The 115,467-nt window shown below is 35.5% G+C and overlaps 2 protein-coding genes and 1 non-coding gene across 4 annotated transcripts; 2 read left to right on the top strand and 1 right to left on the bottom strand.

Moving 5' to 3' along the window:
• Positions 1-2,270: 2,270 nt before the first annotated feature.
• mRpL1 (mitochondrial ribosomal protein L1) lies at positions 2,271-3,505 on the bottom strand. Its single transcript, XM_081738025.1, has one exon. The coding sequence runs from the start codon at positions 3,412-3,414 to the stop codon at positions 2,341-2,343; it is 1,074 nt and encodes a 357-aa protein (XP_081594151.1). The 5' UTR covers positions 3,415-3,505; the 3' UTR covers positions 2,271-2,340.
• Positions 3,506-21,094: 17,589 nt separating this feature from the next.
• Positions 21,095-97,077, top strand: mus301 (mutagen-sensitive 301). 2 transcript variants are annotated; one of them, XM_081738023.1, is made up of 16 exons: positions 21,095-21,296; positions 33,169-34,184; positions 43,563-43,741; positions 46,994-47,270; positions 51,211-51,416; positions 54,429-54,574; positions 59,341-59,468; positions 62,366-62,478; positions 72,033-72,173; positions 77,479-77,845; positions 84,555-84,712; positions 86,141-86,236; positions 89,046-89,219; positions 93,586-93,699; positions 94,375-94,509; positions 96,549-97,077. In XM_081738023.1, exons 2-16 carry the CDS (start codon positions 33,176-33,178, stop codon positions 96,618-96,620), a joined length of 3,315 nt encoding a protein of 1,104 aa, XP_081594149.1. In that variant the 5' UTR covers positions 21,095-21,296; positions 33,169-33,175; the 3' UTR covers positions 96,621-97,077. The 2 variants fall into 2 exon arrangements, with proteins under 2 accessions (XP_081594149.1, XP_081594150.1); XM_081738024.1 differs by lacking the exon at positions 33,169-34,184 and having other exon boundaries at positions 21,103-21,296.
• TRNAR-GCG (transfer RNA arginine (anticodon GCG)) lies at positions 39,547-39,620 on the top strand. Its single transcript has one exon. It is a non-coding gene; the product is annotated as a tRNA-Arg (tRNA).
• Positions 97,078-115,467: the final 18,390 nt, after the last annotated feature.

Below are 115,467 nucleotides of genomic sequence, written 5' to 3'. Positions count from 1 at the left end.
GTAAGAAAGCAAATTGGCAACTGGAAATGAAATTTAAAAAAAAAAAATCTATTTCGAACATTTAGGTCCTTTAATATTTTTTTTTTTTTTTTTTTTAAAAAAGAACAACGATTATTTAATAAAGCCGCTTCTTACTTCTGGTTCTTGAACTTTTAAGGCACTCCCAGTATTTGTCTGGCGCGTTTTGATGAAAACTGAAGTAGTCTTCACTTACCAAGGATTTGAGTTCTGAGTGTAATAGGGTTTTATCCGAATTTTATATTATATAAGAATTACCCACCTCTTTGGAAAATTGTCTATTTCCTTCTTTCTAGAAATCGAAATAAAAGCGAATGTTACTGGTCCAAAGTGTGTCCTACAAACCGCGGAAGAGGCTTTACGGATTCCCTTGAGCGACAATGTCTGACGACTATGCAACGAGACTAAGGGAGACGGTGATGAAGAGATGGATGAAAATGGAGGCATGGCGTAAGTCAAAGGATACTGAAGATACCCCTAGGAAAACCATGACACGGTGTTCGTCCACCACAAAGCCCACTTGCTGGGAGCTGCGATCAAACCAGGAACCCGCACCAAAAATGAGCTACTGCCACGACCCCACACGAAAATTTCTAGTTTCGTGGGTACATGCACAGTCATGAAAGAAAGTATTCTTCAGTTGACAAAATTTCTTTTCCTATAACTCGACAACAAATTAACCTATTGGGGTACCGATTTTGGCAAGTTAAGTTATAACTATTCTAAGGATAGCAACAAAAAGATACACATTAATTCATTTGTTCCCGGGTTATTGGCAAATGAAAATTTTGTCAACTGTCAAATACTTTCGTTCCCGTGTGTACAATAGAACATAAATGCTTAAGTTCTTTTTAAACTAGAAATATGGACTGAAGTACGTATACAAAATTTAATAAAACCCACTGGGTAGATTTTTTAAAATTAATCTTCGGTTTTTCACAATCCAGCTGAAAACACAGTACATTTCTCATATTACTTGTCGGAGAGCTTCATCGTTACGGCCTATGATTTAATATACTTAATTGGCTTAGAAATTCAGCTCAAAATTGCTTTCTTTTAAACTATTACGTGCTTAGAAATTACACTCTGGATTGCCTGAATCATGCAGGTGAAATTTAGGCACACCACTTGAAATGTTTGTTGAAAAATTGTACTCCTTCCATTAATTTAGTCCTTATTGTTTTCCAAAAAATTTGCAATGGGCGATGAAAAATTAGTATTTCACGATTACAGACATAATTATACCATAAAAACTACAACGCTAAAAACACAAACCAACCTGCGCCAGGCGACCAGTAAACCGCAGGAATGCTATGAGTCAGTGCATGGCGAAGGTAGGGGCCTACAGGCCCGCCAGAGACGGTGTGTATTCGCGTAAGCAAAGGTGTATTGAAAATACGTAGGTTCTCGCAGTGACGCAAGTTCTTATAGCACCTGTAATGGTTTTACACTAGTAAACATAATATACAGTTTTTGTAGATTGCACAGAAATACTCCACCGGCCGAAAATAGTATTTATTATACTCATTTATTTTAAGTGCCGTAAGACACCTGTAATGATTTTACATTAGTAACCCGACACTTGCAAACAGAAAATACACGTGTATAACTCAACTTTCAATTCTGCTGCCTGCAAAAATTTGTTTCTTGTAAACATGTCTTTCCGTGCAGAATATTGAATTTCACCTGTGTATTTTGCAAAATACGGTGAAACTACACATAACCTGCATCATAACATTAGATGTCAGTAAATCTGGGTTCACTCGAGCAGAGTTCTACCAAATGGAATAAAATACAATGTGAAACATATTTCGTGCAGGAATGAGAATGCGAATGTAAGTAATTTCTGTCAGTGCACAACATATTGCAATGAATTTTCAATGGCAATGAAAGTACCGTACGTGTAACTATATACTGAGGCCGAAGGCTGCAAAATACAACAGTGCAAATTCGATAGAAACAGACGGCGGGAATGTTCGGTTCGTACGTTAGTAAGGAACGTTTGCGACAGATGTAATACAAAATGTAAGAAATTTGTCACCATTTGGCAGAACCGTTTTACAAATCTATGAACCCTCAAACTAAGAAAGTAGCAAGTTAATTACTCTATGCCCACACCCTCATATTCTCAAACAAATCTCTTTGGTGAGCTTCATTAGCTGATGCATGTCAAGTGACTTAGTTATGTATAAGGAAGTTTAACGAGTATGTACTACATGATAGTATCATATTGATGAACTGAAATCTATATACAATCTGCTGCACTTGTTTATTCAGCAGCAACATTATAAAATATACATATACTATATAATTCACGTGAATTTACACATTTACTGCTGTCTTTTCTTTCTCTGCCTCATCGTCCTCACTATCGCCTTCTTCATCTTGAGACGATGGGGGAGCCATTGGTTGCTTTTCACTTTCATATTTTGTAAAGTCCACTTTCAGTTTTTCACGAGAAGGTTCTGCTGTAAGATAGCACAAAGTTATAAACGGACCTTGTCGCCGTGGTCGTACACTTAATACATCCTTAATTACTGCTGCAAAGTTCTCCTCTAAATGTTTTGTTTCCATACTTAATTTGCCAATTGGAGCTTTGATAGATCCAAAGTCCAGCTCGTACTCATCTTTCGCGCACTTGTACTCCACTCCGTTTGCGAACTTGCGCACTAGTGCAGCCATATCAGCACCAAGAGTACCTGCTTTCAGATTAGGAAGCTTCCCGCGCATTAATCCTCTTAAAGCTACAATATCTGGTAAAATATTCGGGTGCGCAACCACAATATCAAAATCTTGCGGTAACAGATTACCAGCAATGATTTCCTTCACTAAATCACTACCTCCTGCCACTGTGGCCCCTGCATCTAACGCCTCTCTTTGCTGTTCTTGCTCTTTACAAAATGCAAGTACAGTTCGAGTCTGTTCGTGCTCAAACGAGTATGGAACATCCACGTACCGCGTAAAATTATCCACGTATCTGTTTTTCTTTTGTGCACGCATGTCAAGTTCAATGTTCACATTCAAAAATTCGTCCACTGCATTGTAAACCGTAGGATGATGGGTTTCACGGTGACTTTGTACTGCTTCCTCAAAGCTATACACTGGCAGCCGGTGGTGCAACCCAATCCACACATTGTCTACTGGAAATGGTTTCGTGCTATCATCGGTGCGTCTCGATGGGGCAGAAAGTCTCTGTTGTTGGGCTAATCGTATCTTGTACGGTACAAATTCTTCAACTTTTACCTCTTTTTTCACTTTCTTTAGACGTGCTTTCTCACGAGTTCCTTTCCTAGCTGCGTAGTTTCTTACTAAGTTTAGTATATTGAAAGTAAATTTACAATATGTTAAACTCTGGTTTACATACAAAATCTTGTATGTACTTGCGGTACAAATCATGATTAATAAAAGTAAACAAAATCTCACACCACAAACAACAACTTCTGCACCATGCAAGCACCGTGCAGTATGAGTTTGTTTTGTTAACAGTGATGCCAAAACATGCACTCAGAAAGTAGTTGAATGATGCTCAGAATCTGGCTTAAAGGAAAAAATAAACATAAACCCATATGGTGGAATCAAATTTGCCAACAAAATATAAATATGGTACAAAAAGCTTACCATACTTTCATTAATAATAAAACTAGAGACAATTTTCTACATTATTGTGCACAAAAAGCTAAATCCAAAAAAATAATACAAAGTATCAGAAGACAAAGTTGGCAAGATTTTTGTAACCAACTTTCTGATAGGTCTATGTTGCATCATATCTGGAATTTCTGGAGAAAATACACAAAAAATATGTCGAATATGAATACTCCTTTATACCTTAGTCAATTACATTGGATAGATAATTTCCATCAAAACCTATCACCACATTTTGTTAACAATTCAAGGCTTTTATTACAGAAACAATTACTATGTAATAAAAATCCTGATTTAGATAAAAACTTTACAATAAGAGAATTAGAACTTGTAATCAAAAATATCACAAAAACTACATCACCTGGGTTAGATGGTCTTACATACCCTCACTTTAAAAATTTAACAGAAAAAGGTCTCAAAGTATTATTAGAATATTATAACAATATTTGGAACACCAGCGTCATACCCCTACAATCGAAAAAAGTATTAATCATCCCAATTCCAAAAGCAAAATAATCAATTGGTAAAGTAGATAATTATCGTCCAATTTCACTCCTCTCTTGTGCATTTCGAGGGGCTTATACTTAATCGCCTGAATTGGTATTTAGAATATAACCAAATTCTGCATAAAAATATAACAGGGTTTCGCAAAAATACTTCAACCTATGATGCATTGGCCCCAGTAATTCTAGATATTCATCATGCATTTTATTCCAGAAACTATCTTATAGCAGTTAGCATAGATTTACAAAAAGCTTATGATTCTGTAATTTTAGATATACTTATTAATACGCTATATGTGTTAAATATACCGAGTAAAATTATAAGGATAATACATAATATTTTAATTGATAGGAAAATATATATTAAAGTTGGTAATACTTATAATGAGGCACGTACTAAATCGATAGGGCTACTGCAAGGCAGTAAATTAAGCCCTATACTTTTCAATATATACATTAACGATCTAATTAAATTAAATAAGGGAACAATACAACTAGTATCGTTTGCAGATGACATACTTATCACAACAACGACTTCAAACCTGGAAATGGGTAAAGAAAGACTAGAAAACTTTCTTAATTCACTAATTTCTTGGACGCAGCTTAATGGTTTTGAAGTAAATTGGAAAAAATCCAAATTCATAATTTTTACCAGACGAAAATTGGTACCGACAATAACAATTAATATACAAAATCACAAACTATCGATCGAATCTCATATTAAATATTTAGGATTATTTTTAGACAAAAAATTAAATTGGAATCAACATCTAAGATATCTTACACAGGAATCAGAGAAATTTACAAAATTATTTCAATGTATAGCAGCTAAGAAATATGGTATCAATCCTTTCAGTTTATCAAATATTTTAAAACATACAGTAATGGCTAAGTTTACTTATGGAGGAATATTTTATTCTAACAATCTCAAACAATTCTATAATCGAGTAGAAAGCATACTCTATGATTTACAAAAAATCATTTTTTCACAACCAAGATTTTGCCCTAAACGAGCACTTTTAGAAGAAACCAATTCAATTCCATTAACGATATTAGTACAACGAGCGGCAGAAAGGTTTATTTTAACAAGATTTGGTCTCACTTCTTCATTAATAATTAATAAGTTACAACAAATAGAAGAGTTATTTAATAGTAATAAAAAGATACCATATCTCAATAATAAACCATGGATTTATATAGCATATACTGGACTTAAATACATACAACCATTTATCCATAAGGTACCCCTTCTTCCTTCCTTTACATGGCAATATACTGTCAACTTAGTAAATATAAATGTCACGATTCCGAATTTTATAGAAATCGAAAATTCGGAATTACGTAATGAAGTATATAAAAATATTTGGGAAGAAGAACTTTAAGAATTACGCACAGACAATGTTTTAATTTATATAGATGCATCTAAATACCCAGATTCTTCAGTGGGCGCTGCAATATTCATATCATCTAATAATCTTACTCTTAAATATAAATTACCATCATCTTTATCAATTTTTGAAGCAGAAGCTTTCGCTATTCGTCAGGCATTATTATATATTTCAAAACACAAAATATTGATATCATGTATATGTACTGATTCACTTAGTGTCCTTCAAACACTGCAAAATACATACTGGAATGCAAAACTTACTTGGACAATTTTAAATATAAAACATCTTTACAAAACACTTCAAAACAAGAATTACACTGTACAGTTTTACTTTATGCTTTCCCACATTGGCCTAAAATATGGCGATCTTATTGACAATGCAGCAAAGTCTGCAACTAGAATTGGAAAACCATATTATATAAAAATTCCTTATAGAAGTTACCATTATATTATAGATACACATTTTTCAACAATAGTAAATGAATGGCAACAAAATAATAAATTATTACCTGGAAATACTTATTGGGAAATCATCGAACATCATTCCCATAAACCCAGGGAATTCATAAAACATTGGGCAAGAAAGGAAATCATTGCATATTATAGAATACTTTTAGGTACAGCACTTACCCCAATTAAATTATTCCAAATTAGGAAAAAGGAGACTTATCACTGTTGGTGTGATAAGGGTATAGGCACTCTAGATCATTTATTATTCGAATGTACTTACTTACAAAACCAAAGATCTACATTTCTTCAAAAAATAAATTATCATATCGGAATGGGACCATTAAATACAAATATATTATAGCAACATATAATTGGAAAGCAATTCAAAGCATGATACAATTTATTCTTCTTAATGGTATAAATATATATATATATAAAAGTAAAGGAAAACAATAAATTAGTTAAATATAAGAAGGAATATTTAAGGAATATATATAAACACAAAAAAGGTATAGAACAATTTTGAAGATGAATACAAATAAATTGCTTGAAATATTCCTTCCATTGAAGAAGATAGTAACTTAAGTCGAAATGTTCAATAGAGATCACCTAACGAATTTAGCATTTGGAGCCTACTAAAACTACATTTAAGACGGAGGAGAGAAAAACACTGTTAATAGTGAGGAAGAAAGAAAGAAAGAAAGAATCTGGCTTAAATGAGTGAACTCTTAAAATTATGAGCGAAATAGCAAATTTGGTGCAGTTTTACTATACGGATCCACAGATTGTAAAATGTGCGGAAAATTTTGGGGAAGTCTTTAATTTGCCTATTTTATGTCGAGAACAGAACCCAACGAAACCCTGCGGGGCTTCTAACCCACTTCTATTCCTACTGCTACTACTACTACTTATACTATGGATCCGTATAGTAAAACTGCACGGCAAATTTTACAAGGTAAGCAAGACATTTGCTGTATATTAAGAATAATCCGTCAAATTGAGAAAGCATTTTTCTTTCGTTTTTCTTGCTTTAAACGATTCCCCAAGACGTTCTAGTTCTAAACCGTTATTACCCTGACGCCTGACCAAATAATTTCTTACAGATTCATAGTGTGCTTACAAACTGATGTGCCCTATGTTCATGCAATTATTTCTTCAAGAAACGCTTGTAGTGCCTTGCAAATTGTTTCTTAAGTTAAAGTCGTATTCAGGGGTGCAAATTTATTTTATGAAGACTTCACCTTACCAGAAGTAAAAGTGGATCTCATACGGTATGGGGATGCTTGACGTCACGCCGTCTCCCGTACCTATCTTTACCCATTGTATTTTTTTTTAGAAAGTGGGGGACGCCAAATATATTTGTGGAAGTGAGTGAACGACGTTCGCCCGCGTTCTTCCTTACTTTTACCCCTGCCCCTTACGGAATAAATACGTGTTTGGGCGTATGCCATAAAAACAACTACGTAAACAACACAGACCAAGTTTAGCTTGCTGGCTTCTAAAATGAGAGTTTTAACTGAGTCAGGGCAGGAACGCGCGGGAGTGCGTCCGCAGGAAGCAGACGCGCCAGGGACCGGATTTGTGCGCATAAACGAGGACAGTGCAGGAAAAAATGGATATCGCATAAAATTCCATATGTTAGGGCACGTATTATGTTTTCAGACTTGTGACTGTGCGCTTTAAACACAAACTATAAGTTTCCTACACGTGCAGAAATACTTCGCCGCTCAAAGTTAGTATGTACGCAGACACCTTTCATATGCACTCTTACATTTTATCCCTAGAGTATTCCTTATAATGGTTACACATTTGTAAATGTGAAATACTGGTTTCCTGCATTGTGAAAAATTTCTCCTATGGTGGAATAAATATCCTACACAGAGGGAATTGGGGCGCGGTGGCTCAGTGGTAGAGCGGGGGTCCCTGGTGGTAGTGGACTCCGGTGCTTGTGGTCCCTGGTTCGATCCCAGCCAGCGCCGTGTGGACTTTATGGTTGATCACCGCCGTGCTCGTGGGTTTTCTCGGGGTTCTCCCGTTTCCTCGCACTTTCTTTATTCCACCATTTCACTCATCTCTCATCATCGCCGTGTCCTTTAGCCTAACCGGCATAATCGTGTGACGTAAAACTTAAAGATTTCATTTCATTTTTTACACAGAGGGAGGGGATTTACATTAGGCCTTCCTAGGCCCTGACCTAGAGCTGAAGAAATCGTAGGGTCCGCACAAAACTCTTATGCAAAACTTACAGAATTAATTATTTTCCTAGTGGTTAGCACACTTAAAGAACGACTGGCAGGAATCGGATGATAAGAGAAAGCTTACAGCTCGTATGATAGCAGCTGTAGAAGCCAAGAGCTGTGAGGTAAACGACTGATAGTGTTTATTTTTACCCAAAACTGAACGAGGAAACACTACGAGACTTTTAAACGAATAAAGAAAATATATAATACAAGAAGAATATAATGGGAAAAGAAACATGGGAAGAGATTAACATGAGAGAAAGAGATCTTCAAAAGATGGCTGGAAAATCTTGAAGTACTGATATTTGAAAAGCAGGAGCAAGCTTAAGATCATTAGCAGACTCAGAAAATACTAAAGAAAACCACAGAAAATTTTAGGAGCGAAAGGACTTAAATCAGGGCCGTCACGTGGGTTGTAAGCGCCCGGGGCGAGAATTCCAAGGCGCCCTGCTCCCAGTGTGTTATGAGAAACAACCAGAGTTTATTCTGTACTTCTAGAGTTAAATATGGAATGTAAGTTCATACTGTAAGATACAAGAAGTTAGTATTATGTCATTTTTTTAAGTGAATGGCTTTTATAGTTAAACCATAAAAGTTAATGAAAACAAGTTTTGAATTATTGAAATCGTGTGCTATTCTTGTTTATTTTGAACTTGATACACATCAACATAGTAATAGCATATGATATACAAGTATAAAATTTCAAAATTAAAAAAAAAAAAAAACTCTTCTCATAGAGTTCCAGAAGATGTTTTGCATTACGGTAATTTTTAAGTTCAATACTCTATTTGAAGTCTCTCAAGGATCTTATCTAGGTCCTCTGTTGTTTCTTCTTGTTATTAATGACATTCCTCTTTGTATTAAAACTTTTCAAGTTCTTCATTTTGCCGACACTACTATCAAAGATCTAGGAGTAAAATTTTGATAGCAAATTAATCTTTGCTCAACACGTTCACGCAATAACGAGTAGTGCATATGGAAACCTAGGTTTAATTTATAGAATAGAGCAGGATTTCTACAAAGAATCAACATTTATAACTTAGTTATATTTTTTCCATGTGAGGTCAAAACTACAATACTCTTGTGCTGTTTGGACACCTAATGTCACTAAATACTTTGATGCAATAGAAATTATACAGTTTAATTTTTTTTAATCCTTGCATATAAGAGAACCGGTTTCTACCCAACCCTATGAAGACTTAATATCGAATTTTAGTTTTCAAACATTAGAAAAAAGGAGATGGATGTTTGTTCTGTTCAAATTACACAGGTCTGCAAAAATAAAGTAATGCTAAGCTGTTTCGGTTCAGTTAACTAATTCGTATGTGTTGTAGTGCGTTGAATCCAGGAATGACAACCACTTTGTCCTGGGACGTCTGGGTTTCGAACAAACGAGTGGTCATTGTTGAACACAAATATGCGATTTACATATACACCATTAACAGCGTAACACAAATTAATGTAGAGAAACACGCACACACGTAAAGACATAAAAGTAATACCGCCCTCAATCAGATTGCTTGTGAAATCGTCGTTTTTCAAAGGTCAAACTTCGTTTGGAGCTTGTCCTTTGGTAGGTGGCTGCCGGAAGATCCCTAAACAACATCCAGCAGTAGTTTGCCATTATCTTGACACTCCAGTTCCCCTGATACCCTCGTTCCATTTCTTTGATATCTTGATGGAAACGCTCCCCCTGCTCTTCACTCACTGCCCCAACTTTGTTAGAAAAGTAGGAGTTAAGAAAATGGACTTTTAAGCTCGTGGAGTAACCAATCTTTCGGAAAGAGTGCGACATTTTTTCCACTATTTCCTTGTACTGTGAATCCTTTCGGTTTCCCAAAAAATTTTTGATGACTACAGTAAAGGTAACCCAAGCCTCTTTTTGTGTTGGAGTCATTGAACTGATGAAGTCTTTGTCGGATATGAGTTTTCTAATATCAGGGCCAATAGAAACCTGCGTACTCGCGTACTCGTAGTATTAGAGCAACAGTGTAGCCATAACTACTTACCAACGTTTTACAAATCTAAGATGTAGTCTACTAAATTCGTTTCATGAACAGATTTATTGTTTTTGTTTTTTTCTTTGTAATCTCGATACTCTCATTCATGACACATTAGGATATGTGTCAGTGATTCCCATCCGGACCAATTTACATGTATTTTCGTGTTTCGGGGAGCACAATTACATTTAATCTGCCATTTTCATTTTTTATTTTCGTGTGATACATTTGCAATTTAGCGATTTCCAGCTACCTGTTTGACCACGTTACATTTAGATTGTGCAAAAACTTGACGTCCCAGGAAGAAATGGGGATCATTTTCGAATTCGATGCATCCAGAAGCGTAAAAATCAGCTAAATTTATGCAAACAGCGTTTTGGTTGCAGACCTGTGCTATTAAACAGTAAAATTGTCTGTCCAGAATTAGTTTCAGAAGTATTATTACGTGTTCCAATAGGTAAGACTAGAACAGCAAACGCTGGGACATTCTATTACAGGAAAACAAAAACCAACATTACGTAAGTCTCCTCTGTGGAGAATCTTTGCTTCATATAACGAAATGATAAGATTTCATGTAGTAGATGTATTTAGTATGTCCGAAAACAAGTTCAAAACAATTGTCAGCCAATAACTTTTGCATAATTAAATTACGTATATTCATGTATATTAGATAATTATGTACATGACACTGTAACTGGTCATTAAGCCTGTTGTGTTTCCCTTATCAAATAAGTAAATAAATAAATTTTACTTAGCCGTGGCCTGATATTATTATTAAAATATCTGAATTAACATTATTTTTCTTAATTTTATTTACCAACATACCGGTAATCCGAATTCCCTGAATGTTGTTGATTAGTCGTCCCAGCGCCCCCCTGGTCGCGGCGCCCGGGACGATCGCCCCGTTGCCTATTGTAATTAGAAAAAATTCAACATAAAGAAAATTAAAACCAGTTAACATATTCCGTTCGCGCATTGCACTTAATTTTTTTGAAAATTGCAAAAATCGCTCTTTCTTTGTAAATTTTTAAAGTTACTTTAAACTTTTAAGATGAAGGCACTCTACCACTTTTAACCTTTTTAAGGTTTAAAGAACCTAAATAAATTAAATTCTGATCAATAATATTATATTTTTCGTTCGCGCAAGGTATGAGAATAAACAGAAATTTATCAATATTTCTCAATTTTCATTGTGAAATTCTTCGTTCGTCTTGCTAGGAAAAATACAGCAGAACTCACTTGACATTGATTCAACTGATTTCAACTGGATTGAATCTATTGAAAAAACAATTACAAAAAAGACAAATTTGAAGGCCTAGCGGAAAGCTCGCAATCTTCAGCGAGCACTGAGTGGAGAAGAGGTTGCTAAATCGGGAGGTTCTCAGAAATTGATGATTACAAATATAATTCTACCTCTGAGGTATCGGAGTGTGTGGAAGATGAATGGCAGCTCGACTGGAAAGCTCCAATGGCAGAAGAGAATTCAACTTAGTGCAACATCGCTAAACAGTTATCTCTGATCGGGCAGCAGCTGTCATAGCATCAAGTGTTCTTCAATATGTTGGGATGATAACTGATACAGATTTTCCTATGTAGTTAATAAATGTGAAATAAGAAGAGAACAGAGTCGCTAGAACTAATTTAAAAAGTAAATTCAGACCTCCTGAGGAAAATTGGGGTCTCTTCTTTGATGGACGAAAAGATAATACTTTGGTCATAGAAATATTAAATGCCAAGCAATTTCATAATATTGTGCAAGAAGAACACTATTCTCATATCCAGGATCCTGCATCAACTTATATTGAACATGTATCTCTTTTCTCGAGTTCGTGAAATGATAGAACTCTAAACATAGTTTCTTGCTTGTTTGAACTAACATTGAAGAACTTGAAGTAGTAGGGTGTGATGGCACTGTAACTAACACTGGATGGAACAACAGTGTCATCCACTGGCTAGAAAAATCATATAGGATGTCCGCTAGGGTGGAGCACATGTCTCATGCATGTTATTGAGCTTCCTTTTCGCCACATTTTACTACATATTGATCATCATACTGCAGACCGTAAATGTTTTACTGGGCCAATAGGGTAGCACCTCTCTTGCTGTGAAAAGCTCCCTGTGGTGGATTATGAATCCAAAGCTTGTTCTATTCCTGATATAGACAGGATTTTTTTTTTTTTTTTTTTTTAGCAAAGACCAACAATATTTGTTGGACATTTTAAAAGGAATTACTTCGGGACATTGTCCAGAAGACTTGATCAACGGAATCCTGGTCCTTTGTCCCATTCCAGTTGGCTAACTGCTGCAAACCGTGTCCTTAGATTGTATGTAAGCTTGTTAGATTCAATTGAAAACTTAAAGGAAATAGATTCATTTTGAAATTATACATCCCTGTCTATTTTTCCATAAAAAAAAAAAAAAGAATCCATACCTTACTGACGGACCAAAACATGTCTTTGAAGTAATCCAGACAACAAGATATTTATCTGACAAATTACTTGAAGTTAGTAACTAAGTAATAGAACGAAATGTGTTTTTTGCACATCAGAGAATTTTCTGTTGGCAATGCCAGTTGATGACATAGAACATACTCGGAAGCTTGATTATAGAAGGATCTTAAAAGCAAAACAAACTGCCCCCAAAAAGAATACTGTTCGAAATTTTGTACCACCAAATATAAACTTTCAGGCTTCCTATTACTTTGAAATTATTAATATTAATTCTTGTGTGTTGCATCCTGCTCCAGTTCTGCGCAACCTTAGTGAAAATGATACAAAACTATTCATCAAGTCTGACACTACACCCATCAAGGAAATACAGAAGTTTTTCTCTCACATACACGTTGTAGAGAGGTGTGTCAAACTTGTGACAGAGGCCTCGAATTAAGTTTGTGAGCATGAAGCTAGAGATTAGTATATTCTAGCAACACGTAAGTCTAGTTCAATCATGCCTCATTTCTCTCCTCCCCCCCCCCCAAATAACTTTAAATGTGTTTAGATACAAAAAAGAAAGAGTAAATATATAGGATGTCAAAAATTCTACTGTGTGAAAAATATTTTTACATAGTATATTGTAAAATGAATGAATAGGGGGTTAATGGGGATGTCAGCAACGAGGCTATATGTCCCCGTCACAATATATTCTAAACTGTAAATAGCTGTAAACATAATGTAAATAGCACACCCAACAATTGGATTGTTGGTTGGGTAGGGTGTAGGTGGAACTTGACGTGCAGCCACCTTCAGATGATGAGTTTTGTATCGTTTTATTTTAGAAAATGAAATAAAATGTTTGAGTTTTACGTCCCACGATTATGCCGGTTAGGCTAAAGGAGACGGTGATGATGAGAAATGAATGAAATGGTGGAATGAAGAAAGTGGGAGGAAACGGGAGAACCCGAGAAAACCCGCGAGCACGGTGTTTGTCCACCACAAAGTCCACACGGCGCGAGCTGGGATCGAACCCGGGACCCCAAGCACCGGAGGTGAACGCTCCACCGCGCCCCCCGTTCTATTTTAGAAAAACGAGCAAAGAGTTGCACAGTGAAAATTCCCGAAAATTGTAAAATTTCAGCTTTTTCTCAGTACTTGCGCGAACGAAAAATGTAACATTATTGATCAGAATTTAACTTATTTAGGTTCTATACATCTTTAAAAAGCAGGGGCGGACTGGCAACCATAGGGCCCACCCTGCTAAACTGAAATGAGGGCCCACTGTATAAAAATGTAAAAAATATACTTGGCATTCTTCATATGTATTACATATAAAAGTCCATCTTCGAACCCATAAATAGTATCCCATATGTTCATGCAAAAGCAGAACATTAATTACAAAAATCTAAAGTAGGAACATTTTAATAGTAACTCATACAGTGTGTAATTGGCATTATCATTTTTTATTGTAAACACACACAATACCGGAATTGGTGCTTTCAGTTATTTATATAGTGCTATTGTTTTTTTATGTAATGAATTTAAACCATTTATTTAAACAAATGAGTGTCATGTTTTAGAAAACCCAAAATATATACATGTGCAATAAGTAAAAACTAATCTCAAGTCAACTTTGAAACACTAAATAATTAAAGCACTGACAGAAATAATGTGAGTTTCTTTCCTCATAAATCAGTTCTAATATCAAGTTGGTAAAATTTGCTACTGAATTGCATACTGTAACCTAATATTATATAATATTAATATGAATTCCAGAAATGTATCCTAATATTAATATCTTCATTATGCCCCAGTTACACTCACAATTTCAAATATCTACCTAATTCTTTGGAGCTAGATACAAGATCGTCAATCACTTTGTCGTAATCAAACGTATATGATCTTTCTATGTATAAAAAAATAAATTCTTCCAACACATCTTGTCCAAGCAATGAAGGCAACCGATTTTTGATCACTTTCATAATCGAGAAAATTAATGTTTAGGAATGCGATGATTCATCGTTGCACAGCCCCATTTACATATGATGGAAAAAGTTTTTCAGTGGAATAAGGGCATGTAGCCTCTTCAGGGCCGGCGGAGAATGAACAACAGATTTTTAAAAATTATAAACTAGCTAAATTTGACATGATTTTACCCATGTCTGCTGGAAATCCCAAAATAAAGACTGGTGTTTCAGAAAATGCCATCAGATTTTTTTAATTAATTTTGAGGCAATTTTTATTGCGTTTTCATGTAAAATAACATATCTGAAACTTTTTTTTTAAGTAACCAAACCTGCAACCACCCTACTTAACGAAGATCCGTATTTTGTCATAGCTGATCTGGGCTGCCCTCCCCCTTGATACGTAAAAAATACCACTTACTTCAGTCGAGAGTCTGCTCGCGAATGTGCCGCAATCTCTCTCTCTGTACCTGTCTTTTTGGCGGGAAGAAAATGTTGTAACCCACATACACAAACTCGTCTAAATATTGCTGTATAATCTCGAGGAAGTACACCCCGCTCTTAGCAGACAACTCCTCCCCTCCCAAGCGTGTCAGGTGAGACAACAGACATGGCGTCAGTGTTTGAAACTTGAAAAAGCTGTAACTTTGTGGCCTCAATGCAACACAAAGAATTCGATTGGAGGTAAATTTGCGATAGATTTCGAAACGCAAGATTTTCCTTGACATAAGTAAGTCATAATATCATATCTTCATGTCGCAGAAAGATTAAATATCGTCTATCGTCTAGTGCAGTCCGCCCATTCCTCGGCTGGCCCAACTTCTCTTTTTATATGAATACCTACTTTGCACATCACAAATAATTTTTACATTTTACTACACTTTTATTTTAAATTAACTTTAAATAACTAAAGGGAAGTTAACATTTACACGATATACACACGGATTTGACTGACAGCATAAGTGTGCAGCAGCTAGTGCTCTCAAACGGGTCAGGTCAGGCTTCATCGGGTCAGGGCTCGAGTCGAACCTCCTTGGATCACAGGTCGGGTCAGGGCTGCTCTAAAAACGGGTCGGTTCTGGTCAACTTTCTTATGCGCCGTTTCGGCTAAATCCTTCTCGGGTCGAGAGGGTTGGGTTGAGTTGAACGTCGACCCGACCCGACTCATGACCCGAATAGAAAGTTGACCCGAGCCGACCCGTGGCTAGAAAGTTGACCCGAGCCGACCTGTGGCTACAGTAGCCTGACCCTAGCGTAGGTGACCTGACCCGACCCGTGTCTCAAGCAGGCTTGACTCGACCCATGAAAGCCTGATCTGACCCGTTTGAAAGCACTATGTGGCAGCAAACAGTTCAGTTAATTTCGTGTTCGCCTGTTACAGTTGTGTAATTTCAAGTAAAAATAGCCATTAAAGATAAGCTACAATTGACTGAAATCATCCAAAGACGTGGTGTATACATTATAATTTTTAAACACCTTAAACAGAAAAACAAAAAAACAAAAAATACCTGGCAACTGTCTTGCAGTACTCGAATGAGTCACATCACGCTCATTTGTTTCTTGGGGCTTCACAGATTCAAATAGCCTACGTTGTTTTGGGTCAGATGCAGCTTTTTGTAAATCACATCTTCGTTTGTGTTCTCGCTTTTTAGCACCACTTTTATATTTTTTCTTTACAGTAGAATCACTCCTATCATCCATACTGACACAACCACATCTGTCTTCCACGACAAATGACACGTAACTGGTGTTCGAATAATTGAATTGCTGCTATCGGATTTGCTCTTCGATGTAATATACAAATAAAACACGAGCCGAGGGCAGCAACTTCATAGTAATTGTTTGAGATATGTATAAAACAATCGTTGATAGTGACGACTAATTTCTTTTCGCTTTACCGCACTGAAAAAGAAAACAAAAAAACAAAAAACAACGAAGCCTGATCCGATTTCTTTCTTCGAAGCTTGGTCTGAGGACAATGCAGTTCAAAAGCGTTCCGGCTCCACCTCCACTTTCCACAATAACAATATCTATGACACTATTGTTTCTTTAAAACATAGCCACTCGCCGGCTTGTAAAAGGACTGGAGTAGGCAATGGTATCCAAATCCAATAACAGCCTGAAATCTACTGTGTTTCTTATATTAAAAAAGTAGTAGTTAACGTGCTCGTTTTTAACAGCTGCTGTATCACAAACCCCGCAATGTTTTAGGGCCTGATTGTCTCATAGACAGAACTTTTTCAAGTCGATAAACGTGGAGAAGAATAAGGTCTGTTCATGAAAGTTTAACTTTACGTCTTTTTTTATGCAAAACACAAGTTTGCGGGAGTTACCCTGCATTTTTTGATGCTGGTAGGTTTAGTTGAGCACATCTTTTTAAAATTGGTGGAGGGGGCCCACCTGTTTGAGGGGCCCACCCTGCATTTGCAGGGTAGCAGGGTGGGCCAGTCCGCCCCTGTTAAAAAGGTTAAAAAGGGTAGAGCGGCTTTATGTTAAAAGTTCGAAATAACTTTAAAAATTTACAAAAATAAAACGCAATTTTTTGCAATTTTCAAAAACTTTAAGTGCAATGCGCGAACGGAAGATGTCAACTGAATTTAATTTTCTTTATGTCGAATTTTTTATTAGCTACAATAGGCAACTTTTTTTTTTTTTTTTTGCACTAAAGCATTTCGAAAAAAGAAACTGACTTTTTATCGAGCCATCCTAATGTATGTTCATCCAACTTCCTGTATGAAATGTTTGCATATGTGTTAATATTCCATTTACATATTTCACAATTTCTTATTTTATTCCCATTTTTTTTTTAAAGTGATACCATGACTAATGTGGTAATCGTCATCTATCATAGTAATTATTAGTTCTCAATCTACTTCTGGATTATAATTTTCCCAACTTCTCTTCACGATATTTGTTTATTATTTTTTTCACGTCACTCTCTTGTATTTTTTAATTTGCAGCGTAGGTGTCAGCTATCAGTTACTGCCCCTGCCTTTTAATCAGGAGTTCAGAGTTCAAATCTGGTGAACCGTCCTCCTAACTGAAGATTTCGCACTTTTTCGGTTTCTCGACGTAAATAGCTATAGAGATTTAAAAAATGTTATGACTAACTTCCGTTCTCATTCTTCTCTTGCCGCAGTGACTCAGTGGTAGAGCTTCACTTCTGTTGCATCGGGTCCTGAGTTCGATCCCAGCTCGCGCCTAGTGAACTTTGTGTTGGACAAACACCGTGTGCGGAGGGTTTCTCGGGGGTTTTCTGTTTCATCCCACTTTCTTCATTTCACCATTCATTCATTTCTCATCATCACCGTCTTCTTTAGCCTAACCGGCATAACCGTGGAAAGTAAAACTTAAAGATTTCATTTTCCTTCTTCTCTTGCAGTTATTAACTATTCTAGTCTAAATTGGCCATGACAGCATGAATTTCATATATTTTGTCAGTATTATTTTGCATTTTCTTTCTTGGTTTATCACAGCCTGTTTCTTTTCATGATGGGGAATGCCATCTCTCTTTGATTTTTTTTTTTTTAAGTTGGAATACTATCTATACTCTTATATTAATCAATTGACATATTCGGATCATATTCCTAAATGATCAATACAATACAACCCTCAAATCCGAACTAATTGGGGCTGAAGCCTGTTCGGATTTCGGGGGGGTTCGGATTACCCGGGAAATAATATTACCAGTGGCGGAGCCAGTGGTGGGCCAAGGGGGGCCAGGCCCCCTTGCTCAAATCCTTGGCCCCCCTAGTGCCCCCCACACAGAGTGATATTGCTATAGGTTGACAAACGGAGTCGCCACAAGTCGCCTAGTTGATAGTCGCCACAAATGAAACTACTACCGAAAGAGCAGAGTTGCCAAATGTAGAATACCGTATGTTGCAGTAGTCTGCGTTCCGAGTAAAAAGCTTCAGGCAGCTCTTTTGTTTGTAGTACAGCAAGAATCTGTATCGTACATGCGTTGACCTCACCATCTGAACGTTCATTTTAACCTCTGTCCCTTATCAGGTTATCTTCTTTGTTTTCAACAAAGAATCAGAAAAAAAGCAAAATTAGTCAGCATTCTCATTCACTTGAATGTTGAAAGTCATATAGATGCTTGCTTACAAATAGCATACACCACAGCAAAACATGACATTTGCGTTCAACGAAAGAAGTCTTCGTAAGCTACTTATTATAATTCATACACTAAGTAATTAATTTCCATTGATTATGGCGACAGAACAAATGCATCGCATCCATTAAATAATTTGGTATTATTATTATTATTTTCAAAGAATCTTAATATCGAGCCGTCTTGTTTAATATACAGTAAAAGGAGAGAACAAAAGTTTTTATCAGGTCCTATTTCTGCAATAGTCATTCTCTCTCTTGTTCGTGTCCAGTTCGCTTGAGAAAAATAAGATACTGAATACTACCTACACCTAGTACTTGCTACCGATAATGATTCTCCCTCTCGACTACCTTCTGTATTTGTCTCTAGTATGTCTTTTTTTCCCTAACGCTCTTAGCTGTTGGCAACTCTGTAGAAACCTTCTGCTATGACTTAACTAGCGATACTAGCGAATTCCAAGGAAAAGGAAGTCAGCGTTTGGTGGACCTATATTACTAACTAAAGCCTGGGGAAATGCAGTAAAAATCAGTGATTTTTAAAAATAAATTGTTCAGAACTATCTTTTTAAACGATTTTAACTGTAGCCTAATCCCAAACATACTACTACTAGAGAAATTCCGAAGCTTATCAATGCCAGTGCTACAATCACCTGATTACTAACCATCAGGTAAGATACCGAGATGATACAACTTGGTCGCGGCAGTAATGCTATTTTATGTAAAAGAGGTAGTTAGTACCGTGGCCAGGTTGTTTCATCCCGTTTTCTAATGTTTAGTAATCAGAGAGATATGAGGAGTTTGTGGGACTGGTCCACGGATATTTCATACAGTGAATTCAGTCAATGAATACCCAATTTTATCGCAGGTTTATATTTGTTCTTTGTCAAAATATGGATTTCTAAGAAAATTAAGCATTCAGCATTTCTGATAAAATTACATTGTAGGAATTATGCAGAACAGTAAATTAGTGGTGACGAATTTTTAACAGGATATTCTAACTATTAGCCCTCCTTCAAATCTAATCTGAAAACTAACAATATTAATTTAGTATCGACTACAGGATAATAGCAGAATTTTCTAAAGATAATGTACTAAGAGGCATTTTTCTGCCTTCTATTGATAAGGCAATCACTGAGACGGAAAAATGCTTTGGATCACGTAGCAGAATCATTAGATCAATCACCGCTCCACATCCAAAAAGTGAAAACTTCCTAAATTACAACATTGTCGAGCCTATGGACCAGTATTATGCAAGTGATTTGGAAATATTCAAATGTGAACACAAAATCCCCCCAAAACAAGTAAGTTGTATGAAGACGAGAGAAACCCAAAGTTGATTTCTTGATGAATTTAAATCGTTAGATCTTGATGAAGTTGTTGATAAGTTTGCTGCTGCCCATAAGAATAGAAAGATCCTCTTTTAAGTAGAGGCATGAACCTATAAGTTATTTTCTTTACCTGTAAAAGTGTATTTCTTCTGTTTCCACTTAAATCAACAAGCCACACTTGTTTTAAACGCCTTGATTAAATAACTACTTACTCATATTAGAAATCAATTGTATTAATGTACCCTAGTTGTTTGAGGTAGTAAATTCTTACATTTTCACACACACACACACACACACACACACACACATATATATATATATATATATATATATATATATATATATATATATATATATATATATATATATTAATGTGAATACAATTTTTCATTCATTGGAGATGGCCCTCTCAAAATTTTCTTGGGCCCTTCATTGGCCCCTCGTGGAAAATATTCTAGCTACGCTACTGAATATTACGTACTCATTTCGTCACTGAATTGGCGGTAAAACAACGACTGAGGTTAGACAGGGTGACCCAGTGGTCGAAAGGGCAGTGACCTTGCCTGGCGGGTGTACACTCATGTCCAAAATGATTGTCGCATATCTATAACTGTCTTCTTGTAAGAATATAATTAGATAATGATTTTGAATAAGCATTAAATCTAAAAATGTTAAAACCTTAAAAAAAACTAAATTTGTGTGATTAGATCTATTTTTTTTCATTTTCCAGCTGTAGTTATTTTTTTCTCTTGAGAACGTGTTCGGATTTGCCGGGTTTTCGGATTTCCGGGGTTCGGATTTGAGGGGTTGTACTGTATGTGTTTGTTATCTAGCGATTGCCAGTCAGCATATATACGCACGTGCTCAATATAATCACGCGCTCGCCAAATCCTTAGTACAACATACGTACATCGTTTCTAAACATGGTTCCTAGTAGTTTCACTTCTATTTTGATATTTCGCTTTAAAAATTTTGTAATTTTATTGCCGGATATTCTAAATCAAGATGGGAATTTATGCCTCACGAGATGGGATTTTTGTATGGCATCACTGCTTTTCGCTCTGTAGATGCTCTTCTGTTCTTTCCGCCGCTATAATTTAAAAAAAAAAAAAAAAAAAACAAAGTAAATAATTATATTTATTGAGAATGCGGACAAGACGATAATATTCAAAACCATAAATTCCTCTCCTAGGAGGATGTAGAGGAATATAAGGTAAGATAATTATTGAATTCAAATTTCCTTGAAGGTTTGAACAGAATGTAATCGTTCTTAGGGAATCATTACACATTCGCTGTCTAATGCATTATATGCATTTTCCCAAAGTATTTTATATGCTATTCCATTTTAGGGGAACATACATTCATGAAATATTGACTTCCCTTAGGAGGAAATGCACTTGTACTACCTTAGTATTCCTTAATGGAGGTGTTGGATTGACGAGTGCAGATAGACTTTAGGAGGGCTAAGAATAAAGGTAGCGTGCGGATATGACAAAAACTAGTGCATAAAACATGAATCAACTTTAAAACAGGCATATATTCCGAAGTTGGGCGTCCGCTTTCGTCAAGTTTTTTCTGTTATCTCCTTTCCACACTTTCTGCAATTTGTTATTAGGTTCATTAAACCGTGCTCTTCACAAACTTTTAAAAGATTTTGCTCGTTATCAATGTATTCCTTCACAAATGTTAAAACTGCTAGTTCATTGCCCTTGTACATTCGCCATGTTGGTAACATAAATGCTCGTTTCTTTCCCACAATGCAACTGTTCGGTTACCTTGCGCCAAGTAGTTCCCTCCGCTCGCCATATAGTCCCATGTTTATAACCGCTTATATATAAGAAATAAACAGATTTTTCGAGACTCTTATATATTATCAAGCACACAAACGATCAAATTATCCATATATTTCCTGTAAATTTTAAAAAATTCGCTGGAAACGGACGCCCAACTTTGGAATTTAACCCTTAAAACACGATACTGATAAAGTTGGGAAGGTTGTAGAACACATCCCCCCATAATGGTTAGTAGCTAGGTTTATTTGTTTCTGTACCAAAGTTTAATATTTATCTCAAATAGTATTGCCGAGCGAATGTAAGCGAGTGAAGGCGGGTTGGAGTCCAGCACGTTGTTTTCTGTCTTTATTACAGCTCAATGGGAAGGGGGACTTGTGTTCTGGAACCTTGCCGATACTGTTTATCCCCTTCAGTGCGTAATTTTCAGATGCGAACCGCTGTAAAAAGTAGTTTTTTTTTTTTTTTTGGTCATTATCACTAAAAGCGCCATCATCACTTTTCTCCGACTCCAATCCTGTTGACTCCAAATCTTTTTCAAAATCTTTTACATCAGAATCACTAATTAATAACTCTTCCTCGATGTCAGCATCGTTGAAATATCGTGTTGACGCCATTACTGTGCTGCCTGCTCTCAAATATAACACAGAATGAAAACTGTATTTGACGAAGCACAAACGCTATTTTAATTTCTTTCTTTTTTCGTCTTCTTTTAATTAAGCAACAATTGAAACCAGCTGAGCGCAAACTCGCTAAATATTGTCGGGATAACAGTACTCATACTATGGGTAAGTATATTCGTCATACGCAATACAAAATAGCCAAAGCAAAATGAAAGCGTATATACACGCCATCCGCACAGCAGGTGCATTTTTAAGACACGAGTTAACTCGCCACCCACACTGAAGGGGTTATGCAGGAATTATTATTTTAGGTCAATAAAATGCAAACAACGTATCACATTTTGAAATTTACAACCTCGTAACGCTAAGCACTACCTACAAAAATGATTCTATATAATCTACAAGTGGTAATAGAACACACAATAAATCCAGATCATGTTGAGTTCACTCTCCAATATAGATTGTAAGTACAGCCTGATCTGCATATGTTATGTGTTTATTACCACTTGTACATCAAATAGAATCATCTTTGTAGGTAGTGCAACACTAAGAAGGCAACAGTTACAGAGCCGAACTTCCCGTTTAGGGAAGGAGAAACACCATACTTTCAGGAATTATTAATTGACTGTGAACATAACATGATCTGGGTTTGTTGTGTGTTCTATTACCACTTGTAGATGATATAGGATCATTTTTATAGGCAGTGCAGCAGTAAGAAGTATCCTCGTCCACGGAAGATGAGAAGTAGCTGTTGTAAACTATAATAATAGGTACAACAAACGTTGTTTTTTGGAATCGATCCAGCGTCTCAAGAAAATATATCATCTGTACCCTTAAGAATCCACAAAACTGGAAGTGATTGAAAATTTGGGTTAAGTGCCGTATCGCCGGACCAATTTTAGGAAATTTACCGGGTCAGTTGGAGAATTTATTTAAGTTTGAGGAGGAATGAGTGAAAATGAAGTAAGTGAAATAGTAAAAGTGAAGAAAGTTGTTGTTTTTGTTGGTTGTTTTTGATTATGTAAGCGGCACTGTATGTGGAGGCGGAAGGACTATTTTGTGGAGAGGTACATTTCTTATGATATAGTAGCGCGAAAGGAATGGCGCTGAAGAAGAAGCAAGAGCATTTCGGGGCTATTTAGTGGAGTATTTAAGGAAAGGAAACTGTTGTATACGATTTACTTCTTGAAACTGGAAAAATTTACAAGCATCAGTTTTGAATGTAAGTGACTTCTAACTGTTCTCACTACCCTCGCTTACCCGTATTCCCACCGTCGCTGACGCGCTCCCTTCGAACTCACCCCTTCGCTCTGCTCGGATCCTCTGCTGCGCTTCTGCTCTGACTCGGTTAGATAGCATTCATATTTGTGGCCACCTAGCACAGGTTGGTTTGTGTTTTTGTCTATTAGTTTTTATGCCGCTAACGAAAGTAACGTCATCTAACGTAACTTAATGTAATCCAACAAAATGTAACCGAATGCAGTGCATTTTGTGCTTTTTTTCAGCTTTCAAAGTGGTCCGGCGATACGGCACTAATGCCGAAAATTTTTAGTACTTCCTTTTTGAATAATGATTTCCAGAGACAAACCGGTAATAGATATCAAGAAGCGATTTTCCGGAATACATTCAACGTCTGAAGTTTGGGTGCCATTTCCACCCGTAACACTACTAAACCGAAAGTGGTAGATATTTACTAATACGTGTATTTCCGGTTTCAATATTGATATCCATAGAACTCAAACAGTAAAAGATACCATGATTTTTTAAATTATATTCAGCGTTTAAAGAATAGATTTCATCTCCATATCCCTATATTCAAACCGGACCCATTCCTGGTTTCATCGTTAATCGCCCTAGAACGGAATCTTCAATAAAAAGCGATAGACTTTTTTAAAAATCCATCTTTAAACGATAGACTTTTTAAGACAATTTTCTATCGAAATACCACCACAATAGCCAAGTGCAACAATTTTTTAGGACGGAACAATAAAGGAACTCACGGAAAAGGAACAGTCTCAATAGAGACAATCCGCCTTATGCAGAATCGTTTTTACGTATGATTAGAATCACACTAAAGGCCTGACTACTGCTGGAAATATGTTAGTCGAACTCTTTAACATGGCACTAATCACGTGTCAGAACGACTTTGCATAAGGCCCAATATGTTTTAACTCAGCCTATCTGGTAGGCCCTTTTCAAGAACAAAAACATTCAACAGTCATTTGTCGTACGGGACAGGACATTTGGGCGCGGACGTTTCGGCGCTGCCATTTGGGCGCAAAGTCGTTTAGGCGCCAGACATTTGGGCGCGAGGTACATAGTAAAAATCACAATTTAGGACATATAAAGTAAGCTAGGCACTGAAAACTAAGCGCGAATCAAGATATATACTTTTCCTACACTTCTATCTTTATTTCACCTCATTTATCTGTATATTTTCTATCTCTATCTTATTTATTCATCTAAATTAAATAGTTTAATGCGTTTGTGGCATTTGTTGCCTAACCTCGTCATGGATTGATTTTTCGGTTGTTCACGGTTCTTGTACTTCTGATCTAATGATCTCATTTTTGTATTATATAAGAAAGCTAGGAAATGAAGGAATCAGACGAACTGTTAATAATTTTGTTAATGTTAATTAAAACATATTGATTTAATTTTTGTATTTTTTTAAAGTTAATAATTACATACTTATGAATATTAAAATTTGTTTTCTTTCGTATTACGTTTGCCAAACTCTTCTCTTCCTGAAGTCCAATAAAGAACTACCAATAAAAGATTTCCGCGCACTTGAGTTGAGGGAAGTAGCCCCGCGTAGCGTAGTCGCTAATGCTCTCGCCTTCGGTGCGAGCGGTCCCGGGTTCGGTTCCCGGTGGGGGCATTCTGTCGGAAAATTGTAATACGCTCTTTGTCACACACCAGCCACCCTGAATGATGTTTTCCTGGGTTTTTCTTATTCACACCAGGCAAATGCCGGGGTGGTACGTAATTTATAGGTCCAGGCCGCTTCCTTCCTCCGCATTCCCCGGGTAGTGTACTTCCTCAAACGTGACGGGCTAAATTGCCTTAGATGCCGAAAGCCCAGAAATATAAAAATTCTAATCGAGTTGAGGGAAAGATGTTAATACAGGGTGTCTAAGACATTGAGATTAGGAACTGCAGTATGCCGTATTTCGGGTATCACTTTTTTTTTAACATTCCAATATAAAAATCAAAACTTAACACACTTTTTTTTCGTCCTATTGTAAGCATGTAATCTGCATTGAAGAAAGTAGCGAAAGGAAAAAAAGAACGATTTCAAAGTGAAAAATAATTGTTAAGTGTACATATATTGATCATTTAGCCACTAGAAATGTGTTTGGCATTTACACTTATCGCATAACTACAGTAGAAGGCCTGCTTTAAGTTGTTTAATGGAATGGGCTCACTATGTATGTAATGCAAGCAATCATATCTAACTGGTCTACTTACCTATGGCTTGAAAAGTTATCAAATAAAAAGCACACTTAACTTTGACTGAAACTTAAATTTACAAAATTTAATTGTTAATTCAGTTTTTAGAATTTTGAAATTCCAGTATTTCTAGTATGTAAAACAACATCCAGTATAATTCAAGGACTTCCACTACAGTAGACACCTTGTGATATCGTAATTCGAACTTAGTATTCAGCGCCTAACATAATGACTTTTTAATTTGACTCGCGCCCAAATGGCGGCGCCCAAACGTCACGTACCGTTTGTCGTAGCCACAAGAACAGCGAATCAGTAGCTAACATCCCTCAGCCATTCAGAAGCCAGTTTCTGTCAGCTAATCACAAGCTCCCAGTCATAGCTCTGCCCTTAAGTAGTCACCATATATTTATACACTATATATATATATATCAAGCGCGCCCAGACGATAGCCAGTCGGGAGACTTTGAATTTAGCACAAAGAAACCGTCATAAAGTTAGTGGTCCCATTGGAAGAAGGAAAAGCTAAACGTTGCCATACGTAATGTCTTCCTTTCCCTCTCTTTCTCTTCTATCCATGTATCTAACAGTGTGTATGGAAAAGGTTGTGTCAAAGAAAAAAGATAATTGACAGAGATTTGGCAACAGTTTGAGTTCAGTTTATTGCTTGTCAGTTACTTTTCAAGGGAGAGAAATACCAAACCGGACAGTATGAAGAGAAACCGCACACAGGGCCGGCTTCCCTTTGTGAGCAAGTGGCTGTCTTTAGAGTGAGGTTACTATACATGCTCATATCTCCGGTCTCTTCATTCCCAGTGACTGGTGGAAACGGATAACGACCAGGCGAGGCCATGGACAATGATTACCGACTTGCATGCTTAAAAATTAACAGATGTCCCACTAACAATGCAAATTAACAGATATTAAGTTAGGGTTTGCAATATAACAGATAATTTATTAATCGGCTATTACAGACATGTTCTCATAGATTTTTGCCATCCCTTCTCAGTTTGGTTTTGCCATGTAAATCGCCTGTTGCATGCAGCAAGACTGACAAAGGGTTTTTTTTTTTTTTCCTGGTTCCCAGGTTTTTTACCCTGTATCAAAATCAGATAACTCTTCATTCGCGCTTTCCTATCTTTTGTTTTACCCTTGTTTCTTCCTATCTACACAACTGTAGATTTGCGTGTAAATGTCTTCCGGAAAGATAGATTCCGTGGTACACACTCACCCCGACAGATGGTTTAGTTTACTAGCTACGTGTCAGAAGCGGCATGTAGACAGATTGTTGATGCCTTACTCTCTGTCAGTGCGCGGGATTTCTTTAGGAGCGTCCTTATTTTTAACGTTTCTGTTCGGTCTCTTCATTATAATCTCTGAGGATGAATGCGATGTCTGCGTTCGAAACGTCGGATGTCAATACCTTCACTGGCTGATTGATAACCGGAGAAGAGTTACAATCAGGGTGGCTTGATTTAAATCACGATTTTAATCAAGATTTAAATCACTTGATTTTTTTAATAAAAATCGTTGATTTAAATCAAATTTCGAAATAAATTAATTTAAAGTGAAAATAAGTAAAATCCCGTTTCTGTTCTGTTATTTCGATTATGGAAGATAATAATCATAATACAATGAGACTCAAATGTATGTACAACACAGTATGAAAACGAGTATCATGCAGAGGATGATTAGGAAAATTCCCGTTTTGAACGGGTAACGGGAGAATCCTGCTTTCTTGTCTTCGTAACATAGGGTTTTTAAATCGTTAACTATTCCAACGGAGAAATCACCATCGACATTTAAGACAAAAATTCTTTTATGTCCACGTCTATTTGTTTGTTTCCAGATAATAGGGGCGTATTTAGAGGGGCCCGATCCCCTTTCCGAAACAAAAAATAAATAAATAAAACTTGAGGCGAAATTTATGTACTAAATACATAGAACGAAGTTCCTCGGGATCGTAATATGGCAAATTTTGGATGCGCTAAAATATCGAATAATACGTTTGATAAAGTGGATTCTTTCAAATATCTAGGATCAATATTAACAGATGAAAACGATATCTACGAAGAAATTAAATGTCGACTAAAAGCAGGGAATTCGTGTTATTATTCAGTTCAAAATCTCTTGTTGTCACGAATTCTGTCCAGGAATTTGAAGATTAAAATATATATGCTTGTTGTTCTAGGGTGTCTAGCAAGCAAGCATAATCAAATTCCCTGACTTTCCCTGACAAAATTATAATTTTCCCTGACTCTGTCATTCTTTTTTTCTTAGTAACTCATGAAAAGTAACTTATATTTAAATCATGAAAATGAAATATTTCAGTTTTACGTCCCACGATTATGTCGGTTAGGCTAAAGGAGACGGTGATGATGAGTAATGAATGAAATGAAGAAAGTGGGAGAACCCCGAGAAAACCCACGACCACGGTGTTTGCCCACCACAAAGTTCACACGGTGCAAGCTGGGATCGAACCAGGGAACCCAAGCACCGGAGGTTAACGCTCTACCAGTGAGCCACCGCGCCCCTAACTTATATTTAAAGTGAACTGTAAGTTTTCACCATTGTTTATATGCTTATACAATATTCTACAAACGTACAAACGAACCAATTCATTTACCTGTAATTTATGACTATTTTAGTGGCATTCCTTCACCCCTCACAGCCTGGGAAAGATTTTTCCCTGACACACAATGAAATTCCCTGACATTTTCCCTGACTGGTAGACACCCTGCTTCTATATGGTTGCGAAACATGGTCGCTTACTATCAGGGAAGAACGTAGACTGAAAGTATTTGAGAACAAGATCCTGAGCCGAATATTCAGACCCAAGAGGAGGGGAATGGGGGAAATTTCATAACGAGGAACTACATAATTTATACGGTTTACCAAACATTGCTAGGGTCATCAAGTCTAGGAGATTCAGGTGGGCAGGTCATGTAGCCAGGATGGAAGAAAATAAGAACACTTTCAAATTCTTAACTGGAAGACCAATCGGAAAACGACCATTAGGAAGATCTAGGCGCAGATGGGATGACAATATTAAGATGAATCTCGCAGAAATAGGAATACAAAATAGAAACTGGATCCAGTTGGCTAAGGATAGAAGTCAGTGGAGAGTTTCCGTGAACGCGGCAATGAACCTCCGGGTTCCATAGGCCATAGAGTTTAACAGTTAATTTTGGGCGAAATTTATGTACTTTAGATGTATTTCGTGCCGTTGCGCTGGGTAGTTTCGATGTTTTAAAAAATATACTTCTGCCAAATATCAGGAACTTTCGTGAAAAGAAAAGTGTCATGTTGATAAACGTTGCTGTACGTTTCTTTCTTAATGCTTAAGAAATATTGTTTCGGATTGAAATAGGTTAACGATTGAGGATTAATTCGAAATTAAACCAAAATACTTTCACTTAAATGGCATAATTGTCATTTAATATTAATTCCTAATGTTTTTTCTCCAGTTCGCGACTTGTATTATATGAGGAGAAAGATTTGATTTAAATCAAAAAAATCGATTTAAATAAAAAAAATCAACAAAAATGATTTTTATTAAAAAAATCATGATTTTTTTCCACCCTGGTTACAATATATATATATATATATATATATATATATATATATAGATAGATATAGATATATATATATATATATATATATATATAGATAGATATAGATATATATATATATAGATATATATATATATATATATCTTGATGGTAGAGCTCCCTCGTGGCTAAGCGGTTAGCCTACGCGCCTTTGGCGCGGGAGACCCGGGTTCGGTTCCCGGCGGGAGCTCATGTGGTTCGGATTCCACGTTAATTAGTAGGTCCATGTCCCATATAGCCTCGCTGCTGAAAGGGACGCTAAAATAAAATCAGCTCAACTCAGCTCTCTTGATGGTAGAAATTTACTACTACTTCCGGCTTAAATATCGATCTCTGTAGAGTAAAAGGCGGTGATGAGAGTTATTGTGTAGTGGTCTTTCCGAATCCATTGAACGTTGAAAGTAAAGCTTTTAATTCGATCTTTATTCCTATATGTCGACCAGAAATGATGGAAATATGCAATTACCAGTTGTGATGCTAATTACAGTAGTGCAAAAGGGTAATAAATATTTTAATGTGAAGTTAATACCGTAGAAATAGGTTTTTTCTTCAACTTCATTCCTCTATTGCAGCCGAAAGTAATAGATGTATAGTAGTACTTCCAATTTCAATATTGATTCCCATAAATCGAAAACGGTAATAGGTTTTGACAAACTTTTCTAAAAATTTTATTTATTTATTTTTATTTTATTTTATTTTACTTATTATTATTATTATTATTATTAGTAGTAGTAGTAGTAGTAGTAGTAGTAGTAGTAGTAGTGGTAGTAGTAGTAGTAGTATTAATAATAATATTTACATGGCTGCAGTACCCATGATATCATGTTTATTCAGGGTTGGGTGGTTTAAACCAAGTTGGATTAAACCAGCTGTTTTTTTTTTTTCAAAAAAAAAAAAAAACAACAACAACTGGTTTAAACTCAAAAAAAAAAAAAATAAATAAAAAAAAAAAAAGAACGAAAAATGTTTAAATCGTGTGAACTTCATGGTGACGTTTCCACATATCAAACCATCCGCATTACGTTTATCTACTTTTCAACTTTTAATCAAGGGGTCCCGTGTTCAATTCTCGGTCGAACCACAACCCATCTTTTAAGTGTAAACCAAGTAGCCATTCGAGGTGTCTCTTTAAGCGGAAGTCTTCTCCGTGATAACGTTGGTATTTCATAAGGATATTAAGCCTAAACATACGAAATGAAGCCAAATTATATATTTCTACTTGAATGAATGCCTGTTGTTTTATAAAGAACCCAATGTTGCTTAAACATATTGATAGAAATTGGCAAAATTTATCAATTGCTTACGTAACTTCCAACATCAGCTTGGATTTGACTTTGTTTTAATTTTATTGAATAATATCTGCATACCAAATTTGTAATGTAATTTGTCTTTTTGTCCTTCTGAAATGACTCTTGACAATTATGTTAACAAGTAAGCCTATGTAAAGATCAGTACAACGCATTTTTATCAAGAGTTCCTTCGTGAGTGAGTCGGCAATCACATTTGTAATCAATTAGCCATGGTTTCGTGTCCAAATGGACAATTTCTCTTGGATGTAAGTCGAGAAGCAGTTTGGATTCCGCTTTAAGCTTATGTGACCCCTTCCAGCAAGACCTTATTGTTGCATAATAACACCAAGGCGAAACAAACTAATTTCTGTCCATATCTAATATAAATACATAGAGTAAGTTATTTAAACCAAAAATAACCTGGTTTTTTGTTTTTTTTTTTTTTTTCAATAAAAACCGTGGTTTTTGCCAACCCTGTGTTTATTCCTCCACTGAGACTGGAAGTAGTAAGAAATAGTAGATCTTTTCCTTCAATGTTAATTCCTATATAGTAATAATCATGAAACATATTAATAATTTTCTTTTTATGTGGATTCAGTGTCAGATGAACAGGTTTCATCTCATTTATCCGTCTGGTGTAGCCGGAAATTTTAATATTGTTGATTCATCTGTTTCAGAATTGAATTCACGTAGTTTGGAAGTCTATCGTGGTTTCACAACTGTGAAACAAAACTCGCTTGTTTTAAACTGTTATTCGTTCTGAGTTCTTTACAATTGCCGTTCTTAAAGGAATTATTATTTTACAATTGAAATTCGCTTGTGCCATTTGCAATGAAAAGTTAAGAAGTCAATGAAAAATGATTGGAAGACGTGATGGAAGCAAAGAACATCTAAACCGTCTCGACTGTACCACAAAATGGTCTTGCAGTATAAAAGATGAGTGGGAAACTATAACTCCGACAATAGTCATAAAAGCAATAAAGACTGCTACCACTTGTTATGCTTTTAGAGAAGTTAACTTTCGGTTGACTGACGTCGTAAAACACTCAACAGTAATAGATATTCTAAGATATGATCAAATAGGTGTCCAACATACAGAGGTGAAATTAATACTGACAGCATAGGAACAACGTTGCTTCAAATCGGCTAAGTTCCAAGATAGACAGGTGGCCAACTTAAGGGAAAATTCAGGTTCCATAGGAAAGAGGTCACCATCAAACGGCCAACCTAACAAGTTTTACGTATAAGCATGAACTTTAAAAATAAGATTTAACTTCAGATATTCTCGCAACATATTATACCCCTTCTGTCATCATCATTAGTGTTGTGATTCAAGCATATTATTAATAAATGAGTCCTGGCAAAGTATTGTCTGTTCTTCTAGTCAGAATGCGCCTGTCTTGAAGTCAATAAAGATTTTTTTTTTTCAGTCATATTGCTTGGTTAGTTTGGAGTATAACGTCCTCTTCTGTAAGAAGCTATAGGGGACATGAACCAACAGATTAACGTTTGATCCAAACCACATTAGTTCCCATCGGAAATCGAATACAAGTTCTCCGCACTGAAAGGGAATATGCTAATCGTATGGGCAGGATGGAGCTCATGTTTTTAAGCAGGCGATTCGGGGCCGCTGTGGCTCAGTGGTAGAGCATTCACCTTGGTTCATGGTGTTCTTGTTTCTATCCCACCTCGCGTCAACTGGGTTTTGTGGTGGACAAACACCACGTGCGTGGGTTTTCTCGAGGTTCTCCCACTTTCTTCATTCCACCATTTAATTTATTGCTCATCATCACTGTCTCCTTTAGCTTAGCCGGCATAACTGTGGGACGTAAAACTCCAAAATTTTATTTCATTTTATGTCTTTTTCTTGAGTCTGTTTCCTGTCTTGCTACACAATAGTTTTGTCGTTTTCTTTCAGTTTCAGTTTTCGTGGCTGGGGTTCTTACTCAACAGCGAGGTTATGAAGCACGAATTCTTCTATTAACGTAACCATAACCTGTGCTTACGGGCTGCGGTGGATCAATGGTAGAGCGTTCACCTCTGCGTGGGGTCCTTGGTTCGATCCCCGCTCAAGCCAAGTTAACATTGTGGTGGACAAACACCGTGTGCGTGGGTTTCTCAGGATTCTCCCGTTTCCTTCCACTTCATTCCACCATTTCATTCATTTCTCATCATCACCTCTCCTTTAGCCTAGCCGATATGACCGTTGGACATAAAACTGAAAGATTTCATTTACATATAATTTGATCACTAATTTCTTCATCTTTAAACTTGCCTCCAATCCATGGTAAGCTTACTTTTTTGCTAATTTATATTTTCCAGGCTCAAGATGTGTCAGCTACCTCATGCTATGGAGGAAATTCGAAGAAAAGCCCGCGGATGGAAGAGGAACAGTGTGTTATGGAAACCCAGTGGCAATATATGGGGAAATGATGATACGAATTATGATCGTGATAAGTTGGGTAACAATAATCTAAAGGCGTCTACAACTCAGGAATCGTCAACTAGTGTTGTCACTTCAGTGCCAAACTCGAACTGCAATGTGGATCGTAGTGATGAAGATGATGCCGGAAATTTGAATCACGATGAATTCCAAAGCCCTATACGCAACAAATTACTTTCTCTTGATAATTCATACCTTGAGTCAATAGACTTGGAAGAAGTTGAACAAACTTTTTGGAACTCTTCCAATAATAAGAAACCAAGGACTGAAGGCGAATGTGGTGATAGCGTGAATGGCAATAGTGAAGAATTAAATTCTATTTCGGATAGTGGTTTAACTGAAGCGAAACTTCCAACACAAATAGTAAACCACAATAATGACAGTTCTAGTAAGAATTTAATAAGTTCAACTATTTCGCCAGACTTATTTAATTCATCTGAGAACGATACTTGTGGTTCGGAGACTTCACAAGTAGAAAACGCAGAATCTGTGAAGCGGACTAAAAATAGTGGAACAAGTGATTCAAGTGGTCGAACTATAGTAAGTTCCATTAATTTATCATCTTCAGTTAGTAAAAATGTAGAAAATAACTCAATACCTGTGAATGAGCTATGTAAAAGATCAGAAATAAATTCGCACTTAAGTGCAACAGATGATGCATTAGTTTCTTCGTGTGCTTCGTTAGGTGATTTTGCGATTGATAAAAGAATCAGAAAAGCTTTAATAAAAAATGGTGAAGAAGTTCATAAACTAGAACGAAACGATAAATTATCTATTTCTAGTGAAACAGTTACAAATGCTGGAAATAAGGATAGCAAATTGGGTGAATTTTTTGGATTACCTTCAGGCTTAAAGGAATTATTTAAAAAGTTCAAAGGGATCGAACAGTTGTATTGTAAGTATATTTTTTTTTTTCTGTAGAAATATCTGTCACTCCACCTTGTTTCCTCTTTTTGTGTGTATTTGGTTTTCGTAAGTTTGTTTTTCTGCACACAATTTTCTACTATCGTCGTGCATAACAGACTGTTTCAAGATCCGTATCTTGCAAAGTCCTCCCTCCTGGTCTAGTACCCCATAGCAGAACATGCCGCGATCTGCGATGTGATCGCAGAAAATTTGCCGTGCCTGCGCAGAAAAATTGCCAGATAAAAAAAAAGAAAAACAAAGAAAAGAAAAAAAGAAAGCCAACAGAAAAGCATTAAAACATGCCTGCTGTGTGTATATGTCTTAAATGCAGGGACGACTCGCATAAATATAGTTTGAACTGTTTTTTTTACGTCGCGTAAAGCGTATTTTTAACAATCACAAGTGTTTCTTCTGCAGAATTCTTGCAGAAAAATTTTGACTCATCGCAGACAGACAAAAATGTTCTGTCATCGGGGTCTGGTAGCTACGCTCGCGCAGCTTTTCTGCACGTGATCCCGTGTTCGATTCCCGGTGGAAGGATCTTGAATTTGAACCCATTATGATGGTTCGGATTTCATCTTAAACTCTAGGTCCACCAAGGTTTGAAAAGCTCAATCCACCTGAATCCATTTGGGTTTTTCGACTTTTTCGTGTTTAATCGTATTTTCGGGTTTAATAGTTGTTTTATCGGATTATCTCAAGTTTCTTTGGTTCAAAAACGTTAAACTCTGATTTATACATAAAGATAATATACTTGTCATCAGTCACAATTATTTCCTATTCACTGGTAGATAAAAGCTTCTTCAAGATTTTCTATTTTAGAGGTTGAAGTTTATGCTTATCTCGGAGCCGCAATGGCTCAGTGGTAGAACATTCACCTCTGGAGCATGGGGTCCTTGGTTCGATTCTAGCCTGCACCAAGTGAATTTTGTTGTGGACAAACACCGTGTGCGTGGGTTTTCTCGGGGTTGTTTCGTTTCCTTCCACTTTATTCATTCCACCAGTCATTCATTTCTCATCATCACCGACTCCTTTGGCCTAGCATGCATAACTGTGTTACGTAAAACTGAAAGGTGCCATTTCATTTCTATGCTTATCTGATGTTAAGCGTTTGTTTGTTTATTTATTGAAATTTGGCACCAAGGCTGAGACGCGCCTACAGTTCAAGGTGGAATCCGATCCAGCGTAAAGCGTTGAAATTTAACGCTCTCTCACCGGAAATCGGACCCAAGATCACGTGTACCAAAGGCGCACTAACGATTAGGCCAGCAAGAAAATGTGTTTAACGCTTGAGTATATAGGAAAATCAGTATGTTGTGTGTAGGAAGTAAAGGTTTATTCCACACTTTATCACCTTCCACTGAATTCAGTAACTTTCGATGGCAGAAGATCATATAATTAAGAACTAAAAGAAACAAGCTGTTTTCATTTTATAATATAGTGTATAAACCTTTTTAAGTTCGTCACAAGATTTCATTAAAAAAGTTGTCAAGTTACAGAAAATAAATGTAATTTGGAGCAACTAATATTTATTATCTGCATAGAATAAAGTTTCAGTCAACATGGGTCAAACAACACCTCTTTTTGAAGTTATATACCGCCAAAAATGCGAAAAATCACATTTCTAAACGTCCTGACTTGAAAACTGTGGGGTCTGTCGCAAGTGGATCAAGGAATTACATAGGAACTAGCTTCTGAAACATGAATACTTAGAGCGCATACTAGTTCCTGTATAGGTACTTGAACCGCTTGCAACAGACCCTCATAGTTTTCAAGCTAGGGTGTTTTAAAAAGTAATTTTTCATATTTTTGGCGGTTATAATTCTGAAAAGAGGTGGTTTTCGAGTTTTATTTGTTAGAACCTTTGTTTTCTTTCACTTGGTATAAGGAGTCATCTCTGGGAGTTTGGTAGTGTTATTTTTCTGTAGCCTGTATATTGCATATTAAAGCCCCTTCATGGTTACATGGTTAGTATACACAACTTCAGCGTGGGAGACCTAGACACGATTCCCGGTGAGAGCTTGTAGTTCTCTTTCCATGTTAAGAGGTTTCGCATATCCTAGGTACGAAAAGTGATTTAAGCTCAGAACCCACCAACCAAATAGGACATAGTAAAAATTATTTGTGCAATATAAAAATATCATACGTATTCTGTGATTTAAATGTTATAATTTTAACCTGCGAAACTATACGGCACATTATTTTATTCGTGTTTCCTTACTGTCCACCTGTGACAATTGATTCAGATAAACTCGTCAGTTCCAGAAAAAAACTGGAGCATCCAACCAGCCTAAACTGGTATTTGGTTTTGGGTTCACAAATCGATTCATCCTGCTAATAGAACGACCAAGGAGTGGGACTTTATGACTTAAAAAAAAAAAAAAAAAAAAAAAAAAAAAGCAACATGAATCCAATCGACATTTATTATAAATTTCGTGCAATTTTTCAAAGAGGGAAAGGTTTCGAACACGTGATGTGATTCTGCAGAATTTGAATTTTTAGTGCTCTTTTTATGAGATAACCTTTTTGACTCCAGCGCTAACATGAATATGTGTATACGCCTATTTTCCAGGCCAAAGGTCCACTCTTGTACCAAGAATGTTTAAAATCGGTCTAACAGTTTTGTATAATAATGTTGAATTTGAATTTTTAAGCCTACTTAGTGACATTCCTCGGTTGCCGAAATCATTCCAAGAAAATAACTATCCAATAAGGATTCGCAAGGCGTATAAATAAAAAAAAGTTAGTGGATGTTAATACTAATGGATATGATTGTTTTGCGAAATTCGACCCCTGAAAGACAAAAAAAGCAGGAGTTAAATATACCTTTTCTCTTTCATCAGATCTCCACAATTTGTGGGTCTAAGATCTTGAAATTGTGTAACTCTAGGTTGTGGGTAAAGACGACGGAATTTGGATTTTAGATTTATTTATTTATTTTTTTTTCTTAAATATTTTTGTACACAAAGTTGTACTATATTTAGAGGGTTGGAAACAAATATTCATTGATTTTTGTATATGCTTAAATTGTTTTTGAGTGGCCATTTTGTATAGGCAGTAAGCCTATTTTGGAGTTTACAAAGATTTGGTGTAAACGCTGTACTCCGTTATTTTTGAAGATATTAATTTCAAATGTAAACAATCTGAAAGAGTATTAAAATGTGCAACATTTTATGTCTAGCTGCAAATTTAAGCTTGCTGCACTATGAATGTCTTTAAAAAAATATTGAAAGTTGAAAGTTTGAAAAACGCAAATTGCAGTTTTTGAAGTTAGAAATTTTAGAGAAAAAAGTCAGACTTGCTTTTATATATATATATAAAGGTATAGGCTTTGTGGTATGGTACTTCCTAAATAGAAGTTCAGTACCTGAGAGTGTTACCCCTTTTAGTTATCGGTCTTCAAACAATACGATTTTTCAAAAATTGACTATATTCAACCTGAAATATCTCAAAAGGGACACACTTGAAAAATTCAAATTTTCACAAAACAAGCGTTATTTGTGTAGTATCAGATAGTTAAAATTTGAGCACTGAGACTTAAGCTAGTTTTTGAGTTGCGGTTTGATTTTGATGTGGCAAAATTACAACAAGTGGTAAATGTTTGTCTTCAACTCGTTAAATATAGTACAACTTTGTATAAAAAAGTTTTAAGAAAAAAAAATGTAAAGATTGTCAGCAACCTTTTAATCTGAAATTGAGTGATATCAAATGGATTAACCTATATCTATGTTGATTTAAATTGTATTTTTCTTTAAGTGAACTCATAAATTGATTTTGTTTTATTCTTTTTTTTTTTAAATCATAATTACACGTTTTAAGTAAACTGTGGTACGGAACAGGACGTTTCGGCGCCACCATTTGGGCGCGGACGTTTCGGCGCTGCCGTTTGGGCGCGAAGCCGTTTAGGCGCGAGGTACATAGTAAAAATCAAAATTTACGAAATATGAAGTAAGCTAGGCACTGAAAACTAAGTGCGAATCAAAATATATACATTTCCTACACTTCTATCTTTATCTAACTTCATTTATCTATCTATTTTCTATCTTATTTATTCATCTAAATTAAATAGTTTAATGCGTTTGTGGCATTTGTTGCCTAACCTCGTCATGGATTGATTTTTCGCTTGTTCACGATTCTTGTACTTCTGATCTAATGTTGATCTAATTTTTGAATTATATAAGAAAGCTAGGAAATGAAGGAATCAGACGAACTGTTAATAATTTTCTTAATGTTAATTAAAACATATTGATTTAATTTTTGTATTTTTTAAAAAAAGTTAATAATTACTAGAGACCGGATGTTAGGCAAAATGCCTATTCTTTATTATTAAAGATATGATCAAAAATAACGTTATAAAGTTTGTATGGGGTTTATACTTTCGATTTAAGCCAATTTTATTTTGCCTATTTTGCCTATTTTGACCTTTAGTGCCTAATATTGCCTATTCTGTGTATTTTCTTCAAAATAAGCCTACATTGGGAAAATATATAATTTATATAACATAAATAATACACACATATTAAGTGTTTGTAAACACAAGCACGTGGTACATTACGATATATATACATGGTCAACTTCAACGATGTGCACATACTTCGGGAGGTGATTAGTAATATCAAAAGAAGACAAAATGTTTTCTTGTATTTTGTCGAATTCCGTGTCTTCTACGACTGACAGAGTGCCAATTTGGTATTGAAAATTGAATCCTGACAATTGGAACGGAACCGTAAGATGTGCACATACTTTGAGAGGTGATTCGTAACATGAAAAGAAGACAAAAGTCCTCTTGGATGTCACGAATCACCTCCCGAAGTATGTGAACATCTTTATGTCTCGTTCCAATTGTCAAGATTTGATTTTGGATTCCAAGTTGGCCCCCCTGTTACTCATACACGACGCAGAATTCGACAACATGCAACAGGACTTTTTGTCTTCTTTTCATGTCATGAATCAGCTCCCAAAGTATGTGCACATCTTTCAGGTTCACCCAGTATGTATGAAATGCATAACAAGCTTCGTTTTTATATATACAATAAAAGGAGATATTAACAAACAAGTATGTTTTTATATTCTTTGAACATTATCTATGACTTGAATCTATTTTTTAATTATATTGAGTATTTATCTTCATTATTTTGAGTTACATTTTAGTGCCTATTTTTTAAATTTTTAGTGCCTATTTGCCTGCCTATTTTCCAGGTTTTTAGTGCCTAAACATCCGGTCTCTAATAATTACATACTTATGAATATTAAAATTTGCTTTCTTTCGTATTACGTTTGCCAAACTCTTCCTTAAGTCCAATAAAGAACTACCAATAAAAGATTTCCACGCACTCGAGTTGAGAAAAGTGGCCCCGCGTAGCGTAGTCGCTAACGCTCTCGCCTGCGGTGCGAGCGGTCCCGGGTTCGATTCCCGGTAGGGGCACTCGGTCGAAAAAGTGTAACACGCTCTTTCAGGCCGGCCACCTCGAATGAGGTTTTCCTCATTCACACCAGGCAAATGGTACCTAATTTATAGGTCCAGGCCGCTTCCTTCCTTTCCCAATCCTTTCTTCCTTTTTTCCCCGGATAGTGTGCCCCCTCAAACGTGACGGGCTAAATGGCCTAAGAAATCTAAAAATCTTAAATCCTAATCGAGTTGAGGAAAAGCTGTTAATACAGGGTGTGTAAGACATTGAGTTTAGGAACTGTAGTATGCTGTATTTCTGGTATCACTTTTTTTAAAATTAACATTCCAATATAAAAATCAAAACTTAACACACTTCTTTTGTCCCATTGTAAGCATTTAATCTGCATTAAAGGAAGTGGCGAAAGGAAAAAAAGAACGATTTCAAAGTGAAAAATAATAGTTAAGTGTACATATATTGGTCATTTAGCCACTTGAAATGTGTTTGACATTCATACTTATTGCATAGCTACAATAGAAGTCCTTCTTTAAGTTTTTTAATGGAATAGGCTCACTATGTACGTAATGCAGTCAATCTTATCTAGTCTGGTCTACTTACTTTTGGCTTCAAAAGTTATCAAATAAAAAGCATACTTAACTTTGGTTGAAACTTAAATTTACAAAATTTAATTGTTAATTCAGTTTTTAGAATTTTCAAATTTTAGTATTCCTAGTATGTAAAACAAAATCCAGTATAATTCAAGGACTTCCACTACAGTAGACATCTTGTGATATCTTGATTCGAACTTAGTACTCAGCGCCTAACATAATGACTTTTTAATTTAACTCGCGCCCAAACGTCTGGCGCCCAAATGGCTTCGCGTCAAAACGTACAGTGTCCAAGCGGCGGGGCCCAAACGGCGGCGCCCAAACGTCACGTACCGACTGTGGTATCCTGTATAAATTACATTACCTAAAACTAATTAGTGGTGAACCTGCACATGAAGTTTGGAGTGTGAAATGTTTTACTGACGTCTAACTAAATATATTACGACCCAAAATAGACGAAGGTCATACAATTGCTGACACCATTAAAATGAAGTGTTTTTTTTTTAAATTTCAAAAATATAGCAGGCTTTCCAATGCTCCTATATTTCCTATTTTTCCTATATTTTTGCGTCTCTTCCTATAAACTCCTATATTTCCCACGTTTTAACGAAACCACCTATATTTTTGTGGCATTGCTACTTCCACGTGTAAAAATAACATAAGGAAATAAGGTGTGGATGGTTGGAGAGCCTTTTGTCTCCACAGTAGGGTGGTTGCATGGAGACTCTTCTGTGTTTCGTCCTTTCCTCCTCATTGTCTAAAGATAACTACATCAAACAATATACAGTTAGCGCAAAAAGTATTTATACACCTACAAAATGGAACAAAAAATGAACTAGTTTCGTCATATTCATTGAAAAGTTCTATGGAGTGGTGATTTTAAAGACGTACAAATAATTTATTTAGATGTATCAATACTTTTTGCACTAACTGTAGGCAAATAATTGTAGAATATGTTACAGATAGTCAAATCTTACCTTAAAAGCGCCAGCTGCAGAATGTTTACATTTTAGATTTTATTTTACATTTCAGATAATTGTTCTAGAAAGGGTGCAGCGGTATTTCTGCGTCTTCTCCGTAGCGTTTTCAGTATCCCATTGTTATATCTGCATTTTCTATACTAAAAAACTCGTATAAAATTTTACAAGGAGATAATTACCCATTTACTTACATTTAGAGTGGAATGTATGTTCATAGAACAATTGGTGTAATTTTCATTTTTTTTTTTTTTTAATTTTATTTTATTTCTATCTATTGGATAATTGAAATGTTCCTTTTTCGCAGCTTCAAGAAACCTCCTATATTTTTTCGTCGTGATTTCCTATATCTCTTTCATTAGCATTGGAAAGCCTGATATAATTTTGGAGTCGCGGTTGTTTAGTGATAGAGCGCTCATTTTTGGTGTGAGGGGTCGCTAGTTCTATCCTAGATCATGAGAGTTTGTGGCGGACAACATCGTGTACGTGGATTTCCTCGGAGTTCTCCCGTTTTCTCCACATTCTCATTCCATCAATTCCTTTCAACGTAGGTTAGGAAAGGAGGGGGGCGGGAGATAAATACCAGGGACAAAGGAATCCTAAAGCAAGCATATTAAAAAAAAATTACAAGTAATTAAACATTACGAACACAAATAATAAATAATTAACGTTTTCACATGCTACGTCAAACAGGATGAAGAGAAGACTTCAAGTGAAACGTCAGCGATTTTGTGTGTGTGTGTAAGTGGGTGTGTAGGTATGTAGTTGTAGTATTTATGTCTGGTTTTGCCAATTTACAGTTATATGTGGGAGAAAGAACCTAAAGAAATCACAGTTTAAGGTTCTTCAATTATACCAGGAATATACTAATAATAAGAAGAACAAATGAAGAAAGTATTTGAATGGTGATTTGATCGAAACTGAAGTACTTCAGAGATTCCGCGGGTTTGGGGTTTGTTCACTATAAAGCTCACATTTATTTACTATAAGTCCATAGTCTGTAGTCGATCTTGAAATTTGAATATCAATGCCTTTACCATTGAGCCTCCTTCATTCGTTCTGGTTCAAAATACTTCATCTGAGTTTAAAGTTTAAAAAAGAGAAAAATTGAAAAACAGGATAACTAAGTGAGTAAATGGGTTTCCTTTCCGTTATTCCCAAGCATATCGTTTAGAATATAAAAAATTACAATGAAACATAACTTAAAAGTCAGTCTGAAGCCACCTAGGAATTTGGAAAGGTCCCTGGGCCAATACAAAAGCTATTTGGTTGATAAAAACGCTTTAAGTGGCATTTATTAGATATCGTGCTCATGCTAGGATACTTATATCGGTATGACTGAAAGGAGTATTAATACTAGATTGAAAGAACATTTAAGGAAATCACGAAAAGATAAAGAAACTATTTCTGAGTTGTCTAAACATGTACAAAATATTCAACATGAAGTGCAGGATATCAAGGTTTTACACCGCGCTATATTAACAATTGAAAAGAATTTTCTGAGCTTAGTATTTCATTGCGACAAAAATCCAAAGTTCAATATGACAAAAGGGGATTTAAACAAGAAATGAGATACTATTATTGCCAATTTCGTAAACAAAAATTGAACAGTTTATTCTTGTAACATACACCCTTATTACTCCGAGTTTTCTGCTTAATACAAACTTCGTTGTAAGTACATAACAGAAAAGTTCACAAAAATAACCATTTATAATATTAAAAATTTCATATTTTGTAGTACTGCGGAATTTCCTTATACGAGTTTTGTTCATTTATGGAAATCTACAAAGTAAAGAATCACTTATACGTGTGGAAATTGATTTGTAACAATGAACTTCGCGTGGACTCCATAATGGTTGTGCAAAAGAGGCTTAAAACCACATCAAAAGCTGTATCAAGGAGATAGTAACACTGGCATATATCTGTAAAATGAAGATATTTAGTTTAAAATAGGGATTTTGTTTAGGTGCACTTTACATATAATATAATTTTAAGCGAGGAGGAATAGTTTTGTAAAGCTCCCATATAATATTGAGTTTCATTTTATTTTATTTCATTAATACGTTACTACGTCAATGTACGCTATTTCGTGTAGAAATTAAAATGTCCACTGATACTGAAGCTATAGACATGTGAGGAGCTTACTGTATAACGTGTATTAAGTCTCCATGATCCTTGATAATTATATTCGTTTATGTATCCGAAATTTTAAAATATATTTAATTGAGTACTATTTTATCTTGAAATATGTATTCCATACGCTTTACCAGTCAATATAATTCATTCAGTTAATTGTCATTCGTTTTTAGATAGTAGCTCTATTTGAAGAGTTAGTGCAAAATCTTAAAAATAATGTCATATTCTTCAAAATTATTATGTCTGAATATTTTTTCAGCATGGCAGGAGAAATGTCTGAATCTACAGGCTGTTCATGAAAAGAAAAACCTGGTTTATTCCCTTCCTACAAGTGGAGGAAAGACGTTAGTCGCTGAAATCCTTATTCTGAAAGAGTTGTTATGTGAACATAAAAATGCAATGTTTGTATTGCCGTACGTGGCACTTGTCCAAGAAAAGGTAAGTTAATTAGTAACACTTCTATTTAAATATATATATATACACAGTGAAACCTCTCTAAAGCGGACAGCCGTGGGGAATCAAAAATTGTCCGCTATAGACAGGTGTCCGCCTTAAAGAGGTTTCAATATTTTCTTACGTAAATTAATAAATAGGGTAATATGCAATTAGAATTTTTTTCGCATGAAACATGTATTCACGAATATTACAAAATGTTACTGTACCAGCATCCTTCGCCATCCAATACTTTATGTTCTAGGCACAACATGCAAATAATATGTTGTAGTTCTCTGCACTTTACATTTATCACTACTTAGTAGGTTTTCAGTATGTTGTTTTAATTTGTAGGTTAATTGCACTCCATTAGTGTCTTTTTTGAGACAATATGCGTACCGGCAGGCAAAAAATAACGAAAATTTCTTCCGCTTGGTTAGAGATTCCAGCGGGACAGTAGAATAATGTGTCATCCCAAAAGGCGGGCATCTGCCAATTACTTTTGTATCTAAAACAGCTTGGGTGGGAGTGGGATGCAAGCAAAAAACATGAGAGTGTTGTTAAATAAAGAAGCTTCATCTGGGTTACTGAGCAGACAATGGAGGAGGCAAAATGTTGTCGCAATACTTCCTTGGTGATACATGTATGAATTACTAAAGATGTATTTTTACAGTACTTTTCAGCTTGTTTCTAGAGAAAGTGTCCGTAGTACGGAGATAAATAATACCTATAAAACACAGAAAAGACTGTCCGTGTCCGTACTAGAGAGTGTCTGCTTTAGAGAGGTTTGCCAATATGTTTTTTCCTATTGCAGTGTTTGGAGATTACAAAATATGTCCGTTACGGGAGGTGTCCGCTTTATAGAGGTGTCTGTTAGTAGAGGTTTCACTGTATATATATATATATATATATATATATATATATATATATATATATATATTTAAAAGTTTAAACTAATAGTGATTTGTAAGGTAAAGTTGGAAAATTAAAGTTTTGATTTACATCTTCATTGTTTTTGGTCTTACAGTTGATTTTTATTTAAATTTTTGCTTTCGGCATTATCAATATTATCGTTCTTTCCTTTCTCCACCCTTTTTATTTCCGGTTCCGTTCCTTCTCATTTCTTATCTATCAGTTACAAGACTGTTACATAGAGAAGATAACATACGAATCTATTGCTGTTATTTTTCAAGTCACTCCCCATATACACGTACACACTTGTCCCATCAGTGTTCGAGTGCCCGTCTCCCTGCGGCATAGAATTCTTTGGAATGATCTTTCAGCCATTTCAGCACACACGTTTTGATTTGGTCGTCACTGTGGTGGAATTTTTGTCCTCCCATGTGCTCCTTCAGGGGACCGAAAAGATGGAAGTCGCAAGGCGATAGACCAAGGTTGTACGAGGATGGTCTGGGATCTCTCAACCAAGTTTGGTGATAGCTGTGACCGTTATCGTGGCCGTATGAGGACGTGCATTGTCATGCAGGATAATGCCATCCTTTACCGTCTGTGACCGTTTTCTTCTTAAAGTAGTAATAGTAATATTTTAGCGGTTTTTAAAATTATTTCCTCCATTTTAGCGCTTTTAAAATTATTTTCTGGTTTTTACAAATCGGTTAAGTTTTCTGTTAAAGTTTACTATTTTTACACTTTTTCGTTACCCCACTAGTTTAGGTACGTATGGTCGGCCTACGAAATATGGGTGAACAATATATTTTTTTTCTTCAACTCGTTCTAAACATTACGGAATTATATGTGAACATAGCTATACTCAGTTACTGTATTAACACTACCATCCAGTGAGTTTATTGGTCCAGCTCGCAAGATTTAACATCAGATCCGAATTAAATTTCCACCGAATTACTGCGTAGGCAGGGGTAAAAGTGAGGGGGGACGCGGGAGGAGGTCGTTCCCCCACTTTCAAAAATATCTGTGGGTTCACTCCCTTCCTAAAAAATTACAATGGGTAAAGATAGGCGCGCTGAACGGCTTGAAGTCATCCGTCCCTCTATCTTTTCAGATCCACTTTTATCTCTGCATATAGGTAAATTCTTTCAAAAAAAGAAGCACCAGCTGCACCCATTGAGATGTTCCATATTCTAGCTCCAGAGGCTATCATTAGATCGTAATGAAATTTACGCGAGACCACGTGGAAAGTACGTTCTTTCAAACAAAACAAAACAAAACAAAAAAAAAATCATCAAAGTTAGTGCACCTATGTGAAAGTTATGATTGAATATACCCACAACATATATGTGTAGATATACACAGGGTGTCTCAAAAGTCCCCTGACATAGGGTAACTCTGTTATTAGCAGGGTTACAACAAAATGTAAAAGGAAAAAACATCTTCAAATATGATGTTTTCAATCTAAAGTGAAGGAATTTTTTAAATCGGACGAACTTTTTGGGCTGTATACTCTTTATGCGCCCAATGTTAAATGAAAATGCAATGTTGCCATTTACCTGGACCCACAACATACGTGAATAGAGTTACTATTTGAAATGGGGCCTGGCCATTGACATGTTAACGTAAAAGACGGTAACTTCATTCACTTATGTTGTGGGTCCAGGTAAATGGCAACGTTGCATTTTCATTTAACATTGGTCGCATAAAGAGTGTACAGCCTAAATGGCTCGTCCGATTTAAAATATTCCTTCACTTTAGATTGAAAACATCATATTTAGGGACAGTTTCCCCTCTTGCATTTTGTTGTAACTCTGATAATAAGTTGCCCTATGTCAGGGGACTTTTGAGACACCCTGTATAAATTAGTCGAATCGAGACGTCCTCCGTGTTTGAATTCGGTTAAATCTAAATGTTTAAATTTCGTAATCATTTGCTACCAGAAGATGAAACTTTGAAATATTGGAGATGATTACTCATAATATCTATCTTCAGGAAACATGGAGGTTAGAATTATAAATATAAACAAGTGTTCTTTACGTTCTTTAAGTACTTATATAACTCTGTACTTCAGTATTATAAGTTAATGCAGTAGAAATATTCCACATACGAAGAAAAGTAGTGTTTTCTCATTCTTACTGTGTCGTGAACTTTGCTACTTCGGGAAAAGTTCTGCACTACCAAACATTTTGAGAAATAATACTTGGCTGAGCAGATTACTTCCATAACTGATAGCCAAATATTGCTCATGATACACTTATTATTATTATTATTGGGAAGTTGTGTTTTTGTTTTCTTTGTTCTAACAGCGCTTTGATAGCAAATATTAAATATAATTCTTTCAATTTTCAGGTGCGTTCTTTCTCTCCATTTGCTTTGGAATTGAACTTCCTAATAGAGGAATATGCAAGTAGCAAAGGCGTTCTTCCTCCTCGTAAACGCAGGCGAAAGAGGTCATTGTATATTGCGACTATTGAAAAGGCCCTTGGACTAGTGAATAACCTGATAGAACTTGGACGATTAGGAGAGATTGGACTAGTTGTTGTGGATGAACTTCACACAATAGGAGACCAGAGTGGAAGGGGAGCTGTACTTGAAGGTTTTCTTAGCAAAATTCTGTATTCCAAAGGTACGCTAAGGCATTTACGTGTAGAGAATTGTACTTATACGAGTGGTATAGAGGAATTCTGGAAGTAACATGATTGTCACTCACTTTTCTTGTTTAAAATAATTATGGAAGTTAGGGGAAAATTGGATCACTTTTATTAAAGACGTTTTATTTTCAACTGAAATATGAATTTATTAATATTGAACTTATATCCATAAAAGCAAGCAAACCTTCAGCTAGTAGAATATGATGAAATGTATTCTCATTTCAAAAACCTAGACCAGGTATAACTCATTTTAACAAGTGGTGCAGTAATCCCTTTTACTTCCCTATGAGGGGGTAAATCGGATCAGTTATTGGATAACTAGAGTCACATAGTTCTAGAGTCCCACAACGACTTCCACAAATATATTTTTTCTACCAAAGGCATTTACATATCATTCGTGGTAATACTCTTTGTAAGTCTGGCACTGTATCAATCTCCATCCACGATAATATGATATGTTACAAGATTTACATGGTTTTCATTGTCTGCATTTGTACTTGCAGATGTGGGTTTTTATCCTTGTCCTTGGTTCCTCTCTCTTTTCTGTTCGCGTAATGTCAGACAAAGTGAATATACGAGTTTTTGTGGTTTTAACGTCTTTTTCCTCGAAAGTAGGAATCATGCTTCAATTTTTATTCAAGCCATTTCCTGAAGAGTTGGTAGGATAGTTTGGAGAAAGGTAACAAGTTAGAGTGAGAGAAGTGTCAGAATTGTTTCTTATTTCACGTACAAATTTGGCATCTACTGTAGCCAGTGGATTGAATAGGTAGTGGATGTGTGAAATGGATGGCCAGTCACCTGTAATCCTTTTACCCCATCTACTATTGTTATTAAGTCTCAGGGTTTATGAAGACGAAGCCCAATGTTACCGAACATCATGATGACTATGAAGAGATCAATATATTTCGCTGGGTTCGGATCTGAAATCATTCATGGACCTGTTAGACATTTCTATGTTAGTTGCTGGAAACTGTTGATCATAGACTTATACAGTTATAAATAGTATTTAGTTTCTCACAATTTACGTCAAAGATGTTAGGCATTTATGATGAATGCAATAAATTATGATAAATTCAGTGATCTGATTTACCTCGAATAAGTCTTTACAAACATCCTTTAATTGTGTAGTATTTATTTACTTAATGCTAGAATCGTCGTACAGTTTAAGGTGTATGCATAATTCAATGGAACTACGCGATTGAAATTCAAATATATAAAAAATACACTTTAATAAAATTTATTCTACAAGAATGAAAACTTACGTTTTCTGTATTTTTGTGGATCACAAAAGCGGTCTGGAACTGTTGTGGCGCCAAGCAAACAGCGAACTCTGGCAGTGAGTGTTTCTTCTGAGATGTGATAGTACATAACACACAGCGGTAATGCAATAACTTCAATTTTCGTGTCTTCAGGATGGGGTTATTTTTGACCGGCCAAATTTCCCCCTACCTCCCATACTAACCTCCTCTGTATATATTATTGTAAAACAAGTATATACTACCCGAAACTTAAACATGATAAGTCTAATCAACGTTTAAGCTGGGACCTTAAATTCTCTAGTAGTTTGTTTGGAAAATATAGCTTTTTTTCAATATTTTTGAATTATTTTTAGCAATTATTAATATTATTTTTATTATTATTATTATTATTATTATTATTATTATTATTATTATTATTGTACATATTACAAACCGTACACAGTCAGCACATAATCAGTAGTGCAACAGAAATTTCAAGCGCCCTCTTATCGGTCTTTGTCTGATTGGAAAAAGAGATGAAAAATAAAAAAATCAATAGACTTAAAAAAAAAAAATCTACATATTTTAAATACGCTATACGGATATTTCCTTCGACCCTAGGACTTGTGGATATAGACGAAACCACTTTTAATGCTTCCCGGGTTCCGGCACCATTAATAGAGATAGTTTTGCATGATAATGTTTTCCAGGGAAGAACACCTTTCTCGAGCACCGTTGAAAAGGCCGCGGTGGCTCAGTGGTAGAGCGTTCACCTCTAGTGCTTGGGGTCCCTGGTTCGATCGCAGCTCGCGCCAAGTGAACTTTGTGGTAGACAAACATCGTGTGCGTGGGTTTTCTCGGGGTTCTCCCGTTTCCTCACTTTCTTCATACCACCATTTCATTGATTATATCATCATCACCCTCTCCTTTAGCCTAACCGGAATAACCGTGGGACATAAAACTTAAGATTTCATTTCATTTAATCTCGAGCACCGTTTAAATCACATTTAAAAATAATGTGGTCTATGTAAATTTGCTGTTATTAATAATCGTTTTGCGTACTTGCAGATTTTTATTTGTTTGTTTGCTTGTTGACACAGCCTCTACGATTTAAATTAGTTCTCCTTCATATTATTGGTTCTACAGACACTGGATACCGTAATGTTAAAATAAAAATGAAATGAAATCTTTGAGTTTTACGTCCCACGGCTATGCCGGTTAGGCTAAAGGAGACGGCGTAATGTTAAAATAGTGTTTACGTGTGCAAAGATAGTCTTAATTTACAAGTAGTAGGCACGCCACTGTGCATCATTCTTAAAATTATGTATAAGTTAAATGATAAATTAAATGAAAAAATAAATTTCATGTATACATTACGTAAATAAACATATAAATAATCTATTCTAATATAATTAAAACCATCAATTGCATCACATTGGCAAGGAACGACATAACTTTCACTGCCATAGAAATGAGTAATTCTTGATTTTTTCCAAAACTACGCTTCAGAATTCACCCTCAAGCGTGACATTTCTTCAGTACTATGTTATTTATCAATTGATATATATATCTTACCTTTGGACAGCGTTATACATAAAGAAAACGTAAAGTTTATAAGTTAATCATAATTTTGTTCTTTGTCTCTTTAGCCATGTTGCTAGTATTGTATTGAAAAGCTTGATAAGGATATATTTCATACTTCACTGTCAGTTTATCTTAATAAGTGGCGTTAGTATCAATTTTTAGATTTTATTTTTTCAAAAACCACACATAGGCTTTCATACTGACACATGTATCATTTTCTTCAGTTCAATGATACGAGGATTAATCAGAAAGTAAGGTTACAAAGCCTGCAGTGAAACGTGTATATATTATTTCATACAACCAATACAGCCAACAGATAGTACATACATTAGGTTATTTTTCGACATAATATCCATATTGGTTGAGGTACTTATCGTATCATGGGATGAGTTTGAAGATCACCTTCTGATAAAAATTATGTCCTTGTGTGTTTAGTCACGTTGTCGCGAAATGTTTCACCTCCTCGTCTGAAGCGAAGCAACGACCTCCAAGGTGCTCCTTCAAGTGCGGGAACAGGTGAAAGTCGCTTGGAGCGAAGTTCGTAACGTGATCTTCCTGTTGTCTTGAATCAGCTTCTATACGCGAGCTGTATTCAAATCTGTTGATGCCGTGCTGAGTCGGTCACTGCGCTCGTCGTCGGTGACGTTTTGTCTACCAGCCGTAAACTTTCGTCACCATTCTGCGACATGCTAACGAGGTATTACAGTCTCTCCGTAAACCTTTACCAGCTGCCGGTGAATTTCAGCCGCACTTACACGTTTCGCCCACAGAAATTGAATAACTAAGCGGACTTCTTCTCGCGACCAGTTTCCTAAACGAGTCGCTATTTGTATTTACCTACAACTAATGCCGTAGGTGGCGGGTGACTGAAACTCTACACAGTTGCAAACTTCATGTATTAAAATTACCGCACACTCCTTATTCCTCTATAACAGTCGAAACTCCAGAAGTAGCGGTCTTGTAACCTTAGTTTCTGATTCTCCCTCGTATCTAACGATTAGCATGTGTTGCATCTTTGAACATTTTTTCTTTTCGTTAAAACCTCATAGTGTTGTAGAGTTCATTTAGTTTTAAAATTTTTTATGTATTGCAGAAAGTATTCAGATTATTGGAATGAGTGCAACAATAGGAAATTTAGATGAAATAAGCACATTTTTGAGAGCTGATATATTTGAGTGTAATTTCCGACCAGTGGAGCTAAAGGAGTATATCAAAATTGAGGATAACATTTTTAGTGTAAATACTGAGGCTAAGTGTGATAATGATTTGCTGGATTTCTCGAGAAAACTTATGCCGAATGTAAGTATTATATATATATATATATATATATATATATATATATATATATATATATATATATATATATATATATATATATTACTATGATTTTGTTTATTGTTTACTTTTAATATCTTTTATATTGTAAATGTCACCGCATTTGTACTAGTTCTGTGATAGTTATTACATTGATATAGAGAATTTCTGTGACTGTTCACTCTGTGGTACCGAAGAATTAAATTCGATTTCTTGCCATAATTCGTGTGATTTGGATATCATTAAGCTCTAGGCTTACATCTCAATATAGCCTTCATGCTAAAATAGGATGTAACACTCGAAAAGAAGGAACTGATTTCACTAATTCCAAATTAAATTGCTAAATTAAAGTTCTGTTATCAACCAAATACCTTTCTTTACATCATATGAAGGGTCATGATTAGTCACTCTGCTGTTAGTGGAAATAAAATCAAATGAAGTGTCTAATGTAACGTCCCACAATTTGCACTAAGGTTAAAGTGATGATGATACTAAATAAAATGGTGGAATAGGAAAAAAAAAAAAAAAAGAGAGAGAGAGAGAGAGAGAGAAAAGTGGACAATCCCGAGAAAACCCACCCACACGGTGTTTACAGAGTTCACATGACATGAGCTAGCTGTTAGTTGAGTAACGTAGGTCAGCACTTCTGTTTTCCTTCATTGCTGTTTCTTACAAGATGCATGCAAAAAATAGATATTTTTAAAAACAGAAAACTGGTAGAAGAAATTTATTGTAACTGGTATATAAATATATACTTTGGTTGTTTTTCGACGTAGTCACCATGAACCTCCAGACATTTCTAATAGTGTAGTACAAGGCGTTTAACAAGATGCCCGAATCGCTATATTCTTGAGTAAAATATGTTTAAAAACAAAGGGGGGAATGTTGTTGAGGGAATTAGTTTTTGTTGTCTTGAGCAGGAAGTGGTTTCAAATTGCATACATGCTTGTAAAATAACGTAGAAGATGCAATTATCATTATGATTGGGTTTTGAGTGGCATTGTATAGTAGATGTTACTTGGAATAAGTCACTAGCTGTATGTCTTTATAGATCTATGTGTCAAAAATAGTGTTCACTATCTATTACATTGTGTTTTAATTGCTGTAGCGTTCTCAATTTATGAAGATGTGGAATCTCTCTTATGTAGCTTATTATACCCTGTTGTTTGGCATAGCTGTTGCCAGTACAGAACGTGAGTTATGTTGCCATTGCTACTTATTATTATGCAACACTAACATTGGTGATATGGTTTATCTGGAGATATGATATGATCAGATTATACAACTACGTCGAAACATTACACACAATTTACAGTGTAGCGCAATGCATGAAATGTAACGCAGTTGACAACAGATGCCGAAAATATCCTTCATTTACATCCGATAACTCTAATTCAGTGTAGACTTTTGGAGGCTCGCTGACTCAGTAGTAATTCTCATTTCTGTTGTGAAGCGTCTCTCGCTTGATCTCAAACCTGTTTGAAATTATGATGTACAATATCTCTCTGTGTATTATCTTCGGGGTTCTTTCATTTTTTCTACTCTCTTCGTTCCATTTATTCCTCTCATCGTTTACTTGGGCGTATCGTTTGTCTTCTTTTAATCTGTAGGACATAACAATGGCACGCTTAATTTTTAGATTTAATCTTTTAAGACACGAACTTATTAGTAATTATTATTGGGCGTACATGTAGGGCGGATGTGTGTGATATGAATCGGACATTGAGCTTGGAGTATACGTCTTATATAGTCTTGTTCTTAAACTTCAAACAAGTAATCGAATTTGGTGCATCATACAGGGTGCGGCAGAACCGACTAAGCAGTTTCTATTGATTACCGCTAGAGCTGTGGTGGGGGTAGGCAGTTGCACGTGGTCTGCCTTTGTTCAGTCGTTGACCCCATTTCAGTAGCTAATATGGTCTGGACCGGTGCACATCGTGGTTTTTCCGTTCGCGCTTATTATGAAAACAACAGATCTGTGATCGCTACACAACGATCTTTGAAGAGTGAAGTCGAGTGGCCTGCGCGGTCACCAGATTTAGACATTGGTGACTACTTTCTTTGGGGATATCTGAAGGAAAAGGTTTTCAAAAGCCGCCCTCACACCCTACCAGAGTTAAAACAGCGGATTATTGACGAAGTGAATGCTATACCCCGCGATATGTGTGCAAGAGCTGCTCGAAACTTCAGGGATCGTCTACAACAATGTATTGATATTAACGGCCGCCATCTTGAGGATATTATTTTCAAAACTAAATGAATGTAAAATGGTATATTGTACTAATTTAGAAAATGAAAACATTTTTTCTCTCTCTCTCTATATATATATATATCCAGATTTACTTTTTATTGCTCCTTAAAACTGCTTAGTTGGTTCTGCCGCACCCTGTATTATCAAAGACCCTTTGCAATATACTGTCATTAGTAGTCAGAATTGCTTAATAGTAGTGCCTTTTAAGTGTTCCGATAAATAAGTTGATTTCTGTAAGGACAGCATGAGAAATTACTTAATGAAACACTATGTACAGGATTAGCATAAATGATTCATTCATTTTAAAAAGGTTATATTTTCAAAAGTATTACGCGTACACACATGAAAGATGTATGAAAAGAACCACAAACGCACCAAGTTTATACACCATCCACAAATGTCTACTACCAATATGTGGACCTTTGGTGTGACGACACACATCCAGACAATACTCGACGTCTTTTTTTCTTGCTTTCCTTCCATTTTCGAGAGGTACTAACTTCGTACTGCCACACCCGATCTGAAAGATAATGGACTCATGCTGCCACACAATACAAAATATCTTTCATGTGTGTACAACACTGATCTTAATACCTTAGAGTGAGTTCGTGTTTATGATTCGGCTTATTTATCTTGATAATAATACTCATAATACACTCATGGAATGCCTGTTACTAACATGAAATATTTATATAAAATATGGTTGTGTGTTTGTTTATTATAAGTGTTTCTTTCATTCTATGCAGTACACGCGTGAAATGTTAGCCGTGGACCAAGATTGTCTTGGAGCTCTTGTAACGGAAGTGGTTCCTAAACATTCTTGTCTTGTATTTTGTGCTACGAAGAAGAACTGTGAAAATGTCGCCATACTCATATGTAAAATGATGCCAAGGTATGAGATTTCATATTTTCTTATGTAAAAATAAATTCAACAAAAATCTTTGTTTAATGTGTCCCATTTGAATCAGAGGCAACTCGTGAGGGAAGTCACACTGGTAAAAGTTTAAGTTTTATCGCTTGATGGTAAGGAAATGTAGGTTTGCTAAGGTAATAATCGTTATATACAATTAGTACATTGAAAAAGTTTTTTTTTTTTTTTTTTTTTTTAAGAGAAAAATCATTTTTTTAACCGTGTTACTCTCATCACGAGCCGCCTCTGATTAGAAGAATACATTTTAGAAGCACATTAATTAGAAATTATATTAAACTAGAATAAAAATTATAATCCATTCCAATTAAGCTGATTAGCAATTAAAACAAGCTTGTTTTCTTCCATCCCAGCCTCTACTATTGCAGAAGGGGAAAACAACTCGCTAATCTTGACAAGAAAGAAAGTTTTTAAAATATACTATCGTGTAAAATCTAAATTTTTACTCCGATTCTCTTGAACCTGACGTTGAGAAGGCACTACTGTTTCTTTCTAGTAAAACGATTTCTACACATAACAAACTCAGTGATATAATCTACTAGGCCTTAGTGTTGCGACTTTGAGATTTTAAAAGAAAAAAGAATGTGTTATCCTTGTAGCGTAGCATCTTAGTCGGTGTGGTCACTTTCATTGACTGTACTGGGAGTACTATGCCTCGGATAAAATTCCGAATAATAATTGGTATTCCACATTTTAATATTATGTTTTATCCTTCATAAACTTGATGTATCAGCCTCAATAGATAAATATAGCCACAAGACTGTTTGCATGGAACACTTAATAAGTTCATATTTCTTCCAGGAGGATAAGAGAACATTGTTACTTGAAATATGTATTTGCAAATGTTGCAGTATTTCTTGTTCCGAATTAATGTTCAGTTACAGTCTCTTGTCAAATAGTGTAAACTTTGCTCTAAAATTCTATAATCTTGTTTAGTGTTCCTAATATTCACTGTTTAGTGGTTCTGTTAGTACAGACATTAAGGAAATGTCAATATAAGTGATTGTTTTATGATAGTTGAAATGCCCAGTCTTCGCACAGGAAGAATGTATTTTTGGAAAGTAGTTAAATCCTGTCTTCGTGCTTAGGATACGCATTTCAACGTGTAATAATGAAAACCCTTGAGAGATTCTATTTTGGACATAAATTTTGAACTCCCTTCTTCCTTAGCATCCATTTTTAAATCAAAGTGACATGATAAAAAGCCAGCTTGTTTCAGGTGCTGTGTTTCAAAAGTAATTTCAAGCGGGTCAGCTGTTTTCCAACCTCTAAAATCATGGATTCGACACTAATCTCGGTCATTTTGGACATTTTATTTTTCGTCCTTTCACACATCTAGGGCCAAAGTTGGAGTTCAGCATCGGTACAGTCACTATTCATCTCCGCGACCCCGAAAATTATGGATTTGATACTAATTTAAGCCGCTTTTAATTACACTTCTACCTTGCAACCCTCCTAGGGGTGGTAGGGATCCCTTACCCCTCACAGTATTTTTCTTGATTGTTAAATGTCACATGTGTACGAAGTTTGGTTGAAATTCTCCAGGTGGAACATTTGTACGCTCTTTCCTCCCCCTTAAAATGGTAATTTTCAAAACGTTGCGACACGGGTCCGCTTATTGTAAGTGGAAAATTTATACACTAAAAATATAAAATACTGAAGTCAATACGAATCCAAATATCTTCAACATCTTTAGAATTCGACTTTAGTTAATTAATTTTCGCGCTTCAAGCGTTCTGTTGTCTATTTTATATATGGAAAACAAATACGGATCATACATAGGGGCAAAGAGCACAGCTGTACAGAAGTTTGTTCAGTTTTAATTGCAGGGTGAAACACGAAATGATCATTGCTAAAGTATATTACAGCCATAGAAACTAAATTTGCCATACTATTCCGGTGTTATATACATCAAAATCGTAATAATAAATTAATATGAAATTTAATTAGAAGCTATTAGTTTTTAGATTTCAAAAGAATTACGCATGAGAGAATGGCACAGATTGAATTTTATGGCCACTCTGTGAACGTAAAAGTGGAACTAATCTGAGATGAATAAAATCAAAAGGACTCATTTTTGCTCCTCCAAATTCTTATAGAAAGTCCTAAATATTATATTAAAGTCAAAATTTCGCTGACGATTTTCAGCATTTTAAAGATTTAGGGACAATGTTTTGGTAGGAATAGCAATATGGAAATTGAATGCTGACAGTTGTCGGCAGAAATTTGATGTTTAATATGTGTTTTAGAACGCTCTATAATAATTTGGAGAAGCAAAACGGAGATCGTTGAGTTTTATTTGTAAGTTTGTTCTTCAAGCAGTTCTCATTACAATAGCTATTTTGAGATGTTTGATTTTGGGGATAGGTGAAGATGAAGGTGTTTTCAAATAAGAAATCTATTAATATTTATATATTGAACAAATTCCCATATACAGCATAACTTTTCCATTTTACACAGGGAAATGTTAACAAAAGAAAGAAAAAACAAGACAACAACAACAACATAAAACAGCGTCCAAAAAGAATGTAAAAGTAATAGTATTTCGTCAAAACTCGTTTAATTGATCTTTCAAACACCGGGTAGCTCGAAAAAATGTCCACATCAGTTGATAAAACAGTTTGGCATTCTGTAAAAAAGAGAACTCTGTATAAATGCCAACCTAGGGCGGGCAAGGTGGAATAGGTGGGTATTCCGGGTTATGCGGCAGGAACACGTAAGGATAGTTCCTGAAGTAATCTTTCCGATCTTAAGTTTCCATTAACTATTTTATGAAGAAATTTCAGGTCAGAGATGTTTCTGCTACTCCTGTAGTCTGGATATCAAGATGTCGCAAAAGTTCCTTCTAAGATAATATTCGAAATACGGGATCACGAAACTGGACTATAGAATTAAAGAAATTGAGAATAGAATCAAGTCTGGGGAGATATGTAGGTGCTGCCATGGTCCATATGGGAAAACAGTATTCGATCTTGGGTGCTATTAAAGTTTTATAAAAAGTTGCTAACGATGAAACTATGTGTTGTTCAGTAAATCGGTAAAGAAGCCCCAACATGCATATTGAATTCTTAAGTGTTGAGGAGATGTGGCCAGAGAATGTGATTTTTAGCCCAATATGTACCAGTTGTCCAGAAAGATACCAGTAATAATGAATGGAAAATATTTCGAGGGGAAGACTATAATGTAATGAAACGTCGATATATTTAATGAAATGAATCAAATAGAAATAATTAATTATAAGTGGCGAATAAATGTGCGTACTTGAAATAGATGATTAATAAAATGAATAATAAATAAATTTATGATATGAATTATAAGAATAAACTTAAATGAAATGAAATGAAAGTATATGAACCAGGGATTATGTGTATTGATACTTTGTGAAACTTTCCTCGAACTGATATCTCGACGGTGTAATTTGTACTTCTATCTGTGCGTGTATTTCATCGATGTTACCTAATTATATTTGTTCCATATATGTATTTATATTTAAGAATCTTCATTGCCATTATGTGTTTGACACGTTAAGATTGTGTCTTTTGGTTTGATAAATGCTTGTATTTACCAAAAGTCGGACAAACAAACAAGAAAACGAAACTTCCTTAGAAATTTATGCCAGGGCCAATTACATTGCATTTTTTATGAATAAGATGCTACATTCAAGGAAGGCTTATTCTTGTCTGACACTTTATCACAAATCTTCAATTCATGTTGAACCCAGGAAATTATGATCTTGATCTCTTGGCTAGCTATTGCATTTTCAATTTGAGTTATTTATTTACTTATTAGTTTAACGTACTTACTAGTTGATGGACCAAGGCTAAGGGAAAAAAACGTGGTAATGGCATGGATGATAATAGTGAAATGAAGAAAGTGGGAGGAAATGGGAGAACCTATAGAAAACCCACGCACACAATGTTTGTCTACCACAAAGCTCACTTGGCGGTAACTGGAATCGGGCCACGTACTCCATTCACCGGAAGTGAATGCTCTACCACTGATTTGAGTTAATTGCATCTTAGTAAACAGATAAGTGAACTGCTCTCTTTGACTGTCGAAAATTAAACCCGAAGCAGAGAGGAGGAGACAGACAAGGAATAAATAATGATGTTTACTTTCAACAAGACGGGGTATCCTTTGCTTCGCCTTCCTGATGAGACATTGTCTGGATGAACAATTCGGTTAAAGAAAGTCGCCAAGAACTTATTTCATGGCCCATAAAAGGTCTTCAAATTTAAAGTCTTTCGACTTCTGTTTGTAGAGGTTGTTAAAACAAAAATTTGTGTTGAAAACTTTTAAATGTACCGGGCAGAAAAGGGAATTGTGTAGCTATTCACGAGATTCTAAATGCAGATCCTTGACATACAACGTTGGAATTCTGGAAACGGTTGCAAAAGTGAGGGTCAATGGATCATAGTTGAAGGTCTGGGATCAGATAGCAAGAAATTGTCGTCAAAATTTGAGTTTTAAGAAACGTTTTACAGGTTGTCTCATGTTGATACTACGATCCACTTGGAATCAATGATGCTTTGAAAACTGGCTGGACTTTAAAAGCACTTTATATGGAAGTTCGTATGATTGATTTTTATGCCAAGACCTTTATGTTCCGCAAGTCGTTGTATATAATATATTTCCATGTGTAATTTTCTTAAAATCAAACTATTTTTTTTAATTTTATTTTTTATTTTTATTTTTATTTTTTTATTTTATTTTATTTTTTTTTTTTTTAGATCTATTTTAAGTTACAAGAAAGAAGAGAAGAAAGCTTTATATCGTGCTTTGATTGCAGACAGCTGTGGTGCAATATGTCCTGTTTTGAAAAAGACGCTACCTTTTGGAGTCGCTTATCATCATTCTGGTAAGATATATTTTCTTAACTCTTGTCAAGTGTACTCTTAAATATAATAGTGAATTAAAGCCATCACTATTCCGAGTGATTACAATGACAGTAGGATAAAGATGTAGTTTTTAAATATGGGATGATAAGTGATTGTAATGATGGATTAATTTTGTAACCAGTACTGATCTTAAAAGTTAGGTATTAAGCAGCATGTGTGTGTAGATTCAGGAGCAATACAGCTATTCCGGTGTAATTAGGATATAACTTCGGTATGACATATCTCAGAACGAGCTCTGGACGTAAAGGAAGAGTAGTGTTTGTGCTTCATAGACTGGCAAAAAGCTTTCGACAGGGTCAATTGGACGAAACTCTTACAAATACTTAAGGAAATTGTGGTCAACTGGAGAGACCGACTGCTCATTCGCAACCTGTACATAGAACAATGAGTCAAGATGTGCTTGAATGAAGAAGAAACCAATAGTCTGGAGATTGGAAGTGAAGCCAGACAAGAATGTAGTATGTCGCCCCAATTATTCAACATTTACAGTGAATGGTTGATGAAGGAAGCATTTACGAGAATTGGGGATCTCAAGATTGGAGGGCAGATCATTAACAAGATCAGGTATGCAGATGATACGATTATTATAGCTAAAACTGAAGAAGGACTACAGGAGATGATTGACAAAATAGCTGACACTGGGAAACTACATGGAATGGAAATCAACATCGAAAAATCGAAAGTCATAAGAATATCCCGTGGAAATGCGCCCTTACAGGTCAGGGTAGAACAAAGGGTACTTGAAGAGGTTGACCATTTCAAATATCTGGGAAGTATTTTGACGAAAGACGCGTACTGCACCAAAGAGATCAGGTCGAGAATTGCCATAGCCAAAGAAGCATTTAACAAAAAAAGGTCACTCTTAACTAGCAGCCTTAATATTGGACTAAGGAAGAAATTGGTCAAGTGCTATGTATGGAGATCGGACTTTATGATTCAGAGACTTGGACATCACGGAAGTTAGAGAAGAAATATTTAGAGAGTTTAGAAATGTGGTGTTGGAAGAAGATGGAGAAGATAAAATGGACAGAAAGAGTAACAAAGGAAGACGTTTTAAAACGGATAGAAGAAAAGAGGACGCTTCTAGGCACCGTCCTTCGTAGAAAAGCCAGTTGGATTCACACATCTTGCAAAGAAATTGTTTTCTTCATACCACCATACCACCGTAGAAGGAAACATGGAAGGAAAATGAGGAATAGGAAGAAGAAGAATACAAGTGATCAATGATTTGAAAAATAGAACAAAATATTGGGAATTAAAAGAGGAAACTGAAAATCGAGAAACATGGAAGAAACATTTCCAGGTCCAAATGGAAAATTAAGAAGAAAAGAAGTAAGAAAAAGGAAGAAAAAAAAACCTCACTAGTCCCAGGACTTACCAAAAGGCAGAATACTTATAATAATAATAATAATAATAATAATAATAATAATAATAATAATAATAATAATAATAATAATAATAATAATAATCTAACCTTAGTTACCATCAACTTTTTGTAAGTATTTAATTTTAAAAAAGTCCTTACAATGTGGTATTTTCCTCCGAAAAAAGAACGAAGAAAGCCGATAACACTAAAGAATGTTCATATGATGATGTTTCTTTCTGTTCCTCATTTATTTGTTTCGATGCTGTTAAGTGACATTTTAAGAGCCAAGAGTGGCCCTTTCGACATAGCGTAGTGTTCAGAAAAATTCTATTCTTAATATTAGTTGCTGCAATCGTATCACTAAAAATCACGTGCTGTACAAAAATATTTTTGATGTAACTTTCTTGTCTAAATATAATTAAATGATTTTTTGTATTATATAGACGAATATGTTATCTGTAATACGTGAAAAGCACTCAGGTTTATGACATGCTTGTACATTAGCGTAGAAACACTATTTTCAGCCAAGCGAGAGCGTTCAACTCTGGTGCGTAGGGTCCCTGGTTCGATCCCAGCTCTCACCAATTGGACTTTGTGGAGAATAAACACCATGTCCGTGGTTTTTCTCGGGGTTTTCCCGTTTCCTCCCATTTATTCATTCCATCATAGCATTCATTTCTCATCATCACTGTCTCCTTTAGCCTAGACGGCACGACTGTGGAACGTAAAATCGAAAGATTTCATTTCAACAAACATTTTACTTTTATTTTAATCTTAATACCGAGACGTAATTATACGAAGAAATACGTGATATTCAACTTATTGCAATATTCATTAATACAAGAGGGGAAAAAAGGAGGGGGAAGAAAAAAACAAGAACTCTTTTTAGCTGAGTAAGGTATAACGAGATCCTTATGGTGCTGTTGTATTGTCACAACTGCCATTCTTGCCTAGCCAGGTAACCCACGAAAACATGCGATTTCTAGAGTCGGAATTCCGAACTGCTAGCAACTGTGCAATCCACCAATCTTCAAGGTCATTCTTTCATTAAAAAAAAAAAAAAAAGAAAGAAAAAACTATTAACATGAAACAAAATTAGCATTAATGATTGAACTTGCACCTTGACATCTATGAATAATGTTCCTTGCTAATACATTTTAAGAATCATTGATCCATTAACCCATTGGAATCATATGACAAGCTGGTATACCTGGTAAAATGACCAATTAAAACTATTAAAATCAAGATGTTTGTTAGCTTATTTTTAAAAGTGTTTTCTTGAAAATGTTAATGCAGCGAAAACTTTCCGGGGACATTTAATTGTGATTTCTTTGCTTACAGCAGGACTCTGACTCCAATGGGTTAAAAAGATAGATTTCGTATTTCGAAGCGCAATTTAGTGCTCTTTTTTTCTAGTTGAAATTAGTTGGCTATTTTATATATTTCCTTTGGTAATTACGTTATTATTCATTTCGTTGTGATTTTTATTAGGTCTGACCGCTGACGAAAGGAAATTCCTCGAAGAAGCTTATTTGACAGGAGTTTTGTGTTGTATCTGTTGTACTTCAACATTAGCAGCTGGAGTTAATCTTCCTGCCAAAAGAGTGAGTTTCAGCAGGAAATTCTAACATTATCCTTGTATGTCTAGTATCTAGTTATTTACGGAAACACTTGAAGATAACTCGCATAACTCTGAAGATTTTTGTGTAAAATAAATTAAGAAGTTCTGTTTGAATTTGATTTAAAGTAGTGATAACTGTAAGAGTATTTGCACACGTCCCCGGCAATGCCGGATCCGGCACCGACAATGCCGGAACCGGAACCGGGGCTGCTTTGCACACGCAGCCGGCAAAACCGGAGCCGGATCCGGCAATGTCGGTGCCGGCGCTGCTTTTCACACATATCCCGGTAATGCCGGTGCCGAAAGGTAGTTTGAGTTTGAACGTGAAGGAGAGAACATGAGTCCGTTTTATACATTATATGAAAAGCTGCGTACATATGATTCGAAATTTTTTTATTAATTACTTTCGCATGTCTAAACAAACGTTCGATTTCTTAGTACAACGAATTAGTAATCATATTCAGCGCTGTTCAGATTTTTTTTTTTTCAAGAGCCGTGTAATATTACAGACTGACTTGAATAAATGGAAGGGTCGTTCAATATCTGAGAAATAGCTCAATGCAAAGAACAAGGTTAATTGTATTACGTCAATCAAGTGACGTAGGAGCATTAGCGTCTAAATCCCCAAATATCTTTTCTTTAGTACACAAAGGTATATTTGCTCTTTGTGTGTGTGGATGTGTGCGCACGAGGTATATGGCCTTCTTTTGGTTTCTTTCTCTTTTTTTCACTTTTGTTGCCATAATTTTAACATCTATTTAAATTTCTCAAAATTGAAACAAGCTGAGATCAAGCTATTTAAAATAATAATAATAATAATAATAATAATAATAATAATAATAATAATAATAATAATAATAATAATAATAATAATAAGCTCTACAAAGGCAACATTGCGGCTGCCTATTCACTCAGTATACAATCGTTCTATGGAACAAATACCAGACAAGACAGAGTACATATTTTTATTACGATCTATAAGGTAAAACAGTATGCAACCACAAGAATAGAAATTTTCTTGTTCTGTTTGTGCATTTTCTGTTCTTTCTGTAGCTGTGTTGTAGTTTTTATATACTTTAATTTTATTTACAACCTTTGTTATGCTTGAAAATGCCTACTTCTACGATTATGATGGATATTTATACCGTACATACTGGGTTGCATAATTAACAGGATAAGCACTGGACAACTATCCTAGATTCATAATTTCTTCGTATTTTGTTCATTTCCGCCAAGTTGATTTTTTAAACATTATGACTTCATATATGCTAAGACATATTCTCTATCAAAACGAATCCAACGACCCCTTTGTTTAAATCGTTTAAGTAAGTTTCAGCTGTAGAAGATAACAAATTAATATACATACATACATGTGTGAAACTCACTTTACGCGTTGCCGTAGTTGGATAATTCAAACAAGATCCGAATTTCCCTTGCTGAGAATTTATGTAAATAGCAAGCCACTATATCTGTGGTACCTCACAGCCATTTTTATTATTTCATTCTTCATTATATATTCATATGATGTGAAAAAAAGAAAATAACAAAAAACCTGAAGTAAACAAAAAATCCAAATACAGGAAAAGAAACAAGAATACACAACGCCTTGCCACTCATTCACTGTAGCTAGATTGAAGAAACCTATCAACAAGCCGGCTCCGTCTTTGCCGGCTGCGTGTGCATCTACGCATAATAAAACATTGCCGCCGACAAAACCGGAGTCGGAGCCGGCACCGACATGTCGGCGGCTAGTCCGGCTGCATTTGCCGGAGCCGGAAGTTCCACCGGCTTTTTTGCCGGGTCGGAAAGCGTGTGCCAGCTACCATTTGATTACATTGCCGCCGACTCCATCGCCGGCATTGTCGGGGACGTGTGCAAACGCTGTAACACTTAACGATACGAGCTGATAGGCCCCTAGTTCATCGAAATCGTACAATATTTATTATGATTATACTACTACTACTACTACTACTACTACTACTACTACTACTACTACTACTACTACTACTACTACTACTACTACTACTACTACTACTACTACTACTACTACTACTACTACTACTACTACTACTACTACTACTACTACTACTACTACTACTACTACTACTACTACTACTACTACTACTACTACTACTACTACTACTACTACTACTACTACTACTACTACTACTACTACTACTACTACTACTACTACTACTACTACTACTACTACTACTACTACTACTACTACTACTACTACTACTACTACTACTACTACTACTTCTTCTTCTTCTTCTTCTTCTTCTTATTATTATTATTATTATTATTATTATTATTATTATTATTATTATTATTATTATTATTATTATTATTATTATTATTATTATTATTATTATTATTATTTAACCTTGCATTAACAGTCCATCTATCCGACATGCTATTAAATATAAATCTACAAATATATGGCGAATCAACAAATATAATAGTTTTAGCATTAACTATTATAGTCTATCCGTAGTCTATCGGTCACGAAAGTCATGAAAAAGTCACGAAATCAGAATACGGTCATGAAAGTCAAGAAATTTAGCTCTTGGGTCACGGATTTTTTTATCTGTACAGATATAAGCACAGACTGGAAAATTTTGTTCTATAAAATATCAAAATTCACCACTAAAAATGTCTTTATGATGGGCTTTAGACGCTACTGAATCGCAAGCAAAGTATTCTTCTATCACATGCATGAAAATTCGGCCTAATTTGCATCCAAATTCGCTCTTGAGAATGTTAGGAAATTTTATGATTTGGTAAAGAAAAGGTCACGAAATTTCATTTTGGAATTTTAGTAGACACCCTGATTAACTATTGGAGCTTGAATAGTTGGTTTATCTCCGACTAGATCAAAGTTTCTTATTGTAAATAACCAAAATGTATAGTTAGTTGGCGCCATATGATGAAAGTGCCAAAATATTCCAAGTTCGCATTGCTATAAAAGTTGTTTTTTTAAGAAAAGACAATGAATAATTGTTTATTTCAATTTGTGTGTTGTTGATGGATATCGAGTCAGGTTAAATTGTAGAAAGAGTAATTTGGTTTATGTGGAAGAGCAGGACCTGCACTGACTGATTAATTTGTATATTGAAAGGTTGTAGAAACGATTTGTACTAGATTAGTACTAATGAACATGTGACATTAAGATTGTATTGTATCTGAACGGTATAGTAGCATTAATCATAATGGTTGTGTCAGTAACGTATTTGCTTAGTTCTAAGGGTAGGATATATATTTATATGAAGTTCTACAAAACTGTGTAACATGACGTAATTAAGAAGTTTAACAAATTGGCAACGAGTCTTAGTAAGGAATTCATGGAAGAAATTACGACGGGTAACAAACCAGTTTTTTAAAGCCACTAGACACAGAAACACACATTGAATGCTGCGAGCAATATTGTTTGGCAAATAATGTGGCAACACATAAAAAATTACTATATTGCTATCACTTATAAGACACTCAGTGTATCAAATATTAAAGGAATTAGCTGCACTAAAGAAATTCCTAGATATAAGTTATAAAACCATTTAAGATCTACTAGTAAAGCATTTTCAACAAACATTTAATTTCAGGATAGAAAGATACAAATGTCATTACGTGAAGCAGTAACAAGATAAATATATCAAGATTATATACTGCAGTTGAGTCGCAGTAGAAAGCGAGTACTGGTCGTGGAAACTGAGATCGGAGCAACAGTCGAATAGTTCTGGCAGCTAACTGGGCTCAAATTTGGAAGACAAGCCAGGGTATCATGAGTTCAATTCGTGCAGTTTCGTTTATTTTGTTTTCCGCTGTCCTTTTCAGCATCGAGACTATATAAAACCTACACTTAACAGCTTAACGTGGGACCCAAACCCTCCTCCTACCGACTATCGAACCGACGCAAGCCATTTAGCGACGAGGAAGCGCTAATCAGTTTGTGCAGTCAGCAGAGTTTGAGCCAGAACGTATCTGTTACGCGAGAAGTCGGATGGTTGTTTCGTAGAATCGCGTAGCACATTACACATGAATTGTTCACAGTGCGTAATTAGTGTTACAAAGGTGCACACACACATAATCCCCGTTGCGAATGGTTCTGCACATTCGCATCAAACGAGCTGCCATTGCAAATTGCTTGGCAATTACATTATTGATTAGGACTAAAACGCATCTGGAGTGTGAGCTAGAGTCATCTGCAACCGTTTGGTGGACAATGGCTACGATAACAGGTGCTGCTTGCAAGATGCCCCTCATATATAACTATCGTGCAGCCCGTCTCAAGTGGCGAAAGAAGCAATTGAAGCGATGAATGATGTCATTGTATGTACTAACGAGGACCAATTTTGTATCGGCGATAGTGACTGTTGTTTGAGGGTGTGTCATCGACCGAGTGAGAGGCAAATTACTCAAGGTTATGGCAGCGACACACAAGATCAATTTTAGGTATCATGATGTGGAGAGCCATAGCCTACGATAATCATTCGTCTCTGGTTTCGTACAGAGAACATTGACAGTGCAGCGTACATCCAGAACATTATTATATTATTCAAGCTGTCCTGTTACTGTTCCTTCACCATCTGGGAAGTGTGCTCTTTGAACAAGATGATCCCCTACCTCACACCGCTTGTGTTGCCGGACACGCTTTCCAAGGCGTGTATCCCCTCCCCCTTCTTGAACGATCATCAGACGTGTTCACCACTGAGCATATTATGGTTTAGTTCGGTCCCCAGGGTGTCCACATTCTGGAAAGTCAGAGAAGTAAAAATGTCAGGGAAGTAAAAATGTATCAGGGAAAGTCAGGGAAATGACAGATTGATTAGAGAAAGTCAGGGAAAAATCGATTCAGATCCATTGTTCAGTTATTGAATTTATAAAATAGTAAGTGTAATATCGGCATAATGCATATGTTTGTAAATTTACATTCTTTTGGATTAAAGAAAATTGTAAAAAGAAAGAAACAGAAGTGGAGAGAGCACAAGGCCAGTTATGGGGAAGATGAAGAAGGGTTTCTTTCTTTTTTCTTATTTTTAGATTATTAAATGGTCAGGGAAATCTGGAACTTTGGTCATGGAAAGTCAGGAAATTTTTTAGGCCAAATTGTGTGGACACCCTGATCTCTAACCCCGGTGGTAAATCTTGATAACTGCGCCACCAAGTTGAAGTAGTGTGGAACGACAATTTCCAGGATGATTCCCGGCATCTCTGCGACCGCACAGGCTACATTGTAGTTGGAGAGGACAACATACTGATATCTTTTGACACTCTTTACTTGGTGTTCATAGGCGCAAGATATTGTGTATGTGCACAGTGTGTAACCTATAGAATATGTATGAAATTTTCAGGGTATCCACCCAACCGTGAAAACCATGAGTAAACCATGGATTTCGAATACTATGAGAAAAAAGTTGAAATAAGCCATGAATTTCGCCATGAAGCCGTTTAAATTTCTAGAAACTTGGACGTCGTGTAATAACAATCTCTTGACAAAGAAAGATAAGTTAATACTAATTATATAGGAAAGAAAATACTTTAAAAAGAAAATCTAATATTTTTAATGTTTTTCATGTTTGTTGTATGTACAGTTGACATCATAAGGTTGAACGAGGACAAATTTAATTTTCCAATGGAACGTAACAAACCCCGCGCCGCACCTTTGGTCCCGCACTGGACGGTTTTTATTGCCATTGTGCGTTTCCAAATGTGAATTTTAAAAAATGGCCCCTGAAAACCGTAAGAAAGCAGTGAATTCGATTTTTTTTTTTTTTTTTTTTTTTTTTTTTTGACTGAGAACCCTGATTTTATTTTATGTGGGATCATGATATCTGGCTGTTCATTTTTCATTTCCTATTAGTGTAATTTGTAATAGAAACAAGTTAATATTGTATATTTTCAGAAAGTTGCTTTAAGTAATTCTTAATATAGAAAAGCAAAAACATGTCTGTGAGTGAAATGTAAACTTCAAAACATTTAAGATTTACAGATTGCATAAAGATCTAGGGGAAATATATATATATATTCTTAATTCTTATTATATATCGAAGACACCTTACTGTCAGTCACCATAATTCCCAATAGTTCTCGATTAGGCTAGTAGCTGTCGCTAGCTGCACTGCTTATTTTTCCGAACGCCAACAGATGAAGGCTTAAGGCGAACAATTAGTTTAAGTATAAAGTATATATATACGAGAGCAAGTCAAAAATTATCTACATTTTTCATTCTACAACTTATTTACATGAATGTACATGAATTTACTTATACCATGCACATCATTTTTCTACGTAATCTCCCTCCTTATCAATGCACTTGGCCCAACGATCAACGAGCTTACGTATTCCTTCCAAATAAAAGGTTTTCGGTTGGTCGTGAAGCCACTTTTGCATCGCATTTTGCACGTCTAATCTGAGGCAAATCGGCGACCACGCAAAGCATCCTTGATTGGCCCAAACAAGTGAAAGTCAGATGGAGCTAGGTCTGGGCTGTATGGAGGATGTTCCAATAACTCAAATTTCAGCTTGTTGATGGTTTCAATAGTGTGATGAGCCGTGTGCGGCCGTGCATTGTCATGCAACAACAAAACTTTCTTCGACAACAAATCTCGGCGTTTGTTGCGAATTGCCGGCTTCAGGTTGTTTTCCAACATCTCACTATAACTCGCACTGTTGATCGTCTTTCCCTTTCCCATGAACTCTGCCATTATAAGCCCCTGAGTCCCAACACACAGTTAACATAACCTTTACTGCGGATGGCTCAGTCTTGAATTTTTTCTTCGTCGGAAATCCGGGGTGTTTCCACTGCATTCTCTGGCGCTTTGATTCCGGATCATAGTGATGAACCCATGTTTCATCGCCGGTGACTATTCTGCTTCAAAATGCATCACCTTCGTTGTTGAAGCGAGTGAGTAAGCGTTGACAGACCCTAACACGAGTGAGCTTGTGTTCTGCAGTAAGCTTTCTTGGTATCCACCGTGCACAGACTTTATGAAAACCGAGCTCGTCATGAATGATTTGATGGGCAGAGCTATGACTGATATTCAAAGCGGCTGGGACCTCATCGATAGTGATTCGCCTATTCGCCAGAACCATCTCTCGAGCTTGCTGAATGTTGTCATCTGTAGTGGAGGTTGATGACCGTCCTGCTCCCTCTTCATGCGTTACACTTGTTCAACCACTTTTAAACTTCTCGAGCCACAAAAACACAGTTTTACGTGATAGTGCACTTCTCCCATATTGCGATGATAGTCTGCGATGAATATCTCACCCTTTGATACTCTCCGACCAGAGGAATCAGATCACTGCTCGTTGTTCCTCTTTGGTGCAAACTTCTAATGGAGCAGCCACATGATATATCTGCAACAGAAGGAAGAAAAATGGAGAAATTAAGGTCACACTTTCACAGCATTACCACAACAGTATAACAATAAAATATGCGAGGACAGAAGACAGTGTGCAATGTGAGAAAAGTTACGACAAAAGTGTAGATAATTTTTGACTCGCCCTCGTATATATATATATATATATATGTATATATATATATATATATAATATGTAATATCGCTAAGCCTCTATATGAACAATTAGAGAAAGTTTTTTGATGTACCAATGATTATGCACAATAGGTGAATAATTTATATGAGAGATAACTAAAGAACATACAGTAAACTTTTCAAAGGTTAAAGTGCTCTTTCCGTTTTAAACAGAAGATTGTTCAATTTGGATCCGACCGATTTGACAACACCTTCATTAGTTGAGTAGTTGCGCTAGAAACATAAAACGAGTGTCGTTATCATTGTGCTGTCTTAACTTGCAGTTGCCGGAGCGTCCTGTCGGTGCTAGTGAAATGCTACTGAAAGTTATTGTTATTGAGAAGGGCACATCATGGATCTTTTCCACGCAGAATAGTGAAACAGAGTCAAGAAAATGTTTTAGCTATCGGAGTGATCACTGGTAAAGAAATATTGACCAGGCAACCAAAATGGGCCCATGTAGAAATATTTGGCATTAAAAGAAGCTCATTGAGGTTACCAGCGAAAGTGTCTTCTGAAGTCGGAATAATCCATTACTTCAACATGACATGCCCCAGAGATAAAATCCGGCTCAGTTCACTGTCAGCCCTAACCTGCTCTGGTACCACATTGCTAAACATAGGAGAAACTGCTCCAAACTGTAGGAAACACTCGGAGGAAGGAAGGGGAAGGGGTAAAAATAGAACACAATTGTCATAATGGATGATGCCTACATTTATCGGTATCATTCGGACAATTTCGTACCGTTCCGGCAAGGTACGTGCCGAATTCACTGCCAGTGCAGAGAAAATTTCTCCCAGAGTATCTTGATTGTCACCGGATACGGTTACGGAAGGAAGTTTGAGGTACGTATGGTGGACGAACACATGAGGATAAGTGCTGCCTACTTCCATGAATCCATCGTAACTGCAACCTATCTGAAAGACGTGCATACGGAGCTAACAAGAACCAAATGCGGATCTGCATGTGCAAGGTATCCACTCATTCCCTGAGGTGTTATCATGACATTAAGAAGGAAATGCGAATCCGTATTACCGCCTTCATGACATTCTTGACATAACTTCTGATACAAGCCCAATTGATTTCTGCCCATTTGAACTGTGGAAAACGACACCTAAACCCTCGTCCTCACTGCCTATGGAAAACCTGCAGTGAGGAATGAGATGGAATTTCTATGCCTGTACTCCAATGTAATTTGAGCTCCTTCGTGGCTAAGCGGTTAGCATACGCGCTTTTGGCGCAGGAGACCTGGGTTCGATTCCCGGCGGGAGCTCATGTGACTCGGATTCCACGTTAATCAGCAGGTCCCATCTCATATAGCCTCGCTGCTGAAAGGGACGTTAAACTCAAAATCAACAACTCCAACGTAGCTTGTTGCAGTGGAAATTGCGATGTCGACTTGATAGTCCATAATGTTGAGGCATTATACAACACAGCTAGTGGTGACTTTCTACAGGGTAAATACACTGAAAATCGGTCGGATATAAACCAAACAACGTTATGTAATATTGCTAAGTTATTTCGAATTTTTGGATGATTATTTATTTCGTTAATTTCTTCTGTAATGATAATCACTGCGATGCTTTTTCTCTGTTTTTCTTTTCTATTCCCTATTTCTCCCCCTCCGTATTTGAAGAAACGCTTAAAGCAAAGGCCTTATATTGTATTTTTTAAGTATTTTTACTTAAGCAATTCATCATTCATGTATGCGTATATAATGGTTTGTTTTCGCTAATACGATCACATAATACTTTTTTCCTTCTTCAATTTTGAACGTGATCTGTTAGCACCTTGTTTACTGCTCGTGTGTGCATATTGATGTTAATGTAGTAATGGGCTGCCATATTTCAGATTCTGTTCTTTCAATTTTTTTTTTTCTGTTTGCTATTACAGATATTGAATGTCTGTATTTATTTTATTTGTAGTAATCCTCCTTTAAAGGCAGTTTGTACTATAACTTGATCAACATTTCTATTAAGTTTTTCCCATTCTCTGCTGCATATAGGTGATTCTTCGCTCACCGTACATTGGTTGTCAGTTTATGCAATTGCGGTACTACAAACAAATGGTGGGTCGAGCTGGACGAGCTGGATTGGATTCTTGTGGCGAAAGCATCCTTATTTGTAAACGTCACGAAGTTGCAAAGGTAACCAACTCATGGTTCTCTTTTTACGATGCTTTTATAGATTCTATAGAGATTTGGTAACATATTTATTAAATTGTTTTTGCTTATTTTATGCCGAATTTTACACACAAGCCTAAACATATCACAAAACACATATAATAAATACGAGGGCTGATCTATAAAGTAAAGAATGATCTTAATGAATAAAACATAATTACCATTACTAATCCTCCAAATGTTGATGGTCTTTTTCAAAATAATCCACATAACATGCAGTACGTTGAACTTGTCCCAATGATTTTGCCAGTCATCAAAGACATGCTGGAAGCCATTTTTGAACAGATCGTTCAAAATCGCCTCCACAGCTTTCACCACTGCCTCTGAAGATGCGAAATGCCGTCCCTGAAGGTGTTTGTTCAAAGTTGGAAAAAAAATCACAAGGGGCTAGATCAGGCCTATATGGAGGATGAGGTACACACGGAACGTTGATTTTTGTAAGATAATCAACAGAATTTCTGTACTGTTCTTTGCGTGTCACTTCCGTGTTGCCTTATGTGAAACTGAAACTACGTGTGCTTGAATGGCTGCCAAGGTCACATTCCTGACATCATGACCTTCAAACTTGCTCGATCTATTCGCCACTTCTCCCACTACACAGATGTGTTTCGTTTTCTGTGCCTTGCTGCTGTATTAATCTCATAAACACTGATGGCCAGTCTTTATTGATCAGCCTACGTATTAAAACAAAGATGAATTATACGTTTTTGTTACATATAGGCACGCAATCTACAATCATTTTTTACACATATCATGTTGTCACACATACCTATTATGTATCAATTTACATGCTCTTGTAGTTAATTAGTTGCTTTTCTTGTTAGCTTTTCTATTCCGTGTACATCCCACCTGTGTTCAGGTGTAAAATGAATTACAAACAAATACTTGTAAATTATAAACAACATATTTGAACGATGCTGCAAGGCATGATTTCGCACCATAGTTGGCAAGATGTTCCAATTGTACAGTTTACCAAAAAGAATGTTAGAACTTTAAAGTGAGGCAGAATGAAAAAGTATAAATAAAATGATTTTATTTATTTATTATATATTTGTTTATTTACTGACTGACTAATTGATTGTGAACGGCAATCAATGGCATTATGTTTGAAGATAATGCCATTCAAGTGTCCTTTTCTGCTTTGGTGGGTGAAGTGAATTCTGAAGGTCCCATTTTGTTCTGATTTCGCACATATATATTGCGTGGTGAATTCGCAATGATGCATTCATCAGTGTCCACTTTCACTTTCGAATTATTCGTGCTTATTCTCATAGACATGAGACTTGGGATAACACTATAGAAAATAACCCAGGGGGCAGAAATCACATAATCTATATATTAAAATGCTAGGTTTATATGTTCATGGTGAAGAAAAGTTTATGTTTGTGGCCAATTATTTTGACAACGATATCTCGGAAACCACAAGCTCTAGAAAGATGCCGTTTTCACTGTTCGATTGCAAATTTTGTGTAGATTGTTCAGTTCTAAATTTTTTTTATGACCCTTATTTCTTTAGTACATCTTTTAGGGGTGCACTGGAAGTATTGAAATTTGAAAAAAGTAAAGCATCATATCCTACGAGTTATACATTCCAACACCACATATTTGTATACTGGGGCTGTACACCTCTCAGGCGTTTGTTTCATGGCCAAATAATAATGAACAAGCATTTCTCCAGTCTAAATGAATCTTCATTGTTTGGAGTATTTTGCCCAATGAAAACCATATATCACTGACATTATAGTTAATTGTGTGTGTAAGGTATTTGCTTATTACATGCTGCATGCAAGAAGAAAGAAAACTGATCATACATGAATTAGAAACTCCAACCGGAAGTAGGTTCAAATCTTGCAAACGGCGCGAGATATTGAAAAAATGATCGCGAAAATCTCCCCTTTATGATACCCTTTGCCGATTTTTATCAAGACGTCCTTCACTTGTATCTGTAAAGGGACATGTACAGATGTGATGAATGACAAGGAGACTCATGCTTATTGTGAATGATGCGATGTGTAGAGAACGCAGGTTCAGCTAGTATGGATGATCAGTTCACATCACCATTTCTCGATAGAAGGCGTCCGGGGAACTTTTGTGCAACAAGTCTAGAGACTGGTGAGCTGTTTAGCAAGTTGCACCATCTTGTTGAATTGAATATTTGTCCTTTCTAATTTTTCCACAGATTACTGCACACATATGCCACAATTTAATCTCTTCAAATCAGTCATTGTTGGTAGAATATGATTTCAAAGTTCTAACCTTCTTATTGGTAAACCCTTTATAAGACTTGGAAGATCAAGCAAATCTGTGGTGATAGATTTAAACCTAATCATTAACACTTGATGATGTTTCTAAGTTCTGAAAATCAAGAATTATAGATGTTGTACAAGAGTAAAGATTTCTACAAATTAACGTTTTATGAAGACTCAGAAGAGTGAAGGCTACGCCGCAGCTGCAGTTGCAGTCATTGTAGCTTTGCGAAAAACGAGTTATCTGGTCAAACTTGGATTTTAGAGAAGTTGGTAATAACCAGGAACTAGGCACTAAAAACATGGAAGATTAGGAAGCAAATAGGCAGGCACGTACATTAACAAAAAATGGGGACTTAATCTATCTTGAAATAATGAACATAAGCATTAAATGAGATAGGAAAGCTGAAATTTAGCTGAATGGATAGTGTTCAAACAATCTAGGTAATACGAGGTGCAGCCAAAAAGTTCCCGGAATGTTGTTGTAGATTTTGTATTTGTGATGCAATCATAATGAATAGTATACAGTACAGTCCTTAGGCTGCCTAAAATAATGAATTTGACATGTATGAACAGGTCATAACAGGCAGTGTATGAGTAGTGTAGCTGAATGGTTGAGTATGTGGTGATCGGTTGGTGCAATGTCGCAGTTCGAGCAACGTCCAAAACATCAAGTTCATTGGGGAGAAACCTGCTTAAGAAACTTTGATAGCCTTAGAAAAGTTTAGCACCATCGGATGTTTGGCTCTTTCCAAAGCTGAACCTCAAAGGTGGGCTAAAAATGGGATCAAAACTAAAGCTAAAGTTCGGAAGATCTCAAAAGAGGACTTCCGTCGGCGTTTCCAGTAATAGCAGGAGTGGTGGAGCATGTGTGTGTGTGTTCCGATGCCTACTTTGAATATAATTAAGTAATTTGTGCTCATATTTTGTTAACTGGGAGCTATAACAAAATTCCAGGAATTTTTAAAGTGCTCCTCGTATGCCTGATCTTTAGTTGTAAAGAGTATCCTTAAAGAAGAATCGAGAAATTATTTCTATGTACATCTAATAACCTCATTATTTGCAAAACTTTACTGCTTCATACAGGAGTTCAAAGTTTTCGGATACTTTAGATACTCTAGTTGGAAAGAAGAAATTATTAGCCACTTTCTAACGAATAGATAAGAGTGCTAAATATATTTTTTACAGTATGTCACAAAGAATTATTAATTGCAATTACACATTTTTTTTTATTTTTCAATTATGTTTCTACGTCATGTATTTATTGTACACTACATAAAAAGAGATCTAAATCAATTCTTGTATTTCCAGAGATGTAATCAGGGCATAACAACATCTGGCTCAATTTTACTTTAAATACTTTCACCTTTAAGTACTTATTGTGTTCAGATTGCTTTTAGGCTCAAGGATTCGCTCCGTGGTGACATTCTTTTCCTTGAATCGGAGTGGAAATTGACCTTGTTCTAGACATAAGTTAGTTTTTGTTATTTTTGTATTTCCTGTAACCGATAGAAATCTTCTATTAAAAAAAAAAAAAAAAAAAAACGAAGGTCATTGCAAAAGTCATGACAACTATTTATTTTCTCGAAAGTGGTAACGAATAAAAGAATTCTGAAATATGCAAATAGAAGGTTAGTTCATATGTAAGCATTACATGTAGGGAGATGGAGGAACACACGCACCATCATAAAGATATAGCACGAGAAAAAAAGACGAAAAAAAGTTTGTCGTTTCAAACATGCTTTACTTTCAATTGCAACAATATACAATAGTACAGGGCTGGAACACGTACCTGTGACATCTTAGAATCCGTGCTATCTTGTGAATTCTTGGGGAGACTCTGATGGCATGGAATGCACGTAGTTTGTAATGTACTATTCTGCAATGTTACAATTGATAATAAAACACTTTTGAAACGATAAAAAAAAAAAAAAAAAAATCGTCTTTTTTCTCGTGCTATGTCTTTATGGTGGTGTGTGTGTGTATCCATCCATCTCCCTACATGTAATGTTTACATATGAACCAACCTTCCATTTGCATATTTCAGAATTTTTTAATTCGTTACTATTTTCGGGAAAAAATAGTTGCCATTACTTTTGCAATGACCCTCATAAAAAAAGTCTAGTACGTAGTTATACCAGTAAAGTCATGATTGTGAAGAAAATGCAAGGAATAGGCAATATTAATATTTAAATAGTAATACGTATAAGTAAGATTTTTTTCTGAAATTGGAACAAAAATCCTTCAAATAAACATCAGCACTTACTTTTCTTTATTTTATTTTTTGTAGCACATCTCGTACACTAAGAAATAAGCATTTAGCGTAACATCCAGTCTCTAGTAATAACATTCCTGATTGGATGGATTTGGCACAAAAAGAGTGCAGTGATGGGTGTTTCTGAGCGATGAACCTTTGAGCATCCTAAGTTATGCTTCGGGGCTACATAATATGTTATCATAATAATGCTTTGCGACTGAATTTTCATATTCCAAAGTTAAAGAAATTGTTTAAGCTGATGCAGTTTGTGTTAAACACTTTAAATGATACATATTTCATTCTTTTACTCAACTTGCACAGCACCTAAACTTAGACAAAAGCAGTCTTGATAAGCAGTGGAATCATATCGTAAATATATAACCAATATGCAAATAAATCTAAGCTTCGTGTCTAATAAATCTAACTCATTAACAAGTTTTTCAATTCTGTCTAATAGTTTCTACACGCCAAAAATTCTAACAGTTTGAAACAAAAGATATAAAGGACGTAAAACTAAAGTATTATGTTTGTTCTTAGTAGCGATCAGCAATAATTTTCTTTTCTTTCTTTCTTTCTTTCTTTTTTCTTTTTTTTTTTTCTTAGCAACAAATTTATATTCTAAACAATTTTAGGTCGAATATAAAGAAGCATTTATCTGCATAAGTAAGGTAAAACACTGATAACGTCCGCAGCAAGATAGGTGGGAAACAATCCACGCAACAGAAAGATAAATATGTTTGAATGATGTCACTGCTTTTTGTTCTAGGTATCGAATATGTTGCTTTCAAGGATGGACGAGTCTTTGAGCGGTTTGCATTTGAATGAAGGAAGACTCGTACAAAATTTACTTTTAAGTGTGATTGGACTTGGAATGGCTACTAGTTGTGCTGAGTTATATAACTTTATGAAAAATACGCTATTGTATATACAACAAGAGAAACTAGGAGTTGATGTAAAAGAGATTACAGATGAAGCTATTGCTAAATTGATCAAGTCACAAGTAATTTATTCCAAATCTCAAATGATAGATACAAAAATTAATAACGAGAATACAAACCCCAGTGAGAAGCAAGAAGACATAGGAACTGATTTGCAGTTTCAAGTAAGCAAATTAGGTAAAGCTGCTATTAAAGGTGAGTGCCGACAATATTTCTTCTTTTCATTTTATATTATGAAGTAAATAAAGACTAACCTTATGTGCGGTTGGGCCCGCGTAGCGTAGTCGCTAAGGCTCTTGTCTTTGGTGTGAGCGGTCCCAAGTTCGATTCCCAGTAGAGACACTCGGTCGAAAAAGTGTAAAAGCTTTTTCAGGCCAGCCATCCTGTCTGAGATTTTTCTTGGTTTTCTTCATTCACACCAGGCAAATGCCGGGGTAGTACCTTACATGCAGATCCTAACCTGTTTTCTTTCTTCTCTTTCCTCGGATAGTATGATCGCCGTAGGACCCATCTTTCATACACGAGGGGTAACATGGTCATAGATGCTGAAAGCCCAGAAATCTAATTCCTAAACCTAATCTTAACTTCATGTGCGTTGTATATTGTCGTATTTTGCCCGATATTTCGTTTTCGTTTCCTTCTGAAAGCTTTTCTCAGGAACGAATTCAGTTAAAAAAAAAATCTTAACTGTCCTCTTGTTTTGACACTGCAGTTTTATTTTTCTTCATGCTGGTAACTAAGAATTCAGCTCGTATTTCTAAAACTTTTGAACATTAAGATAATTGATGAGAAAAAGCTCACCATCAACAACCACGTGTAGTGTCTGCAAAGGAAGATCAAACGCACATACGTCATCGTCGTCAATAGAAAGGTCAATCTATGAATCCTATTATATCAGAACCAAGGAACCAAAATTAAATATTATTAAAGTTAGTCTAAGCAAACAAAGGGATATAGTTCATAGCAAAAATTTTCTGGAGGACTGTAAGTTAGTATGCGAGCTCGTATATCTAGCAAGCAAGCTTTGTAATATATATAGTTCATATATATATATATATATATAGTTATATATATAGTTCATACCCAACTAGCTTTATAAAATCGAAAGTTTCGATATTTGGCAGCATTGAGGTGTCAGAATTCAATATTAGCAGACATTTCATATTGTTGTTAGTTATACTCTTGAGAGTTATTTGACAAGTTTTCTCGTCTGTTATGTTAATATTAGAATATTCAAAATTCTTAAGACTATGAAATGAATTCTTATTTACCGGCGTAAAGAAAAATTAAACTGGAATGTAAACACAAGAGGGAAAAGCATTTAGGAAAAAATTAAAGAAAAATATCGAGTGAAATAAAACAGCAAACAACTACATAAGGTTCGTCTTCATTTATTTCACAACAATTGCGTAAAACATGTAATCCATTTCATACAATATCATATTTATATGGAATCTATATCATATTTATGTTAATTCAACAATGAAACTGACAATATTATTCTTTAGTATTTATCCAGTTAAATTAATTCAGGAACTCTTATGTTCTCTTCAGTAACGATGTAAGATGAAACAGCTACAACAAAATCTCATATCTAATTAGTCTATTTTAAACAAGCAGAAATTATAACTTCTTCATAAGAACACTGTGAAGAATAATGTGTTAATTATTCAAATATCAGTTATTCGAATATTATTCTACTATTAATCGAATATACAAATAATCGTTTTCAATATTCGAATAATTATTCGTTATCCAAATACTTGTTCGAATAATAATTTGATATTAAGTTAGTTGTTCGAGTAATTGTTAGTTATTCAATTATTTGTTCGAATAATTCGTTATTCAATTAATTGTTCGAATAATTATTCCTTGTCCAAATATTTGTTCGAATAATATTTCGATATTCAGTTAATTGTTCGAATAATTACTCGTTATTCAATTAATTGTTCGAATAAATATTCGTTATCCAAATACTTGTTCGAAAAATAATTTGATATTCAGTTAATTGTTCGAATAATTATTCCTTGTCCAAATATTTGTTTGAATAATATTTCGATATTCAGTTAATTGTTCGAATAATTATTTCTTGTCTAAATATTTGTTCGAATAATTATTTGTATTCAATTAATTGTTCGAATAAATATTCGTTATCCAAATACTTATTCGAATAATAATTCGATATTCAGTTAATTGTTCGAATAATTATTCCTTGTCCAAATATTTGTTCGAATAATATTTCGATATTCAGTTAATTGTTCGAATAATTATGCGTTATTCAATTAATTGTTCGAATAAATATTCGTTATCCAAATACTTGTTCGAGTAATAATTCGATATTCAAATACGTGTTCAAATAATAATTCGATATTCAGTTAATTGTTCGAATAATTATTCGTTATCGAAATAATCGTTGGAATAATTCTTTATTCAATTAATTGTTCGAATAAATATTCGTTATCAAAATACGTGTCCGAATAATATTTTGATATTCAGTCAATTGCTCGAATACTATTTCGATATTCAGTTAATTGTTTCGTTATTCAATTAATTGTTCGAATAATTATTTGTTATCCAAATTTATTTACACATACGATCAACTTAAACTAATTCATAATGATCATAAGCTCTTAACAGAATTAATAGAAAATCAAATACTATCAAGATAAGACGAAATTGTGGCAAAATAACAAGGAATGCTAAAAGAACAAGAAATTATGGTAAAAGAAAGATATACATTAGAATCAAGTTGTGATAGTAAACGTGAAAATGAAAATGTATATTTCAATGACGATGACAGTTATGATGAGATAAATTCTTAAATGCATATTGTTTAAAATATCTTTCCGTCGTTGGTACTCAGAAACCAAGTCGTTATTTTCTTCCTTATATGAGAAAGATCTCTAATTCTTTACCTGTGGGTTACATACCCAAAATGGCTGACACGTTCCTACGTTGAACTGCGACACTGATCCGTTGAATAAGGAAAGATTTAGATCGTTTATCTCCCGATATAAGTGAAATACGATGGCCGATTTCCTTGATAAAATTAGCTCCTTCTTGACCCCAAGTACCACTTGACTCGATGGCAATTCAAACAAACCAATATTTATCAATGAGATTAATATATTTATTCCTCTTGTCGGTCTCCTTACGAGCAGCTATGAGACCTGCGCCTGATGATGAATGTGGAAAATTGGAGGGAGCATAAGTATCTGTGCAGGTGAAGTCCCAAACTAGAGCTTTCCCTTTTTTCCAGGATACTAAAGTCATTCCATCTGGTCTTTTTCCGTCTGAACGACTGCATCCGTTTGGTTCTCGTACTGATGGGACACCTGCAGATGTGAGAGCTCTCAAAATGATATCGTTCACACTTGAGTGCCGTGATTGTCTACCTGCGCTGCTCTTGCATGATAAGCCATGTAAGCCTCTCTTATCGACGAGAGCATTACAAGCACGACAACGGTGTGATTCTAACCGCAGAGCTGTAGCTATACGAAAACTTTCGTTGCTGAGATGTAATGCGTGTTATCCAAATACGTGTTCGAATAATAATTCGATATTAAGTTAATTGTTCGAATAATTATTCGTTATTGAAATAATTGTTGGAATTATTCGTTATTCAATTAATTGTTCGAATAAATATTCGTTATCAAAATACTTGTTCGAATAATAATTCGATATTCAATTAATTGTTTGAATAATTATTCGTTATTCAATTAATTTTCGAATAAATATTTGTTATCCAAATACGCGTTCGAATAACAATTCGATATTCAGTTAATTGTTCGAATGTAATTCGTTATTCAATTAGTTGTTCGAATAATTATTCATTATGCAATTAATTATTCGAATAAGTATTCGTTATCCACTTTATTGTTCGAATATTTTTTCGTTATCGAATTAATTGTTCGAATAATTATTCGTTATTGAAATTTAGATTCTCAGTGAGACAGCATCAAAATTTAATTTCGCAATCATTCACTTCCACTAATCATCCGTCTCTTTTAGCCTAAAGGGCATAAACATTAGACGTTAAACTAAAAATAAATCATTTTATTCACTTCAAATGGTTTTTGTTATCCAAGTTCGTTGAATAATTATTTGTTGTTCAAATAATTATGCATTATCCGAATAATCTTTCAAATTAGGAATTTTATTCGATTATTCCAATGAGCAATATTCGAAGAATCCATTATTCAAATTTTAATACCACTAGCCTAGAAAGAACTCACATTTCAGACTGGACAGTGAATGCTCATCGTTATTAGATTTTCCATTTATGTTTTTATAATTTTGCGAATTTTATTGCTCGGTACTTTAGTTGTGAGAGTGCTTTCTAGATAGTGATCATTGTGAAGAAGTTATAATTTCTGCTCATTTAAAATTGACTAATCAGGTATGTGTGTTTTTGTTGTTTGTTATTTTATTCGTACATCGTAACCGCTAAAGAGAATACAAGAGTTCCTGAAATCATTTCATTACATTCATAATAAGGTAAGTTTCACTATTACATTAATAGTAATATCTGAAACATTTCTCTTATTACATCGCTTTATTAAAGAGTTTCGTTTACCAAAATTCTTTTATATATTTATTCTGTCTGTCTGTGTGTCCGCCCGTCCGGAAGACAAAAATCTCAAGAACTACGTGATGGGTGACCATGAATTTTAACCAGGTTGTAGAAGGTTAAAGGATAGGAATCGAGATCGCTGATGGAGGTGATAGAAATATACACTTCCAGTTTTAACGTTGATCACCATAGAGCAAAACGGTAATAGATAGCGAGAATTAGTTTTGTGCAACTAATTAAGCATCCCAAAAATATATTGCATCTCCACTTTGATCTCTCTACTGAAACTGGAAGTGATGGGAATCTTCCACCACTTCCACCACTTCCGATGTTCCGATATTAACTAAGAAAATAACACTCAGCACTAAACAAACTTCTTCACGTGGTGTACATGTAACACTGCTAGTTGCATTATTTGATGTCTAGAATATGTTGAGACTGACTTAAAACTGTTGTGAGAGCAGATTAATTAAACAGTAAGAATATAGCGATTACATTTAAATATGGCACGTATTATTGCTTCGTCAATTAATTGAATTTGCAACTCTTTCTTTTCTGCACGATGAAGCTTTATTATGTTATTCTTAGGACTGTACATAAAACTTTATCATGTTGTTCTTAGGAATTGTGTTGTTCAAAAAGTAATATCTAAGTACAGTGCTGTAACTTGTGGGGGGGCAGGGTAGCAACTGCCATTCTATTTAAGCTCCCCGCGAGCCCAACTCGATATTTTTCTAGGAGACTCCAAATATTTATGTTTGCTTTGCTAGGAAAATTCCAAGTTGGGGCACCGTGTATATAAGGATAGATCGTTACTATCACTTATTAAATATAATGAAAGTAGGTTGCTGTATTCACTTCCGCTGATTTAATACAATTTAGTTAATGTTCTACAACTAAAACTAAGTTAAATGTACTAGATGATTTAAATAATAAAACATATATAATTTAATATAAAGAAACGATGTAATAAATAATCCTCCAATGTGAAAACATTTTATTTTCTCAAGTTACTGTAATATTTTTATCTGTCGAGCTACTGATGTCTTTTCCGGCATATTATTTAAGAACAAATCTTAGAAATCTCAAAGAATATTTTATTTAATCAATAAAACTGATAGTAGAATTTAAAAAAATAATTAAGACCTATTAACAGACAAAACCAGATAGTTTACCTGGTACTTGGTCTTAAGTAGTTTTTGCTTGTCTTAGGTCTTTTGTTAATTTCTTTACATTTTATTATATTTAAAATTGTCCAATAATATACCACTGAAGACTTCTGGAATTTGACAGAGGAAAATACGACTATTGTGATTATCTCAAAAAAAAAAAAAAAAAAAAATCACGTAAAAGAAAGGATCATTAAGTTATTTTCTTATAGTCAGCAGAGTCCCGAAAACACAACCTAATGTGGGGCGAAGGGTGGCCGAGTTTGTGAAAATGCCTTGGTATCAGAAATGGGGTTAAAAAAAAAAAAAAAAAAAAAAAAAAAAAAAAAAAAAAAAAAAAAAGGAAGTACGAGTGTTTCTTCAGAAAATACAGTACTGTACTTGTATGTATTGGTTGCCTGATAATACAACAGAGAATAAACTGCCCAATTATCCTTAAGCAAAGGAAAAGTACGTACTTTATGAAGGCATAGAGCCTTTACTATATGAAAATTAATTAATACACTGTATAGTAGTTTGTCTGATAAGACAGACCTCAGAAAAATACTTTATGAAAGCATAAAGCTGTCTAGTGAAAATTAAGTAGCCAACTTTGCAAAAACTAGCTCAAAAAAAAAAAAAAAAAATGTAGCACTGTTGTTTTTCACCATCCCAGAGTGAGTCCGAGTTATCGAGTGCCAAGTTTTGGGGACTTCGTTGTATTGTATTGTATTGAAAAAAATGAAATGAAATCTTTAAGTTTTACGTCCCACGGTTATGCCGGTTAGGCTAAAGGAGACGGTGATGATGAGAGATGAGTGAAATGGTGGAATGAAGAAAGTGGGAGGAAACGGGAGAACCCCGAGAAAACCCACGAGCACGGTGTTTGTCCACCACAAAGTCCACACGGCGCGAGCTGGGATCGAACCAGGGACCCCAAGCACCGGAGGTGAACGCTCTACCACTGAGCCACCGCGCCCCCTTGTATTGTATTACTCCTCTGTATAATACAGGAATACATATATATATATATATATATATATATATATATATATATATATATATATATATATATATATATATATATATATATATATATATATATATATATATATGGAGAGAGAGAGAGAGAGAGATTGTTTTGTACAAAATAATAATAAGTTCGTGTCTTCCTGTTTTCTAGGATGCATTGGACTTGATGTTGCACATCGCTTGTATAAGGATCTAGTAACAGCTCAAATGAGTTTGGTGGTATCTACTCCGTTACATCTACTTTATCTTGTAACACCGTATGAAATGATAGATCTGGTTACACCGAACAGCAATACATACTACAATGCAGTAAGTTTTGTCTCATATGTTTTAAATATTTATACTTATTAAGTTTATGTAAAACTAGCTATGTGAAACGTTTGTTCTTCGCACAAGGAGAATAAATTTGTGGAAATTATTTGAATGAAACAGCATCGGGTGTGTCACTATTCATCGTAGCGATGTCAAAAATGATGTATTTAGACACTAATATCAGTCGTTTTCGATTACTTTTACATGTCAGTCCCTTCCCACCTTCCATCTCCATGGCGATAATATGATAAAAATTTAAGTTAGGCCGGGGTCCACTGATGCACCAAAATACATAAAATTTTCGGTCGAGAAGAAGTTGACCGTCAAACATTCTTACATTTCATTTGTATTTATATGGAAAATGTCCCCCTTTTTCCTCGTTTTAATGAGGAGTTTATACACCGAGTTTTATCTTTCTGTCTTGATGAGCTCGGGAAATACTCAGTTCTTCCTATAAATTGTGACACACCCATTTAGGATATGTATTTTAATCAAAGTAATATGACCAAAAAAAAAAAAAAAAAAAAAAAAATAGTAGTTGATAAGTACAGGGTATTTCAAAATAAATATCTGGATTTTAAGGCTTTGCAGTATTTATTACATTTAACGTACAATTACAAATAATGCATGAAATGAAAGAGCAACTCAACAGTTTTTTTTCTCTCTCTCTCTACAAGTGTTCAATTTGAGTACCACTCGTCACACGACACACATCCAGTCGATAGACAAGAAAAGCCCATAAACTTTCCACCGGGATATGCCATAAAACACATTCAATTTAGGAGAATCTCGTTGCAACTGTACCATCTCGTGGGGGTTTGCTAACCCCAGAAGCGAACAATATGAGTGTTCCATCGACAGTTAAGTGAAATGTCGATTTATCAGTGAAGACAACACGATCTAGAAAATATTCGTCATTGCAGCAACATGTCATTTGCAAAGTTGACACGTAAACCGTAGTTTGTAGGCTTGTAGCAACTGCAAACGATAAGGACGTAGTTGTAAGCGTTTCCTTAAAATTCTTCACACAGACGGTTGCACTGTAACTACAGATCCAGTTTTTGCAAAATGTAAAACACAATAAACTTTCTGCTCAATAGTTGCCATCTCTGCTATTAGCGCTTTCTAACAGTAGACAGAGAAAACAGTGCATACGCATGCGTGCGTACAAAGTTGTTTGAGGTGGCTTTCATTTGTTGTATTATTTATAATTCTACAAAGCCTTAAAGCCCCGATATTCATTTTGAAACACACTATATATCCAAAAATTTACTTGAAACGGTTATTCAATTAGACGCAATATAGCTTATTTTCTTTTTATAATTGTTTCGCAGTAGTTGCATTGTTGATTTGAGTTGCTTAATAGATTGTTCGCGATGGAAACGTGTAAAATTAACATAATTTTTTCCTGACTTTTCTTTGTAGTATTTGGAATTGAAAAGCAAAGATAAGCATACAGCACAAGTACTCGGAATTTCCGAAGGATGCATGGTACAAATTGTCTCAGGAAGAAACGTAAAAGTAAGTAGGTCTATTAATCTTGTATGTAAATGCATAATATGTAACTTAGATTGTTTGTACAAAGTCTACAGGTTCAAGTAATTAAGTCTTTCTATTTATAGTATTCACAGACAAGACGTAGGGACACTGCGACTCAGTAATAAAGTGCTCATCTCTGGTGCAAACCATCCTTAGGTCAATCTTCTGCTGTGAAAGTTTGTCGTGAACAAACTTCGTTCGTGGATTTTCTTGGACTTCTCCCGTTCCCTCTTACTATCTTAATTCCATCAATTCTTTCATAATTATTCACTTGCATTTATGCGTGTTGCTAAATCATATTGCATATGCCGTGAGTTTTCTCGGGTTACTCCTGTTTCCTCCCACATTCTCATTCCACCATTTTTTCCATAATCATTCACTTGTTTTATCATCGTCTCTCTTAGGCTAACAAACAATCGTGGGACATAAAACTGAAAATTTTCATTTTTTCTTGTATACTTCGGGGCATAATCACGGGATGTTAGGCTAACATTTTCATTTCTCTTTATATTATATAGGTTGTTGCAATTAAAATGTCCGGTTTTGCGTTAGGAGAGAAACCATCCAACCATCCTTTGTAGAAACTAAGCGTACGACGTTTCAAATTCTGGCTCACAAAATAGGCTGGAGTACCCAGTCAGTCTGGAAATAGTGTGTTGTTAAACAAGATCGCGTGAAAATGCACAATGAAGAATCTCAATTTTTGAGTGATTTTTTCTGTACAAGTTCAAACTGTGATATTCTGCACATAGTTGCGAAAAACATCAACAATGAATTTAGGCCAAAAGTTCGAATGCACGAACCATACGTTGATGGTTTACGAAATTTCATGCAGATGACGTATTGTCAAAGTGTGAGTTCCGTAGAAAGCGATAAACATTTCGTGATGAGGTCCACGGGAACACCTTTGAAGCAGACCTTCGGTAAAGTATCTGTACAATTGTGGAAGAGTTAGAGATGTACCATACCACTGTCGTTCAGCCGCTTGGCACAATCGATAAGGTGAAAAGTTGAACTCATTTTGGCACCGCCTGATAGGAATTGCCATCTGGATTTGTTCAATTCTCTTAGTATACGCAATAGCCGGAAAGGTTGTCTGTATCAGATTGTCACTTCACTATTATACAAAAATCGTAAACATTCAAAAGAAGAGTTGAATTGTGATCAACGTACAGGATCATTTCCAAAACCATCCGCAGAACATGTTTTTTCTAATATGGTGGTCTATGATAGGAGGGATCCATTATGTTTTTCCTCATCGAGGCGAAACCTCACAGCGGATCACTACTCCGTGAAATGTTCTGCAAAATGTGCACATGTATCCAGCAATCATGATGCATGACAATACACACTCACTTGATGGCGCAGACTTTTCATTAGTTGCAGTATGAAACCCTTTCTCCTGAGGTCTCTTCTACCGACAATCTCCTCTTTCACCATCTCAATCACTTCTTGGCTGGAAAGAACTTGTCTGATGACCGGGGAGTGCAATGTGCGGTTGAGAACTTCTTCGCATAACAAAGTTCGAATTTCTTTCGTTATATAATTCAGTTGTTGGCTAAGTGATGGCGTTTTGTATCCTTTGAAAATGACACACGTCAAGCAGACATTTCCATCACACTAATCCAATATATATATACACACTCTCGATTCTAATGATGTCACCGCAGAAACAAGTTGGACACGTAACACTGACTGTAGCACGTAACAGGTCGTTTGAGTGAAGAGGAAGGGAGTTGGGGTAAAGAGGAAATGCAAAATATTGGCGGGTTTGCTAAACTGCTGTGAGCCACGAAGAAACAGTAGGAAAAAAAAAAAAAAAAAAAAAAAAACAGGTATCACAACGAAATTATCTGCAGTTTCTGAAATATTCTACCATTCTGCAGTACGGTAGCCTTGAGTTGCCGTCTCAGGACAGGGTATACATTCCTCTAAAATATTTAATAAAGAGTTATTTGAGTGCTAAGAAAACTTTTTCATTAAAGAATTAATTTTTTTTATTTAAAAAAAAGTATTGTTTAATTTTGCTGCTTGTGTTATAGTATCAGTTACTATTAGATTGTCAATTTTGTGTCTTTTTTCGTATACATGTCTTTGACCATAGTTATTAGATATAAGTTAATTAATTTTATTACCGAAAATAACATTTAACTTACGATGGAAATTTGATATATAAGAGTGATATATTCAAACATCCAGTGTCTACTGTAAACACTATTATTAGTAATAATGCAAAATGAATAATAATAATAATAAACGCAAAGTGTGCTTCGTTATATTGTAGTGCAGGAACAAACAAGTTATTCTTTAATCAGTTGTAAACTTTATGTTTGGAACGGACAGAATGTGTATGTCATGTGGAATTCATTTAAGAAATCAATTTTGTACTGTCAATTCGTTGGCAATGTGGTTAATATTTGTTCCTTTGCGACAGAAGTGACGCCTCTCCGCCATTCTTAACCTAATCTTCCTCTGACCCCCTATTGATGTTTCTATTTCACCTATTTGTAATTTAGATCTTGTAAAACATCCACCTGTTTAATGTGGAGTTTACTGGTATATATGTGTTTAGAAAGACCTGAAAAAGAAATGGAATAATATGTATCGTGGATATGTTCTGTAATCCTGATGTTTTTTTTTATCATGTCTGTTTTTCTTTACGTTTATATGTGATTTCATAAATTCCATTGACATAAAATGGAATAACTCTTGTAACCAATTTGGAATTTTTAATTACTATGTATTGTTTTATTATTATTTTTTTATCGTATCGTTTTCTTTCTTTACGCAGAATGTTTCGAAAGGAATTGTTCAACGTTTCTACTTAACCTTAATGCTGTATGATTTATGGAATCAAAACACCGTGTGGGAGGTGGCAGAGAAGTTTCAGGTCCATCGAGGAATTGTTCAGAGTCTACTAGCATCTGCCGCGTCTTTCTCATCTTCTGTTCTTCATTTTTGTGAGGTAACTTCTCTGTTCAAGCTATGTTAAACTTACTAATTGACTACAATGCATATCTATTAACAGTACTACTTACTACAATGCATATCTATTAACAGTAAGTTAAATTCTCACACCTTTATGACATTCAAAAGGGGGGGAAAAAGCGAACACTTTCGAGACATTTAGTATTTTTGAAACAAGCAAGAAGGCTAATATTCACCGCAAAAACTAGCAGTTTTCTTCTACATGTAAGAAGCACTTTCGGAAGGACCTTCTTCCATCTTCAGCTCACTTAATATTTAAAGAAGATTTATAAACATGAAGGAGAATGTGGAAAGGCAAAAAAAGTAGTTAAAAGGATTAAGAAATGTAAAACACAAATCTTCTGTCAAAAATTAAACACATACGAATAGGCACTAAATATCATCACCGCTCGCAATATTGTGATACTTTCGAGGCATTTTTCGCTTCTTCCTTAGCACATTTAAGGAAAACTTGTTGCTACATAAAATGTGTGATGTATAAAATTATCTGCTTGTCCATTGCGTTGAATAACATTCCATCTTCAGCTCACTTAATATTTAAAGAAGATTTATAAACATGAAGGAGAATGTGGTGATACTTTCGAGGCATTTTTCGCTTCTTCCTTAGCACATTTAAGGAAAATTTGTTGCTACATAAAATGTGTAATGTATGAAATTATCTGCTTGTCCATTCCGTTGAATAACAAGCGTACACCACCACGTAGAGGAGTTTAATTTGTATGGCGTGATATTTTCTCGGTTAATATTGTAACCGCAAGTGGTAGTAGATTTCCAGTACTACTGGTTTTAGGAGAAAGTTTAGAGTACAGATGGAAAATATTCTTGGCACACTAAATTGATCGCAGAAAACTACTACTCGCTATCTATTATCATTTCTATCCCATACTGATCAATATTCAAACGGTTCATTTCTGCTACTTCTGGTTTGAATACAGGATTAAGAGAGAAGGTATCTATTATTAAAATGCTGTATCGATTAAAAAAAAAAAAAAGCTTCTCACTATCTCTTATTGTTTTTGCTTTATGTAGATCGATAATGAAACCAGAAGTTATAGTGGATTTATATCACTTCCGTTTGTAGTAAGAAGTTAAAAATAGAGACAAAACGTATTCTTGGGACCCTTAATCGATTGCAAGAAAGCGCTTCTCACTTTATATTACCGTTTTTGCTCTATAGTGAGCAATAGAGACACGATTATGTGGCAAATAAGAATTGTTAATTTCGTTATAAAAATATGCGTAAAGCGGGATAAAATCGGTGAATAAAAATTCAATGTAAGAACACTATTTTCCCTGGCAATTACAATTAGTTACATTTTATTTCACCTTAATTTCCACTCATCAATCATCATGACATAAACTCATGCATGACTACATTAAACAATATTTGAGTTTTTAAAAAATAACACTAAGAATCCTCATTGAATAAAAGTATTACGTAAAGAAAAAAAAAAAAAATAGAGAACATTAATAGAAAAAAATAAGTTTAGTGTTCACAATTTACTTATGCAAATATCACGTAAGCATTGTTTCAGTGTTTTCTGGTGTTAAATTTGTTCTTTTTTTCGGTATATCATTGTAAGAAGAGAGAGCCCTCTCCACATCAACATTCGAAACTGATATGTACATTAGCAGGAGACACTTTCCAGCGATTTCTGAATGCTCATCTAACCAGGGGTAAAAGTGAGGGGGGCACGGGAGGACGCCGTTCCTCCATTTCCACAAAATATCTATGACGTACCTCCACTTCCTAAAAAAATACAATGGGCAGAGATAGGCACGGAGGATGGCTTGTCATCATCCGTCCCCCTACCTTTTAAGATCCACTTTTACCCCTGCATTTAACATACCCCACAATACTCCTTCCACATTATTCATTTCACCAGTAGATACCGTTTGAAGCTCATTTTGTAACTGCATGTATAATTTCAAAAATTGATGGTGGTCTATTTTCTCAAAAATGGGAATCACGTTGCTAGTAATTGGCAAATAATGCAGGGTGTCTGCAGATCAAGAAAGTCAAGAAAGTAAAGAAATTGAACACTAGGTCAAGAATGTCAAGAAATGGCACGGTAGGTCAAGAATTTGTGTTTTATATCCGAGTGATGATATATATCCAGACTGGAAATTTTGGCTGCGATCAGTGGAGGCTGACAAATTCAAACAGGGGCGTCATTTAGCGGGAGCAGGGAGAAGTAATTGTCCTCCCCCCCCAAGAGTTTGAGGAATACATATACTTTAATTGATTTTCTACTAATATACTAGTACGAAACGTGAAAGTCTTACGTCGGTGGATCTTGCCCCCCTCAAGCGAAGTCTGAAATGACGCTCCTGAATTCAAAGCTTTTGCAATGTGTATAAGACTAAATTTGATGTAACATACAGTGGTTCAGAATCTGTAAGGACCCATGAAAAAAGAAAACGACACTCAAAACTCGTTGGTGCTCTCATTAGTGGTAAACAGTCTCAGCTGAACTTATGTTGCTCCAGTTCCACTAGTGCAAAATGGTTCTGAATCAACTCTAGCAGTGCAACAAACTCCTTGTTTGTCAGTTCCACCCGTGAAGCAAACTGCCTCTACATCATTTTCATGTGCTTCAGTTCCTTTGTACAACAAACTGTGAATGTACCATCTGCAATCTTACCTTCTTAGTTTGGAAGAACGTCTCAAGACATTGTTCATGAACATATGAACATACGTCTCATAATACACTAAACAATTTTCTTATAAAGGTTGATGTCACAAAAGTTGAGATTTTGTGGGCTCTATATAAAGTAATGAGCCATTTTTCGAGCAAAAGTAGTGGTAATACAACAGACTTGTTTTGCACTTACGTTCCATAACATAATTGTAATAAGATGCACAAGGTGCAAAAAGTTTTGTATGTTGTTACGATGAGAGCTTAAATAAAGTAGCTCAAAGATGTCAGATGGATCTTATTATTAGGTTTGGGACAATCAAACACAGCGTCAAGTAGGTATTGGACATCAGAATTTCCTTGTTGTGGTACAGCAAATGAATTGATGAGTAGTTTCACCAGGGGTATTTCAAAACTGAGGTTGTCACTTGAAAGTGTTATGTAAGTTGAAATGAACGCTGCAAATTAGGTGTGCAGTCTTTATTAATTACAAGTTGCTAAGACAAAAGTATAAAATACCTTTAGCTTTCATCTTAACCAGCCATTGGTAGGGGATTTAAAAAAAAAAAAAAAAGACTAAAATACTATAGTAGCTTGCCAAGAAAATTCGTAAAATCTCAAGAAAAGTCAAGAAAAGGTCAAGAAATTTGGTTTCTCAAAACTTGTAGACACCCTGTAATGGTACTAATAATGAATAAATCGTAAAAATTGTCACTTTTGCGGAAATTTGGAATATAGAGACTTGTTGCAAATTTCGCTAATTCGACAGAATTTCGCGTTTAATCGCGAACGTTATATGGCCCAACAAATAGTGAAAAAATAAATTTTTTAGGTATACAACATTTTCACACAAAACTGATACATTTCGCGTTTTCGCGTGTCACCAAAAAATCGTGTCTCCAGTGTTCAATCGTTTAAACCGGAATTGGTATATTTCTACTACTTCCCGTTTGAATATCATCTCTATCAATGAAAGTCAGTTCCTAACTTTTGACTCTTTATATCGCAGCCATACTTGATAGTGATTCATCAGGTAGTTTTTGGTATTTTTTTGTCTCTCGGATCGACAGACAGAGTAAATATATAAAAGAAGTTTTCTTGAAACAAATTCTAAAGTGATTAGATAAATTTCTACAAGTAATATTTGTCTCTCTTCCAAATTTCCTGCCCAGAGAATTTCGTGCATCATGCATTTTATGTAGCAACCAATTTTCTTTAGATGCGCTGACCAAGAGGCGAGAAAAGCCTCGAAACCATTCACAGATTTTGTGTCTTTTGAATGCTATTAAGATATGTGAATTTTACTTGTGTCACTCTTTTCTAATGGCCCTCCAAAGTAGGTTTATAAAATTAAATTTCCGGACCCAGGCATGAGTAATATTCATTAATGAAATACATAATAATTCATTAACGAGTTTCTGTTTAAATTTTGCATATAATTTTTTAAGCCGCTCTGAGTCTTCAAAATAGGACGTCTTAAAAATCGATTTTTCGTCTTTTGGTAACTTATAGCTTTGAAAGAAGACGGTTTTCCACCTATATTTGTTAAAATTGTTTTTCATCATTTTATGTGTGAAAATCACTTTTGAAATTCGATGTTATTTTACTGCATCCTATGTTTTATGACACTTTTTTGAAATATGTGTCTTATGTCATATTTAGCTGTCAATGTAAAACTGTTTATTTTTTGTTTGTTTTTTTAAGGAACTTGATGAGTTTTGGGCTTTTCAAGATATAATGGTTAAGTTTTCTCAACGCCTGTCGTATTGTTGTACAGCTGAGTTACTGTCATTAATGGAATTGCCAGCTGTTAAAAGGGTAAATCCTCTAAAATATAGTTACTATTATAATATAATATTCCAACATTGTTTGTGTCTTTAATATTCTTGCAGTTCAACAAAGAGAAATGAATAAGAACTTCTCTATTAAACAACAATTACGTTCGTTACTAAGATTCAAATCTTCGATTAACATAGTGCTGGTTTCACCAGAATTGACGAGATTGTAAGTTTAAGGGACTAAGAAGTTGCATTGCAAGACTTTACTAGCGATAGGTATGGTTAAAATAAGGAACTAGAATTTTAATTTTATCAGAAGATAAGGCTAACTAGGATTTCCAAGATTTTCTCAACTTATTCTTCTGAAATTCGTTATGTAGCTACGTCCGTATCCCGTTTTGTCTGTATATTAATTTTCTCTTTCCTTTTTTCTCTGTTCAAATCATATATTTAATAAGAACCATAATAGTTGATTTCACAGTTTTTTTTATAGAGGAATGAGATGGTTTATTTACTATGAAATACAAAATATGTTTCCGCGAATTTATGTTCTTCGAATTTACGGTATAATTTACATTTATATTATTGTAAGTCAGTAGGGTATTTCATTAGTTATGCTTCAGTATTTACTTTCTTAATTGGAACCGTCAGTTGTTTTTAACAGTAACGGATATTAGAATTAACCTACCTTCTTTTTCTTTCTTTCCATTGCCAGGCAAGAGCAAGACAGTTGTACAATGCAGGATTTAAAACTCTTCAGGATGTAGCCAAAGCAGATGTACAAACACTAGTACAAACTATAGATCATATGCCAAGAAAGACGGCGCAACAAATAATAATGGCAGCCAAGGTATGCTTAAATATTTTGTATAAAACTTGTAATCTTACCTGATACACTTATCGTTAATTTCAGCTTATAACCTTTCTTTCCTGTTTAGGATTTAGATTTCTGGACTTTCGGCATCTGTGGCCATGTCAGCCCGTCACGTATGAGGGATAACGTCCCTCGGCGAGCACACTATCCGGGGAAAGGGAAGAAAGAAATGATTGGGGAAGGAAAGAAACGGCCTGGGACCGGTATGTTAAGTACTATCCCGGCATTTGCCTAGTGTGAATGAGGAAAGCCCAGGAAAACCGCATTCAGGATGGCTGGCCCAGAGAAGCTTTTTATACTTTTTCGATTGAGTTTCTTTCCTGTTATAGAAAGTGCATTTCCATATTCTTCATCGATTTCCCTCCTTTTAGAGAATACAATATTGCACAAAGTAACAATTACATGAATATTAAAATAATATCTGAAGTTATTCGAAACTTGCATTGGCAAAATGTTAAAGTTTTAATTATTATTAAGTTACAAGTGAACAAACGTATGTAAGCGCATCCAATTTAATTGAGCGTTATCATGCGCTAGCTTTATTTTGAAAAATGATTTGGAGGTGGTTTAAAACGAATTGAATTTTAAGCGTAAAAAACTCCGCTTAATTTTCAGCTCCATGTTTTTACACAGTACGTATTTCACCTGAAATGAAATGAAATCTTTGAGTTTTACGTCCCACGGTTATGCCGGCTAGGCTAAAGGAGACGGTGATGATGAGAAATAAATGAAATGGTGGAATGAAAAAAGTGGGAGGAAAGTGGAGAACCCCGAGGAAACCCACACACACGGTGTTTTATTTCACCTGGTATTCAATTATAATTTAAGTTCAAATAAATTAGAAAGTGTGTAGAAAATTAGTTGTTGATTACACGGAAGGGAAACCCAGTAATAAAACGGAAGGCTAACCGGGCAAGAAAGAAAAGACTGATTTCCAAGAGTTCTTGCTTTTTTTTTTTTTTTTTAATGGAGATTAATTTGCTACCACTGATGTGGGAGACTGGTTGCCGGATAAGTTAAACGTAATAAGGCCAGTCAAAATTCACTCTCTTGAAAAAGTTATGAAATATCTATCGATAACAAATGTTAAAATATGTTTAGAGCTTGTCGTACTCTAGTATGTGTATTTACGTGATAAAAGCTTTGATATCTACTGGCAAAGATACATCAAGTAGATTGTAAATAATATGATTCCCTTGTATATCATGGAAATTAGTTATTAATTGATTTTAGTTATTTTTGTCACTTTCTGATTCCAACTAATGAAATCGAATTGAATATTGTAATGTACCACGTGCTTGTGTTTACAAACATTTTACACGTGTTCCTATTTATAAACAACCACCATGTGCACATTACTCTGGAAAACTACGATTGTAGACGATGGAGAGAACAGCAGCGCCACCGCCACACTGGAGCGCCTACAGGATTCCATGGCCAGCTATCAGTCTCGGCTGATTAATCCCTCCTTTAGCTTGCTCGGAGCTCTAAGAGATACCTAATCCAAGCCTCTAGTTTGCTTCGAAGCTCTGGGCTTTCCTTCTTCCCGCTTAGCTTGCTTCGGAGTTCTGTGTTTTTTAACTCCCTCTCTGTTTGCTTCGGAGCATTGGGTTTCCTAATCCACTCCACCTAGCTTGCTGCGGAGCTCTGTGGAGGTCCCGTCCTATGCTGCTTGGGCCTTTCTCTACCATAGAGAAATTACATTATTGTACTATTCTTGTAGAATACTGTTTATAGAGGATTTTTGTAATAAAACCAGTAGTTGGAGACGATCCCAGACTATAATTTATTTTAGCAAAGCTCTATCTACCCCTACATAGGGAGAACTTTACTTAATTTAAATTAAAATGATTCTTACAATAAGGTTTCTTACCTTGCGTTTGTTGTATTTCACTTCTGCCATTTTTTGCTTCTTAAACTATTCTTTAATTCACAATGTTAAATATATATCATTATGTGATATTTATTTATGGAAATAGTATTTTAATAACATAATTTCAAATAATTTCTTCCAGGTCCTTCTTATGGAAAAAGCAGAGACTCTGAGAGATGAAGCGGATGACTTGGAAGGAATAAATATTTCTTGATGATAAACTATTTATTAGCTATCACACTATTGCGAGCGGTGATTATATTCAATGAGAAAAAGCGGAAATGCTATTACTCACCGCAAAAAATATGTAGGAGAAGTTCCTTCTACGTGCAACAGGTAGCGCTTTCGGAAGCTGCTACTTCCTTCATCAGCTTGTGGTAGACTTCAAAAAGGATAATAAAAAAACATGAAGGATGGTTTAAAAATGGTTAAAAAGTTAGGATATGTAAAAAACCAAATCTATTGTCAAACATTAAAACTCACAGGAATGGAAACTCACTGACATTGTTTACTCCTGTTCACTGTTTTCTGTTCTTGCTTTCCAAATGGTGAAAGTATGTACTGAAAAGATTACTCCAAATAATATTTATTTTTCCTCTATCCAGGTTAAGTGAGGGCCTTTCTTTGTGAATATAATATGATTCTTTAATTTTTCATTCCGTTGCTGTTTTTGCTTTTTCAATCAAACATGACTCCATGATATGATGGTTATAATCTTTAAGGTGCGTTGCTAGACCGGCTAACTGTTGCGGATTACGAGATTTCGAGGTACGAACGTGCTCAGTTATTCTAGTACAAATGTTCCTTCTTGTTTGGCCTATATACATTTTATTACACTGACATTTCATCCGATAGACGCCACCCGATAGAAATTTTTTAAGCATCCTTCTTTTTTTTTTAAATCCTTTTTGAAGTCTACCACAGGCTGATGAAGGAACTAGCAGCTTCCGAAAGCGTTACATGTTGTACGTAGAAGGAAATTCTGCTACATATTTTTTGCGGTGAGTAATAGCCTTTCCGCTTTTTCTCATACTTATTAGCTATTTACAGTATTAACGGGTTCTATAGGAACATATTGAATGTTATTACTTTGTATCTACAGACTAGGTGAATTAGTTATTAAATAGTTTCAGTAAGCGTTTAACTTCTTTAAAAATTTTTTGCCCAGTGTTGTAATCTTTTAAAGAATTTACCGATGAAATTAACAGATACTACAGATACTATTTAATAACTACCTAATCTTGAGACACAATTCACCTAATCTTAAGATACAAGGAAATAACGTTATATTTATTAGCGAAGTAAAACTCAGAAGGATAATCATCTTGTATTTCAGTATTTTGTTATGGATTTATTCAAAAAAAATCATATCAAACGTTGAATTTTTGCTTACCGCTGTCAGCATTGTCAAGATATGCAAGTTGCGAAGTCTTGACACAACTGTAAGTAAAACACAGATAAATTCTGATATGGACAAAATTTATTTCAATTCTTCAAAATATATTTGTTGTTGATCGGCGCACTTATTTGTATATTTTTCCAACTTCCGTATGGCTTGTAAAACACAATGTTTGGAATGTTGTGAAACTTTTTTGTTACGATGCTCTGAATGTCTTTCACTGATTGAAAATAGCGTCCTTTTAAGACAAATTTTAATTTCGAGAAGAGAAAGTAATCGGTAGGAGCAAGGTATGGCGAGTAAGGTGGTTGTGGAGAGTAGAAATATGCTCTTTCGCCAGAATCCTTTTTATAATAGCTGCATTATGAGATGCTGCGTGATCGTGAAGAAGAAACCACTCCCACGCTTCAAACTTAAGCGTTCTCATTCTTCGAACTCTCTGCACTAGTTGATCCAAAGTGAACTTTCCACTGTACTTTTGTTCACTTTAACACAAAATTTAATTGCTATTTTCTATTCATCCAGGACGGTGATAACAAAGCGAAAACTTCACTCGCAAACCAGTTCCGTGTTCATAGGATAATGAACGGAAACGGTTGAAACATAGTCACGTGTTACATGAAACAGAACTACGTAATTCTGATGTCAGCCGTTAGATGGGACGCCTAGTAACTTTCGAAAACAAGTTGTCTCAATACTTTGAATGACAAAGGAAGTTCGCAACATCCCACGAACTTCTTTTGTATAGACCATGAAGATGTTGGGGAATGTGCAAGCAAGTAATCGATTAAGGATAAATGCATTTTAAAGAATAAAAACTAAGATAAATTATATCCATATCAGAATTTGTGTGTTTTATTAGTCAAGAGTTTTGGGTCGCACCGCGTTGGTAAAAAAAGAGGGCATTGAGTTGGGAATTTATTACAGATGTGATACTTATGTATATTAACTACACTAATGAACACTACTTGAGGTTTCCAGTGTAGGTTTTCAGAGTATCGTTAGTGAATGTCTTTTGTGTGAATTTATTAGACATTTCTTCAAGCGGCGTAGTTGACAATATTTATTAACTAATTATATATAACAGTTTAGCTAGTCACGTTGAAAAGGGGATATCCCAGTGACTTCATAATGTATGACTTGTTTTCAGTGCAATATCGTGTAACATGAAAAGAGTGATTTATAATGAAGACAATATACACACATCGGTCACTTTACTTTATTTGACCAATTCATACCGAAGTAATCTATGAAAATATAGTTCATAATGGAATCCACTTCTGAACGTAACTACAAGAACTTCCAACGTCAATAATTTATTCGTGATATTTTTGTTAGAATTCGAATAGTACGATGTTCAACGAAACTTGAACTCATGAATTTGTTTATTTTAAAATTTTGAAGTTGTAGAGGAAGTATAGAAAGTTCGACATACTTTTTAAAATTTTATGTGTAACACTTTGACAATAAAAATTGGTGGTAGGGAACTTCTGACAATAAAAGTCGGTGATTAAGGAACTTCAGCCTTCTATCTTTAAGTCGACGTATAACATTCGTTTCTTTTGTCTGTAAGAGAGGCACGGTGGCTCATTGATAGAGTGCTCACTTCTGATATTAGGATTCCCAAGTTCGATCTCAACCCAAAGAGTTTGAAGTGAACAGCATCGTGTGCGTCGGTTTTCTCGAGTTTCCCTTATTTGCTCACGCATTATTATTCCACCAATTTCTTCATAATAATTTACTATCATTGCCCATGCGTCTCCCTTTAGGGCGAAGTGCATTGTTGGACATTAAAGACCTGTTTTATTATTTTTTTTTTTTCCTTTTGGTCACTTTATTACGAAGTTATCTATGAAAGTGAAGTTCATAATGGAATTCACTTTTGAACTAACTACAGAGAATTGATATAGAATTTCCAACGAGAATAATTTTATTCGTTATATTATTTGTTATAATTTGATATTACGATGTTGAATGGAACTTAAACTTCTGAACATTTTCAGGCGGATTTACTGCTAAGATTTTCGAGCTATTGAGAGAGTGAAAAAATTGGTCATAAAGTAACGCGCAATTCATTGTTACTTTATCAGTGAAACACTTTCATAATGAAAATTGGGGTAAGGAGCTTCAGTCTTCTATCTTAAAGTCGATGTGAAATATTTACAGAAGTTTGTTCGCTTTGTATCCAACCATTTTTGATGGGAACTCACATTAAGAGATACCGCGCCACCACCACCGTTCATGTACTATTGGACCCCCAGCATTGTGGACTATCACACAGCATTGCAGTTTCCATTGCAGCAAGCTCCGGCACAGGTCGGACATGGGAATTCGGTCCCACTTCTTCCTGCAAGCTTTCCGAGACGTCGTTTCAACAGTGCAGATGCACAAAATACATTGGAGTGACATCTAGGCTTTTCACAGGAATGTCTTCAAACAGAATGACACAAATTCGTAATTCTTTTGCCATTTTGTAATAAAAACATTGTGATTTTCTGGCGGCATTACTCGAAGCCTTGTTCATATGGATCATCTGGTTCGCGTCCATTCGATACAATTGTGGGATGTCTTTTCGGTAAATAGGGGTCAGAATGGACTCTTGCAAGTATTTTGTATTCACTTTCACGTTTTTGTCCACCTTGGGTATCATCAGCTTACCCTCATATCCAAATCCCGTAACAACCATGATGCCACGAGGGGAACTTTCCCTGCACTGACGAACAAAGTTGCTGCGCTCCTTGCCGTCAATATCACGGTATGTAATCGCCCGAATGTGACCACCAGCAGTGAGATGGACATATGATTCATCCATTGTGACAACTTTCTTCCGTTTAGAACCCACCAAGTACTTTTCATACAGTTTCCTACAGTTCGTCTTACGTTTGGAATGTGACACGATAGCAGGTGGTATACACGGGCCTTCCACACACACTTTAACCTGGGGCGCTTGCGAATTGTTTTCTTCGCAGTTGACGGTGTGAAATGAAATCTGTGGCTCATATCACGTTTCGTGGGGGGATTTTCTTAGCACACTAATTGACGGATCTCCTTAGCACTACGTGCGCCCCTTCTCCTGGTGGTTTTCTCTTGAGTGAATGTTTCGTAAGGGGAGCCTGTTGTGTGTAACGGGCCACAATAGCTTTCGCAGTAGTCACTTCGAGAGTTAACCCATGCTCCCGACAGTTTCACAATGCGTACGTACGAAAACTTAGCATGGGAAAGGACTATTACATAACCCTCCCAATGCCGTTGATTTTTGGCGCCATTTGATAACACTCACGCACCTACAAGGTGGGACACAACACTGCTCCCACTAGCAAACCCATAGCTTCAGCATGATACGCCAGGTGGCAGCACCGAATCAAAAATGGCCGGATATACAGGGGACAACTTTCTGTATTCCTACCCTCTGTAAGTAAAGCATAAAGGATGGTAATCTTCCAACGCTAACGTTTGGTGATGGAATTTCTTTACAAATCTGGAGATGTCTCTTCGCAGGAAACTTTCTCCAGTATGTGGCAGCAACAGAATAGACTAAAATCTTATGCATCAATGGCTTCAATATTTCACGGTGGTAGTTTTAGAATCTGGGAATTAGCGACGCCTCAACAGCCAATCGACTATCAAACCATCCAACGAGACACTTACTAACTAGGTCATTCAAGGTAACAGGTGCTTATTACTGTGACTTCTATCGATGTAAATATAGTAGTAGTGGCCACAAACACGGGTTTCTTGGTTTTTAGAAAAAACGGTTCTGCTTTCTATCAAAAGCAGTTTCGGTTTTCTATCAAACCAATTTCGGTGAAAAACTGAATCAGTTTCGGAGGAAAAGCTGTCAGTTTTTCTAGAAACCAGTTTCGCCTATCTCTAAAATATACATCTGTTACTACGAAGCTTAATTGTCTAATGCGAGTTTTAAAATACTGAATAAAATTTAATATTGCCAGTTTCATAGTTTTATGGCTTTAGACACTTATTTTCAATGTTTCTCTGCTTTTTAAATAAATTACATTTCAAATACACAAAGGATGCCTAGCTTAAATTGTTTTTTGAAGTGTTTATGTGTAAATATGGCTGTCACTTCATGTTCCGGCTTTTCGATTTTTCTTTTTAGAATTTTCTCTTATATGTTCAATGAACACGATTCATAAGAAATCCTGCCGTTATATTTGTATTTTTGGACTGGAAAATAGATAATAAAATATAAGGGTAAGAAATGGGAAATAGATTTCTTTTATTATTTTCATATGTGGAAATGTTTCTTTTTTTAATGTAGTCAGTTGTTTTTAATTGCTTGTTAAGGTGAAGAAAAATGACGGACAGTTTTATTATGGAACATTAATAAGTAAAAACTCCCAGAAAAAATATCTTAAGACCATCTCCTGGAAACTTCCGTTGTTGGCTGTCGCGGTTTAATCTCACTAACTTTGCAACAGTTCCATTACGATTGGCTAGCATGAGGTTGAATAGAGTTCGTGTAAAATGGTCAACTCTGGATTTATATATATATATATAGACTGATGACAGAGTGGCACTTATATCGTATCAACTTGTATTAATTCGTAGACTTTCAATCGTTTTGTGCAGATCGATGTAGTCGAACAATAATACGTCACTCTATGCATTTGAACGCGTGAACCTAGACGCACCACACAGGTAACAATAAGCACTTCCTTTTGTGTAGCTGAGTGATCCTCAGATTTATAGAACTTTAATTGCCGACCGTTCACAGATCAAGTTGCATTGTGGTTCATTATGCCTCACCTATAAAGAAAAGAAATGTTAAGAATCAGTTTGAAGTTCCAGAAACTAAGTAACCAATATGAAATTTTATTGCCTAGTGGTGTGTCACATAATGATTACAAATGGATTTTCATTAGTTCCTGATGACTTTTATATTTGTAGCAGACGATGATTTTGAAACAAAGCAATTAGCGCTTCCATGTTAACGTTTAGTAGTTCTGTATTTATTGTACTTTAGCTTCGTTGAAACGAAGTCTTCCGTAAATTGTTACTGAATGTTTTGTTACGTTCATATGAAATTGATGATCACTAAGTCTTATTTTTCACATAGTGAAAGTACGTTTATATTTCATGAGAAGATAAACTTGCGCTTCTAATTATGTAAAAGTTTCTAAAAGCTAATTTAGTTTGTAAAACTATAAGATTGAGAATAAAATCTAGTGATGAAGTAATATTGTTATTTGTACGTGATGTTGTCACTTTGCTGTCTTAATCATGGTTATAATTGTGACTTATATTTTTGTACATTTGTAATTTTTTTTTGAAAAAAATAAACCAGTTATTGTCTATCTAAAAAAATCTTTTATTTTATGTTGAATATATTACAAACTTAAGTAATGATAGTATGGAACATGAAATTGAAAATAGTACAACATTCCTGTAAGTTTTCATCTCGTAACTTCAGAGTTGCCACGGACCTAGAAAACCTGGAAAAGTGAAAGAATTGAGCTTACTCGTAAAAAGTTCAGGAAATTTTAAGTACGAATTTTTACTTCTCAGAACTCATTTTTCTTTTTGCCTTAGCCGGCTATTTAAATTCTATAAAATAAATTAGTTTGCTACACACCAGTGGCGAGTGGTGCTGTTTTCGGTCAGGGAACAGGTCATAATGGCAACACACCCTTCGCTAGCAGAACAAACTCTAAGGTAATATTGGAGGCACGGTGGCTCAGTGGTAGAGCGCTTACCTCTGGTGCGTGGGTTCCCTGGTTCGATCCTCGACCCAATAAGTTTGGTATACATCGTCGTCCGTGGGGTTTTTAAGGTATTCCCCTTTCCTCCCACTTTCTCATTCCACCAATTCTTCTATCATCATTCGCTTGCCTTAATCATTGTCTCCCTTAGCCTAAAGAGGATAATCGTGGTACATTCAACTGAAAGATTTCATTTCTAAGTTAATATTAACCCTCTCCGTCGGTCTAGTTGCCAGCGCGTGTGCCTTTGGTACACGTGGTCTTGGATTCCACTCCAAATCATTCACTTTCATTAATTACCTGTTTCATTTAGTCTAAACAGTATAACCATGGGATCATACACTAAAAGTAATCACTTAAGGTAGTATTAGCATCCATTAGTAATATGGGCATCGTGTGTCTTGATTTTCTTGGCGTTCTCTCATGTTCTCCTACATTCTCATTCCAATATCTCTTTCACGGCAATTAACTTTCATTAATCATCCTTTAGCCTAAATGGCATTTTCGTGAGACGTTAAATGTAAGGTTTATTTTCATTTTTACGATGTTCGTCCAAAGCTGGAGCTGATCTATTTTCAGTAACGTATGTAAATCATAGAAATCTTTCTTCCACCACGATTATCACACAGTGTAACAGTGTTCAAAATTGTGAGTTATTTGCTATGTCTGTTATTTTGTCAAGTAGTATTGTAAGAAAACAAGAACTGAAAATTTAACCCCCTATTTCAGCAAATACTAACTGCTATAGAACTGCTAAAGTAATTTTGAACTGTATTGAAAGTTCCAGTTAATGTTCTTGCGTTGGCAAGTTTTGAATCATATTTTGCAATATACATCATGTACAGCAACAAAAATTATGCTTCTAGACCAATACAGTGCAAAGATATCTTGTCTTATATGAAACCGTCCTGAAAATAAATGTAACTTACGTCAAAAAACTGAAACTGAAAATATTGGCCAACTTTACTCCCCCTCTTCCCCCATATAAGCAACAAGTACACATACAGCGTATTACCATGTAGTGGACTACTTCACTGCTTCACATACCAATTTTTTGAGTACCCGCAAGGAGAGAATGGCCCCCAACCTGGTGGAAAAAAAAGTTTACCCTCCCTTCTACTCTCTACATACATAAAATTTATATCGGCGGAAAGCTTCATCCTTCAGGAATACATTGAACCAATTATCTCCCTAGTTTAATTTGGGGCTGAGCTATTGAGGAAAAAAACCGGGAAAGGATGTGTTACATATTAGAAATCGACGATAAGAGTTTTGAAGATATAAGTAATTGATGCCCATTGACCCATTAAGTGATATATATATATATATATATATATATATATATGTAGTATCACATTATGCTCCGAGGCTAACGAAGACATTGATCATGATAAAAAAAAAATCATGGAATGAAGAAAGTAGCAGGAAACTGGAGAACCTCGACAAAATGCATGCGTATGATTTATTTATTTATTTATTTATTATTAGGCACAAGCTATGATCGAATCAGGGACCCCACGTACCAACTTTCTATACTGAGTCACCGCGACCCCTAAACCCGTAACATACACGTGGTTTCATCTTCAGCCTAAAAATTTTAATTACACCCTGATGAATAAACGTGCTACTATTTCACGGAAATTTCAGTTGATGTTAATTTATTCTAATGTACTTGATATTTACCAAATACAAGAACAATTTATCTTAAATATGACTATTCTCAACAGCAAGAAAACCGGATGATTCTTATTGTTCCTCAAATTCTTCTTCCTTTGGAATTATTTAAAGCTATTGGCAACTATATGCAGTGGATAAAGAGTGTAAGATCAGAAAGGGGCTAACAACTGGTACGAGCAGTCTATCGTGGCATATCTTACTACAAAAAGAACTCGAAAATGTCGATTACAGGTACACTGCTAATTACTGAAGAAGTTTCTCGAGAATCTTTATTCTGTGATGTAATGTGAACCGTAAAGTGGTGAGATCTTTGATTTAAAAATAAATAAATAAAGATAGCTTTACTTTTGGTTTAAGATGCAGAATCCTTGTAATCGTAATCGTCTATAAATCAATAATGCAATTTCTCTTAGGTGTAATATATGATAAGCATGTAAATGGTTTCAATTTAGTAGCGGCTTTCCCTGAAAGAAGTTGCAGGATGAATTAAGTTCTAGATGATTTAAGAACTCATGAAGTAAGTATAGTATCAGTATGCAACATGACATCGTATATAATTTGCAGCCAGCTACGAACATAAGGATCAGATAAAGCAGCGTTTCCCAACCGGTGTGCCGCGGCACAGTGGTGTGCCGCGAATGGGTCGCTGGTGTGCCGCGAGGAAATCGAAACAAAATTATTAATTCTATAGCAATCAAATTACAAGACATAGAGAAAAAGGTATATTTGTATTTCATGTTACTACTGTGAATCTAAAATTTAAAGTTTCATACTGAGTTACTTTTCTGTAGAGCATTTTTCTGTACATTTCTAATTTTGAAAAAAAAAAAAAAGTATTTGTTATCATTGGTATGACCATTATTGCTTCTCTATTGTTGCAGACTATTTCGTAACTTGAAATTCTAAAATATTATTCAATCGTTCCGGCAAAGTAAACATGTATACGAATTATCTACATTGTGTTTTAAAAGTAAAAGAGATTTGTTTGTTCGTTCGTTATTTAATGATCCTCCTTCTTAATGAAAGGTTGGATACAGTTTTCGAAAAAAAATAGTGTATTTTTAACAACTTGAGCCCTATATCTGATTGCAATTGTTTTCTATTTTTAAATTAAAAAGAAAAATAAGCATAATTTACCACGGGGGAAAAAACAGTGGTCTAGCTTTCTTCTCTGTGAGAAGGATGTCAGTAATCAGAAAAAAATACTACAGTATTTTATATTTTCAAATAATAATAATAATAATACTATGTGTGCCGCGAGAATTCAAGTTACCCTGAAGTGTGCCGCAAGTTGAAAAAGGTTGGGAAACGCTGAGATAAAGGTTCGGGTGAGCCAGAATAAATTTAAGAGGCCGAAAGTCGTTTCTTAAAATTTCCACTATTTCGCTAGTTTTCTAGTTCACCCCTAGTTGCAGGGTTGCATCGTATTCCATTTTACAAAAATATTTTGTTCGATCACTACATTGCTATTAATTAGGAATAATGATTATCAAAGATGAACAGTGCAAAATTTGTGTTACAGAATATCAAAATATAATCAGTTGCTAATAGGGGTTATTAATGCATTATCGACTAAATATTCTATAATAAAAAAACAAGACACACAAATTACGAAGACGAAAGTTCTTGTATAACCTGATTGTGAAAGTGACAACTCTGTAATAAACTGATTTAACAAAGTATGAAACATAAAGTTTGTCACTAAGATCCTATTCGTTTCTCTTATTTTCTATAACTAACTCAGTATCAAAAGCAATATGGCTGCTTTCAAAAATAAGCAATTTAATACTAACAAAATAATTACTATTAAAGGTTTTATTTGTTTTAAAGATGTTCCATATAGCTACAGTAGAGCAGAGACCTAAGTGTCTGACTATAATGACCTCATCAAACGCGAATTCAAATTTTAAATAGGGCTTACGTGAGTTTTCGTTTTCGTATTAGTTTTTACTACTTCTGAATAAGTAACTAAGAAAGTTCTGTCGCTTTTTGTGAAGGTCTATCTTCCATTGGCTCTCACAGCGTGAGTTGAATGCGAATGGAGATAAGGCGAAGGTCAGTTGTTGGTGTGGGTATAGCCAATATACTCCTGGTTGTGACAGTTCAGTCACACAATGAACTTTCGTAAGGACAGAGTGAACATGGGACCTCCACAGAGCGTCATAAGGCCGTGCATGCTGTACGAGTTGAAACTGGGGGTCAGACGCCGCCGCAGCGGGGCAGAAGATATGCCAGGCCTTTGGTGAGGGTGTCGTGACTACGCGAACAGTGCAGCGGTGGTTTAACAAGTTTAAGGACGGTAACGAAACACTCGAAGACGCACCACGTGCCATGTACAAAATGAAGATCTTCAGGCAGCAATTGAGGCGAACAGTGACTACACATGTGAAGAACTGGGACTACAATTCAGTGTAAGTGGAGAAACCATTTGGCAGCACCTCCATCAACTCGGAAAGCACTACAAGTTGGGTCGATGGGTCCCACATGATTTGACCCCGGGCCAGAAGGCAACGCGAGCAGACCTGTGTTTCTTTGCTGTTTCGTTTGAGGAAGGAGCCATTTCTGGACAGGGTGTTGACATGTGACGAGAAGTGGGTCCTGTACGGGCCTCCACGGCGCCGTCTTCATTGTTTAACATCCCATGAACGGGTTCCAAAACAGCCGAAATTATCGCTGCACTAAAAGAAGGTCCTCCTGTGTTTGGTGGACTGCTCGTGGCATCGTGCATCGGGAACTGCTACCAGCTGGTCAGAGTATCAATGCAACTGTGTACTGTCAGCAGTTGAGCCATGTTCAAGAAAAACTCCAAACTCTGGAACCAGCACTTCTGAATCGCAGAGAGGTCCTCCTATTACAGGACAACGCTAAGCGCCCCGTGGCTAGGACATCATTCTACGCTTTGGATGGGAAACACTATTGCATCCGCCATACTCCCCGGCGGACATTGCACCATCCGATTATCACCTGTTCCATTCCTTGGACCTTAGAGGATGCCAGTTCAAATCTCTAGTAGAGATGCAAAATGCACTTGATACCTTTTTCGCTTCACGGCTCACCAAGTTCTACCCCGATGGAATCCATGGCCTTCCAGAACATTGTCAGAAGGTCGTCGATGCTGATGGGGACTATTTTTGATCTCCCAGGTATGTCTTAGCTGACATATCGATGTTCGAAGATGGTGGGTGAAAAAGTGATAGAACTTCCTTGGTTACCTTTATAGTTTGTTAGAATAATACCTTGGTTGCCTTTATAGTTTGTTAGAAGAATACTACTGAGATGATTTTTTAAAATTTGATTGTTTGTTGAAGTTCAATGCTTTCTCACTCGGGATTACGTACACCAAAGGAACACATGCTAGCCACTACACCAACGAGCAGGTCTTGAAATCTTTTGTTGGGATTATGAATTTGTATATTAAAAAACGTTTTGCGCCTTGTAATACCTTTTTCTTCCCTCTGTGAGAATCAATATTGCAACTGGAGGTGCTAGTTTCTACCGTTTCCTGTTGCAATAAAGTAATAAAATGAGAGTGGGAAAATACTATTGCGGCGCTGAACCCAAATCAAAAACTGCTTCTCGCTATCGTTTTTTCACTATGACAATCTGTGTTGAAGCTGGAAATGGTCGTTTCTCCTCATATCCGGTTTATATCGATGAAGATTAAAATGACAATCTTGAGATGCTGAATTCATATTTTAAAAAAGCCGTATTTCGCTATCTTAATACTTTTGACCTATAGTGATGGTGTTGAAAACAAAAGTGATAGTGATTTCTACTAGTGGTGGGCACAAAAACCGGTTTTTCGGTTTTCGGTTTTTAGAAAAACCGAAACCGGTTTTTGAAAATTTTCAAAAAAACAATTTCGGTTTTTCACCGAAACCGGTTTCGGTTTTCTTCAAAACCGGTTCGGTTTTTCACCGAAACCGGTTATCGGTTTTCTCCAAAACCGGTTCGGTTTTTACCTGGTCCGGTTTCGGTTTTCTTCAAAACCGATTCCGGTTTTTTTTCCCAAATTTGTTCTATTTCTGACCAGAATGGTGTTTCGTTGTTCTCCGGAAACCGAATCCATTTCCACAGAAATAGTTTTATGTGTTTTCGAAAAGTTTTCACCGAAACCAGTTTCGGTGAAAAAGCGAACCGGTTTTGTAGAAAACCGAACCGGTTTTGGAAAAAACGAAATGTCGGTTTTTCGGGTTTGGGTTTTTATAGAAACCGGTTTTCGGTTTTTATAAAAACCGGTTTTGCCCATCCCTAATTTCTACCAGATTATAAAACTAGGAGATAGTGTACTCTTAATATACTGAATTCATGCTTCTCGCTAACCATTACGGTGCTTGCTCTATGGAGATCAATACAGAAACCGGAAATTGTAGTACATTTCTCCAGTTTCCTGGTTACTAGAGAACCAAGTAAGTTTCGTTCCACAGCGTGAAACTAGGTAGATTTTTAAACTATGGGAATTCAATTCTTAAACTTGAAGTAGTACATCTGTAACTCCTGGATGCAATATATTAATAAGATAAAAGAAAACCTGTGTTTCGGATGCTGAATCTAAATCAAAGAACCATTAGTGGCTATCTTTTAGGCTAGTTTTAGACGGAAGCATTTATCGTAGCAAAAATCGTATCATCGATATCCCACTGTGTAAAGTTGCAAATGCTATAGCATTTCCCATGCCATGGCATTTCTTGTTGATAGAACCTGCTCCCAGCATTTCAGGTCCGATTGCAGCGCCGTGGTGTATTAAAAGGAAGTGAACGGTTTTGTGCCAAATATCCATACTCTTTGTTTTGTGTGGGAAATTGAATTGTAGTAAAGAAAAATGAGTTGGAGTAGGGATGCTCTTTGCCCACATACTTCTGGTTTTCGGTTTTTAATATAACCGTGAGAACTGTTGTTACAACCACTATAGCTTTAGCTACCTCACGCTCTAGTTTCGAAGCCATAATTGCGCTCTTCTCCAGTGATTTGTTTGCTACGTCACGACAAGATGCTTATCAAAATGCTACCGTGTAAAAGACGACCCACTCGGGAGAGTAATACTCCCGGAAGTGCGTTTTTTCGCGCGCTACTCTAGCCAGCTGTTTTACGCGCTATCCTAGTCAGTTGTTTTAAGTTGGTCACAAAATCTATATCATTTAGTACAAGGGGAACAAAACGAGCCTTATATCATGGAGTACAAGGACAACAAAACGAGCTTTGCGGGGCTTCTAACCCGTTCCTACTACTTATCTGCACAAAAGTAAGTAAATCACATTTTTGAGTATTATTTTCGTATTATTTTAATTTAAAAAGTGTTATAAAAATGTAAAAAAAAATGTTAAAAAAACTTTCCTCGGGCCGGGTTTGAACTCACGCCAAAACAGATTTTCACTAGTAGCATATAGCGCTAGCCCACTTGGCCACGAGAACCGACAACAACAATCGTCGGAATTCTGCTATTTGAATGCAACGTGGCAAGACATAGATAACGCCAACCAATCAGAACTGTGTTTTCTGTTCCTACTTCCGGGAGCATTACTCTCCTGAGCTAGTCCTTGTAAAAGCATCATATACTTTTGATGCCATAGAATATTATACGAGATTTTTGGCAGCACATCTGGTAGGAGAAATGCTACGATAAATGTTTCCGTCTAAAGCTAGCCTTACTGTTTTTATTCTGTGACGATAATGGTTGAAACCTACAATCGTTAATTTGAACCACTTCCTGTTTGAATGGAGGGATAAAGGAGGAGATGGAATATATGCTTGGAACGCTGAATCAATTGCAGGAAACCGCTTCTAGACTTCTCTGAGAGTCATTGCTCTATGTATATAAGTAGTGAAACCGAAAATAATAGTCAAACATTTTCGGTTTTGATACAGGTATGTGGGTTGTGACATATTCTTTTCAGCAGCGGTAAAAGAGGATCTAAAAAGGTAGAGGGACGCATGATGTCACGCTGTTCCCCGTCCCTATCTTTGTCCATTGTAATTTTTAAGGAAGTGGAAGGACACTATAGATATTTTTGGATGTAAGAGAACGGTGTCCCCCGCGTCCCTCTCACTTTTAGCCCTGCTCTTGAGACCATGAGTCGATTGCAGAAAACAGTTTATCGCTGTATATTACCATTTTTGTTTTATGACGATAAATGTTGAAATCGAAAGTGTTAATTTGAATCACTTCCGGTTTGAATAGGGTTTAACAGAGAAAGTCGAAGATATTCTTGTGGCACTTAGACAATTACAAAAAACGAATCTCGATTTCTCTTAGTTTCTACTCTATCAGTATTCAAACCAGAAGTATCAGTAAATCCAACCATTTCCGGTTTTTATAGTGCAGCGTGTTGTGATGATATACTCTTGAGACCCTATATCGATTGAAAAAAACATTTGTTACTATCTATCGCCGTTTATGTTCTATGGTGATAAATGCTAAAACTTGGAATGGTTACTTTGAACCTCTTCTGGTTTGAATACAGCAGGGATGCAAATAACCACTCGTCCGGGCCGAGTTTTTAATATCACTATTAGAATACCGAAGGTAAGTAAATGATTCCTATTGTGAGATGTGGGCTAGTAGTTTTTTCTTGGGCTAATAAAATATTGTTTATTTGCATCCCTTGAATACAGAGTTAACGGCAAAGATGGAACCTATTTTTGGGAAGCTAAATCGACTGCAGAAAACCGTTGCTCAATATCTCTAACTGATTTTGCTCTATGGGAATCAATATTGAAAACCGGACGTAATAGTAAATTTTAACCTCTTTCGATTTTATTATAGTTGAATTTGAATCACTTCTGGTTTGGATAGAGGGTTATTAGAGAAGATGGAACCTATTTCTTGGAAATTGAATTGTTTGCAAAATAATATATCTCGATATCTTTTACCGTTATGGCTGTATGTAAATCAGCATTGAAACTGTAGATAATAGTAAATATGAACCACTTCCGGTTTTCGTGGAGTGTGCTGTGGATAATTTTGATATATTCTCTTCAGACACTGAATCGTTTACAAAAACCCGCTTCTCGCTATCTGTTACCGTTTTCATTCTATTGTGATAAAAGATAAAACCGGAAATTGCTTATCTGAACCACTTCCAGTTTGAATATATGCTTAGCGGAAGAGATGGATCCTATTCTTGAGACGCTGAAGCGACTGCAAAAACTCGCTTCTAGCTTACCATTTTTGTTTCTATATTTGTCGACAAACAAACAAACATAGCTGTTATATTATGCTTCCGACTCTTATGCGTAGTATAGGTTGGAAATCTAATAAGGGTTGAAATTGAATATATTTTTGGGACGCAGAATTGGTTCTGGAAAACCATGTCTCGCTCGATATTGGTCATCTATGGTGATCAGCGATGTAACTGGAAGCAATAGATTTCTACCATTTCTGGATTAAATAAGACAAATTGATTAGATGAATCATGAATCTATTCATGTTCCAAGATTAAGCTTCTCGCTATTTCTTAATGCTTTTGCTCTGAAGCCTGCCGATAGACAAACAGACATACAGACGATCGTAATTGTTTTATAAGACTTCCTGTACTTATGCACAGTAATAGTTTGGAAGTCTTAACAACTGAAATGAATTCAATTTATCGTGCAATTTCAATTCTTCAATTTTCACTTTTGGGAAGATTCTTTCATTTTCAGTTTCTTGAAAAAAAATAAAAAAATCGTTTTCCGTTTTTCGAAAATTTTTACCTTTTCGTTTTTCAGGAAAAAATGTTACACTTTTTAGAAACATTCATTTTTCGAAGGAAAAAAAAAATGTGCCATACCTTGTAGCGAACTTTGAGTCAGCAATTAAGTATGTGACGTCACGAAACCCGTTCTGACCAGTGATGAGTTGATCTATGAAGTCGTTTCGACAAGATTTAGGTTTGTTATTTTGGAGTAATAATGAAATGTACCAAACCAATGAAACGTAAAAGATTATATAATTTAGAAAATAAAATTGTTCCAAATATTGATCATTTTTGCGGCCGCTTTGAATTCTTGCGGTCCTAGACAGTTTGCCTTAGTTGCCTAAGTCGGAAATCTGACGCTGGTTCTCAATGACTTATAGTAATACTGTTCGATAAAACGAACGGATTCGGTCAATATTTGGTTACAATGGGTTAGCAAATTAACGTTGGTGTGGAACTAAATTGTTGTGGTTTTGTTATAAAATTAAAACTTGGTGTGCTGTGTAATGTCAATATTTCGTTTCTTGACGGCATTATGAATTTAACACTTAATTAGGCCTATAGCCTCCATATGGATACTTTCAAAATCAGGTATTATCTTTGACAATCTGCAGAACGATAAAAGTTAGTGCTTTTTAATTTTTTTAAAAAAAATGTGATTGACATATATCTCCCCAAACAAAATCTGGCCAGTGTAAATCTAGATTCAAGTGAGAACGACAACATATTATTTTAGGATCAAAAAAATAAATACTTTTAAAATCAATTCTCGTTTTTAGACTTCCAAACTATGCTAAGCGTAAATCTTATCATAGAATGGCTTTACCGTCCGTCTGTCGACAGATATCAGAGCAAAAACGGTAAGAAATATCGAGATGCTGTTTTCTGCAATTGATCCAGTGCCTCAAGACAAAGTATCATGACTATCCACAACACTCTACTTAAATCAGAGGAGGTTCAAATTTAACGCTTACAGTCATAGAACGAAAATGGTAACAGCGAGCTGTTTTCTGCAAACGATTCAGCGTCTCAAGGAAATATACACTATGACTATCCACAACACTCTACCAGAAGCAGGAAGTGGTTAAAATTTACTATTACTTCCGGTTTCCATTCTGATTTCCGTAGAGAGAAAACAGTAAATGCTATCAAAATAAGTATTTTTTTTTTTTTTTTTTTTTTGCAATTGATTCAGCGCCCCAAGAATAGGTTCTATCTTCCCCATTAACTGTCTATTCAAATCGGAAGTGGTTCAAATTAGCAATTTCCTGTTTCCAGGTATATTGCCATAGAACCCATAATGACTATCCTAAATATTTCACCAAAACCGGAAATGGTTGAAATTTACTACCATCTTCGGTTTCAATACTGACTTTCATAGAACAAAAACGGCAAGAGATGTTGACATGCATTTTTTTGCAGTTGACTCAGCTTCCCAAGAATAGATTCTGCCTTCTCTTTAAACCCTCTATTCGAATTGGAAGTGGTGAAAATTAACCATTTGCAGTTTCAGCATTTATCGCCATACAACGAAAACAGTAAGAGATAGCGGAAGTAGTTGTTTGCAATCGATTTAGCGTCTCAAGACAATATATTATGACTATCTACAACACACTACCAAAACGGAAGTGGTTCAAACTTCTGTTAGTTTCGGTTCTAATACTGATTTCCGTAGAGCAAAAAACGGTAAATGCTAACAAAATCCAGTTTTCTGTCATCGATTGAGCGTCCCAAGAATTGTTCTCATCTGCTCCGTTAACCCTGTATTCAAACCGTAAGTGTTCAACTTATCCACTTCAGGTTTCATAGGACGAAAATGGTAACAGATAGCAAGAAGCATTTTTTTTTTTTTTTTTTGTGAACGATTCAACGTCTCAAGACGACATATTATGACTATGCACAACACTCTACCTAAATCGAAAATGGTTCAAATTTACTACTACTTCCGGTTTCAATACTTATTTTCATACATCAGAAACGATACATGCTATTAAGATGAGGCGTTTTGCAATTGATTCAGTGTTCCAAGAATATGTTTCATCTCCTCACTTAGTCTTCTATTCAAACCGGAAGTAGTTGAAATAAAAAAAAAACTTCTGATTTCAACCTTTATTACCATACAACAAAAACAATAAGGGATAGCGAGTAATGATTTCTTGATTTGGATTTAGAGTCTGAGGCAGGGGCAGATATAGGACGGAGTCCTGCAGGGGGCGGATAGACTCAAGGAGTGGAAGCGGTCAGAGCTGATGGAGTGGAAATATTCGTCTAATGATCTAAGCCAGGGGCGGATCCAGGACGGACTTCTGGAGGGGAGCGGTGGATTGTAATATTGTTACTTAGAACTACTTTTAATAGCTCCAAACTCTGGGATGCATTTTATTTACGTATAAAATAATAAAGTTTCCTCTTCGGGGGGGGGGGGGGGGATTGCCCCGATCGCTCCCCCTAGATCCGCCTCTGGTCCGAGGAACATTTTCTATCCTTGATCTTATTACTCTATTGCAACTAGTACTTATAAGATGCACAACTTTGAGTATTGAATTTACATAGTTTCGAAATCTTAGTTTTTAATACTCAGTGTGAAAC

The sequence above is a fragment of the Thermobia domestica genome, chromosome 14, assembly GCF_964235325.1.
Source record: "Thermobia domestica chromosome 14, izTheDome1.hap1.1, whole genome shotgun sequence".
NCBI classification, from domain to species: Eukaryota; Metazoa; Arthropoda; class Insecta; order Zygentoma; family Lepismatidae; genus Thermobia; species Thermobia domestica.
This window is presented reverse-complemented; position numbering and strand designations above follow the sequence as displayed.

Bases quoted from the DNA above. Each gene is read 5' to 3' on its own strand.
- mRpL1 (XM_081738025.1), bottom strand. From the start codon at position 3,414: ATGATTTGTACCGCAAGTACATACAAGATTTTGTATGTAAACCAGAGT.
- mus301 (XM_081738023.1), top strand. From the start codon at position 33,176: ATGTGTCAGCTACCTCATGCTATGGAGGAAATTCGAAGAAAAGCCCGC. The intron at 54,575-59,340 runs GTATGAGATTTC...TTTTTTTTTTAG, and splicing joins ATATGTAAAATGATGCCAAG to ATCTATTTTAAGTTACAAGA. The intron at 62,479-72,032 runs GTGAGTTTCAGC...TGCTGCATATAG, and splicing joins TTAATCTTCCTGCCAAAAGA to GTGATTCTTCGCTCACCGTA.